General features: G+C 39.4%; 6 protein-coding genes across 12 annotated transcripts in view; 3 read left to right on the forward strand and 3 right to left on the reverse strand.

Annotated features, from left to right (window-relative positions):
* Positions 1-1,013: 1,013 nt before the first annotated feature.
* vti1a (vesicle transport through interaction with t-SNAREs 1A) lies at positions 1,014-103,397 on the reverse strand. Of its 4 annotated transcripts, none has more exons than XM_058406028.1 (9): positions 103,194-103,397; positions 96,465-96,523; positions 95,381-95,491; positions 84,582-84,659; positions 78,308-78,328; positions 73,755-73,839; positions 42,562-42,632; positions 40,515-40,587; positions 1,014-5,279 (listed from the first exon to the last, which is right to left on the reverse strand). In XM_058406028.1, exons 1-8 carry the CDS (start codon positions 103,285-103,287, stop codon positions 40,522-40,524), a joined length of 585 nt encoding a protein of 194 aa, XP_058262011.1. In that variant the 5' UTR covers positions 103,288-103,397; the 3' UTR covers positions 1,014-5,279; positions 40,515-40,521. The 4 variants fall into 4 exon arrangements, with proteins under 4 accessions (XP_058262011.1, XP_058262009.1, XP_058262012.1 ...); XM_058406026.1 differs by having other exon boundaries at positions 40,526-40,587; positions 103,194-103,395; XM_058406029.1 differs by lacking the exon at positions 78,308-78,328 and having other exon boundaries at positions 103,194-103,394.
* A 117-nt stretch (positions 103,398-103,514) lies between these two features.
* zdhhc6 (zinc finger DHHC-type palmitoyltransferase 6) lies at positions 103,515-109,291 on the forward strand. The gene is made up of 11 exons (XM_058406025.1): positions 103,515-103,662; positions 104,182-104,709; positions 104,846-104,937; positions 105,062-105,221; positions 105,430-105,591; positions 105,890-105,943; positions 107,490-107,657; positions 107,752-107,793; positions 107,876-108,021; positions 108,113-108,159; positions 108,271-109,291. Exons 2-11 carry the CDS (start codon positions 104,443-104,445, stop codon positions 108,372-108,374), a joined length of 1,242 nt encoding a protein of 413 aa, XP_058262008.1. The 5' UTR covers positions 103,515-103,662; positions 104,182-104,442; the 3' UTR covers positions 108,375-109,291.
* A 149-nt stretch (positions 109,292-109,440) lies between these two features.
* acsl5 (acyl-CoA synthetase long chain family member 5) lies at positions 109,441-116,254 on the reverse strand. 3 transcript variants are annotated; one of them, XM_058406022.1, is made up of 20 exons: positions 116,099-116,254; positions 115,862-115,970; positions 115,663-115,727; positions 115,458-115,559; positions 114,756-114,855; positions 114,261-114,439; positions 114,086-114,118; positions 113,921-113,972; positions 113,646-113,719; positions 113,459-113,536; positions 113,184-113,318; positions 112,878-113,012; positions 112,605-112,700; positions 112,163-112,235; positions 111,965-112,053; positions 111,767-111,883; positions 111,347-111,490; positions 111,137-111,238; positions 110,595-110,666; positions 109,441-110,469 (listed from the first exon to the last, which is right to left on the reverse strand). In XM_058406022.1, exons 1-20 carry the CDS (start codon positions 116,252-116,254, stop codon positions 110,329-110,331), a joined length of 2,052 nt encoding a protein of 683 aa, XP_058262005.1. In that variant the 3' UTR covers positions 109,441-110,328. The 3 variants fall into 3 exon arrangements, with proteins under 3 accessions (XP_058262005.1, XP_058262006.1, XP_058262007.1); XM_058406023.1 differs by having other exon boundaries at positions 112,878-113,004; positions 113,179-113,318; XM_058406024.1 differs by lacking the exons at positions 115,663-115,727; positions 115,862-115,970; positions 116,099-116,254 and having other exon boundaries at positions 111,347-111,457.
* Positions 116,255-119,576: 3,322 nt separating this feature from the next.
* On the forward strand, positions 119,577-128,039 carry gucy2g (guanylate cyclase 2g). Its single transcript, XM_058406358.1, has 22 exons — positions 119,577-119,942; positions 120,077-120,425; positions 120,890-121,014; positions 121,690-121,869; positions 121,963-122,107; positions 122,193-122,328; positions 122,414-122,517; positions 122,636-122,802; positions 123,427-123,603; positions 123,690-123,773; positions 123,879-123,983; positions 124,100-124,171; positions 124,316-124,484; positions 124,782-124,937; positions 125,142-125,319; positions 125,479-125,619; positions 125,724-125,916; positions 126,070-126,244; positions 126,329-126,427; positions 127,505-127,596; positions 127,675-127,776; positions 127,926-128,039. The coding sequence occupies exons 1-22, from the start codon at positions 119,577-119,579 to the stop codon at positions 128,037-128,039; spliced, it is 3,429 nt and encodes a 1,142-aa protein (XP_058262341.1).
* tectb (tectorin beta) lies at positions 127,889-131,008 on the reverse strand. Its single transcript, XM_058406942.1, has 11 exons — positions 130,876-131,008; positions 130,675-130,749; positions 130,359-130,549; positions 130,029-130,180; positions 129,852-129,924; positions 129,488-129,591; positions 129,323-129,406; positions 129,019-129,181; positions 128,839-128,917; positions 128,726-128,758; positions 127,889-128,504 (listed from the first exon to the last, which is right to left on the reverse strand). The coding sequence occupies exons 1-11, from the start codon at positions 130,895-130,897 to the stop codon at positions 128,440-128,442; spliced, it is 1,041 nt and encodes a 346-aa protein (XP_058262925.1). The 5' UTR covers positions 130,898-131,008; the 3' UTR covers positions 127,889-128,439.
* A 3,003-nt stretch (positions 131,009-134,011) lies between these two features.
* gpam (glycerol-3-phosphate acyltransferase, mitochondrial) overlaps positions 134,012-144,179 on the forward strand; it is a 21,576-nt gene continuing 11,408 nt past the window's right edge. The window contains exons 1-15 of one of the 2 annotated variants that reach the window (XM_058406713.1): positions 134,012-134,146; positions 138,728-138,858; positions 139,250-139,369; positions 139,582-139,655; positions 139,980-140,093; positions 140,189-140,317; positions 140,434-140,533; positions 140,646-140,782; positions 140,876-140,975; positions 141,675-141,887; positions 142,729-142,842; positions 142,931-143,016; positions 143,105-143,220; positions 143,703-143,773; positions 143,901-144,165. In XM_058406713.1, coding sequence (XP_058262696.1) covers positions 138,760-138,858; positions 139,250-139,369; positions 139,582-139,655; positions 139,980-140,093; positions 140,189-140,317; positions 140,434-140,533; positions 140,646-140,782; positions 140,876-140,975; positions 141,675-141,887; positions 142,729-142,842; positions 142,931-143,016; positions 143,105-143,220; positions 143,703-143,773; positions 143,901-144,165 — 1,738 coding nt within the window. In that variant the 5' untranslated portion in view covers positions 134,012-134,146; positions 138,728-138,759. Of the gene's footprint in view, positions 134,147-136,623; positions 136,831-138,727; positions 138,859-139,249; positions 139,370-139,581; positions 139,656-139,979; positions 140,094-140,188; positions 140,318-140,433; positions 140,534-140,645; positions 140,783-140,875; positions 140,976-141,674; positions 141,888-142,728; positions 142,843-142,930; positions 143,017-143,104; positions 143,221-143,702; positions 143,774-143,900; positions 144,166-144,179 lie in introns of those variants that run through there. The other variant, XM_058406712.1, reaches the window with a different exon arrangement.

Genomic DNA, 144,179 nt, shown 5'->3' on the forward strand with positions numbered 1-144,179 from the left:
TGTCCAGTGTCGGCGCTTTGCAACGCTCAAACTTTCTCAGATACATGAAAATCTTCAGGACATTCTACAACATTGAATGTAATTATAACTGGTTAAAAAGTGCGACATTACGTCCAGAACTTGAAGGAACTGCTGTGAGATAAGAGGAATGAAAGCCATCGGGGATGTGCTGTTATAGTAAAATAATCAACTTCAGAGTGGAAACAGTAACTCTGTGTCAGGTCACATCATCCCACCCTGTTATTGAAGATTTTCTCAGGACAGCACACACCCTGGCATGTTTTCTTCCTTACCTGAAGAAGATTTGAGAATATGACCGCGCAGATCTCTCAGCTCAGAAATGCAAGCACCAGTTTACTAGCAGGTGGCTGGCTGACCCGCCGAATTAGCTGATTAGCTAGGTATGTAGGGATTTTACAACTATAAAAGCATGTTTATTGGAATACACAAGTTCTGTATTTCTGTATACTGACGATACTTATCCATTTAAATAAATATCATGATCAGGGGTCAGTTAAAAAAAAACAAAAAAAAACGATCCACAGTAATATTAAGTATGTAGCGCTCTTGTGTGTGCTAATACATGAACCTGTGTCAGAGAGCTGGAGTGTTATTTTGTGGAGCTTGCAGGTCGGAGCAGCAGAAGAGCAGAGAGCAAGTGGAGAGGAGAGGAGCAATGTGTTTACTGTGTGAGATATGGGTCAGTCCAGCCTCTTTGTTCACTGTGTAGCTGTGGAGTGCCTACACACTCATACAAACTCACACACTCTAGTGGCACAGTGGGGTACAGGAGACAAAGGGAGCGAGTGAAAAGAGCTCGGCTGGTGTTTGACTGTGGTTGTAGCTGCGGGTTAAAAAGCGTAAACGGCACTCTGTTTGTATTCCTTCCTCCTGATGGCTTTGGAAGCGCCAACTTGCAACCCAAGTTCAAAAGGCACGTTGTGGCAACACGCACTTGACATGACACGCCGGAGCTAATCGTAGGCCTAATGAGCGGTGAAAACACACGGTGGTGTTGAAATGCAATACTGCTTTAATGACAGTGTTACAACTAGACAAGCACTCGGCATATCCACAGAGATCACAATCGATAAAAATCACTGACAAATGAAAGCAAAAAGGAAGAATAGGAACAGTAGTCACGCTAATCGAGAAAGATGGATCTGATCAGTAGGACGTCTGCGGCCAGATGCTATGCACTCTCAAACACACACAAATATTGCACTGGGCACATGATCACAGCAAACACATCCATGTCCAATTCATGGGCATTTAATATATAAAAAGGGACAAAGCAGAAAAGAAGAACACTGGTGGACATTGTTTCAGGTTCCTGCCATTGAGTGTTAGGATAGTGTGATGTACGCATCTACAACTTACAGACACACACTGGTTTGGAGAAGAAATTAGCCAATGCTGTTAAAATTTGTCTCACTGTGCTTGAAATGAGAAGACACAGATCTCCTTATGTTGCTGTTCACCACAGGGTCCACACACACACACACAAAACTTTATACTTTATTACTGAAGCCATATCACTGTGGATGAAGGGGACAGGGACATTTCTCAAGAGAGAACCTTTACCTGATGAAACATGGACCTCCCATTGTGCCTGCTCGCTCTCTCTCTCTCTCACACACACACACTTTATATGTCAGAGATGGTGCTTTAAATCCTAAAATTTTTTTACATCCGATTTGTTATACACTATGTCTATGACGTGTTATTACCACAAGCACCATTCTTGTACTTGGGGGGGGGGGGGGATTAAGGGAACTGCCACAACAACCATTTTCAGTAAACAGGTCTTCAATTCTCAGCACAGAGACACATGAATCCTTAGCTGGATATAGTAATCCCATGTATTTGATTCGGGCTGGAAAACGCTGGAGTGTTTATAAATAAGAGGAAGCGTTTCCATTGCCCCATGTGGAATTAACACGCACTGTAGCTCTGGGATTCGTGTGTATACATGCTCAGAGTACTGTTACACTGTAGCTCTATTATCGGAGTTAGAGGAACACGAGAGCTGTGGTTCATCACTGTTCCTCTGTCAGCTGGCCAAGGGCCTGCTAGGCTAAAGACACTGTGATGGTTAACATCAGTCTGAATGACATGTTAAAGTGTGAGCACACCTACTGCTACAGTGTCCCCTGGAATCAGACACAGCCTATCAGAGGGTAATGACTATTCCATAGGTCATGCTGCCAGAAGAGAGATAGAGGGGGTGGGAAGGAGCAAAAGAGGAGAGAGAGCAAGTTGCTTACAGTGAGGAGAGAGAAAGGAATGGGAGAGGAAACAATGAGGTGTGTAAGATAAGGAAGAGAGAAGGGAGGAGAAAGTGAGAGATGTGTGTGTGAAGGAAGAAGGGAAGAGAGGAATGGGTAGGAGAGAGAGAGGAGGAGAGATGGACAGAGGAGAGAGGAAAATGAAGATGAGAGAAGGAGAGATGAGAGGAGAATGTGGAGAAAGGGGAGAGAAAGAGAGAGAGAGGAGAATAATAAGGAGGGGAGATGGAAAGAGAAGAGGAGAAGGAAGAGGAGAGGGAGAGTGGGAGACAGAAGAGGAAAATGTGGAGGAGAAAGGAAGAAAGGAGTATGAGGAGGAGAAGGAGAGGAGAATGTGGTTGGGAGAAGGAGACAGCAGAAAGAACAGGACAGAAAGAGAGAGGAGATGAGGAGGAGAAAGTGACATAGGGGAGTGCTGGCCGTGGAGGAGAGAAGGATGAGGAGAATAAGGAGAATATTAGAGATTAGAGAAGGAAAGAAAGAGAAAAGGGAGGATGAGAAGTAAAGAGTGACGAAGAGAATAATATAATGGGGAGGAGAGAGTGAAGGAGAAAAGAATGAAGAGAGGGAAAAGGGAAAAAAAAGAGAGACAAAAGAGATGTAGAGAAAAAGGTGTGTAGAGAAAAATAGACGCAGCAGATGATAGCAGCAGCCTGCCGAGGTATCAGAAGACATGGCTACTGTTTAAATAATAAAAAAGGGGATATAAACAAATCATTAGCCCCCTAAGAGTCGTTTAATGCAATTTCTTAATGAACATAATAGTCAGAAGGCATAATGAAAGAAAATAAAAACATCTAAACGGGCCTCAACTTGTCATCAGTGCTCAATTATTTCCTTGTCAAGTTGTTATGATTTAATGAGCCCCAGTGGGACTGACGGCTGTCAGTCAGCCCTGACTTTTTGACACCATTACAACTTCAAATAGAGCCGCAGCCACGCTGCCTTCCACCAGCCACTCACTACTGAGAGGATCTGACAGGCCGAGAGAGAGAGAGAGAGAGAGAGAGAGAGAGAGGGAGAGAGAGAGAGAGAGGGAGAGAGACTCAGTCAGCGAAATACATACACACACACACAGCTGCACACATACATAACAAGCAAAATATACTCACAGCATGCCTGGATTCAACACACACACAAGGGCTTAGATCCAGTGCTCACACTCACATATATTTCTAAAGGAGGAGAGAGGACAAACACACACATAAGACATGCAGACACTCGGTCTTGTCTAGGCGTGTTGGTGAAAAACTCAATCACCGAGGTCATTATCTTATGAGGTTTGTCAAACAGGCAGGATTCTGCCCCTCCTCATCCTCCCTCTTCCTCCTCTCTCCTTTTTTGTTCATTTATTCCTGAACTTAATGATAACTCTCGACGGGTTGGCCCCACATGGGACGGACAGAGACACACTATTTTGTTGGCCATTAATTTGGTGCTTTGAAGCCCGAGCTGTGAAGCAGAGGCAGAGAAAGCCCCCCATCATGCTGCTTCCAAAATAAGACAATCTACCCGGCCTGAAACAGAATACCAAATGCCCTCTGCCTGTCTGTCTGTCCATCAGGCCCTCAGCCAGAGGAGGAGAAAGAGTGTGTGTGAGAAAGAGAGAGAGCTAGAGAGAATATCTGTCACATGCAGTGGGAATAATAAACACAGTATCAATAGGTATGCTCGGTGTGTGTCTTTTAAATGCTCATATGTGAACAGACAGTATATTTGAGCTGCATAAATCTGAAGCACTGGTGATTTCTGAGTCTGTACCATATCCTGACTATACACAACACAGCACAGCACACACTCATACACATGGAAGCAATCAAATAAAATAAACTGCTGTGACCTGAACTTTATCATTAACACCATCATTTACCAGTTGGTCCTAAAAATGAAAGGAAACACTACGGATAAAGAGGAAATTAAAACAAACAAACAAACAAACAAAACACAAAAAAAAATTTCCTAATAGTTTCATTTTAAAAATAAGCCATCAGAGATAAAAGAACAGCCTTCAGAGTCAAAACACACACGTCTCATTTCTGAGCCATATACAGTATACACACGTTTTTGCATCACACAGAAATATACAGTATGCAATGATCAATAAAATGTTCCATATTTACTGAAAGAAGCTAAATACATCAGTACAATAGTCATCGATTTAAATTAAACACAGATATTAGTAATGTGCGAGTGTGTTAACAAATATTTATGCCGTGCGTTATTACTAAAGCTATGGGTGGCCAAAGGTTTAAAAGTGGTCCTGCTGGGTTGCCTGAACACACACAAGGCCTTTACTGACCTTAGAGGAACAGCGTGAGAAGGTGCTAATCCTGGATGAAGCGTGAGTGGGAGAGGCGTGTGTGTGTTTGCTGCTAAAGGCACTGACCTTTGGGCTGGGTGTAGTGTGTGATTCTGCTCTGTGTGCTGTACTAGAGACCTGGCCCAAGCCTTTCCTGCGCATGTCACACACCCAGAGGTGAGCAGGGACTACACTACGCTCGGACTGGAACATGTACATGCGTGTGCACGCAGACACGCTCACATCATTCTAGCAGTACCAACGACAAAATGTTAAAAAAAAAACAACAGATCATAATGCCCCTTTTCTTCCTCTGTCGTTATTCCGCCATGTGGACAGTGCGTGTGGAGGTCAGTTAGATGGAGGTCCCATGCAAAAGGTTTAAACAGGAAGGTCCAAGCAGTATGATTTTAACGGGGTAGAGGGTAGAGCGGGCGTGGATGTGCTCCGCAGGACAGAGTGGAGAGGAGATCACCTGTCACTGCCCACCAGGAATGATTCATATGAACAATTTGTCCTAATTACTCCAGCGCGCTTTTGTTGCTATTAATCACACACACACGCACGTGCACACACACACAGGACCCGTCAGTGGAGATCAGTGGCTCCGCAGATTGAAATAGATGGCCAGGACGATGGTGAGGAGGATGATGGCGCCCAGGATGAAGATAAGGATACGGTTCTGAATAACCCTGCACAGAGACAGAGAGGCACAGAGAAATGTTAATGAAATGAGACACAGATTTTATACATTCTCAATGCAGGATGTGAGCAATGTTTATTTTACATATAAAATACACAGAGACACATTGTTAGGATTTACTATCGAACTTTAGTACTTTAGCAGATCCCAACAAGCCCAAAAAAGTGCTTATTATATTAAAAATGCATTAACAACAACAATAAAATATATTATTATTATTACAACACCTTTTTTGTTACTTTCTCTAAATTTATATCCAACCACTTCAGGTTTGAAGTTAAAGTTATCGTTTCCACAGGTTAGATTTCACACACACATTTTAGTTGAATTATAGCTTGAGATGAAATGAATAAAAATATCGCACACATGCACAACATATAATAAGTGGCTTTAGTTAGTATTCACCTATTGCCATAAAATCTCTACAAGCCCTTGTTCACCTCTCCTAACTTTCAAAAAGGACAAACACATTTCAAAAAGATTTACAGTAGAGACTGAGAGTCAAAGTGGGTGTGCCACATGTGAGTAAGGAAGTGAAGAGGAGAGTAAGGGGAAGACAAACGGGCGAGACCCCGGGGTTGGCCTGTGGTGGCGACTCCTGTCCCAGTCACTCCTGATAAATGACAGAATTATCCCATGTGCTGACATGTGGAGAGAGCAGGGCCACTGTCCACTGCACCAAACAGGAGATGAATAACCCACACCCTCACCATTCATCACCACTGCAGCCAAGCAGCAGCACCCTGCTCTCTACCACACACACACACACTGCTGTTCTCCATAAAGCACTGAACACACAAATTCTCTTGTTAAAAGATGAGTAGTACAGCTTCATCTGATCGTGGCAGATCTCCTCTCATACACATACTCTATCATGTATATTAATTACACATTCTGCAAAATATAAACACATTAATTTATTGTTCTTATTATTGTTTCATTAAAGTATTATTAATAAAAATAAACAACTTATTCATGTTTCCTTTGCTCGACACATGTATTATAGGCAAGCAGCTTTAAACGGAAGGCTTCCTGCAAACCATTGCCTAGAGTATGAGTAAAGCCAGCAATAGAAGAATAGAATAAGATAATGCAAAGCTACATATTTGATAGTGGCATTGGTGAAGCCTAAATAAAAAATGGGATATAAAAATAAAAAGAGCAGACTGTTGAATTGTGAGATGGGAAAGAACTGACATTCACGCTGTACTTTCACCCAGTCACTAGTGACTCCTCATCGAAACTCCTCTGTTTCACTTTTTGCAGCATTGTTTTACTATTATACTGAGGGATTTCTATACAGATGACTATTTCCTGCAGGAATTTGGATTGATGACCTAAACAGAATGCAGTGATTTTCTGTAATCATTTCTTTATTCATTGTATAATCTGACAAGAAACGCATAGAATTCGGTCCAAAAATCTTACTGAGACTGATGCATAATCTAAAACCAGCTCTATGGTCACCTGTGTTTAATTGCTTTCTCCCATCTCGGACCGCGGTATAACCTTCTCGGCCATGAAACATTAAACTTGGAAAAAACATTACTTGACACCTGGTAGCTCTAAGGTTTTACACATACACAAGTTCACGTAAAGCAAACCAAAGGTTACGGGCTTAAAGTGGACCAGTGATGGTCAACTAACAGGTTTCACGTTTAATAACTTTGGGTGCATACGGTATCAGGTCCTCAAATAACGGTTAAAAAGCCGTGACGGTGAGAGTGACCTGTGACTGTAGGAGTGTATATGAGTCAGTTATAATATATGGGTGGGCTCTTGTAACAGGGTGGAAGGTTAATGAATATATATAACATGTGCTCTAAATCAGAGCTCTTCAAACTTGGAGAGTGAAGGACTGTTCTGATTGGCTGACAGCCCTGCATAAGTCTGAGTATACTCATAGTCAAGGACATTAATCAGAGCTTGTTTAGCAAGGACAGATCTCCCCCATGTCTCTTTAACTAGCCTGCATTATTTACACTGATTATTTACACATGCACACACAGATCCCCCCCCCCAGAAGAGAGTGCAGATTTTTACAGGAAGAAGCTGATGACAAGTTCTGGAAAAAGGGCTGGGAGAATGAGAGGAAGGGACCAGAGCAGCGTTATATTATTGCCACATTGGGAAGAATGAGAGAGGACACTACACTCTTGTTTGTGGGTATACTGGTACAAATGAGAAACTGGTTGAAAGCAGGAGACACGTCTTTATATATCTGTTGTGGTCAGGCACAACTACAAAGAAAACTGATTTATTTGCTTTAAAGCATTACTGGTTGCAAAACTGCTGCACATTCAGCCATGAGGCTGTGCACAGCGGCTGGTTTGTGTTTCTGGCTTTCAATCTTACATGGGACCTCTTTAACTGCAAAATAAATATCATGAACCCCTCAGCACAGATTTATTTTATGAACATAATACAACTATTCAAACATAAGGGTCATTATTTAAATGTGTCCAATAATATTTTGTCCATTTATTACAGCCGTAGATCTTTTTTTTTATTCTTAAAACACATTATGTCCACATTTTTGAGTTATTGAGGTTTACCTATTCATTAAACGGTTTATGGTCTAACATTCCTGCCTTCACATATCCCACTCACTGAACAACATAATGACTGACAGCTTTGGTGGAGAACCTATCTATTTAAGGAGAGCAGGATTCACAGAAATAGGTGCTCTGCCCTTGATGACCTTTGTGTCAGCAGCCTTTAAGCTGACCACTAAGAGCTGACCACATGCTGCTTCATGCCTGGGCTCTCCATGCAAGCTGGATAGTGGCAGTGGTGAGAGCAGTGATGTGATAAAAGTGTGAGAAGGAAAGAGAGAGAGAGAGAGAAAGAGAGAGAGAGCGAGAGATGGAAGGCCATGCAGGTTTGATGGAAGCTCTGTCCTATGCTGAGCCAGGCCCGAAAAGAACAGAGCAGAGCAACAGCCATCAAACTACATCCATCTTTTCACTCTGACACATGACAGGGTTGGAGAGAGCTGCTTGTGCTGTCACAGCTCACAGCTCAGGGTGAGCCATACATGAACACACACACACATACACGTGCACACACGTATATGAACACACACGCACACACTTGCTCTGAGCATGAAGTACACTACATGTCCTACATGGAGCCAGGCACAGCAAACCGCAATGGCAGACAAGAGTCCCGATCTTGCCAAAATAACTCTTTCCAAAAGCAGAAGCCAGAATTACACTCAGTCAATGGGTTAAGAATATTGCCCTAAGCTCAAAAAGAGTTTGAGCGATAGAGAGAAGAAAGAAAGAGAGAGAGAAGCAGGAAAAGTCCGTTTATCAGGGGAGGAGGTGGAGAAGAGGTTGCTTGGAGACAGACAAAAATAATGAGGACTTTTCTGTCAGGAAAAATTTACAAAATCATACCCGTGTTATTAAAATTTAAAATCTTTTTTTCCCCTCTCTCCCGTGTTTTTTTTTCTCTCTCTCTCCCTCTCTCTCTCTCTTAGTTCTCCTTATTAGTGGCTCTAATGAGGACAGTGATACACCTCTACACTGGGGGAAGGGGGAGCTGTTCCCTTAAGCCAACACCATTCAACAATAACACCCCTGAGCCTACTGGGCACTCACACTCAGCCACACAGACAGACAGACAGACAGACAGACAGACAGATAGACAGACAGATAGACAGACAGACAGACAGACAGACAGACGCACACACACAAACCACTCTGAAAAGACCCATGAAAACCAAGGGATTTTTTTTTTTGACTAAGGCAATAAAACAAAATCCAATTGGCGTCTGACTGCTCTGAATTTTCCTCCAGCCAGGATTTCTGCAGAGAGAAGAAGGGGAAAAAGGGGAGAGGGAGAAACAGAGAAGTGGGAAAACAGAGAAAGAGAGCGAGAGAGAGGGAGGAGTGTCGGCACGATCAATGTGTTCACTAATGGTTTGACTGATGGACATCGTGCTCTGCGTGCGCTGTAAAAGTTGGGGGGTCGGAACTGAGCGTGTGATCACAAACTAACAAGGATAAATGTTTTATCAGGCTCTCTTTACTGCGCTCTACACACTGCCACGTGAAAGAAGCCTTTATAGGGCCTTAGCCGTCAATGCCTCATAAATACACACTCACTTAGCTTACGAGTTCTCTACACACTGCAAAAGGCAAGAAGGTCTGCTTTGAATTCTGTTCACTCTTCAAAATGTGATGGCTGTGCAGATAGTCTACCTGTTACAGATGCACATTTAGGCTAGAGTTCTGTGATCCGTAAGGCTAAGAGACTTGTGAGACTAATGATTATAATTATATTATTACTCATAGAGCACTGTGTTTAAACCTCTAGCTTAAGTAGAACAACTGAAAGAGAGATTTATTTATTTTATTTATTTTATAGGATGGATACCAATTTCTTATACATCCATATAAATTTAAAACATTGTTAAACTTCAGTAACTGCTTCATCCTAGTCTTCCAGTATTCCACGAATACTGGAAGGATCCTGGCAGGTCCATTCTTACACATTCACACCTACGGACAAATAAGAGCACTGAATACACCTACCAGCATATTTTAGGTAAACTGGAAGAAACTATAGAACCCAGAACATGTGGAGTACATGGGAAAAATTTCACACAGACAGAAACCTGAGCACAAGATCAAACCAGAGGTCTGGGACGGATTACCATGGCACTAGTATGGAATTACAGAAAGTCACTTTTAATTCTTCTGTAGTTTTGTGGTTTCAGTGTGCAGTCTGTCTCTTTTTTTGTGGTGTCTCTGTTACTACTGTTCTTCATAGTGCTCTACACACGACAGTCTATATAGTGAAGAAGTGAGAAAAGGAGCGATATCAGACACATCACACAAACATGCTGGGGTTTTTCTGCCTTTTTGTTGTAGTTTGTACCATCATTGCAGTCTACAACTTTCCTTTATGTTAAGCTCTGTACCTAAACAGAAAGTGTCTGGGGCTTATTTTAGATTTCTTAAACAAATTCTGATCTGAAATGAAACAGGACAGTTGCGAGTTATGAGGACAGTTACTTCTTACACACACACACACACACTTGCTTTTCTAATGACATGTGCGAACAGTGACATACCAACTCAGTGGACTGCGTTCTTAATGATACCTTGATGTGACAAAACCCAAACCTAACCTTCCACATAACCTCAGTACCCAAACAATGTCTTCTGGCACTTTCGCACTTTTAGGTTTACAGACAAAAGCTGCAATTAGTGTAAAGAGCAGTTTTCTTTATGAGGACCAGCCAAAGGTTCTCACAAGGTCAAAACTGTCATGTATTCATATCATCACAGGGACATTCAAGGTCTTTAAACACACACACACACACACAGTCTGCCAGGGGTAATGTTTAAAAAAAGTTCCCTTTAATTGCATGTTATTTACTTAAAAGTGCTTGACACCATATAATTCCCAAAAGAGAAACGGTGCTTAAGTTCTTCGGAGAATACTTTAACACACACACTCTCTTTCTTGAGCTCTTGCCGTAGCTGTGTGTTTAAAGCGCTGCAGTGTATAACAGGCCAGTTAAACAGGGTTTATTAGTGTGATTATGGGGCAGCTGAGCTGGTCTTCCCACACCGCTACATCACTCTTATCCTTACTATAGAGCTAAGCGGCTCAGAGACCGAGAGATCTGTAATGCTTACAGAAGAGCTCCTGCTCCCTCCCTGTATAGCCCCCACACACAGTGTGCAACCTCTGAAACAATGTAAAAATAATTTCTGTAGAGAAAGACCCTCCTCCTACACACACTCACACTCACTGTGTATTAATGGAAAAGCTGTAGAAGAAAAATAAGATCACATAAAAGGAGTAAAACAAGAAAAAATAGGAAGTAATTGATGTCTTGAACACATGCAGCAGCTTATATGTCAGTGTGTTGACGAGCCTTGTGCGTGCAGATGTGTACACACACTCACAGGACTGAGATCGCTGCTCTACACACTCATGCATTTTTTATTATGCAGCTAACAATCTGAGTAGCAGGCCAGCCTGGGATTTAGATTCTTCCTGGAGAAAGGAGGTAAGGAGAAACAGGGGGTGGGGGTGAAGTATGAAAGGAGAGATGTTGAGAAAGAAGGAGAGTGTGAAGATAGGGGGAAAAACACCTTGTTTGCAACACTTTTTCATGAACGCTCAGGAAGTTCTGCCTACGGCGCGTTCTGGCAGCTGTAGCAGGCTGTCCCGGAGCGTTGTCCGAGTGGCATTCTGATTTTTCTCTTATTTTTCAGTATCTACAGATCACTCCCTTCACTGGCTGCTTGCCAACACACTAGCACTCTTTCTCCCTCTCTTTCTACTTTTGCCAGTCTGCTTCACTTGCTATTTCCTTTCTGTGTATGCCAGCCTCTTGATTTCCCTCTTACTCGTTCTCTATTCCCCCTCCCTTGCTCTTTTTTGCCCTTCCATATCCTACTTTCCTCCCACTCTATCACTCCTTCTTTCTCTCTATTTCTCTGTGAGGGAGGGTGCTGATGTTAAAAGCAGGGAGAGATCCGATATGCACCTGTAAAACTCTTTCTCTCTCTCTCTCTCTCTCTCTCTCTCTCTCTCACACACACACACACACACACACACACACTCCAAAAGTGGGAAGGCCTGTGCCTTTGTGCAGCCAATAAGGGGACAGTAAACATATTTCAGAGTGCATGTTATGGCTGATGGCAGCGGTCCAGGTTATGTGCCGAGGCAGCAGTCAACATAGGTGTGCTAATCCTGCTGTGCCTGCACCCTGTACTGGAAACTTCAGAACAAACAAATCAGCCTCGCTAAACAATGAGAACAGTTGAGGCAGAGATAAGAGCTTTACGCAGCTAGTACTGTACGTTTACTTGCAAAATACGTGCTGGGGGTAAAGCTTCACGCTGCCAATCCAGGCACAATTTCAATACGTTTCAGACTTAATATCACATCGCTGTTCAACTCATGATTCTGACTGACCAGAAAATGATTCATTTCAGCTCTGACTGTAGTGTGTTTATAATAATGCTTTCATTCTAATACTTTATTCCACCCCCCCACAGGGACTTGCATGGTGGATGCTCCAAATGTACACCTAATAAATGATTGTGAATTTTATTTAACAGAGAAAATTAAGATTTCTGAAACTGTAAATTTTTTAGGACAGAGAACTTTATAGCTGTTTTGAACACCTTTAACTTTAACTAAAAATAGATTTAAAACAGTATGATGTGGCTGTGTTTAACAATTAGATACATCATTTTCTATACACTGCTGTGGTATTAGAAGAATAAAACACTTCATGAAGCGCTGCAATGGAAAACAAATATAATAATGGCCTAAAGCAAATACGTTGATGATTATTTCCCTATAGCAGCACGCCCTGTTGTGATTCATTCCTCACATATTTACCTAAATGTTCCCCAATTACAAAAGCCTGAGAGATTAAATTCTTCAGTGTCACAGAAAAGGAGACTAACACGCATTCAGTGTTGGTCAGACAACTTTTCCAGTAATTAGCATACCTCAACATTCAGATGCACTGGTGACTAAGCAGGATCTGCCCAATATCTTAGCAGTACAATGAGTAAAATGAGTATTCAGACACAACCAAACACGGGATTAGTGTTTTCGTTCCAGTGGAAAGTACTGTTAATCACCTCTGAATACCTGTGCGTATGAACATGCTTATATTATTAAATCAATGCACCATTAACTTACAGGACTCCACAAGACAAAGGTACTGTTTATTCACCTTTATTTTTTACATTGTTAGGCTGAAGATTCAAATCTTCTAATCTGTAGTTACAATACATAAACAAAACCTTATTCCTTGGGATATTTGAATGCTCTTCTTTGTTCTTAAAATGTGATGAGGATATTTGAATAGCAAAAAAAGAAATAGTTCAAATCCTCATCACTAGTAAAGTGAGACAGACGGTGGCCCAGGGTGAACAAGAACAGTGTTCTTATAAGTAAGATGAATTACTTCTTCAGAAATTTTTTGACACACACACACACACACACACACACACAAAAACAACCACATTCCATAAGAGGGACAGCTGGGGATTGTATAACCAGGCGGTGGAAGGGTGTAACACTAGCCATGGAATCACGGCTCTTGAAAACTTTGAAACGCATAAATTTTTATTGTTTGTTCGACATTGAAATCTCATTAGGTCTCATAAATCAGCTGTGTGCACGTTCAAAGAGAGGAGTGGAATAAGAGTGAAGTTCAGCTTAGATGCTTTGTGACTGGTAGACCAGACCTGGGGCTTTGACTCAGTGGTTCAATCACACACTATGTTTTATATAGAGGTAAGTCATGAGAGAGATGGATGGAGAGAGGAAGAACAGCCAGCAGTTTGACCCGGTACAGGGTACAGGGTGAAGGAGAGACCACAGAACTAGAATGAGGATCAGTCAGCTGTTAATGTGTACGTCTTTTTAGTAAATGACTGATCATTTACAAGCTTGATACACACATGCACAGACACTTTGGTTGCCAGGGGGGATTTCCATTAACTTTTGCATTACTTGGATGGAATGAGACACTTATTTCCGTACACTTTCACACATTTTGAGCAAAAAATGCACCTATCAGGGTGTTGGAAACAAGAGAACCGAGAAGAAACCCAAATCAAGAGAACATATGAAACCCTAAACAGGCAGTAACTGTTCTTCAAGATCCAACCCAGCACCTGGAGGCAGCAACTCTACATGCTGCTCCACTGTACTGCTCTTTTGGCGTAGGTTTTTTTTTTGGTTAAAATGAGAACTAAATAAATGCTTTCTTGGAAATATACTGAACTAATGTGACCCCACATAAATAAATAAAGATATGCAATAAACACAGACACACATGCATACACACAACCACACACACTTCATAAATACAGTATTTCATCTGAATGCCTCATTGTTTTGACCAAAGGGCCTTCATGCATCTCTGAAGTGAGAACAGTAAGTGATCTATCATTTATGAACAGAGTTGGAGTGGAGATCTTGAAAAGGATTCTTCAGCAGCAATTTGCCAAGGCCATCACTAAAAGTGGAGCTGATTTGAGTGTGATTATTGCTTTCAGTGAGAAGATATAATATAATATGGAGCTACAGGATGAGCGTAGTGCATTATAAACCACGCGAGTAAAAAGGAACACGTAAACAGAAAAAGGATGCAGGTATCAGGTGAAAGTGTGTAATTATGGCTGTGTTCTGTGTGAAGCTGTGCGTCTCCTAAAGCAAACAGCCTTCAGATAAAAAAAAAAACACAAAAAACACCTAATGGGCTGAATGCCCTGGCCGTCCTTGCTCTAGTAAAGCATGCAGGAGCTGCCACCTGAGCAACAAAAGTCTGTTTAATGAGTTATATATAGGTTTTGGTACAGTTTTATACATCGAGGGTTTTAAGTGTGTGGACATGTGATATGGATGTGTGTGTGTGTGTATGACCGAAAGAAAAAGCCAGAGTAAGACAGCTCTCCCTAGGCAATGTCAGTGGTTTGAATAGAGGACGCTGTAATAGAGAGAGAGAGAGAGAGAGAGAGAGAGGGGAAAAAGACAGTTCTAGAAAGAAATAGAAGAAATAAAGACCTTGACTTATGCCTTCATGCTGAGAGAATAGAAATCTTATTCTGTTGCTTGTTTACCACTTATAGAATCACAATTATCCAACAATATGTTTAGAGGGTAGTTAGGAGCTGTCACTCATCTAGGGAGCTTGAACTTGGTGGCTGAATGAGGAACAACAAACTGTAAACCACAGCCTGTTTATGACATATAAAATAATAATTTAAAAAAAAAAAAAAAAAAAAAAAGTGCTAGAGAAGAAAAGCCCCCTGGTCACAGTTTCCTATTTAGTCCTGTGTCTCCCTCCTTTTGTTTCAATGCGACTCTTCAAACACACTCCAAATGCTGGAGATTGGCCACATGGTTGCACAGGAGAACTGAAGAAAGGGTAATGTCATTCTACATCCCTCGACTTGACACTACAAGGGAGATTTTAGTCATTCTAAATAATCCATGCCATTTCATTAAAATTGCAGATCCTTCAGGTCTACAATTTCACAGCCGAATCCTGTACGGCAAATTCGAGTCTTCAGCTCATGTATGTTAAGGGAAAGTGAGAAAGCAAGACACAGAGAGAGGTGAAGAGCAGAAGAAAGTGAGTGGAAAGCCACAGGCATGCTGGCATTGCGAATTAGTTGCGACTAAAAGTCAGCTATTTTTTCGCTGCAGTTAAAAACATATAATTGTGACGAGTGTACGTGATAATTCCTAACATTTAATACAAAATTCATTTAGAGGTTGGAATTTGTTGGTTGTGAATCTGCTGTGGATTCGCTATACCTCACAACCTAAGTTTGCTGACTAACAAGTATACCTAACTCACCAACCACAAAGAATAACAAACATACCCATTATTTATATAATTCTAAATTATTTATATGGGTCAGGAAGTATTCTATAAAATTTCATGCTTGCACACTTTCAGAAAAGGGCGCTTCCTCCACTCTGGATCTTCTGAATTCAAAGTACTGCTGCTTCAGAAATCAATGCATCTGTAGTCAATGATGTGAATTACCAAGGTTGAACTCGAGATATATATATATATATATATATTATATATATATATATATATATATATATATATATATATATATATATATATATATACACATACACATACAACGATCCACTGGTGAAATTTATTTACACTGGTAATGTGTGATGTGAAGCTGTTGACTGAGATGAATGTATAATTGCTTGTATTATTTTGGAAGGCTATGTATGTGGAAGAGAAAGAAAGAAAAACAATGCGAGAAACAGAAAAGGGTAGGAGGTGATGGGATAAGCAGGTGCGAGAGGTTTGTGAGTGACATTAATTCGCTTATGATTACATACAGCGCACAGTTGTGAGTAGTGATTGAAACACAGGGCCATGATTTGTTGCAATAACTGCGTTATTGACTTGTTGCTCCAGCCCCATTTGGTTATTGCCCTTTAGGCTCGGATCAATAGACTACGTGCTGAATCTGACTAATCAGGCCCTGAAGCTTCTCAGGGTCAGGATGAAGAAAACAGCAGAAAATCTATTCCACATAAGAGAGGGAGAGAAAGAGAGTTAGAGAGAAAAGAGAAGATAAAACTGGCAAGGGGGGGAGGGTAAAAGTTCTATAAGCATGGTGATAACTGCAAAATAATTGATGAATATTGTTATTCTGCTCTTTTCAATCTCTGAGAGAGAGAGAGAGAGAGAGAGAGAGAGAGAGAGAGAGAGCTTGGCGGCAGACACATTGCGCTGGCTGTCAGTGTGCACTTTTCCTTCCGGTGCCTATGACCCCAGAGTTCAGAGGTCAAAAGGGTGCCCTCGCTGATCAGGGACTTGAGTAGAAACTGGTGTCAAAGAAGAAGTCAATAAATATTTCTGAAAAAATACATAATAAGTGGGAGATCGCTCCACTCTTCGCTGAATGTCTCCAGAGAGGACCGGGTAATTCATGCATGAGAGGCATATTCTAATGCATTCTCTCTAAACTGAGCTAACAACAGATGAGTCCACTAGCAATGTTTGTGGTCTCGTATTCGTTGGGTTTAAGCAAGTTTCTCTCTGATAGAAGCTCGCTCTGTAGCACCACACCTGCACAATATCATACTCAGACAGAGGGACCCGATGGAAAATTCATAAGGGAAAGAGAATCAATAATTTATACCAAAGTCAAGCAGTAGGTTTTCTTCCCCCTGCTTACTGCTGCTGCCTCTGAGTGTGTGCATGTGTGTGTAGTGTGAAGGAAGAGAAGGGTAAGGGTAGTAGAATTTTTGTCTGTTTTATGTTTCCTAGGAAAGAGAGAGAGAGAGAGAGAGAGAGAGAGAGAGGGAGGAGAGTAGAGGGCGGTGACACACACAGTCCCCTCTTTCTTGCACCTCCTTTCTGAAACAAACACAAACTTCAGACTTGTTTGTGCTCTTCTTGTTGTTCCGATTCACTCCCTTTTTTCTGTCGTTTTCTCTGTGCCCTGCTGTCGAAAATGGTTTAGCTTACACAGACACTTTCGTCTCCCCACACATCCATTTCCCTACAACCCACAGCATGGACTCAGCTGTAAAGGGAGCATGAGCTAGTACCTCAGTTACTCTCTGGTGTACGGAAACACACACATGCACACACACACGCGCGCACACACACACACACACACACACACACACACACACACACACACACACAAAATGCACTGTCCTTTAACTAGGAACCAGGAAAATTATGAGAGATAAGAGCTACCTAAAAAGCAAAACAGCTTCACTTCAAAACCTACCAGTGAATACACAACCTTTATCCGTACCACTGGAATATGTGTACGTGTAGAGAAACGATTCCTGTAAAAGTGCACAGTCATCGGTTTACAAGGACTGTCTGATCAGTCTCTCAAAGCTACAGAGCCTGCAGGCCCATTCTATCTGTTCTGTTGCCTAAACTAAGGCTGTTCGGATGTATTACAGCTCAAGCTCGCTGATCAAACCTCTATGAAGTCCCTGAGTCACACAACTAGTGCAAGTTTACAATATCCATTTAAACATCACTTATATGCAAAACACCTTGCACTCTGGGGACAGGAGACAAAGAGTCTGAGAAAACGAGAGCAAAAACACAAACATACAGAGAGAGAGAGAGAGAGAGAGAGAGAGAGTAGATAATACATAGTAGATAGAGGGAGGAGGTTTGTACAGTGCTGTTGGTCTGCTCTTTAGTAGACACTGATAGAATATGATCTGTGCTAAGCTACTGTGCTTTACACACACAGCTGTTTCGCCCTAAATAAAGCTGGCACAGGATTAGTTCGGAGTGCTACATAAAGCTTTCAGCACCATAAAATAGACAGACATCCACATATAAAGCACCACAGGTTTCTGGCATAATTCATATACGCAAGACACAAAGTTGGACAAATGTAATCTCAGTCTTTCACACTGAGGCTAAATTATGATAAACATACATCCCAATATCACAGTCTGGATTTATAATCACTTGTCTAAAGAGTATGTAACTGATAAAGGTTTCATGAAGACACAAGTTTGAACTACTAATTTCATGCTTTTAAATCACTATTGTCTACACCGTTCCTTATAGAAAAGCCAATAGACAGTTTATTTTTCTCATCAAAGACTTGAAAACTCTAGCAGCTATACAAGATTAGCTAATTAGACAAATATAAGACAAAAAAACCCATATATATTATATATATATATATATATATATATATATATATATATATATATATATATATATATTCACCTTAAGGATAGGAATTGGACAGGATTATTACATAAAAACAAAACAAAAAAACAAACAGAAACGCTGACATATTGCCAGACATTTATATTTAATCAAGAATAAAATCATTAAATATATACATATTTAGAAGATGATGTGGCTGTACCAAACCTAACATAGTGGCCAGACAGTATGTACATACAGTATTAAGGATCAGTATTAAGGATGCCCAGATCAAGGCATGGTTTAAAATGGACCAGTGACAATAACCCTTTTGAGAGTGGCTTCACGTTAAACATCTGACTAAACAGCAGTTCATCAAATCTTGAAAAAGATGCCATGACATCATGACATCATGATTCATGCCAGTGAGGCACAAGGTATCAGCGTCATATTCATTTTTATTTCCTTTTTATCTTATCTTACTAAACCCTTATTTGTGGTCCATCACCACAGCACTAAGACACAGACCGAGACTAAATCCCTCCTGTTCACTGTAAACTCTTATATCTTGCTCAGACCAGCGTGCTCTAAAATAATGTAGGAATTCTAAAGCTGGAAAGAAAAAATATATACTGATGACCTATTTGGTGGTGAGGCTACGAGACAGAGGAAGGAATAGGAGGAGTAAAAGTAAGAAGAGAAGAAGAAGCAGTAGCAGAAGAAGGGCATGCTGAGTGGTTGAGAGAATGTATATTCCCCTCGACTGCTTGGTTAACCAACTGACCTGCAGTCAAAGGAGCCTTTGTAAGTGCATTGTGGCACCCAGCCAATCAGATCCTCAGACTGGCCTGTCTCCGGGCGGGAAATGGTGCCCCTGGTATGTGGTGAGTGGCAAAATGCTCAGACAGACTGGCAGACTATACGTTAATCCTGCCTCTTTCTCTTTTTGTGCCTTTTTGCCTTGTCCAGTTCTACAACATAGCCCTGGCAGTAAAATAACTCAATACAGCACCTCTGGCCGTGCCTCTTCATGCCCTGACACCCAGAGCCTGCCAGCTACAACACACACACAAACAAACACAATTTTTAATAACCCAAGAAGCTATTAAGCCGCAATCTTTCTGCGTTGCGTGGGTTTCCTGATTCTATTCAGTTGTGTGTGCCAGTTCACACTGTTTGCCTGAGGAGAAGTTTGTGGTGTCACGAAATGTAAAATGAAGCCCAGCATAGTGACAACCTTAAAAAAAACCTGATAAACCGGAAGAGAGGGATGAAGTCAGGTGTAATTACATCCTTGCTTTTTTTTTCACCCGTATCACATACATCACTCTGAAATTTTCATAATCATGGTGTCAGATTCTTCAGTCTAGAGGTGGCAACTGCCTATTGTTTACCTGTCACACATTAACACACCTTGCATTTGTTTGTTGTGTTGGAATTTTCAGGTTGCACAAAAGGTTCTATTAAGTGTACAACTGCGCATTAGCCTCAACATTTAACTGTTTGCTCCATATCTTTACGAATCACCAGCTATTCATACTCTCACAGTATTTAAAACTATTACTTTTACTTGCTTTAGAACCCGTATGTGTGGCGACGGAGCCACGTCGCCTTAAGCTCTCTTTAGTTGTAGCGTGTTCAAACTTTGGCGTAGACTCAGATTTAAGTTACTGCTTCAGCGCTTTGGATAAATGCAGAGTTCCAGCTTGAACTTATAGCAACAAGCGGCATGTTAGTGTTTAAAAACAGACAGTGGATCAGTTTGCACTGCCTCCTGTGTTCATTTTCCAGAAGTCTGCACTCAATAGTTTAACCCTCCTAGCTGTCATCTAGTAAATGCACTTCAGCTGACAAAGAAGTAGAACAAAATTGTCTTTAAATTCAAGTTTTCTTTTATATCACAGTTTAATGCATACTTTAATACATCATTGCACTGCAGTTTTTTTTACTACAAGTATTTCAATATGTCCAGGATTTTACATAAAATCCTTAAAACCCTGACAAAACCAGGTTATATATGCTGAGTAAACTATACTATTTATATATACATATATTTTACTTGCATTTACATGCATTTACTGACAGGCTTTTAAAGTGTCTCGACTGGGTATTTAAAATGTGGATATGACGAGCAGAAGATTTCAAGTCATTTGCCTGTATTTTTCATAGCATGATGATGGAGCATGTTAGTTCCAGGTATGGCGCTGGTGCTCATTTGCATATCCAGTACTCCCGGTTTAACTGTTCCCTTGGCACATGTTTGGTGTTTGAGAGTGTGTGTGTTATTTAATCCTCTGCTGATGTTTCTTGGGCAATTGTATTGATGTTGCTAGAATTATTGGTTTTTTTTTTTTTTTTTAGTTTTCTCGTTTATTGTCCCTCTCGAGGTTCTGCAGCTACACTGTATGCAGTTGCGTTGAGTCATTTGTGGTAAATATTGCAGATGGTTTGACATCTATACGGGCCAAAATATTGCTGTCACTGTTTACTATTAGCACTCTTTCTCTGTCTACACAACAAAGGCAGTCTGTAACAAGTTGAATACAAGCCTAGACGACATGAGGTCATCTATAAACCTTAGACACCGATGGTCAGCACTCAATGACACAAACTCTGGCTTTATTGCTATAGCTACCAAGTAAAAGTAACTCTTAGTCAGTCCACATTTTGTTCAGGGGCCCTGGGGAGTAGTTTGAGAAAAACTGGTTTAGATGACATCCTTCTTGTGATAGTGAAGCATAAACCCTGGGTTCAGGCCTGGTGCCAAAGCTCTGAGAGCTTTCTCAAAAATACACTTGCTACATGAACAACCTTCATCGTCCTCCACTGGTTTGTATGGGTTAAGTGCATCAACTCATCATTGCCTGACACACACAAAAACTTGCATATACACGAGCAAGTGCAAAAAAGAAAAATTGCTGGGCTGGAACGATAACTTTACATCAAAAGTAAAATAAAAAAAAAAATCACAAGGAAAAAAATGTTTGCGTGAGGAGTAAAAAAAATGATCATAGGAGGAGCCGGAGCTGCATATCTTGGCCCGAATGTCCAGCTGCTCATTTAGTTAAAGACTGTAGTTAAGATGGCTGCTGAGGGGAGCATGGCACACTCAGCTCTGGCTCTGCTATTTCAGCTCCTGGCCACAGCAACCCGCTTAATGAGAGGGAATGTTATGTTTTGGGAAATCTAATTTGAGGCTCTTGTTTGTTATTCTGGCTTCAGAAAAGGCAAAGAAAGATTTTTTTGCACCTCTTCCCTGTTCACAGGACAAGAGTATCTTTCTTGAGATTTCAGCAGCCAGCAATTCACAATGTGCCCAATGCTCAGAAAGAAGCACAAGAACTGTGGACTGCCATCAAAACCGCTCGTTCTGAGCTCAGTGTTAAATTAGGAGCATAATTAATTGCAAGGTTATTTTCCATGTCAGTGAAGCATATGTATGCATATGCACATATATGCAATTTAAACACAAATATTAACAGGCATCCTCTTCCTAATTGAGACATATTCCCTGTTAGCGAAATTGGAGGTCGCTAGGAATTAATTAATGCTGTTTTTTTTGTTTTTTTTATAAAGGAGACGGCATTCATTAGTAAGGAGCATGGACAAATAAGATTATTTACATGGCAAAAATCTGGAAGCTTCTGCTGGTGCTCTTTTAATGTTACGGAATTATGTGTAGAAAGGATGAATACAATCGCTCGGCTTTTTCTGTTTTCACTACCACAATAATTAAAACAGAGGAACAGATGGAGCCGGGGCTGCGTAAGGACACTCATGCTCTTCATCTTCTCCTGATCATGCTCTACCAAATATACTTTCACGCATGCATACACACACACACACACACGCAAAATAAGCAAAGCAACATCTAAGAGAACAATTACATGTATAAACTCTGTGTGTGTGTGTGTGTGTGTACTTCTACACTACCACCATTACTCAAGGTCAGTTAGGATGATAGTTAGGTACGATAGTTTATGCATGTGTCTGTGAGTTATCTTCATGTGCTGCTCTCTTTATCTCAGCATACAATGCTATATTACTAATCTGTGTGGAAAACACCTACCCTCCTTCTTCTTACACTTACACCTACACTCCAGTGGTCACTCTGAATTTCTCACCTACACAAGCATCCCACAAGTGATGTAAGATTTCCTAAATAGCAGTAACAATCAATCAGAGAACTGCACATATACACATATAATACTGATACTAAACTGCAATATCCATTATGATAAGAGCTTGACACTCAAATACATATTAATGAGATCAAAAATACAAATTAAAAATCCATGTTTTAGCTCAGAATAAAATCGACAGGTTGGCTACAGGCTTGACAGGTGTGTTCTGCCCCGTTCCTTCACCTAGACTGGTAGCACCATTTATCATCCTTCATCTAGACATGCACGTCCCAACATCATGGTTCCTGCAGATCAGGCATCAGGACAGAGGTGAAGGTTCCGAAGCACTACTGAGAAGGGAATGTTAAAATTTCATATTGATAAATAATGCCCTTGAAGTGAGGGAAGGATGATGTATCTCTCCTGAATGGCACATGTGGATATATGTTTAGTGAGCTAGGTTAATCTCAGCTGCTATTGACAGCTTGTTTCCCGGCTACGATCAAACGTTCCTCTGACATGCTCTTCAGCCTCTCTTTCTTCCTGTGTGTCAGTTGGGAGTCAGCTCTGACAGTCTCAGAGGCCGTTTCAAAGACAGGGCCGACTCGTGTCAGGCCGGCATAAAGGGAGATAAAACAGGAGCCGGCGTGGAATCCATTTAGTTCCTTTCATTATGCTTTTATGTACAACCCTAGCACTAGAGACAGAGGGTGCAATCTGCATGAGAAATACCACAGTTTGCAGGTTTATTTCTTCTCTGTAGGAAAAGGACTATAGCTTGAAAATGTAGGTATGCGTGCATACATTTTAGGATGCTACTACTAATTATATTGCTAATTATTTTAGATTCCTTTTGAATAATAATCAAGGAGTCAATAGTATATAGCATCCAGATGAGTCCTTAAGGATTTAGTCATTGTGAAATTTTAGCCTCTGTAGACAACAAGAATTGATTTGAAACTAAGCCAGCAAGATGTGATTGAAGTTTATACTTTTTTTATACCAAATTTATGCAAAGGGTTTGACAAATATACTGCATTAACCATTTAGTTATTGCCCACTTAATAACTAAATGGTTAATGCAGTCGACTAAAGACAGGTACACCCTGTTACCTCATTATGTTAGGAAAAATTAAGGAGATAAAAGTTCAAGTTGGTCAAATCTGGTACATTCTTAAAAAGAAGGAATGCACTGGCGAGCTCAGCAACACCAAAAGACCTGGAAGACCACAGCAGACAACTAAAAAGGATGATGGCAAAATTAATTCCTTGGTGAACACTAGATTCACAAATCCAGCTAAGTCAAAAACACTCTTGCAGAGGTAGGCATAATCAGTCAAAGTCTTCATGTAAATACAGAGGGATTTACCTCAAGATGCAAAACAATGGTAACACTTGAGAACAGAAACTCCAATTTAGACTTGGTTAAAGAAAATAGCCTGTCCAGATCTGGAACAAGATTTTTGGGACAGATGAAACCAAGATGACCTTGTAGCAGAATGATGTGAGGGGAAAAAAAGAAAATGGAGAAGGAGAAGGAAAGGAAAGGTTTATGATCCAAAGCATACCACATCATCTGTCAAACATGGTGGCAGTGTTATGGCATGGGCATGTATGGCTGCCAGTGGAACTGGGTCACTGGATAGAAGTAGCAGGAGGAATTCTGAAGTGTATAGAGCTATAGGATCTGCTCAGATCAAATGCTGCAAAATGATAGGACAGTGTTTTACATTGGAGGTGGGTAAAGACCCAAAACATACATGAAAGCAACCCAAAAGTTTCTGAAGGCAAAGAACGAAAATGTATTTTTTTAGAATAAAGTATATACAATATATATATTTTTTTACATTTAAATTATTTTCAAAATAAATAATGGCATTCCTGAACTAAAAATTATCAATGTGTGTAATACGGCATTCTTTGCTCTAAGGAAGACAATAAAGTAAAATAAATAAATAAATAGATAAATAAATAAAAAAAAAAATCATTTTATTTTAATCATTGGTTTAAGTTAAACTCATCCATTAAAATGTAGCCTTTAATGTTATATGAACTTCTGCACTTTCATAGCAATAACTTGTCAGTGGTGGTTAGAATATCAAAAATTGTTACTCCAATAAAAGGACCAATCCTAAGAAAGAAATTCTATGAAAGTAAGATATCTACTCGAGTAACTGTAAAAAAGTATTTAGTTTAAAAATTTTTTAAAAAAAGACCGTTAAGGCCGTTTATTCTTTTCATGAAGGATTATTTTTATAATTGAGTTGTCAATTATAATTGAGAAGACCCTAATCCATTTCCTTGACAATGGTGTGTACAGGTAGCACAGAAAGTATGAAAGTCTGACAATGACCTGTATCTGAGGGGTGCACTGAAAATGATGTGAGGCAACGATCCTGTCAACACAAGCCTTGAGTGATGCTGTACCTCTATTTCAGTTTACTACTCACACTACACTGATGATAGACAGCATTCTACAATATCATCTGCAAAAGCATTCAACAAATATTATGATACTGCTGCCGATGAGGACAGCAATTCCTAGTCATGTCAGAATCTGATGGAAAAGGACAGGAGCAGAATGGTCCTTTCTCCTCAACCTGAAGCTTCCCTCGAAATCCAATAAAAATCAAGGAGGCCCATTCTTCCCATCTCTCTGATTTGTTCTCGTTAAGATCGATCTGCTTATCTGCCAGATCAAAGGCGCTGGCTGCCGATGTACATTTAACCTTAGTCGGGTCCTCCCACATCATGTCTAAATATTAATGTTAATAAAGTCTCACACCCATCCTATGTCAGCCAATTACGCCACGTATTGATCTGCGACTCTCCCGGCCAATTAAAATGCGGCCGTTATAATGCATTTAGGCACATCAAAGGGGAAGGCCATTGATTCGACCCTGGTAGCGTTTACTGTTAAGAAAGGTGGGAAAAACATTTCATTCAGCAACATAGAGAAGAAATACTCCAGACTAGATGCAAGAGCTTGCTGGGTTACAGCTCAATACTCAATCATTCACTCGGCTAGCTAAAAAGGCACCCACTGCTTTCCAAGCACTTCCTAGTCCACATCAGCTGGGATGTGTTTTAGCCGTACAGTCTATGCTTTAAGCATACTCAGATCCTGGACTGTGCACCATATTCAAGAACATTTTTAAATAAAAAGAATTTAATTCATTCACAATATTCAACAACAAGCATACTACTAAGTCAGAATTCTGATGATTTCTGAATTGCCAGTTAGAATTAGTGAATAACTGAAAACTGCTTTGTGTCTCAGCCCTATGCTTTTAAAAAAAAACACAGCTGGGTTATTTTTAGTCCATAGCGCAGGCAAAGCGCAAACGATCAAACATTTCTTACCATTTTAAACATTAGTATAACATACATCCAAGTCCTGAGCTGCTTCTTCGGCCAATCACCAACAGCAGTCAACTGGAACAGCAGAATGTTCACTCGTTATCTCGCCCTGTGGCTTCGTGTAAACACTAATGACTCTGCAGGTCAGCAAAAAATTACTCCACAGGTTCCTGTCATCAGCAGAGTGGCCTAATGATGCCGTTATGCTCTACTGTAAAGATTTCGCTGATGTACAAGCCAATATGGAGGAAAATAGTGACAATTTGATGGGTTTGAGCACTGGGCCGCTAAGAAGGTCAAATGATCAACCGCACTTACCTTACCTGTTACGACCTCACAGCTTTGTGATATTATTATGACAAACATCACATGTATTTGGTTATTCCATAAGAACGCTAGCAACAATCTATACATACTATTTAAACCCACTCTGAATAAAGGTACACAGTGGGGTTGGGGGGGGGGATAAATGACTCATTCTTCTAAATAAAAAACAAGACAGGCTCATAAATCAGAACTGTGGAGAAACAAAACAAAAACAATGGCACGTGTCTTCTGGCATTATATGGTGGTCAAGGGGGGTCTCTCTCCATGGTTCGCCTTGCGCTGGCCTGGCCTTCACTGTCCCCTTTGTGTCGGTCTGAGAGGAACGGTCAGCACAAAGAACTCGTTGAGGCGATGAGAACACAACCAACCTTAGAGCTCTAACCCAGATCTGCCTCGCATCCTAGCACTGCCAGATGAAGCCTATTCAGGCCTGGAGAGACATTGGCCCAGGCGTCAGAAGCTCCACAAGGAGCCATAACTAAACAAAACAAACAAAGCCCAAAGCAGGAAAATAAGTCAATAAAAAAGAAAAAAAGTATAGGAGATGCTACAATTGAATAGAAACCTGGAAGGACAGAAAGTGTGACGCATCTGCTATAGAGTGGAAGCTGGAGACTAGAGGGGTCAACATTCCACTGTTTGTACAAATGGCTGTAAGTTGGAGTGATTTATGCTTGTTAGCTAGTCATGGTCATTGTCACAGGGCAGCATTTATCAGATTGCTGAGCAGGTAAATGCAGCCAAATGCCTCACCAAGTGACTTATTTAATTTAGGATACAATGCAACCCCTGTTGTCTAAACACTAAATTCTGTGTCAGAGTCTGTAACATATAAACAGTTTAGCCAGGCATGGGAAGAGAGGATACTTTATTAATGAAAAGGATGTAGATTTTCCACTGGGTTTTTTTTTTATTAAGATGTTGGGAGATTTCAGAAGCTTGATGGTTTGACAAGTGTGCTTGAATTTAATATTACAATTTCTTATAAAAATGGAACTGTCTTTAAACAGAACTTTAGATGCATCCCATTTTAGCAAAGAATTTCTCAGTTTTTGGATATTGACATTATGCTGTTTGTTCTTGGGGTGCCTTGCATTTACTCTCTGCCTTGTGCTCTCCCAAAACCTATAATTAAAGATTTGTGAAAGGAAAGCAGTGTTTAAGATGGTTTATGCGAAGGCTGTCCTGAAATGCTTGACCACAGGGCAATTTTTAGACAGGGCGCTAGGCATCCATGCCTTATTAAATAAAGACCATGCTAGTCCGAGAGTTTTAACAGAGAGTCACATAGTCTCTCAGTGTCTGCTTATCCAGTGGGGAAACAGCTTGGCAATGGCCACAATGCCAGAGAATGGCTGTGTCTGGCTCCAGCGAGCTCATACTCACATGTGTGTGATAGACAGATATGTACTCAGGTCAAGTGAGGTGTAGGGATTTGAACTCAGTCAGCAAACAGGCTGGACAGTGACACAGGTCTGCCAGGCCAACATGCCAATGCTCTCACAACCTCCTCCTAACATCTTGACAATGTTAGTCTCGGCGCCATCACTGCTGACTCTTCCAGAGGCCTGGCGAACAGACAGGAAGCACCGCTCAAACCAAACAAACAAAGAAGTACACAAACGCACTGACCCGGTCAGCAGAGACAGCTGAATCTGAACGTGGGGATTGGGCTGATGTTCATTTTCGACTCTGGCATATACGCGAACAAACAGAGCGTTCTGTACTCCTGCTGCTTTATGAGAATTCACTTACACATGCCAAGAGAGCTAGTCACCTGATATTAAGCGTTCAACACAGCTGTTAAAGACACACACACAACAGCACCTTCAGTCAAAATTGATTTTTTCATTATGTAGCTAAATACAATTTTGGCTCATTAAGTTGTTCAAGTTCAAACACATATGTAGAGCTTTACGATCATTCATACATTACTCACATACATGAGAATTGTGGCGGCATCTGAATGTTAGAGAATATTTAATTATGGAGTTAATATACGTGTGTGTGAGAGAGAGTGTGGGCTAGAAGCCACATCCAGGTAATTACCCTAAGTTTAGAAGGTAAGAGAGAAGAGAGTAGCCTCCATGACCTTAGCTCCTGGAGAGAATAAGAACATGGCACATGAACTCCGAAACAGCTCTTTCACAGCCCATTGTAAGTGATAACTCAGTTAAACTAAATAGGTTCAGCCAGAGAACAAAAGCTCTTTTACTCCTGTTTATATGCTCTCAAATTGCCAGTGTTTGTAAAAAAAAAAAAAAAAAAAAAAGAAAAAGAAAAAGAAAAAAAGATGAATCATCAAAATACCACTCCAGGGAAAGGAGAGACTGCTATGACCAGCACCGAATCTGCATCTTGTTTTTCACATCCTCATAAAAATCTCACAAAAAACTTTCTTTAAGTGTATAAAAAAAAAGCCTTTCATAACTATAGCAACTACTCATGTGAGTCAAATCAAAAATTGTGACACTCTACAAAAACTATAACGCCTTCAATGTGTAAAATCCACCTCTGCTTGAGGGATGGACCACTTAAAGCTAGATGAAGGTGCAGTGAAAAGGAGAGGTGCTTCACTTTGGGAGCTGGCACTGCTCTGGGAGTGAGACAGGTAGTGACAGGGTGCTGTTGACCCTGGAGGTGCTAACAAATGCAGTCGTCGCCAGCAGCCAGAACGTGTTCCAGGGTGCAGGCGGTTCAGGGAAGAGAGGAGGGGAGTGGAAAAGACTGAAGACTGGGCTCCAGCTGGCATGGAGCCCGCTGTAGCGCCTGGACCAGCCGCCTCGCCAACCCAGACAGGCGGCCAAGGGCCAGCAGGCAGTGCCAGCTGGGAAGAAACCCTGCTGTGGAGTGCTGCACTCCAAACAAACAAAAGCCAAAACAGGCCACAGACCTGTCATTAGGCTGCGCCAAGGCCCTGGGCCTCTAATTACCACTGACTCAGGATCAGCACATACCACAGCACATTCCACACAGAGACATGCTCTGGGTCGCATAGTGCTCAGGTTCAAACTGCTGAGCAAAGTGTCATGTCTGCAGTACAGCCTTTACCTCAATCAGTGCAAGCATCACCCGGAACGCTCCATTATTCAAATTAAAACCTTCTGCAAGAAGTTGAGGAAAGTGTGAAAAAGTTTAATTTCCCAAGTGGCTGCAGAAAAACAAAACCAAATGTGTGTGTAGCTTCTTGAATGACTGTTTAAGTAGTCTATGTGTCCATAATTCAATTCAATTTTCTTAAATGGGGGGCATTTTTCTGTTTGGTCAGGCTCAGGCAATTTACAGCTCAACAAAACATCCAATGAGAGAGAGAAACTCGGCACTGAAAGAGACATCCGTAACAACCATGCCTTAGCTTGGACACTGTCTCCATTGATCTCTGTCATAACCTATAAACATGTAGCACCTTTCGTTTTTAATTACGGAAGTGTGCACATTATTCTTTCCAATAAACCATAATCACAATTAAGACACTCTTTACCCTTCTACTTCTATTTTTACAGTTCTTCTATTTTTCATGGACCTTGTATTGTCAGTGCAACGCTATATGTTACAAAAAAAACCCCAAAAACCATATAAAATACAAAGCCTCAATCAGATAAAACACATCGTTATAGCATGTCCAATGGGGAGTTTAAGGACATGCTCTATAATTAGTTTCAGCCAATACCCACATTTAGACAGACAGCACAACCTTGCTTTGTTTTCTGGCAAAGACAAAAGATAACGTACGAATGTTATCCATTGTCAGTGAAATATTGAGAACAAAAGTACAACAGCAGCCTTAACAAGCATATGAGGTGGGCTATAAAGCCTTCATTTGCCTCAGGGCCTTCAGCATGTGGTTGCACACAAAGAAAGCCTGTCACCTGACATTGAGCATTCTATGGAGTCAGTTGTTAATTTAAAGACAAACAATAAAAGGGGGATAAGTAGCAGCTGTGTGGTTGTGATTGGAAGAAAGTGAGGGGGGAAAAAAGAGTCAACATTTCTGTTTTCTCACTCTCACTTTGAATCATCTGCTCCATTCGGAGACTCGGTTAGAGACCTGTGAGCCCATTACCAAGTCCTACCTCATATCCTTTTCATACTCATTCACCCAAGGTAAGTCTAATAATGCTGAAACTAAGTGGGCATGCTCAGGGGAAACTTAAAGCAGACTTGACATGATCCAATACACACTCTGAAAGCTGAAGCTCTAGTCTCTCCTGGCTCTGTAAAGGAGAGAGGAAAAATGTGGCTCACCACCATGGTGACAAGCGGGTGTCTGTTAATTCAGAACGTTCCCCCTCCTATATTAACATGTAATCTGGAAGCAAGTCTGCATGACTTCTAGGAGCTTTGGACCTTTTGGTTTCAAAACATACAGCTTTAACTAACCTCAACCAGAATGATCAAATAAAATTCCCCGCACTACAGGCAGTTAAAGGGTGGTGAGGGTGAGAGTGTCACTCTGACTGCACATTTATCACCTGCAGAAGCAGCGTGGAGTGGGCCTTGTCAGATACACTGTTCAGAGTGATTTATGTTCAAAACACACACCTGACTCCTAATAAACTGACTATGACACTCTAAGCCCAGGTGTCAACCTCAATCTCCACCTGGGTGACATTGGCAGTTCTGTACACTCTCAAAGGGTCATGAAACATACAGCTCTGGGAAGGGAAAAAAAAAAAGAAAAAAAAAAAGAGACCACTGCCCAATCTCCAGATTTGAACCCTATTGAAAACCTCTGGAATGTCATCAAAAGGAAGATGCATGGTCACAAACCATCAAACAAGGATGAGCTGTTTGCTTTTTTGCAAAAAGAGTGGTATAAAGCCAAAACGCATGCAAATCAGGGTTATTCCACCAAATACTGGTTTCTAGTTATTTAGCCAAACCATTAACACGATTTGTTTACAAATTATTTGCATTTTGTTTTATGTGTTATTAAAGCTCTGCAAATACTGCATGATCTTGGGTTATTTTGATGTGTTGTAATTTCCTTTAAATATTCACTCTAAATACCAATAGTTATATTTTGAATTTATACATGTATTTGTAAGAAAAAAAAACATAAGAAACTGATTATTTTGCAGTGGTCTCTTATTTTTTTGCTTCCAGAGCTGTATAAGGCTAATGTGTTTATGTAATATAGTCCAGGCTCTTCAAACCGTTGGAAATTTTTGATAATAAATGAAAAGGAAAAAAAGAAGAAAAGAAAAGAAGATTTGGATTATAATTGGTCTTGTACCTCTTATTTAAACTTGCATTTATTCTCCATTTGTGTTCTTATTTATTTTATTTTTTTTAATATGTGTATAAATAGCCACACTTGTAGCTACTTCACAAACATCTCAAACTCTGCAGACCTGGATACTGAAGTGCATTTTAGCCTTCAAACGATGTTTAGCTTCAGTTTTTGAAAACCAATGACAAATGCTGTAAGAAAAACAACAACAAAAACCTGTCTCCCTTGGTGTAGATCTTCAGAGAGAGAATTCTATAGAAATCTGTGGATGCTGTGCACTCCAAATTGGTAACTTTATCCAAAATTCCCAGGGTTACTGACTTCACTTGAGAAGTCATGTAATAGGGTCAAATGTCTACAGCAACCCCTGCCCAAAATGAGGGCCATACTGCTCTCCTCTCCAACTCTCCATGCATCTTATTTATGTTCTTTCTTATGTGCTATACAAGACGCATTGATTATAACACTGTGATAAGTGCATTCCAGGTGCTTTAAGGGTATTTCAGGCCAAAGAGGTGCCAAAGGTCAGAGTAAGTGACATACCAGTGGAGAGATGGCAGGCCTTGGTGGCAATAATAGGAAAAATGGCTTCACTCGCTCCGGATGCAAGACTGTGACAAAGACATTGTGTACAGGGCCACACAGAGCAGGCCAGTCGGCACACAGCGCTGCACTAAAATTACTGACAGTCATGGAAGAATAGTATGATGGGTTCTAATTGCTTCAAGATTCCTAGAAGTCTCCATTATCTATTTAAATTGTGTGTTAATGGGATCGATGGAGAAGAGAAGAAACAAGAAAAAGAAAAAAAGTAAGCGAGAGAAAACCCAAGCAAGAGAATAGACGCTTCATGCCGTCACCTCATTATTTCCTTTCTTGACAGATGCCCAAGCTCACTCTTTCTCTGAATGGGTTATCACACGCCACACAAAGACCCAGAGCTTTAAACATACTATTGCATTTTGTGGGGATTTAAAAAAAAAAACAAAAAAAAACAACAACAACAAATTCACCTGTAAACTGAACAAACAAATTCAGGCATAAAAAAAAGAGATGTCATTTCTGCATACTTGGCCTGTATCACATTGTATACGGATTCTTCTTCGGGCTTGTAGCAATTATTTGTGTCCAGTCGTTCTAACAAAAGCATCATTACTGCCTTTGCCAGGTTTTTTTAGTTTTAGTAGACTAGACAGAATGTGATCACTGCTTGTGTATATATCTGTCAGTAGCTCTTTTTTTTCTCTGTCACACAGTGTTTTTAAGCTACACTCATATCCAAGAATTGATTTGCCTCATGCTATTCCAGGGTCATTGCGTTGCTCAGTGCCTTAACAGCAGCAGACACTACAGAAGCCCACATTCATGCTAGTTGCAAAGAGATCCTCCCTTGTTGTCAATCAAAAGTTGAGCTCCATTCCTCTTTCTCACTGCTCCTGCTGGGGAATCATACAGGAGTCCTGTATGGCGACAGCTGCCCGACTCCAGATCAAACACCGTGCTGCCCTCGGTGTGACACAGCAGCCACTTCAAGAGCTACACAGTCAGTGATATGAAAGCACCGAGAAACACCTTCTCCAGGACAGAGGAGACAAGGACGACTACACCACCACCTCAGTGTCACACGCACACTGACCCTGCTGAATTAAAAAGTGATAGTGACAGGATGAGACAAAGACCAAACAGGAGCTTTTTTTTTTTTTTTTCCTTTTTCTTTTCCATCCCTTCAAACACCATTGGATGCACACGTTAGTAAAATTAGCAACCTCGAACGGAATATTACACAGAGGATGGGTGATCCCATACTTGTTTTAATTCTATCCTTTAATCAAGATATTTTACTGAAATAGACGCAGTGGAATAAAGTGTAGTAGAGCTGAGGAGAGTAATGTCAGCACAGAGTTAGCCCATTCCTTCAAACTAACTCATTCCTAATCTAAAAGCATAGCACTTCTCCCCTGTCAGAACCGGCTTCCTCTGAAGCGTAGGCTTGTTTGTGCGGCTGCTGTGTGTGTGAGCTTTCTCCAAAGCTAGCGCTCAGCACACACTAATAGGAGAAGGAAAGACACACAGAGTTTAGGTGTCACCATTATCTGTGTGGCTCTCAGCAGCAGGTAATGAGGCTGAGGCGTGCATGCTACAGGGGCTCTTCCAGAGGTCTGTCAACAACCCATCAGCCTGCCACACACACACACACACACACACACCAAAAAATGCATAAAGGTGTATAATTCTCGCATTTATAGTATAGACAACGTGTATACACACACTATGGAACAATCTTAAAAAAAGACCCATTGTCTGACATGGACAGGATACGCTATGGTTTGTCTCAGGTTCTGTAAAATGGCTATATGTTAGACATACATTTTGTAACTTCTGTTCAAACAAAGACTAAGATGAAACATCAGTTAAGATACAGATAAACAATCACAACTGATAGAAAAGCCTGAACATGAACTGATTTCGATTCTCGGCCATAAATCTGTGCAACTTTAGCCAAGAGACCAAAACTGTGCTGAAATTAAACAAGGACTGCTATTTGCACTCCACCTCTGAAATGTTACCTAGCTTGATGATAACTTTGATCTAGCTACAATTTCATTTTCTATATATATCATATCATAGCGCAACAAAAGCCAGTGATGTTTACTCGCATTACTTTTTTGCATTACCACACCCATCAACCTTTAGATATTTGGCACAGGAACACTCGTGTGTACTTGATACAAACTAGTCTGCTATCCTAGCTAAAGTGATACAAATACAGGTAGCAAACACACAATGTAGTTAATGAAGGATATATATATATTTTGTGAGAGATTTTCCATCACTTATGTGCTATTTTTAGATCTGAGGAAAAACTTTTTTTAATGTAATGAGCAAAAGCATTGAATGTAAGAACAATTCAAGTCTTTTTGTTCTATATGTTTCTTTCAATCGCTAAGTTCAGAGCCAAAAAAAAAAAGAAGAAAATCTGACAAAAGTCAGAGGTGAAGTTGGCACAGCTTGTTTGGGGGCAGCAGAATGGTGGCGTATGTCAGCTCCAGACACTACGAGTGAAATGATGTGAGACTCGAGATGTTCTACATTTCTGCTGTCTAAAATAAACCTGACAGGCCGCATTCCAAAAGAGTACTAAACACCCCACAGTCTAAAAAGCCTGGCTAGTCTCAGAGCACACGAGAAACTGGAGATGCACCTGCTCACACATTTACACACACACACACACACACACACACACACACACACACACACACACACACAGAGAGAGAGAGAGAGAGAGAGAGAGAGAGAGAGAGAGAGAGAGAGAGAGAGAGAGAGCATAGCCACAAATGACTACTTTACAGTGGTCCACAGAATAGATATCTGATTATAGATTGTTGTTCTGCTGCTTTTGGTTGCCTTCACTACAAGAAAAAAAAACAGCAACAGACAGAAAAGAGCTGCTGTAAACCTTTATAGCTTCACCATGATGCAGGCACATAAAACACTTTAACACTACGACTCGTGTCACTCTGAGTCCTCCATTATATTTATTAAGCTCATAAAAACCTGTAGCGATCACGCAGAGGGATATAACTGTATATAAGTGCATTATTTGGAATGAACAGATACAGATATGATTAAGATGTTCACACTTCTGCTTCTTTTTTTTCTTTTTTTTTTATCACTGGTTTGCCTCAGTAGCCTGAATTTCCTTAAAAACCACCCAAAAACAGGTATTATAATGAAAAAGACCCATTGTGACTTGCAGCAGAACTACATTCCCGCTTCATAGTACATTCAGACAGCATTTCCAACAACTTCTTTTTGGAGGATTCTGCAATGTAAGAAAGCCCAAAACTAAAGCAGATTTGATAACATATTATTAGGTGGGTATTATTGTGAACTATAATAAAAATCTGCCTGATTTGGGGGGGGGGAAGTCATGGTTTTCTTAGTGCACACAGTCACATTAGATAGAAAGCTTGTCAGAAAGCTGCACATGGCATCTGGTTGAGACCAATTATGAACGCAAGTGAAGCAGCTGAGGAACTGAAGAAGTTCAGAAATTTCTGCACTTTTTTATTTGCATGATTGCAGAAACAAATGCTGCTTTTCAGCTTGTTCGACTCCTCACATGAGTAAAACACAAGAACACCACAACTCCCTGGCATCATCCATCCAGCCTTATAATTCAAGGCCCAAAAATGTTTCACTGGCTGGTGGCCCTTACTACTGTAGCACTTGTAGATTGACTGTATACAAGCTTCCTTTCAGATAAAAGCTTATGTCAAATAAATATGTCAATTCAAATTTAAAGGTCAACTAAAACCGTCCAGTAAACAGAGTATTTTAGTGACCTTGGGAAAGAATCACTTGTGGATTTCCTAAAGTTTTAGGTTTGGTATAATCTACTGGTATTGGAGAGACCCACTGCAAAAAGAGATGATTTTTCTAACCTTAACATTTAAATTTATGGGGTTCGAGAAGCTGATGTTCTGATCGTTGGCCAGCACACAAGATCAGATTAAATACTACATACGTGTACAATTCTGCGAAGACTTAGCCCTGTGTCTGTGTGTGTATGTGGTAGAATTGAAGCCTTGCCCCTGCCAGACTCTTCCTTCCCTTGACTTAACAAGATTTTTCCCCCATCACTTCTAAGAAAGAGGACGAAAACCAAATAAATAAAAGAATAAAAAGAATAAGAGTGAAGGAAAAGCACATGCTGAACTATAATTTGCTATATCTTTCAGCTCCAATTAGAAATAATATCAAATCTTTTTGTTCGACTTCACAACAAGACTTCAAGCGGGCCCCCATGACTCCCTCCATTTGCATCCCCACACAGCCCACTGCTGCTCCTGAATCCCATTAATTATATGACCTACATAGCTGATAGTTAATATTCCAGGCTGGGAGAGAGACTGCAAGCCAACAGTGTGGAAGTCTAAATTTGGAGATCTTCAGGACATCAGAGCTCCCCACAGTAGACGCTTTTTCTGGGGTGCTCTCTTTGATCTTCTTTCTCTTGACATTGTTTGCAAATGTCTGTTTAATGGGACTGGCAAACACAAGAACAGAGTCGCACACAAGTTTTCAAAAAGGTCTTTCTCCACCCACCTCCCTGTTCTGTCATCAAGCCTTAACGACAATTATTCTCAACGTACCGAGACACAAGGTGAGGGAGAGAAATCAGATTGGGGTAAGGTGACAGCGAAGAACCCTGACAGAAACACCACATTCAGTCCCACAGCCACCTCACCCAGGGACTGGAAGCAAATAAATCTATTTGTGCAACCTATTCGAAGAGTCAAATGTGAGAGAGAGCTGATAAAACTATCTGTGCTTATGATCTTTAGATTCAAGTGTGTCTCTGAGGTGACTCAAGGGCTGAAGTAGGACTTCAAAAAAACTACATCAATCCTGAAAGAAATGTTTGTGCCAACGTATAACTTATTCAACACTATATATATATATGTGTGTGTGTGTGTAGAGTGAGAGAGAATATATTTATATATTGTAACAATTGTGTTATTACTAATTGTTATTAACATTTTAGAAAAAACAGTGACGTTGATAATGATTGTAATGATGAGGAAAAATCATTCAGTTTACATTTCTGAACACCAAACTGATTCTTATGAACATTCTGTTCATCTGATGAATTAACTACTATTCCATATATCCAGATTGAAATGTTCATTTGAATTAGGATTTTTGCATTCTAGCACTGTTCAATGCGCCTACAAACAGAGCAGACATTAGCAGTGGCATATTGCTGAAGGAGTAACATTAATCACCCCTACAGTACTGTTAGTCTAAAGCTCAACACTCTACAAGTGGTACACAGTGATGCTCTAGAATCCACACAGTGCACTTCATGTCCAGCTGAACCCCACATCGGTTAAGCCACAAAACAAATGTGTGTTATGAATAAAACAAAGTATAAGTAAATTTTGTAAATTGTAGTAATTGTGGTATGTTAGTGCCCACCTATAAAGGTAGTGGTTAGACCTAAATACACAAATGCAAACACACACACACACACGCTGATCTCTTAATCAGCGTCCAGTCAGGCTGTGGGCTTCTCTGAAGACTGTGGCCTGGCTGCTGTAAGCCAGAGCATGAATATGGAGCTCTTTTGCGGTGCGGGGCTTGCTTATGTTTTCTGTCTGATATCTCTGGCCCATTCCCATTTCAAAGGGAGGTCCACCCAGGGGTTTGACTTTTTGATCTGGGTTGGCGACAGACTCGACCACCTGCATGCTCTATCAGGCTCTGGCTTGGCACGATCCCCTGCTGACCGCTCAGAGTGAAGAAGCTGGGCACTGAGCACACTGTGACCTCTCTCTCTCTCTCTCTCTCTCTCTCTCTCTCCATATCTATTTCTCTGACTCTCTCAGAGAGGCCTTTGCTCTCATTTTGTGGATTTTTGAAAATTTTGTGCAGGAGACAAAACAGAATCTGTGTGTGGGATGTCTGGGATGAGTCTTTCTGCAGACATTCAACACCACTGCACTTTTCTTTGAAAGAAACCATGTGAGTAAAACCATACAGGTAGAATGATGACTTGAGAATGTTATAAAATCTGCAAGAATGAAATGTGCCGAAATGGGCAAGACAATCAACTTTTGTTTACAAATCTCATTATATGTTTTAGTGTGGAATCCTCACTTGCAATGTAAATCCTTCGGAGACTTTGCAAGATATGTAGCGCAAGATTACATTTAATCAGGGTTCACGGCATATTTCTGCTCCTCAGTCTTCTCCGATTTCTTTGAAGCACTGATTGAATTGAGCAACTGGGCATTAAACCATCAACCATCAAGGCAAATGTTTTAATTGATATGATTACTCTTTAATGATATTATGATTTCTATAAGCAGGCATTAGCATTAAAAGTTAATGGGATGACTGTGACCATGACAATATAATTAAAACCCTCAGGAGTTGCGATGCTCAAATGAATAATTTACAGTGAAGGGGGGGTGAGGGGGGTACACAGCCCCGACACAGACGTGACGGAGACGAGGAGAAGGAAGAAGAGCAAGACAGAAGCTCTGCTTTCCCCCTGCTGGCATTAATGCCTTTGATTACAGGCCACACTATTAGTGCAAAGTATTTGGGTTGTGTCCCTATTAAACCCAGAGCCTTTTGGGATACATGTTTCCTGTTTGATGCAGTGTAAAGTGTTCAAAACAGAGAATCTACAAGAAGTCTGGCAGCCTCTGAGAAGGAGGAGGACGGCACACGTCACATCTCCTCGACTATCTTTAACCTTGTGGAGAAATAGGAATGCGTGCAGGCCCACGATACACTAATGGCTCGTTTGCTTTGGGTTAGTATGCTATTAAAAGAGGAGCGTGAGTGTATGGAGACATGTACACATTTCTCTTCAGAGTGGTAAACATGTGGACTTGCGTGGCCCTCACTGGCTCCATCTTGTAACAATATTTACAACTTTTTATCACGGAATGGTAATGTTGTCCTCGTCGCACAGCAGTGCTTCTCAAAACCACCTCATGGCAAACAAATCCTGGAGTGTGTGAGTGAGTTTATCTGTGTGGACTTCCCAGAACATCAGAGTTTGTAGTAGAGCGGAGTGGAGTTCAGTCCTTTCTGTGTTTTCCCATAAAATACCACCTTTGCATGGTAATACATGGTATGAATTACACGAAGTTTGAAAATGGATGCTATAGAGGAAAATTACAGCGATGGGGGGAAAAAAACAACATTGTATTAATCAAACGCAGAGACATTTAGGAAGTCTGCAGTGAGGGAGTGAAATGTGTTTGTGTGTGTGTGTATGTGTGTGTGTGTGTGTGTGTCTTCATTCCTCCCAACTATAAATGACATTGAATAGCAGTGCGGTTTTAAAGAATGAGCGCTTAATTTGCCTGCTTTCAGAGAGCCAGGAGAGGGGAAAAGGCACGCTGGGCCGTCATGCAGAAAGGCAGCAGGCACGAGCATGGCAGCGCGTGGAAAAAAGCTCATAAATCCTGATTTGAGCCGGCCTGAGCCGGCAGCCACGCTGCGCCACTACATTTCTTAAATGCTATGTCTGATTAAGTCTTCCCATTAGGTGACAGCTGAACTTTAACATTAATATGATAATATTGAAATAAGTGGTGTTATTTACTTAGCGCCGGGGCGGGATGGAGGGAGGGGGCGAGGGAGGGGCGGTGGAGGGAGGCGGGGGGTATGATGAATGATTTCTGGACAGCTCTTGTGACACCAGGCAGCCGCAGCCTCTCTAATGAGACTTGACAAAATGGAGACATATGCAGAAATATTGGTTACAGTCTACGTCCCCGACAACCTCTCTCTCTCTCTCTCTCTCTCTCCCCATCTCTCTCACTCGCTCTGTGTGCCGGACCTGATTGTCTACAACCACTGAAGCATCTATTTCAATTGGCACTTCCTTCCTGGCCCCAGGATTTTAAATTTAGCTGGTGTCATTTACATATTACTCTTAATCAAAAAAGAAAAAAGAAACAAAACCTTACCGTCACGGTTCAGAGACAAGCGCAAAGGCACTTTATAAAATGGAGATGTGACAGATGAGTAAATTCTGTGTGAGCATGCTTGACGCTGTGTGTGTGTGTGTGTGTAAAAAGTGAGCCAGTGAGGGATATAGCATATTACTGTGTTTATGAAAGAACAGGTGGAAAAAAAAAAAAAAAAAAAAAAAAAAAAGGATTTGCATATTGTCTTGATTACTCGAGAAGTATCATACAGGGACAATATCTGTATAATGTGAAAAAGTGAAGCAGACACAAGGGAGCCAGACTGCACGGCTCCTAACGCAAATACGTAAGATTATTTTCATACATTCAAAAGTGCGGCAGCTTTCAGTCAGGTACTGAACTTATGCGAAACTGTTTCCGTTTATTCACACATGCTAACCTGGAGTGTGTTTGTGTACGTATGTTCATGTGTGTGTTCTCATGCACTAAGACCAGTAGTTCACATGCATCCAAAAAGGGGCAGCAGAAACAGGGTCCCTACCTTCCTCTTACCTTCTCAGCATGCCTGACAGGATACGGGAGCTCTTTCCCAAGTTCGCATCGGTCTCTCTCAACTGAAAGGAAACAGTAAAGAGTTTATATAAGTGACACTAAAATCACATTGTTTGGCTGAGAGAACAGGAAGAAATAAGATGGTACCAAATGGGTTGGTTTAAGTGTTTCAGAAACTGATTATATCCTGGGATTTTCACACACAACGGTTTCTAAAGGTTACACTGAATGGTTAAAAAATCCTGTGCAGAGGGTCGGCAGTCTGCAAACCCTGAGCTGCTGCTATATGATTGGTTGATTAGATATTTGCATGAATGTGCAGGTGTACAGGTGACAGGTATTTCTAATAAAATGAGTGTGTGTTTCTGTGCGCGTCTATATATTTACAGACAAACAGACAGATAGATCGATCATAGATCCGTAATACACTTAATTGCTCTCAAAAGACAAGGAAATAAAGATGTGGTTTAAGCTTTGATTATCTTTCTAATATCCAGAGGCCAATTCTCAATGTTCTTTTCTTTCAGTACTTTATGTGACTCTCAGAGAGTGATAGAAGTGTGACCTCCACGTCTCGGGGGGAATGTGTGCGAGTGTGAATATATGTGCGTGTGTATTCAGGAATGCTGATGCTGCTCTAGAGGAGAAATCAGATATATGATGCAGGAGGTCTTCCAGCACAACGCCTGCTTTCTTCTGACACACAGCAGGGTGCATCTCCCCAGTAACCAGTGTGTGTGTATGTGTGTGTGTGTGTCTTGGTGACAGACACAAGAACAAAAACAAATGAGGTTTTTGGGTAGGTTTGACTAGGCACAGGTCAATAGTTTAAGATAATTCTCCCAATGAGGGAATAGCACAAGTATTATATTCTGAATCTAGAAGAGACACTATATTCTGAAACCATGTAAGACCAGTACATATGAAACTGTGTGTATATGTAAGTGCAACTGTGTGAGTATCTGCAGATCCACTAAATTTGGTATAATCTCTCTGATGTACACTCTTATGCAAAGCGGCGCTCTTTACATCTGATGTTTTTTCACATCGTGTTTTTCCTCCTCCCCCTTTTTTTTTGCCCAACAAAATGCCTTTAAAGTGTAAGAGGCCAGTTGAGGCTCCAGGGAAGGAAGGCTATTCTCTACAGACAGCAGACCTTTGAAAGGAAATGTTTTATTTCCTTTGAAATGGGCTGGCAGCCCAACTGCCATGTTGTGGTCTTTAAGCATCCTTCATAAGGGGCCATCAGAAAGGCCCCTGACTGAGCACACTCCACCTGGGGGGGGTTGGGACACAACAATCCCATATGGAAAGAACAAGAAAACGAAAACTTTTGAAAGAGGGGTAAATAAAAAAAAAAAAAAAATGACAAAAAAGAAAATTGAGAGAGAGAGAGAGAGAGAGAGAGAGAGAGAAGGAAAATGAAATGGTTTGAGGGAGAAATTAAGGCTAGTATGATGGACAGCTGTATACATTTCTATGTTCTTGGAAATTAGTAGTGTGTTAGCCAAGCTCCATACCAAACTGGAACAGTTAGGACTTCACAAGCACAGTTACTAATTTACAGCCCAGAACAGTCTGTTAGCATGACCTAAAGCTAGCCCGAGTGTTAGTTTTACCCAAAAGAACACGGGAGGCTCTGGAAATACCCTAGAACATACCCTTCTTGCCTCGCTATGTGAGCTTGCTGTGCTACACAGCTAAGACCATTTAGACAGTCTTGCATCACGCATGTCATTACTGCATGGGACAAGCTAACTACAAAGACATCTTATTAGTGCATTGCTCCTTATCAAATGACCTATTATCCGTGCTGTATATATAATCAATCCCTGCAGTGCCAAGACTATGTTAAAGTACAGCGAGATAAAGGGAGGAAACATGAAGCACCCCACTGTCCATCACAGAGCAGGCATGTCCTCTTTAATAGTGTGATTTGCAGTGCTTTAAACTTTTTTTTGTATCTAACCAGTGCAGTTACGTGCAAACATTTGCAGTTACTGGACTTGTTTTAGCATGCACATGAACACACTCACCCGGTCTCTGGATCTCTGGATCTTCTCACGGTCACTGTGTAGATTGGAGAGAATCTCCTGACCTATTTGTTCTGCAAAAGACAAAAAAAAAAAGAAAGAGCGTGAGAAGCCTCCAATATGTTCCTCATGACCACCATACATATTCCTAATGGTGTTTAATTACAATTCACTGAGGGTCTGTTGTAACATTATGCCTAGTACAATGAATGCTTGGAAGAATAATTTCCACATAGTTTTTCCCCCAGAACTTTTTGCATCTGCAGGAACCGTAGTAATGAAACAGTTCAAGCTGCAGAAAGAATAAATACACTGTATGGCCAAAAGTCTATTGACACCTGGCATTCACACTCGTATGTACTTGCTGAACATCCAATTGCAGATTTAGTCCCCATTTTCTGTCATAATATCCTCCACACTTCTGGAAAGGCTTTCCACTAGAATTTGCAGTGTGGCTGTGGGGATTTGCCCATTCAACCACAAGAGAATTAGTGAGGTCAGACACCAGCGTCAGACGATGAAGCCAGTTGGTGTTCCAGTTCATCGCAGTTTACTCGAGTTCTTCCATTCTGGCTTTGGCACACCAAGTCTTTATGGCCTGCGCAGGTGCACTGGCATGCTACAACAGGCCTAGGCTCCAGTGAAGGGAAATTATAAGGCTACAGTGTACAATTGTATAGAAAGTCTTTGTATGCTTCCAACTTTGTGGCAACAGTTTGTGAAAGCCTCACGCATGATGGTCAGATGTCCACAAACCATTGGCCATATATTATACATTTCATAACATGGTAAATGTACAGAAAGCGTGAACATGGGGAAGAGGTTTGCTTTGTTGTGTGCATATAATGGAGCTTTTTAAACCATCTGAGCACTCACATTCTCACTGCATCACATGTACAAAAACAAAAGTATTGTATAAAGCTTCTGCTTGGTCAATCAAGGACCACCACCACTTTCATATGAAATAAGTTATAACAATTACAGGTTACCTAAATGTATGCATTTTTAAGATACTGGGTAAGAATGATGGCTATTCTTTAAATGTTGTCCATACAGCCAGTATGCCTAGCTCCACCCAAGCAGATCTCAGAAAGAGGACCCATGGTCCAGGATGTAGTACCAGACCAGAGGAAACGGATCTAAATGGTTCTTGTGGCGGAACGAGTGATAAAATCAGGCATGCTGAGTTCACTTTATTCTTGGTACTAAATTAAGAAAAACACAGTCAGACATGCAACACAAATGCTCAAATCCCTTACAGTTTGGGGACAGTGCAATCATTTCTATTATGCAGACTAAATATGAGGGGCAAACCTGTACTGTCCAGTCTTCTTTGTATGACCAAACACTGTGTCAGTTCATTAAGATCCTAAGGGTTTTTTTTTTCTGTGAAACTCAACATAGATGGAGGCAGATGTTGCACATCTGCTTCATGTACTGGAGCTGTGGGGCAAAGGTTTTAGCTGTGATATGCTTCAAGGCCAGTGGAGGGAACCGAAATATAGGGAATCCCAAACTAAACTTACAGTAAATACTGCACACTAACCCCAAGGATCTCAAGTTCCCATCCCAGCAATAATCCCAGCATGCATCATGTGGCTGAAGCTAATCAGTGCATGCGATATTGAGGAAACATTTTCCATCAAAATACAGCTCGTCTGTCACCAATATAAACCCATTTATTTACATTTAGCGAACATGCAGAACAAGGTATCTGACAAGCTCATCAATGGTCACTGTCATGTGCACATCCCATGGGTCATGGAAAACAAACAAAAACCCCACTCCCATTTTTCTCATCCCCCTTCGCCCCCCAAAAAAAAAATAAATAAAAAATTGCTACGAGTAGACATTAGCGGTTTGGAAAGGAGGAGGGGGAGAAGTGAAGTGAGGAATCTTTGCAAGGATCAAAGTGAGCCTTTCAAATGCACCAAACAATTGTAGGTAAACAACACACTCATGGCTGGATTACATTACACAGGTGCAGCATTCAAAGAGCAAGTGTGCATGCTCAGGACACACAATGAAAAGTGCTGCATCTACCTGCATAGAAACCAACACATACAGACAAATATATGAGAGACAGAGAGGTCGAAGCTAGAGCTGAATTGAGTGCCTGTGGCCATGCATACATGTCTTCACCTTCATTAATTTCTATTCTGAGTGCGGACAGATTGAAGGATATCCAGATTAGATAGAGCAGCCAGACAGATATGTGACCGATAAGCAGATTAAAAGGAGTGAAGAGCGATATTAATAACCATCATAACAGCGGCTAGTCAACAAGCCGCAGACAAACGGCTGTGGTCGAGGGCGGAAAGCTTCAGTAAAGAAAATTAAGCACTGCTATCAGTCTCTGTCCAAGAGAGTGCCTTAAAACAAATGAGAGTGACCCCAAGGGCTCAAAAGAATGCTGCAATCTTTCTGATAGTCAGACTCCTGAAAAAGGACAGTCGCTCTGACGCTGCTACTGATGATGGATGAGACCCATGGGCCGAAGGAGAGAAAGTACAAACAAAATAATTCCATCAGGGTGGCTGCGAAAATAGAGAAATACATAGCCATGGAACCAGACGCTACATACACACACACACACACACCTTAAGCAGAAATGAATGTGAACTGCTTTAGTATGATCACCGCTTTTGCTCCACTAGATTTCGCATGATAGAGATCAGAGTCAAGTTCTCCTCCTGAGGGGTCAAACACACTTTTATAACCTTTAATTGCAATTTCAAACACTCCCATTTCTCAATTATACAAGCTGTAGAAAAGGAAATTATTGAACAATGTAGTTGATTTAACCGCAAATGTTTAAACAGTGTAAGAGAACTTAGTTGATTACATGGTGTTTCATCCTGATACAAATAAAAATAACTGCACTAATATCTACAGGACAGAGCACAGAATGTACAAATGATGAGTGATCATATCAAATCTATGTTGTGAAAGTGATACATCCTCCCCGTAGCCCTGCTGTGGTGTAAACAGTCCAAAATACATTAATGACTCCTGTTACACTCAGCCCAGACCAGGACCTAAAGCATAAATATTCCTTTTAGTTACGAGAGCACAAATTGATGTTCTCATTAAACCCTCCCTCCTGTTTAACCGCCAGCTTCCCTACTGAACAATTAGCTATGTACACACCACCTCCCATGAGAGAAGGATACAGTTCCCATTTCTGGAACTAGTCCACCCTTTTCTTTTTTTTTTCCTCTGCTTCTCTGATTATCTGTTTGTCGGAGTCTATATGTCTCCCTATATGCTTTTCTCTCTGTCTCACACACTATAATGAGAGCTCTGCAGGTTGGGTCTAGGCCAGGAGGCGCAGCAGATGCTGAGTTTGGCTGCAGAAAAACAAACACAGACATTGAGGAGGAGGATAAGAGATAACTTCCATGCTCTTCCTGCAGCTTGGAGCAGCAATCTACCGCAGCCTACTTCACCCTCTCCGTCCATCCCTGCCTGAGGCCATTAGGGACTAGAGCCCTTATGCTGCATGACACACAGCCCAGTGGAAATTAAACACAATATGCCAACCAACATAAACCTAACATCAATTACACAACATGAATAATGTCCAGTCCTTCTCTAATATCTACAAAGCCATCTGTGGATTTATCCTTTAAACATTTCAAGGGTTGTTTTTTTTTTTAGTTTAGACATAATTAGAGGAAATGCTAACTGATCATCACACTGACATTTCCTACATGCAAAGCAAGTCTGTGCAGAAGAGAAAAAGAAGAAAAAAGCACTACCCACCAGTATGAATTTTTTATTTTTTATTTTTTTGGCTCATAATGCTATAAAATATTCCTCTCCCGTCTAAGGCCCTATTAGCAATTTACGTGACCCTGATGCTAAGCTTTCCCACAGCCTTGGTACTGCTAAAAATCCTCCTCCCCAAGGTCCATTTAACAAGCCTATTACTGAAATCTACAATAGCAACATCATTACCGAATGGCTGATTTTAATTTAAGCTCTTAATCTGCTTATTGCCCAGCACCGACGGAACAGAAAATGTGCACACTAAAAGATCTATATTTTCTACAAATGGATATTGAGTCAGATGCTGAAATTTCTGAATCAGCTCTCGTTCAATGATTATGGATGACAGGAAAAGTAATGTAATGCATGTTTGTATTACTTCTTCCTAGTCAGTGTGATCAGTTTTCATGCCTAATATCTCTAATGGCTCCATCATGTTGCTGCTTCTCTGCCTCACTGTCTGTTTTTTTCTGGCTGGCTGGCTGGCCGGCTGGCTGACTAGCAGTCTGTACATCTTTCTGTGGACTGACCAGGTCTGTCCACAGAGGATCGGTTCACTCCCCGAGGTCCGGATGTCACTCGTTTTCATTCCGCTTTCCCTGCTAGTGAGGAGAGCAGGAGAACACAACAGGGATGGAATGAGTCACTACCTCTCTGTTGCCTCATCCCTCCGTCCATCCGTCCATCCATCCCTCCATCCCCCCGGTGGACACGTATAATTGGACACATAATCAATTTTACAGTAGCTGTTTGAGTGCAAGTCCTCTCTGAGTTGTCTGAAGCCCTGTGTCAGTTCCCAAAGCTGAAAGGCTACAAGCCCTGACACACGCTCACTCCCAGGCCCTGCTCTGCTCTTTATTATAGAGCCGCAGACACTTTTTGATGGTTACTACACAAACCTCTAGATGGACACAATCCACGGACAGCCAAATGAGAGGAAGAGAGCCCAGGGGAAGAGTAAAGATAAGCCTGACAGTAGGCAGCTCCTCTCACACACCCTCTGGCACACGTACACACACCCCTTTGTCTTTTTTTGGATGAGTTATTCCCTATCTGGTGACAGAATATCACTTTAATCAAAGTTGTGCACTCTTTAAAAAGCTACATTTTGGTCTTAATTATTTGTGGCCTTAGTGAGCATTCTAGACATAAGGTATAAATAAATAGCAACACAAATATGAAACATTAAGACATGAACAAAGAATTTGACCTGAGGATCAGGGAAAGGACAGTAAAAAGAATGTGAGGAAAAAGAGAGAACAGAGAAAGGACAGAGGCCTGTGTGTGTGCGAGAGAGAGAGAGAGAGAGAGAGAGAGAGAGAGTGCTGGGCAATCAGGCCTCATTTCTCTAGGCTTTCTTCACTCAGCTGGTCACTGTTTTATTCATAGCCTGAGTTCTGACCCGACCACGCTCCTGTTCTGACAAATCATTTCTGATTAAGACAAATCTTTATTAGCCAGTCACTCAAGTTAGACCATTTATCATGCACTCTCTGACTCTCCTCCCCTCTCAACACACAGCACCGCTCACCCGCTTCTTTAAGAGCCTGATTACTGACAATTGGTGGAGATGGAGATGTGAAGCTCTCTTTTGGGTGATAAGACACAGGTTTAATGGGTATGAATGACCATAGCAGCAGAAGAGTGCACAGTAATTGAACTATTTGTTTAAAGCTGGAAGGAGGGGAAAAATGAACACTTCTGCCCTCTCCCTTTTCCTCATCCCTGGCTGCCCTGGTAATAAGTGGATTGCCATTGATGAAACAGAGCTGCTTTTCAGCCGGGACCTAAATGAGGACGAATTAGAGTCAACGGCATGCTAAAGAGTTGTTCTAACAGTGACAAATCACTCAACACAAACACATAAGTACGTGCAAAACAAACATAACCATCACTGAATATAAATGCAGTTACCCTTGGAATCTGTACTAAAGAAATCTAACAAACAGAAACCTTATCAATACAAATATTAAGGGTAAGAGTTTTGCTTTAGTCCATAACTTCCGACTTGCCTTTTCGGATCCAGTGGGACAGACAGCTTGAGAGCCGCAGGTATGTATTAACAGCTCTTTCATGTATTATTTCTTTACCCTCCATTGTTTAACCGGAAGTTAGTAACTTATATAATTATATTGCTGCTGTGGACATGGGAATAAACGAGAAATAGGTTGAAGATAATATAGTTTCTCTACTCACAGAATTCCATGATGACAGAATGAGAAACAGTGCATAGGAAATGTATATAAACATATAAAAGTAATACAGTACTTCACGATTTTGAAGCTTGTGACCAGATAAGAAAGTTAGAGGCTGAGATAACTATTTAATTAATGAACCCCATAATAAAACATTTTCACATTTCATTGTTGTGCATTTGACTTTATATTGTCTAATTGTATAATAGCTGTAATTTACAGTGTTTATTGATCATGTCAGAACTGTCCTGCGTCATAGTCTGTTATTGTCTAGGTCTCATATATAGGCAAACCGTATAGGAAACTTCATTTGCCTACAATATTTAAACGATAAATATGAAAAACTGAACTCTGTCCCAAGTATATAATGCAAATAAAGTCCAATACAGCCCAAATGGCACTGCACAAATTGCCAAGACTTAATCAACCAGCCTTACTGAAGCATCCAAATTAATACTAATAGATTTCAGAGCAGAGTGTGATTACCCGGCTTACAAACGTTCGTGCAGACCTGGGGTTCAGGTTTCTTATTACATGACCAGAGTTTCCATGGGCTACTGGACACCATACATCTACTGCACCCATGCTGGTCATTCTGTCACCCATCAACTGAACCATATTCATTCACTTAATACCTTCAATATAGAAAGTGATTTGCAATTGCAGATCAGGGCTGTGTTTATAGAAAATGTGCACCAGACGTGACCGAGTGGAATTAAAACTCATATACACATCAACTACACAGACTATATTAATATTCCTGCATGTGTCACTGCATTTTCCTTTTCTCTTTACCACCCCACGGTGAACAGAAACAAATTATTAAAGAAATCGAGCATTTTTGTCAGTCTTGAGTGGTGTATAAATCATAGCTGTTTAAAAAAAAAGGGTCCAGAAATGCAACCACATCTACTTCTTAAATAAACACAGCCTCACGCTTCGTTGTCCCTCAACAGGACCAAAACAGAACACCTCGATCCCACTGTCACTATTATATAATTGACAATGCCACTGATGAAAAGAAGGCATATGGAATACTACATGAATACAGAATACACTCGCTTGTTCTGTATTTCCACACACACACACAAAACTAGCCTGAAGAAAGCCAACCAGTGAAATGAAACTGGTGCTATTTCAGAGTTGATAATACGCCAACTTTCTCTGTAAAGACAAAGAGAAAAAGGAAGAGTAAGAAAGAGAAAAAGAACAACAAAAGCACACAGGCCAGGCAGCAACAGGGGGAGGGCTGCTCTTAAAATCAGCTCAGTTCTTCCTAATCACATGCTGCACATTATTTCCCAGGCTTCCAGTAACTTCACACGCTGCAGAGCAAGTGAGCTACAGTGCACAGGACTGGGGAAGAGAAGAAGAAAAAAAAAAAAAAAACTTGATGCTCTTCTACCATCTTTCAAACAGTTTAGCAACGTTAATAATCCTATTACTGTTGATTAAAGGGTTTAGCTTTTCTAATCTGAAACTTGACAGACGGATCAAAGCACCAAACGCAAATTTTGCCTTTTAATTATCTGTACAACACCACACCTCAGGTTGTTCTTCCCTGCCCATCTCGTAAAATAAATAAATAAATAAATAAATAAAAAAATCCTCAGCCATAGATGATGCTGAGATCTAACACTTCCTAACAGTTCATTATCCAATAAGACATTAAAAAACAAACATTCGGAGCATAAACGCTATCTTCACAATTAGCCGAGACCTGCGGGAACCCTGCGGTCCCGTGTTCCTGGATATTGCAGGACTCCAAATTGAATCACCTTAATCATGTTTGTCAAAAATGGACGCGCTGTCACCTTCATTTACATGTTTTGACAGGAAGCCTCGATGGGAGTGGAGCACATTTCAACACCTACTGATTGCAGTGTTGTTTTTGTCTCTGTTTAATAACCACATTCATTTGAACTTTGTTTAAGCACCCCTCTTTTTTTTTTTTTTTTATCAATGCTGAATAACAAAGAACAACAGGAAAAGACAGACTCTGAAGAGTTAGCAAATGACATGTTAAACCATAATTTATAATAATTTAAACATCGTTCAGCATACCGATTAAAGATGTAGTACTGTGTAGGATGGACTTGATGCTGTTTGTATCTGCAAAAGTTAGAATTCAGAAGCAACGAACAGACTGTCTAGTAATTTAGTGCAAAAAACATAACTTTAATAAGGGATCAGTGAAAGGTTGGGACTCCAAGTAAAACTTCAAATTTTACCACCAGACCTTCTAAAAGTAACAGGCTCATGAGCAGGTTTGTCATAAACATTGATAAATGAATGCTGATTTAATAGTTTTAGTGCTTCAGGATGTTTCTCTTTCTATTTCTAGTCCTTATTAAATAAATCACTGCACAACATTTGGAAAGATTCTTAAAAGTACAGCATATTAAAATGTACTCATTAATACAGAACTACTGGCACACCAATCACTGGGACCCAGAATGTCTGGTTAGAGCAATTCCTTGCAGAAAAATGCTTTCCTCTTACTTTTTCCTGCCTTGTACATTCACGTTATTATGCTTTCAAACTTTCCAACACCAGATTTCTCTGATATGTTCTTGTGAAATATCTCTATGTTCCCTTACTTGAAACCCCTCCTTAAAGATTGGTTTGATAAGAGACTGTATCTGATCTCTGAGAAGCCTGACAAGCCTGCTGTTACTGCTGTGTGGGAAGACCTGCAGTCTCCTGTGGCATTTCCGTCTTGGGACAGAGTGAGCGATTTCTTTTTACTCTTCAGAAACTGCGTGCACCAACTTATTCGCTTCAGACTTAGAGGTCCCACACAGAGACAAGGATCTTCGCCTCGCTGCTGCCATGTGCTCCTCATTTGGAAGGAAGTCTATTACAGGTCATACAGTAAGGTATGATACTGTACAGCAATGGCAGGTACACTTTAGTCACCGAGTGAATTATATCCGAATAAGTCAATTATTGCTGTTAAAGCTAGGTTGCAAAACTGTCCATATTGTCTGATGCTGTTATTTAGTTATAGTAAAACACATGAAAAAAAAAGTATATCTTGCTTAATGGCAAGCCAATGATATGTAAAATATATACACTCTCCAAACAAACATTCATTCTCTGTGGAAATAGGAATGTCTTTGTTAATTTAGTTAAAGCGGTAACAGAGGGCGTTAAGCAAGGCATCAAACATGAGCATAAATGGAAATCAAGCAGCATCAGGCAACACTGTGCTGTAAAAAAGTCAGAGCACTGACAGATTCTGACAGTTTCCAACACTTAAATATTCTTTCAACTCAAACTCAGAATTCATTAATACTCTGAAAATTGTCTAGCTGAAGATGTTTACCAATCAGCCTAAAGCAGAGATATACCGCAGAATGACATTAAAAATATGGGATACAGTAAAAATAAAGCATTTCAATGCTTAACATTTAATTTAATAAAATTAAAATATGAGTAATTTTTTTTTTTTTTTTTTGTCAAAAAGGTCAAGGCTATTTCTCTCCTTTTTTTATTCCATCCTTCTTCTTCTTCTTCTACCCTTCATATTTCATCTTAAGGTGTCACATTTGTTTCCTGGTAAACAGGAAGAGGGATTGTGACAGCCAATGCAGTACAGTGTGGCCTTGTGCCCACTCAAAACACAAGTTTGTTCTCCTTTCAGTCAATACCAACACACATCGCATGTTTAGTGAAAGCCGAATAATAATACTATTATAGGAGGAGACACGAGGCATGGAGGACACTCACAAAAGAGAAATGCATCTTGTGCTTCATTCAACAATGACCACAGCCAGCATGATGAAGAGAGAGATTACTGTGAGCAGCAAGTGAGAAAATACACAAATTACACATACATGTATAAATATAACCATAGAATATATATATATACACACACACACACAATTGCGTGTGTTCATCATTGCTGGCACAAATATGCCCTTAAACATAGAGAGAGAAAAAATACTATAACCTTATTCTGAATATAAACACAGTAATAGTAAAGATGGCTTTCTTTACTACTCTGCACAATTATTTAAACCATACATGCAACAAAAAAAAGAGAATTCTCATGAAACAGAGTAGAAACCTAATAAAATCGAATAAACTTGGCAGAGAACATCTCCAATTATTGCCTTAGTTTGACGGCACTCTTTTTTTAAGGATTACCTTTTATGGTGGTTAATTGATTTGGCTTCAGTTAAAATATGTGGTATGCATTCTACAATTTTACCAAGTGAAAATACTTCATAATGCAGAATAAAGGTGCAGAAAGCAGGGGAAACAAATAACAAGTGCAGTTCAAATTCTGATGGATTCACAGAAATGTTGCACAGTTTCACTTGACATCTGCACCACAGTGCAAAAATAAGCTATACACAGGACTGAACTGGTGCGGTGAAATGGGTGAATTAGCAGCAAATGACTATGAGGCACAGCGAATAAAAACTTGACATGAAATCAGAAGAGGCTAAGAGACAAAATCACCTCAGCACTGCTGAATTAACCACAGCAGCTTCCACACCTTACCTGACCTCCCTGCCATCTCATCCACTAATGAAGCATATCTAACTTTTTAGACATAGCAGAACTAATTTAATCCAACTTCTGAGAGCTCTGCTCCATCAAATTAATTATTCATAAAGGACACGATATTATAACTCACTTGTCAACTCTGTGACTGTCCTTTTCAAATCTCCCTGTCTGTTTTCTCCTTCTTTTGTCTTCTGCCTTTTGTCCTCCTACTCGTCCTTTTGAATCCATTACTGAATGTCACATATTGGCAAGGTTGCAGTTGAACAAAATTATTTACTTGTTTTTTTTTTGAAGTTGCCTCGTGGTTGGTGGCAGGAGAATCGAGTTGATTGTAGGTTATTGTTTGGAAAGCGACTCCCTACGGACAGCTGAGATCCGGCAGCAGGGACACTACCAAAGCATCGTAATAACATAACCTGGATACCTTTCAATCTCTTATGAATAATACATGGTATCTCGCTGAGCCCACCTCTTCTTAATGTTGTTTAGATCAGTGGGCAAGAGCAGGGCGATGAGGTGGGCTCGGCACACAGAGGCCTGTTCTCATACACACTCACACACACACTCTAGTACGCCTGATGGAATGTGACCCCAGCGTTGGTGACAGACATTAGAGCCGCAAAGTTACCTGGAACCCCCACGGCCTGCTACTATAATAAACGAGACTCAGTGACGAGGCCAGCCGAAGCAATAAACATGTGGGGGGAGCGTTGATCATGAACTATACCCTAACATAAATAAGACCAGCAAATGCTGTAAGTTGATCCTGTTTAGGAATTTATTAACAGACACCTTAAAGAAAAACAGCTTCTGGTCTTATTGGCAGGAACGAAACTAGACGAAGATCTTTACTGCTATATCACGCAAACCTGGAACATTTGGTATAACCTTATGTACTTAAAGGGTGAGTTACTGCTGCAATGTGTGTGTTGTTCTTAATGTTTGTAGCTCCATTAATTCGGTTTTTCATTAATAACTACAAAAGAATCACAACAAACGATTCATAAAGCAATTATTACATTCATCCATACGTTTGATCACGTGCAGATAAGGTTTAAAAGAAATACCCTAGTTTACAGTGTACAAGTAATTGTACCTGACCTAAAGTTTTAACAGATGTCTAACAGCGGTTCTGCAAAACTCATTATTTTTGTACAAAGCTTTCTGAAATGTCAAATGATAAGTATTTGTAAGTTTAGTTCAAGATAATTCAAGAGGAATTCATGATCATCAAAGCCAGTGTAGTCTTGTGGGTCTAATCACACATACTACAATATCTGTTAAGGCAACTGTAACTTGAATTAGGTTTTAACATTTTGTTTCAGTATTTAAATTTAGCCAAAAAAAAAAAAATACCACTGTGCTATCTTTGGTAAGAGATTCTCTCATGCCTGTCTCTGTCTCGGCCTTTACTCTTAAGAGTGTCTAACATTGTATTAGGATGCATTGATTAATTCTCCACAACAGCATTGTTCAGACAGTAATTTGTACTAAAAGGAAATCAGACGTTTACATTAACACACTCCTAATGTGCTACCACGGAAAGAGTGTGGAAGAAGTCTCCAGCGTCTTGTAACAGTCAGAGTTAAAGCTGTATCTTTACGTTTTCTGACAAGGAAAATTCAGGATGGAGTGCTTGGAGATTTCTTGGTAACATGACAAGCTGCATTTTTTTTTGGCTGAGTGAGTGAGAGAGAGAGAGTGAGAGAGAGAGAGAGAGAGGCTAGTGAAGGAATGAGTTTTACAATATCAGGAACTGACTTGTTTCACAGCATTGCTACAACTAAAAACGAATTTTAAAAAAATGATGTGGTGGTGTATAATTTGTGAAAACTTGTTAACGTTCTCACTAGAAAATAAACAGAGGTGTGGGAATAAATGATTGGGAATAAAACTTCAGGACATGCTGTTATTAGAAAATAAACACAGAGGTGTTTTATTCCTTTTATACCACTCTTACCACAGTATGTCCTTAGACTCCAATTAAAAAGGGGAAACATTTCTATGACATTTGTAAACATTGCATGACAGTGGAAATCCAGGTCTTTTAAAGGATGTTTATATTACTTTAACTACGCATGTTGAATAAAAGAGCAATAAGCTTTGAGGACACTACGACGCAAGCAGGCACACCGATACGCACACACAGATCTGTGGGGGTGAACAGCTGTGTGACCGCTGAGGACAAAGACACTGCTGTTAGCAATACTGTGCTGTTTATGGACTGAGAGATGCCTTACAAACAGAGAGTAGTACCAGGAGCACAAGCTGCCCTAGCACACATACTCACAAAGAGCTGCCTGTCAGCAGCCTGAGCCAGCAACCAGCAGCTCACCAACACCACACACTGTTCTTTCTGCCATTCACGGCTGGGAAAAGGTCCCACACTTACATACAATATGAAAACAAACTATTACAGCTAAAAAAGGCAGAACATAATGCTTTAGTTTTATCTTCCATGATTACAAATATGGCCTAAACCTGTGGAATACACACAGCTCTTTAAATGTTTGAGTCTTGTGCTTTTGATAAGAAAAACAGTAAAGAGACCTAAAGGAAAGCAATTTTTCTAATAAAACGTATACTCGGTCGTGATCACATGGTCTTAATTTAAAGTCTGCTTTACATTGTATTCAGTTGGTCACAATAACATCAATCACAAATAGTCAAAGAATTCCTTGGTCATGTGATTAACACTGATAGTCTGAAATCTTTCAATATGACACTGACTGGTGGACTATTTATCATCTATGTAAAGAAAAATTCTGGCCCTGTCAAAAGTTTTTTTTAACAGGGCCAGAATAACAGTAATAACAATAATGGACCAAAATCTTGTAATGTGATCACTGCTATATGATAGGTGATACAAGCAAAGTACAAAACAAAGCATGGAATAAAACCCCAATAGTGATGGCCACTCACACTGCTATTTAGATCACTGACCAACTATAACTTAGATCGATAGATTGATACTTTATTCATCCCAAAGGGAAATTCACATATAAAGAGAAAGGAAAAAGTAGTATATAAGGATTTGCAGCATTGATGTGTGTGTGTGTAGATGTGATTATAATTGCAGCTGACGCATGACAGCCCCCTGCTTGCTGGAGTGCAGTGGTCGAGGCAGAAGGGCACTGACTGGGAGCACGGTGAGGCTGGCGTTGTGTCTCGACCTGGCCTGGCATGCTAACCTAACCCTAGCAGGAGAGCTCGCCCCTCTCAGCAGATGTCATCCAGGCTAACGAGGGGATGGATATGCTGCTTAAATATTCCCCCATAGCCTCCTCATGCAAGCATGACGTGAGGACAGTTTACAGCCCCTTTATGCATGAGTAGTGGCACTCGTGCTTTAGTTAACTGGGGACTTACGAAGACACATGCAACAGGGAAAAAAGAGACTGAAACAAAAGGTTTGGGGAAAAGGGAAGGGGGGGGGATTTTCCATTGGCGTTTAGAATTGGCTCCGTCTGGAGATCTGACAGAAGCGAAATGGTGTTCTGCCTTTCATTCCTGGTAGGCCGGATGTCCATACAGGCATTACTAATTTGAAATAAATGATGTTCCATTCGGCAGGCTCCTTGCAATCCCACGGCATCAGCTACCATCCCTGTGTCTACGCTTAAGAGGAACACAGGCAGCAGCAAGCTGTAGGAGATTTCATGCATCGATATTTGTGCTACAAATTAAACTTTCCTAGACTGCATCTACTGAGCTGCATAATTAAAGGGGCTGGTGGTAGCCATGTCATTTTCCATGCTTGCATTAAGGAAAAAAAGTCTGAAGTACAAGAGCAACTCCAAGAGAAGAGGCAACATTTTTTTCAGTCTTGGATGTTATACAAAACATCAAGGTTTTCCTTCCGTCTTCCTCCAAAGCATAAATTAGCAGATATTTAAGATTATGGAGGGTTTTTTTTGCTTCTCCTAAGATATAAAAAATGGATTAAATGAAGCTGAAGTTGGGTTTAATGAGCCCAGTCGGGACATGTGGAGGGCTTTGAGGAGAAGTAGGCCCCAGTGCCACTCCCACAGCTGCAGCAGCTTCTGGCACTTTCACCTCAGCAGGGCCTGAAGCCAAAGTCCAGTGAACACACTCCACCTGGAAACACATTCTGCCCTGTTGGGCCAGATCTGAGCTAATGTTCCCTCTGCAGGAGATCACACACTTCACAGCAATACCTCTACAAACCGAGGGCAGTACAATGTCATATGCTGCAAAAGTGTATTATCTGCTCTGCCCTCTCGAAGGAACGTCAATTACAGGACTGCCGAACCTGATACAACGTGCAAGTTTCCCGGCTGTGTACTCTCAGAACGCGAAATATTTATTGCTCTGATTAAATGAATTGAGATGCCATTTCTGTATTCTTTTTTTTTTTTTAAACCTGTAACAACTTTTAGTATTGCTGACAAAAGAAACTAGTATAGTCAGGGTGCAAGTATCCCTGTCCTGCTCTGGCCCTCTATCCAATGGAGCTAAGACTCAGTGTAGTACAATACCATGCATGGCACATGGGTGTGCTTTTCACTTGCTAATGTGTACAGGTTGGGGAAGATAGTGCAGAGCCAGATGAGTGGAAGGAAAGAAAGGGAGAGGTGTGTGGGTGTTGGGGGGGGCTTAGCAGGTAGCCCTGGATCAGGGCCAGGTCTGGCACATTCCTCAGCTACTTCTCCTGTCAGCGATTAGCACCTGTCAGAGCCCACTGTGTTGTCATTTACAAATAGCCCAGATTAAAATACCAAGGCACCCTGCTGCTCACTGGCCTCTGCTGTATGAGTGGAAAAAACTTCAAATGAAACCTTATCAGGATATAATTTCCAGTAATGTTTATGCTTTGTGACACTTAAACTTGCAGCATTAAAATAGTATTTTTAGCCAACTGTGCTAATTCGCAAGTTACTCTGAACAATTACTGTGTGAAAGTGTGTGGACGGGTAAGGCAAAAAAAAATCCAGAGACATCTGAAGAGTCAGAGAGGTCACAAAATAGTTAAAATAACCAAACTGGGGTCGCATAGCTGAGAGTGAGAGGAATAAAAGACAACACAAGGTGAAATTGTGAAATCAGGCCTCACTGTCACACAACACTGTAGTGTGTCCATCAGTCATGACCAGCTTGAGCAGTGGAGGGATCTTCTTTACACAGGGAAAACAGATATTAAACCTAGTCTAATGAATCAGGGGGCTGTGTATGTGTGTGTGTGTACGTGTGTGACAAATCTGATGCCAGGTGTAATGTATAGTCCTGACACTGAAAAATGACCTGCTTGTCCAACACGTCCCTGCATATGCGTAGCAGCCTGTCACTCAAAGCTGGCATGGACCAACGACAGGAAGATGCTGCAGTTCCACTCCATTACAAATCAGCAGCACACTCATCCCTCAAACACACACACACACACACACACACACAGACACTGCTCCAAGCTTACTGCATGTCATCTCAATGAAGCATTTAGCTTAGGAAAATATGCGGCGGAATGACATTACATAGCTTTATGTTTCAGAAAAAAGATATTACAGGTTTTTTATAGTGTATTTAAAGATTTACATTTATGTTTCTGTCATTTTGCAGATGCCCTAATCCAGAGTGACTTAAAACTTCTCAGTTTATACAGTTGAGCAGTTGAGGGTTAAGAGCCTTGCTCAGGGGCCCAGCAGTGACAGCTTAGTGGACCTGGGATTTAAGCTCACAACCTTCCTATCAGTAGTCTAGCACCTTCACCGCTAAGTTACCACATACCCATAGATACCTTTATAAATGGTATGAGGAGCATGGAGCATGTAACTTAAGCGATTGTGGGGATGTTTGTTGAACAACTGCATTAAACCAAGTCTGATTTAATGTATTAATAAACATTACTGAACAGTGAAATTCTTTCTTCGCATATCCTATCCTTGGGGGTTGGGGTCAGGGAGCAGTATCAGCCATGATGCAGTGCCCCTGGAGCAGGGTGGGTTGGGGTCTTACTCAAGGGCCCAATGGTGGCAGCTTGGCAGTGACCCAGAGCTATTTAACTACTTGATCTACCACCACTTACTGTGTTCACCGATTCATCTTTGGTAACTTTTGTTCCCAGCAACATTGAGCATATAATGGGAATAAACCCTTCACACTTATGAGCTAGTCTCACAGTTTGAGCTAGTCACTCTACCAACTAGCATTTTTTGTGAGGTTGGAGCAGACCAGAGTACCTGGAGGAAACTCACCGACACAAGAAGAACACGTGAAACCCCACACAGATAGTAACCTGAACTCAGGATCTAACTGGGGACCCTGAAGCTCTGTGGCGGCAACCCCTCATCTTTTATAATCGTGCCACTCTTTATTCTTTCCACCGTTTGAATGTATAAGTCATGTGAGATTAAGTATGTGATGAAATGCACCACTCTTCCAGAGCTTCCTGCAACTCCACAATCCAGCAAAAGTATCCATGTCTACACTTATAACAGCAATGCTGGAATAAAAGTGAAACTATTAGAATATAGTTCTCTTTAGAGACCACTGAATCAGACAGCAAAAAAGGTGTCATTTGGACCTAGCATACCACACAAAACAAGCTAGGTGAACATGAGTGAGTTACACGGCAGGTTCATTAGGTTAATTAGTGCCTAAAATGTGTGACAGAATTATAAATGGTGTGTGTGTGTGTTTGTGAGTGAGAGAGAGAGAGATAGGGAAAGAGAGAGAAAGAGAGACAGAGAGAGAGAGAGAGAGAGAGAGAGAGAGTGAGTTGACTTCACATGTTATGAAGCAATAAACACTTGAGTCATTGTTCCACTGGTCTATTACAGCAGGCCCAGGAGCAAAAAGTGTCACATATCCATCATTCTGTAAAGCAACACCCAAAATGTATAGAAACACACACACACACACACATACATGTCTATTTAAAGGCCACACATAGTGCTTGCTTACAAAATGCATATCTACCTAATTATAATACTGATTTCAAATGAATTATTCTATGACCAAATACACAGCATACAATTTTCAGCATTAGATTTAGTGCACTTCAGGTCATGGCTCGCACTACTGTAGCTTCCATGTTCACTGCCTGTATCCCTCTATCATTCCCTAAAAGACAGACAGAAGAAGGGGACACGCACCAGGGCCATATTACCATAACAAAAATCCACATAATGAAAACACACCTAACATTATTCAGTACATCATTTCCATGTTCAGCTATACGATGTATAATGTATAGTTTGTCCCCTCATCTCTCTCTCTCACACACACACACACACACAGGGCTGAAGCCCATGTGCAGAATAGGAGTATGAGGTGGATGAGTCTGACCCTCATGGCTGCTCTCCAGGGCATAAATAAACATGCGTGTGCCGGGCAACCCTCTAATCACAGGCCCTGAATCAAATTTATTCAGGCATTAATATTTTAGCGCACAGCCATGTGAGAGAGCATGAATGATTAATTTAGACATCACCTCTGTCACAACGCGTTACCCATCTGGCCTCTGATCCACTTTTGAGAATACTAAACAAAGACTTTTTTGAGTTTTAGGTTTTGGGCAGGAGTCATGCTCAACGAATGAATCTTCACTAGAGCATGAGTTTATATATAAAGTACTAATGCTTTATAAGCTCTGTGATATCCTGAACATTTTGTTATTAATACACTAGCAAAAAAAAACCCCAACTCATTCATACTGAACTAACAAGCACCTATGTGTCCTTTTCAAGAATCCCTGTTTTCTTTTTCCAACTGCTATCTGGATGATTCCCCTTCCTTGTGCTCGTGCATTGTGGCCCCAGCATGGGGCCTGTGCTCCTGCATGCCCTCTGATTGGGCTTAGTGTTAGGTCCTGCTTGTCTAGTAAGCAGAGATCACAGATAACAGAGGAATACAATTATGCCACTCCTGCCATCTCAAGAGCCTGAGGGTTTGGGCAACAGTGTGTGTGGAATAAGCCGCGTTTGTGTGTGTGCTCGTCTGTGATATACTACCTGTCGAGACAGAAGCCGTCATGAGAGGGGGAGGAAAGTGTCAAGGTAGTGATGTGTTGGCATCTGCCCTGAGGTGCTTTTGGTATGGTTGTCATTTTGTTATTTGTTTTTGTTTGCTTCTCATGCCCCGTTATTCAAATAAATAAAAAAATAATTAGTTGTGTCATTCAGAGGCACGCTTGTTGCGAGGCATGCCTGTGACAAGTGTCAGTGAGTTTCCTTCTGTCTGTGCATTTGACCAGACTCTTCTCAGACAGCCCTCTCTGGAGACACCTGCCTTAGCTTAGCCATCATCATCATCAACATCAGCAGGAGCAGAGAACCCTGTGCCTCCCATGGGCACGTCCCTTCAAGGAGACATCAGCAGGTTCAGCACCATGGTTCCAATATTTTGTGCTTAATATGCACCACTACATATGATGCAACGTGGTGACTGACATTAATTCAGGTTGAGGAAAAAAAAAAGAATGCCTTGGGAGACAATAACCATTGACTCTCATATACTTAGACATACAGTACTACTGCAGCAGGGAACCTATGAAATTGAACCGGGAAAGATTAAATGATGTCTGAAAGGGAATTTGCATAAACAGTGGAACCTAGTGGGTCAGAGCAGCAGCGAGGGCCATCGTAGTAAAACTGTGTGGGACTGGGAACAGAAGAAGGAGTGCATCCTGGCCTAAAAGGGAACTGGATCAATATGTCATCCATCGTTCTGGAACCAGATGATCTTCTGCCAGAGGTTAGCAGCAAAGCTGATTGAGACGAAAGATCGGGAAGAATATGAGGAGGAAGAAAAATTAAATAAGAAAAAAAAAACAACACTTTTTAGCCTGTATGCAGTTTTACAGTAGTGGTAATAGATTTTGACACAGAGCCGGCAGGCCAAAGTGAGAGGAGAGGCTCACAGCTGAGTCGATATCTGAGCATTGCAGATGGGCTAAACCCCTGGCACTTGCACAGGCTGACCAGTGATCATTAGAAAGTCAATGAGTCCTTCAGCGCTCACAGCTAGATTTCAGTGGGACAGACAGAGGCACTATTCATGCAACAAACAGCTTCGGTACAAAGTATACAAAATCACATAATGCTATTTATATATAAATATTATGATATCTATAATTCCACATGAATTACATGGGCAATAACTACATATGGACATTTAAGAGTTGTTTATGACTGAGGTGACTTAACTTAATCTACTGACATGTGCTGTGCTGCTCACAAAGAGACCTCAGGAGCAGAGTACTGAGATGATCACAGGTCAGATTAGACATGACCTTCCACCTTTATCTAGGTGTATTAAACAGTTACCTCCAACCTCGACAACTCCTTACTTAAGCTCCAGCTCCAGCAGCCATGCTGTCAGAAACACCACAACGATCCGGAGCTCATACGCACACCTCAAAACTACAAAGACAGTAATCAGGCAAGATTGCATGAAAGCTGCTGGTGTGCCGAGGCTGATTTGGGAGATGTGCCCGCTGCCACGGATGAGGAGTTGTGATTCTGCGACGGCTCGGTTTCTAAGCCTCAGGGCCACCTTAGGTCTCTCCGTGCTCTTGGTGCTAATGGGCTGCATAGCACCGCTTAAATAATGGAGAGAGACATGGAGAGAGAGAGAGAGAGAGAGAGAAAGAGAGAGAGAGAGAGAAGGGGGGCTGCTCACAGAGATCAGTGAGTGACGTTTATTACACCAACTGCTGTGAAGAGCTATGACTAAAACATAGCCCATGTGAATCTCCACTCATAAATCCATCTAGTCCATCTCAGATTCCAAAGCAGTGTGTTATGGAGAGACGAGAACGGATTCAAGTATTACCTCTTCCCAAATCTGCCAGGATGTTTACAAAGTAAACTTGAGTACATGGCTTCTGTCCAGGATGTAGGGGGGAGGAAAGCTCAATCTCAACTACACCAGATGATAAAATATAAGTGCCTTGCTATTTTTTCTTTAAAAAAAAAATCCTAAGAGAGGGACACAGGTGAGTGGCAAATAGGCCTGAAACACGGCACCTCTAACCATAATCTCATCTCTCCATGTGACCAGTTCAGCAGGAGAGATGAAGGGAGTAGAGCTTTCTTCAAATCATGATACACATAACTATATGCAGGATGTACATGAGGGCAGAACTGATTCTTGCTACTGTAGCATCTCTGTAATTGGGACTAAAAGAGGCAGGCTGGAGGTGGTAGAGCAGCGAGTGTTGAGAGTAACAGGGGAATTGTGAGTCACTGAGGCACCACTGACGCTTTGGTCATACTTTTGAAGTGAGGGACCCAAAGTAGCCCTGATTATTAACAGATTTAAATTATTGTAGCCCAGTTGTCACAAGAAATATAACCTCCATCAAACTATAAAACTGTCTTTTCTTCTCCAGCTTCAATGTCCACCTGCACTGACTGGACTATTAGAGAGAGGGATTAATTAAGCAACGAACCAATCAATGATTTCCTCGCACAAATTCAACGATGTCATGAATGAAATACAGTAAGAGGTAATTCCAGTGATCTAGATGCGTCAGTTCACCTCAATCGCCCAGTATACGTATAAATTCAGAGGTAGCTCAAATTACAGTGTAGTATACAAAGTTCCCAAAAACAAGGCATTTCAGGAAATAGTCCTTCATCAACTGAGCAAGTGCTTCTGAAGCTATAATAATAATAATAAATGAAACAAACTTTTAAAATGGTTGATGATGACGACGCTGTCAAAACTTGGCACTCCATGCAGTTCTAAACATTAAAGAAACAAAAACACAGGCAAGAAATTACAGGAAAAAAAAAAGAGCTGCCAGAGCAGATCCAGTGCACCTTGGCATCAAGTCTTAGAAACTGTTCTGGAGAGATTTCTCCACACAATATTCCCTCATTTCAACATTCTTGAACAAAGTCTCTGAACACAAAATGTTCAACTGGGTTCAGATCTGGTGATCGTGAAGGCCATAACACATGACTTACATCCTTTTTATACTCATCAAAGTGTTGAGTGAGGTCTCGTGCCCTGTGGATGGGGGCATCGTCATCGAGGAAGAGATCATTCCTATCAGGATAGAAATGTTTCAGCACAGGATGAAGAGGATCAGTCAGAATAACAGTGCACTGATCAGAGCTTTCTCTACTAAGAGGACAAATGAAGACAAACCATGGCAGTAAAAGTAATGCCTCCACACAGCATGACAGAGCCACCAGGTTTAACATTCATTCGTGCCTGTTTGGATGTATATACTAATTTTCTATATTTGATGTGATGTGTAAAATAAGATAAGAATCCACTCCGATTCGAACATCTGGGATCTAACAAAAACAACAACAACAACCGAAAAAAAAGCCATCACTGTAGTTAAAGACTTATTTTCTAGTGTAAGGTCAACATTTGCATGAACATTTGCATTCCCCTAAAAAAAAACGTTTTTTTTTTCCAAAGAAGATATATTTAACAGGTTTATTAACCAAATCAAAGACACAACAAATTAGTAACTAGATGAATTGGTGTTAATTATTAAGAGCTTTGCTGTAGCTGTTCATGGAAAGAAATGAGCAACTGGCCATTTACTGAATATGCCTGTGAAATGTATCTCTATAAACATGAAGTGCTGTGAGAGGAACAGTGTGTGAAGTGAGCAGATGAGCTGTAGCTGGCTAAGTGGCATAAATCAAAGGGCAGCATGGGCCACAGTAAAGTAGGACATTGCAGGACCACAGAGAGCGTGTGTGTGTGTGTGTGAGAGAGAGAGAGAGAGAGAGAGAGAGAGAGAGAGAGAGAGAGAGGTCAGTGTACAGGTGTGAGTTATGAGGACACAGTCTGCTCAGTGTGCTGCTCCTGGATATACTGTGCACAGATCCACACAACAATCACTAATGTTTTCTTTACAGCATTTTCTCTTTCCTCCTCTGGTGTAAGTTAACTCTGGGTTAATTCTGGAACAAAGGTACTCTGATGCTTAGCTGATGAGAAAGCCGTGACTATCTCAAAAGAAGAAAAGGGAGAATTTAAAGTGAAATTGTTACCTTAGGCTTTATTAAATCTAACTTTTAATTCATTGTGATTATGCTCCAGGTTTGTCAGGAAAAAAAAAAACTGCTTACAGAGAAAGAGAAAATAAGATTTTAGTCTGACAGATATTTTTGCAGAACACCTTAAGTTAATATAATATAATCTTTCCAGAAATGATGCATCAACATTTATTTTCTACACAGTGACTGAAGGAATAATTTATAAAGCATTATGCAACAAGCCACCTTCGCTTTCTCCAATCGGCTTCGCCGGTAGCTCATTAATAAACAGAGGGTATTGTTCAAATGTAACCATATGTGTCTGTAGGTAGAAACATGGTGGGCATTTCTTTAAAATTGTGTATAATATGTGGAAACCGTTTAATAACGCAAAATCGTCCTCTATAATAACTAAAAAAGATTCTGATGTGAAGAGCCTGACATACTACATGGCTTGAAAACCTACAGAAAGGTACATAGCACATGAAGCAACAATAAAAAGACCAAGATCTTTGAAACAACAAAATTGAACCAAAAATTTATGTAGATACTTTAACTTGTCGGCATTGTCATTTACAGAACTGCTGGAAACATGCAAAATAAACTCTGTATTATGTCAAGCTCAAATTCATTCAAGAGGGTTTACTGTGAAAGAGGAGGATACACCAATCATTAAAGAACAACAAATAAAAAAAAACAAAAAAAAACAGAGCCCCTCTGAGTAAAAGACTCGCTTAAATTCTTTAATAGAGCATGTTTTCCTTGGTTCGGTTTTTTTTTTATGATCCTGAAATAGAGTCAAGGCAGCCCAAATACTTCAGACCAATTCTGTGACTGAAAAGGTTTTTTTTTATGTGACAGGGCTGCATTCAATCCAGATCAGCCTTGAACATTAGTTCTTCAGTTAATATCGATTTTTATTTTCTAAAGTGGACAGTTTATTCTTTGTGAATGCAAAGGAAATACACACACACTCACACACTATTATCAAAGTATCTCAAAATAAACAGTATACAGTATAACCTGATAAATAAATAAAACATAATGCGTCCCGTGAGAATCCCATTTTACTGTTTCATGTATTTTAAAGGTAATTAAGCTGATATTGAAAAATAAATAAGACTCGCAAGGACTTGAAATAGTCTCAGCAGGCAAACACCATAAAGGCACATCCTTGCATACCCACAGAGAACACATACAAGCCAAACTGTGATAAATAAATAAAACTCTAAGTTTCTAAGGCTGTAAGCAAAGCTTATCTTTTCAGGAACTTTCAGCTCCAGGAGAATTGTCCAAAGACTTTAGCGCTGAGAATTGAGTGCATGAGACCTCCAGTGTGGATAGAGAGTAGAGAGCCACATGAGCTTTGCACTTTACGGTGGCTCAAGGGCGCAGCCTATGTGTCATACTGCAGACTGCACCTCCATCATCTCGCGTCAAGAGGCACATACATTTATATGGAAGTCAAACTATCCGAGTGCCCAAGGTTATAACAAAGGACACTGAACTTCTGAGCAATTTCTGAACATGTAGATTGTCCAGAGGCAGGAGGAAAAGTGGCTTCTAAAAAAATTTTTCTTTAAAATAGACCAGAGGGATTGTGTGTGGAAATTTCACCATTTCATTTAAAAACAGCTCAATTACTGAATCTGTAATTCTGGGGTTAAAAAAAAAGAAAGAAATGTGGAGATTGTAGAACAAAATGTAATGGCCATGTAATTAAGAAATTCAGCTGCAATGCTAGTCGTGTTACAAAAGTAGTTAAACACTAGGCAGCTTGCTGTCTGTTGCTCACTATGTGTTCTAAGCACAGCGAGGCATGCGGTAGACCAGGTCCTGCCGCCCTCTCCAGACAAAAGTGAAGCTGTCCCACTGACTGGCAGATGGAGCCCCCAGCTGACGGCCCGGGCGGAGCGTTTCATGTTCGGCGGGCGTCCTGAGCCCGCGGCCGCCCCGGATCAGGACGCGGCCCACCAAAGAGGAAGCGACTTTGAGGGGCAACGCGACACACGCGGCTGCTGAGGGGACAGACGGACAGCACTAATGATGCCCTTTACATCTCCCCACTGCAGCTCAAGGGTGGCCAGCACTCGAGGAACACCAACATACTGCCTTACAGTTCAATTTAAAAAAAAAAAAAAATCTGCATCAGCGCTTAAATGCCTATATCTAACTAATCATGTCTAATGACTCTAATGTCCAACACAATCAGATGTGAAGTTGTCAACTAAGCAGGCTACAGAGATCCTTCATAATTAAAAACAAAGTGAAAGATGTGCTACAAATAACTTGCTAAATCCTGCAAGTTTTAAAAAGACTAAATATAACCTTTCATTATGTGAAGGTGAATTTTTCATAGCCTGATTTTTTTTCTTTTTTTTTTTAATTGCCCCATGCCACTTTTCTAGACTTTCTGGAATGTGATCACTCAAGAGTAGGGAGGGAAAAAAAAAATTATAAAAAAAATTATAAAATATTTTAGCCATTAAACAATGATTTAAAAAATATTATAAAATACAGTTATTATATTTAACAATAAAATAAAATATTTATTAAAAAAAAGTTATATTTAAAATGATTAAAACTGAAAACACTGAAAGAGAAAACAAAAGCTAAATTCTGCAAACATTGTAAAAAAATGTAAGCTTATTTGCAAAATACTAAAATAATATCATCAGCTGCTTCCAATAATTCTAATTATTAAAAAAGAAAGAAACAAAAACAATATCTCATAAAATCTACATATTATATGGACATCTTGTCAAGCTGCACTGAAGAATTTAAAATAAATGTAATTCAAGTAAAAAAAAAAAAATTAAGATTATAGATTACATTATATAGATATTATAGATTATTGTGTACAGTGTGTACAACTTTTCTATATTCTTTATGAAAACATGAGAAAGAAATGGGAGGCGCTGATGATGTATTAAACAAACATCGGCCCTTTGTGTCCCCCTTCTTTTTTTTTCTTTCTTTCTTTTTGATGAGTCTCAACCATGTAAGTCTTGGAGAATCCTTTGTCTATTAGCTCTCCTGTCATCAGCATGTCACTGCCATCACACAATTAATGTTTATGATCTTTTTCCTCACAGTGACACTTTCCCCGAGCCCTCACCTCTACTTCTTGTCACTCGATTTAGGATATACCGGTGCCTCAGATGTGCCACAAATGATGAGAAATCACCCAAGGGGGTCCACGGAACTCAGTTCTGTCTTCAGTTTCCTTCAGAAACTTCATTTAACGCAAAGCATCTCAGACAGCCTCTCTCACACTTCCTTTGTATCAACCAGAGGTCAAGAAAACACTACAGGGGCGGGTGACTGGCAGCGACTGTGTGTCTGTGTTTGTGTGTGTGTGTGTGTGCACATGATTTTAGATTGCATGGAAAATGATTAGGAATATCCAGCTACATTTATGATGAGCTTATATTTGGTAATACTGATGGAATGATTCTCGTATTAACTGCTATAAATTATTGTAATGAACAGTAAGGGTTTTTCACGCTTTAGCTACCAGTGGTTATTTAAAGCTATTTACAGGAGTTATTTAAATAATATGTAATAGATTACGTTTATAGGTCAGTCATATAGTTGCTGTTTTTTTAAGCGCCATATAAGGTCAAGGGTCCAAAAAGAGGAAAACGGTTGTTACATACAGGATGTCCTATAAGTCCAGCATCCGCAATAACAAATTAATATAAATATCCACCATTTATCTCGGTATACAAATTTATGCTCAGATATATCCTATGCTGTAAAAACTAGAAAAATATAAGACTTATGTGACTATTGAAATATACATTGAAATACACTTTATTTATATTGCATAAAATATATTTTATTGCATTGAATAATTATATAAAACTTGTTTGAATTCTTGTTCTGCTATTCTTATAAATCCTGTGCTTAGCAATATTTAAGTGAGGAGAAATAACGTTTTGCAAGGCCTGTTCATGAAGACATCCAGAAAGCTGTTTTTCCCACTCGAGCAAAATCCTACTTTTTCCCCCTGAAGTCTGTTAGAATTTTGATACTCCGTGATGTCACTTAGCTTGGCCTAATATTGCAAGAGGAAGTCAAATGCCAGAAACTTGTCAACACCAGCACTCGCTATCACAAATCGCAGAGGTACACAGTTAGACATAATAACACACACCCAGGCTACTCGAGTGTGTTGGTTCAGCTCTCGCTTTAAGAGGATGTGTGCTGGCTTGCCATTGTGCAACTTTCTTGCCTTTTGTCTGGGCAGGCTGAAACCACAGAATGCACCTTAGCTACCACAGTTCAAGCGTAAACAGATTTGGATGTCTCAATATAACACTGTTGCCAGTGGACCCCAAATCCTTGGAACAGCAGAATCCTTCTGCGTCAAAGATAATGGCGATTTATTGCAATGCAAGGCTCTTTCTTTCACCCCCCCACCAAACTCCTCTTCGTCCTCCTCCCCTTCCTCGCTCAAACCGATTAAAATTAAGCCGTAAACATGTGAGGGCAGAATTAGCACATTTAGCGAGTCTCCTCTCCCACATCCCATTTTCGCTCCGGAGCGGCTGATCCCCGCAGCTGAACGCGGGTGCAATTTTAATGATGAGGCCCGTTTTTGAAGTCCAGATGAAAAACGCGTCGCCTGCCGTTTGTGGCAGCACTAGATACGGCAAGGCCGGGTCCGCCGTGATTGAGGGGGGGACGCCATGGACTCGGACTCTGAGCTCTTCGATAGGATCGGTGTCATTTTCCTCTCCACGATAAGACGCCTCGCTGACAAGGCCCGATTAGGAGAGAAGAAAATCATTATTGCACTGCCTTTCATCCGCCAGGGGGTTTGGCGATAAACAGCTCACCCGTGGGTAGATTTACAGAGTAAAAAAAAAAAAAAAAGTTATATCGTTATAACGTTATATCATTCTCTCTCTCACACACACACACATAAGCACGTGTACACAAACATGTACCTTGTTACAAATTTTTTTCAAAAATCTTCTCCATCGACATTTGTGGAGGAGAAAAAAACTCATGTGTGGGAGTATAGAAACATTGCTAATGTAAACAGGTAGCATCTATAAGACAGAAAGAGGCAACACTTCACTTTGAAAATGCATTCTACTTGAATTTTCCTGTCTGCATAACTGAAAAGCAGGCTTTAAAATATTCAACTCTTGTGGCTCGGCTCCATTAAAGCAAACAATTATCAAATAACGCCGGATTCTTTTTGAAAAGCAATATTCAGATTTAATCAAACTACAAAATCCGAGTTCTTCTCCATGCTATACCTTAAGGAAATCATCCAAATGATCCTCTTTAAAGATGGGTTGGTGTTGAATGATTTAATTTACTGTAAAATAAATTATTCTGAAAAGTGATCCTGTTAGGGATAGATGACACTTCTCAATTAAATATTGAAAGCATTAAATAGTCGGCAAAAATGTAAAGACGTTAATCAGAATAAAATTGGGTAATTGAATCTGAATTTAATGAATGAATGCAGCTTGATTTCCCCACACGCTGCCCTAGATTTTTAACTTAACCCTCAGAAAAGAGACCAACCAACAAACAAAACAAAACAAAAATAAAAACACAACTGGCCTTGCACATTTTAGTGCACTTTTATCTGCACAGGAGAGGCTCCCGCTGCGCTTTTACAAATTTTAACGTACAATCGAGCTGTACAAAACAAATCAACTCAAATTCAGTAAAAGATAAGATCCCATTAAAATAGAATTAAATGAACGATTGCATAAAAATCTAGAGAATCTAATTGCACCAAAGTCTAATCAACTACAACATTTCTCTTTATTTTTCATTTGTGTTATTCAGAATCCTAGAAGAATCAGAGAGAGAGAGAGAGAATTGTGTGTATGATATTGGGGCTCTCTAGCACCTATGGACTGACACAGCAAGTCTCAAAGCCATGCTTGGCTTCAAAAGTGAGCAGCATTTTTTTTAAATGTTTACAACATATAATTATTTATTTTTTCATTCCATCACATTATTTCTTTATTTATTCCTATCCTGACACACTTGGCTTTTGCGTGAAGCCCTCATTGATGACGCCGCTTCCCCCCCACGCTCGTTCTTTTAATACCGGCAGAAAAAAAATCAAACCGCTCTAAAACAAATTGATGTACTCTTTAATATAGTCGTCACATCATCACAGGGTCCTCACGTCTGCCTTGGTGACAACTGCAGGGCTGCTTAGCTTAGCCGCCATGGCTGATGCTTTGTTGGTCGCTTCAATGATTTATCACAAAAGAGAGAGAGCGTGCACACGAGAGAGAGAGAGAGAGAGAGAGAGAGAGAGGGGCTGGCGATTGAGTCACTGGCACGTTTGATTGACAAGGCCTAATCAGCTTATCTGGGTGTTAATAAAGCTGATGACCTGTGGAGCTGCTCTCTACCTGGCTCTGCATGAACTTTGGGCCGCAGCAAGGGCCCCAGGGGCAGCGTCCCGATTCCTCTCTGCTTATCTAAACGCTGCTGAAATCAATCCTTAATGAGCTGGCTTCATTTTGCCCCATCGATCTGGAGCAGCCACTGCTGCGGCGCGCTCAAAGGCCAGTGCAGCTTTAACAGTCACTACATCCCTTCTGTTTACCTCGGCCGCCAGCGTGTGTGCCCGTCAACACCGCTAATTCTCAATAACACCTTAACATTTATTTCCTTCTTAAGTCAACTCAAGTACTTCCTTGTCAAAAAGTGAATATTTTAAAGTCTGAGCTTATTGGAAATGGGCTGCTTTTGTGTATGGCCCAGTGAGAATGTGATGCAACTATTACAAAATATTACAGTCAATTCAGTTGTTGATTTGGCAAACACTTGTCAACTACAGAAATCCTTGGCCGTGTCCTTGCCTTTGATTGGAGATTGTTTGGTGCTCTCAGGCTCTGGGACATCCCTGATTTAAATATGCTTAAATTGGCTACTTTTCCTACTTCTCCTCCGTGGCTTCAGGCTTACCCGCCTTGTGTTGAGACTGCTCTAAAGAAGCTCCATCTCCTAATGACATCCCATACTTTATTTATGAAACAAACAGTGTGCTAAATAGCTCTGCATGTCCAGAGCGCACTTTTAATATTTCTCAAAGGGCCTGCAGTGCTCCTGACACGCCACACTGGGACTCAACACACCAAACTCCCCTCTACACCACTGTGCTATAAACACTGGCACTCACAGCTCTTACAAATACATTTTTTTCTTCTAATAATTATATACTCTTTCTTACCAGCTGTTTGTGCTTTCTCTATACTCTATTTTACCTTTATGCTGATGTGACAAATACACTGTTCATGTTACTATTCTAGAATAAATAAGCAGATATACAAAAATCGCTTAATTAATTAACTGCATCTGAGCATCAGTAAACTCATGTAGAGAAGGTCAGTGCTACTCCCTGTGCACATCTTTATGATTCATGCTAGTCGTATATGTTCACTGTGTGTTCTCCCACACACAGTCTCTTCCCTTTGGTCCGGTTTTGGTTTTCCTAGTGCATTCGTGAAAGCGGCAGGTGTGTTTGCGATCGTGTCAAAGGGCTTGAGCTTCGGGGCGAGGAGGTCGGGGATTAGCCGCTCAGGGCCGCCGTGGCTCTGCCATGGTCCAGTTAGCACAGAGTAGAGCTGGGCAAACACACAGCGTTCAGCGTTCACAGCACACACAGAAAAGAAGGAGGAAAAGATGCATGTCTCGGTGGGTCTCGAGGACACAGGAGTGGTCCTTTAAGAACAAACACACCCCACACAGGAGGTCTGATGCTGCTGTTAAAGCCGAGCGGACACGGCTGTGCTACGGATCGGGGGCAGTAGAGAATCAAACGCTCGAGCAAAAGTAATAAAATAAAATAACTCCGGATAGAAAAATAACAAAGGGCCTTCACGTCGCGGAGTGGAACCGCTAGAACATTATGCAAGTCAGGAGAAAGAAAGTGCAAGAAAAAAAAATAAAAAATAAAGCCCCAGCTCGGGATGATCTGAAACAAATGAAACTAAATTTTTAAGCAGCGGATGCAGATTGTATTTATGAATTTGTAAGTTCTGCTCGCATGACATCAAAAGCCAGTGGTCTGTGCAACCCTTTCTCGACTTGAATTATTAACACTGTCGATGTCACACATAAGCCACTCTGCCATTATAGTGTAAATTAACAAACTTTTCAAAACTACAGCGGAAGCCAAAGAAAGCCAGTTGCTTCTTGAAGAAGGAGCTTTGATACGTCTCTGAGGAATACACTCTGCCTCAATAACAGTGGCAGCATCAGGGGAAAAAAAAAAATATGCCTACAGATTTAATCTATTTCAGATCTAAATTAGCTCATTTTCTTATATTTAAAGATGAAACCTGAGCGTAAGACAAGAATACGATTCAGATGGTGGTTTATTTAGGAATATCTTTGTTTGTGTGTGTGTTTTTTTTTTTTTTGAAACCACAAAATTGTTAAGGAAAGCTGACATTGTTTATTTCGGTACAACCCCTCCCCCCCCCCTCCCCAGCCATATTTTTGAGCCAATAATAAAAAAAAATCCGCGTCTCACATTCGAGGATGGGTGTATGGAAGATAAGGCTGTGTGTTTTGTGTTCGTCTAATGCTGAGCTGCAGCTCCGGTGCTACCTCGTCTATACACCTCGCTCTCCCTGCCTGTCTTTGATGTGCTCCGGAAAATGTCACCAGTCGTCAAGGCCTTTTTTTCCCCTCGCTAACCCGCACACGAGCGAGACAATTTGCTGTCGTTCATCCCCCTACCCACAATGCTTACCGGTTTCCACTGCTATCTGGTAGCCAGCATCCAGTCTCCGAGATGACCTTTCCAGCCTCTCTGTGTTGTCCAACAGATGTGCTCTCTGAAACAAACCAAGTTTACAAAAAAAAAAAAACAAGTGAATGTGTGAAAGTGGCAAGACACCATTGAGAGAGAAACATTAACACGTGTTAATTCTTTATATACAAATCTGACATTTGACAGAATTCTACTACAGAATCCTTTTATGCACCAGGATGCATTGTATAGAAATGTATCCAAACACACACACACACACACACCTTTTCTCCTTTTTAATTGAGGTTTGTCTCCACTGGCAGGTTTGTTCTGTAGATCTTCATCGTTACAGGAACTCATTACATCACATTCAGCAATAGGGCAAAGTTTAGCATGGGAGGAAAGACTAATTGAGCTATAATAAATTAGCGCTCACGGATTCAGATTAGCTAATACCGGCGTGTTGGACAGACTTGGGGTGCCTTAGTAAACCTCATTACACGCAAACACATTTCTCCTAATTCTAGCACTTGAGCCATAAAATTATGCCGTCTCGAAAGGGTCTAATAGGAAAACCTGTGATACAGACTTTGAGTAAATAAGCAGGTCACAAAGCCAAACGGACGTGTAATTCCAGTATGAAAATCATAAACCTGTGCCTGAGTTTCAGGTAAAATGCTCTGGATTTCTGGCAGCATTAAAAGATGTGAATGAAATACAATATAATGCTGCAACGTTGTAAAGTCTGCCCTCCAGCCAGAAACACCTGACGACAGTATATCACACCAACAATCCCACCGTTTAGCTTTTATAAGCGCATTGGTCTGTCTTTACAAACGCCTTCAACAGTTACCCCTGTTTACACCATGAGAAAGAGAAAAAGGCTAAAAAAAACGACTGCAGTTCTAGTAAAGCTGTCAAAATATGTACCAGCTAATCACTCTTAGAAAAAAAAAAAATAGATGAAATCCCACTTTTTAAAGTTTGACAATCACAGAGAAGAGAGGGTGAGAGGGAAGAGAAAAAAAACAACTTTTTTTCCCTCCTCCCTGCAGTTGACAGATGTCATTTAAAATTGAAGAAATACTTGTAATAGTTTCTGGGGTGTGAGAGCTGGAGAAAGAGATAGAGAGAAGATGGGAGGGTATGAGAGTGAGAGAATTGGGAGAGAGAGAGAGAGAGAGAGGGAGAAAAAAAGGAGAAAGATGGGGGTGGTGTACGCAAAGGGAAAAGGGAGTCGGCTGTGCCTAATGAGCCCCTCTGGATCAGCGGAGATGGAGGGGACGTATTGACATGCAATGCTTAAGCTAATACACCTAGACCACGGATGTGTGCCTGTGTGCCTGGGAGCACGAGGCAGCCAGGGATACTGACAGAGCAGCTCGCTTCAAAGAGCTCAAGTGATTAGTATGTTATCATTACCATTCGAAACGTGATTTCCCTATTCCCTCTCGGCAAAGGTGACACGTCTCGGGGAGACGGCCAGCAGACTTGCGCGGGGAAAAGCCACTTCAAAGCCTTTCCTTGAATTTTTCTCCCTTTTTGCGCTCGTTTCCCCTCTCCCTCTCTGTGTCTGCTACGGGAGAGGTGGTTTTTTTTTTTTTTTTGGGATGGCGGCTTCCATTGTGGGAGGGGAACGTTCGCATTATGCACTCACGCTCGAAGCATACAGGAGCAGCGCTGAGGGTGAAGGTGGCCACACAGATGCTGTGACGACACTACGCTGTTCTGCAGCTAGTTCCTCTCAGAAGGCAAAAAAGGAGGGTTAAAAAAAAAAAAAAAATCCCAAAGACTACCTGGAAGTCTAAAAAAAGAGGAGGGACTAGGGTCTCACTGTGGTCTTTGCTACATTAACTGTAGACATGGGCAATGTCATAAGTCATAACGCGGGAAGCTGCCAAATCCTGACTCTAAGCTATCTGGAGGTTCACGCAGGAATCCAGGTAGGCCTGCATACATACGGAAAAAGCAGACACGGCAACAGAAACACAGCAATTACACAAATACAGTACAAATACGTATCAGTCACCTATATACCCTTTGCGAGCAACAGGCTGTCATCAAAACAGCTCCAGAGTTCAAGAGAATAGCTGCCTTAAAAGGGTGCATGATAAATACTGGTGTGTCTATGAGCGTGTTCCTGTGTGCACCTTTCCATTTCTACTTATACATTTATTCCTTTTTTTCATCCTCCCAAAAAAAGAATAAAGATAACTAAAATAATAAAGATTATATATATATATATATTTTGTTTTTGTATCTCTTTTTTAAGAGAGAGAAAAAGAAAAAGAAAAATCCCTTGTAAGTTATTAACAGGGAGCCAGAACAATGTAAGCCGTCTGCTCAAAAGAACTCTCCTCCCTTTTCTCTCTCTTTTTTCCCCCCAAATTTCAAACACAAGCACTTACTACCTCAATTTTCAAAAGTTCAGACTCTTTATTATTCCATTAAACGGCAAGAGTCAAAGTGAATAATGATGACAGCTGTGATTTGGGCTGACGATGTGATCTACATGGTTTGTTTGGGACTTGTAAGACGTGGAATTACAAGTGTCAAACAGCTGTGAGTATGGGTGCTAAATATTTAAACATGTTTTCCAGTGGAGGAAAAGGAGTTTTTTTTTTTTTTTTTTTTTAAAAAGCATGCTAAGTGTAGATAAGATATGCGGCCTTTGAGGAAAATTCAGGAAAACAGAAGGGAAAGGTGAAGTGTGCGGCGGAGGAAAATCAAACCTAATTTAACCCGTTCTTACAGACAAAGTGTGTGAGAACAATGAAGGTGTCTTCTGACCCAAGGCTAATCCATACTCCCTGTTTGTTTGCTGATGTGGAAGAAAGACAAAAAAAAAAAAAGCACAAAAACTAGGAAATAAAAACACGAGTCAAGGATAGCGACGTCTTGAGAATTGGGAGGCGCTTCTAAATTATGGATGCAGGAGAATTGGGTGGCTTTTGCATCAGTGGGATTATTCATGTCTGAAAAGCTTGAAAAAAAAAGAAAATTCTAAACACTACTACAAAAGATCCAGCCAAAAACAGACACACACACACACACACACACAAATACAACAGCTCGCTTGGTCACAAACGCACAAACAAAGGCGGACTTGCTCACACACTCTCTTGTGCACATGTACACACACACACACACACTAACAAATTTATCCAAACGAATCAATCAATCAAAGTTAATTCTCAAATTCAGTCAAATTAATCTCTGCAAGTTCACAACAAGCCAGCACTTTTTTTTTTTTTGGTTTTAAAGATTTCTTTTTATAATTCAAAGTCAACTACACACAAAAAAAATATTCTGGAAACGGGGGGGGGGGGGGGGGGGGGTGCCGTTATAAAAAATCTGAAGATCTTTTAATTGAATCTTATACAGGGGTTTTCACAGTTTTCCTTTCATGAGGTTTGCAAGCAGAGGCTGGACTGTTTAGATCTGACATCTGAAACACACTTTACTACTGAATACGTTTTCCCCCCTCCGTTTTCTCCAAAGAACTGGCGTATCAAAAAATTGCATCATCAACGCTATTATCTCTGAAGATAAGCAATCGCTAACTAAACGCTTTCACAAGGCTGGCAGAGAGAGACGATACAGGGAGGAGCAGTCTGGAGTAATGTATGGATGGCGACGAGTTTTCTTTTGTGAATGGAGATGTTCAGATAGTGCGGTCTGTGTTACTGCGGCTGCAATGTGGCTATGATTAGGGGAATCCCAAATCCCGAGTAAAAAAATAAAAAACATTTGAATGCGCTCGCATACACACACACGCAAGTCTGAATGGCGTTTTTTCCCCCTGCCATAATGTGCATTATCGCAAAGTCTGATGTATACAATGAAAACAAAAGCATTTCAAATCGCTCTCTAATCTCGTCCAAAAATAATCTATTACATTAGCATCAGCTTTACAGAGGATCCAGATTCACTGTTCCCTTTTCCCAGTGTTCACTGTTCCTAGTGTCACTAATACTGCATTCACAAACTGAAGAAGAAAAAAAGAACTTGCTGTCGTTTTTGACAATCAAAGCTGTATGCTAAACATGGAGATCATCTAATCTTCCATATTTTTTCATATAAATAATAAACAGATATTATTCTTGGAAGGTTATAGGCTGGGTAAATATTAAAGCACTTTGCAGCATTAAAAAAAAGTAAAAACTATTAGATTAGAATATTAGTAGTAGTCTATTAGAGTCAGTATTATAAGCATGTGAAAACTGAGTGACATTTAAAAGTCTTCACACCTCCCACCTGTCCTCAATCCCTTTAAAAACCACGTTGTGTTTCCTTTTTAAATGTACGTACATGTTTTGTCAGTTTCACTAATCATCACTTTTCAGATGTGTGACAAGATGGTTCAGGTGAAATCCACCGAGCAATACACAGAGCCGCGTCTTGTTTACGTTCATTCAAAAGCAAATGGTTAAAAAAATAAATAAATAAATCAATCAATCAGATTAAGCGCTTGCTTCAACTGCAATGAAAGAGGAGAATAAGTAGAAGAGTCTGGGAAACAGACGAGTAGTAAAAACTGGAGGAGGGCTTACCTCTTCACGTAACTTTATCAACTGCCTCATGAAGGCACAGAAACAGATGGAACGAAAGAGAAAGCAAGAGAGAGAGAGAGAAAGGGGAAAAGAAAAAGAGATAACAAATGAGACATGGCATGAAGCAGATCAGTCATGCAGCTAGGTACAGAATTAACCTTGAGGATTTATCTGTTTGCATGTTAGAAAGCACAGACAAGCACATTATACCGAGCTAAATGTGAGCCTCGTGCTGACTTTTCTGGAAAGGGAAAAAAAAGATAGAGAGATCAAGTTACTGTCACATTACACACAAAGAGCGGGAACGGATTTCTCTACTCGCAATGTCTTAACTATCATTATCAAGAAAGAAAGGAAGGAAAGAGTCAGATCACAGAGCTAGATAGAGAGGGGAAAAGAGTGCAGAAATAGTGTGTACAGTACATCTAGACTTCAACTACAATGTTATGTGTTTTATACTTCATGCTCAGCAAGAGAAAAAAAAAAATCAGGTACTACATCTGTCTTTTCAACTCTGAGCACACATCTGGACAGCGTTAATAAATCACAGTGTGTAGTGCTGCTGTACATAACACTGAACCCAATATTAAGCTAATACAGCGTCTTCTATAATGAGATATTTATCTGCATTTCTCAGTTTCTCATATCAAATAAAAATACTTCATGGTCATCTTCAGGTCTATACAGCAGGACACACTCATGTCCAGTTCGCAATGTTTACTCTATGCTGCACCAAACACATACCAGTTTGAGTTTGACACTGGGACACTTTTTTTTTCCTCTAGTGTCAGCTTCTTTCTTAAAAATGCCATGTCATCAGTAAGCTAATCAGACTAGAGAGAGGGAATCAAACCTTTTTGAGAATGTTTCTAGCCCTGTAGCTAGTCTCTGGTCTGATGAGCTGCCTTCAGCTAAACAATTTACATAAGTGCATGTTATTGGAGGATTTGAAACTGAGAGTCTGCTACACAATCTGGTTTAGTTAAGGTTTAGAAGACTAGACTTGCTGAACTATTGTCTGTTTTTTTAAGCCTTTCTGCAGTATTTTTCCCCAAGTACTCATTTTAAATTCTTCCCATTGTCCAAAACTGAAGCTACATCGTACTGGAAATCATATTAACAACATATACACCAATCAAGCATAACATTATGAGCAGTGCTAGGTGAAGTGAATAACATTGTTTAGCTCCTCATCATGGCACCTGTTAGTGGTTGGGATACATTAGGCAGCAAGTGAACATTTTATCCTCAAAGTTGATGCGTTAGAAGCAGGAAAAATGGGCAAGCGTAAGGATTTGAGCGAGTTTGACAAGGGCTAAATTGTGATGGCTAGAAGACTGGATCAGAGCATCTCCAAAACTGCAGCTCTTGTGGGGTGTTCCCGGTCTGCAGTGGTCAGTATCTATCAAAAGTGGTCCAAGAAAGGAACAGTGGTGAACCGGCAACAGGGTCATGGGCGGTCAAGGCTCATTGATGCACATGGGGAGCGAAGGCTGGACCGTGTGATCTGTTCCAACAGACGAGCTACTGTTGCTCAAACTGCTGAAAAAGTTAATGCTGGTTCTGATAGAAAGCTGTCAGAATACACAGGTCAGGGCTGTTTTGGCAGCAAAAGGGGGACCAAGGGGGACCAGGCCATAATGTTATGCCTGATCGGTGTACAAACACAGTACAGCAATAGGCACAGGCAAAGAAATTCAGTAAAGCAAAGATGCCTTCAACAATAATGAAATTAAATCTCTCTACATTAAAAAATATATATATACACTAGGTGTAAAAAACCTTCACTTTAATTAAAAAAAAAAAAAAAAAAAAAAGGTTTGTGTTGTTTCATAAAGAAATCGGTTTTACTGAATCGTTTTGTCTGAAATGCTACATTTTATTTGCTCGAAAAATTATATATTTGTACTGACTCCAAAATGTAGAAATCCCAAATTAATCAAGGTTTATACCAACGACATAGAAAATATTTTTTTAAATATCTTTTACAGATTATATATATTTGATCATATATATTTTTTTAAATGTATAGTATATTTGATAGCTCTCCACATCAGTAAAATTGACAGACAGAGAGCAGTGCTTATCATGAACACAACACAGGAGAGGAAGGACAAGTTTCATAATTTGTCAGCCGTTGCAGGTGATTTTTTATTTATTTATTTTTTTATCTCCATTACTTGTGTGAGATTAAAGGTGAACAGATCTAAAGAGAGGCTCAGGGCCATTATTAGACCTCTTTTATCTCTCTTTTGTGGGCGCTGGTCATTTTGAATTTTGCTGTTTTTAAAATCACTTGCTATCATATCAGACGAGGCTGGAGCACTTGCATCATAAATTATAAACTCGGTTTGAGAAAAAAAAAAAAATCATATATATATATAAAGATAAAGATATATATATATATATATATATATATATATATATATATATATATATAAATAAAAATGTGAGATGTATTGGGCTGATGTGAAGATGCGTTGATGCGACCGCAGTCGGTGACAACGGCGCCTGTGTGGAGCTGAAGCGTTTCCTCAAGCGTGCTGTCGACTGAAGACAAAGCAAAAAGACCGGAGCTCTGAACACTGGAGAAAGTAAACAGAATACTAATTTTGTGAGCTCGCATCTAAAGCAACCATCTAATAGATGTATGTATAAAATAAATAAATAATTTTTAGAATGTTTGCAAATATTCTAAATATTTCTAATATTGCAAAAAAATAAATAAAATAAAATTTAAAATGTTCTACACAGAATTTATTACCATGTATATTTGTTATTTTCTATATTGTGAATATCTATTAGAACTTTACAAGTTCTTTCAAAGTAACGCACGGCTGTAAATCTGTCAATCTGAACAGATACACAGAAACATATTTCTGTCTTTTTCTGCTGGGAAGAAATAAACCACGTTAAGACCCGAAAGCGTGTTTTCTCTTTATGGTCAGCGTTCATCGGGGTAAAAATTAAAACCACTCTACAGACGTGCCTTTTTAATTTTGTGCAAGCCGCACTGAGCTGTTGCTACAACAACATCTCAATGCAGAGCAAACAAAACATGTTCAATCTTATTTGTGCTGCGTGGATGACTGGGAGCCTTCATTGAGGATTTGTATGGGGGATTTAAAGCTTGAGCTTGTTCTTTTCTATTTTGATTCTTCTTCATTCATAAAGCAGAGGAACAAATCCATTTTTTTTTTTTTTTAGCATTACCTGATCTCACTATCCTGAGTGTGTGTGTGTGTGTGTGTGTTGGTAGGGAGAAGCCATAAAATGTTATAATTACGCTTCAGTGTTCCAACCTTGTATTTTGTGAGCCAGTATTTAAAATTGCACTGTGACAATTTTTATGTTATGATAATTAACGGATTTTCAAACAAGAATTTTTTTTTTGTTCAATACAGAATTCGATACAAGTGCTAATCTACTTCCTTTGTAGGCTGTAAAATCTGCTCTGTGCCAGCTTAAACCAGCGCAATCTCTTGTGGCCAAGCCTTCTGCTGTGACTGAAATCAAAACTATTCCATAGAGTGTTTGTGTGCACAAAATGTGTGTGCTTCCCCACAGGTATGTATGTTTGTGTGTGTGTGTGTGTGTGTGTGGTAAAGAGTCTGTTTTGGGTGGGAAGGGTGGAGGAGGGTGCAATGGCAGACCATCACATTATTAAAAAAAAAAAATTGCGATAGTGCCAATTCGGTCTCTGTCCGCATACAGATAACGAATAAATGCGGCGCTCTATTAAACCATTTTTCAGCCATTATCGCAGGTCCAACATGCCATTTTCAGAACTTATAACAGCTCCCTATTTACTTAGCTAGAAATCCTTTCCATGTAGCGAACAGATTTGTGAGCAATAATACTCTGCTCAGCCAGTGCTATATGAAATGATCCTGACCTCTTTCAGATCATCAGGAATTAAATTGACCAACTTGCCCCAGCTCCCCCATCTCCTCCTTTCCACTCCATCACACCCGTCTTGCTCAATTAAAAAACTTTGAAGTTCCGAGCACTCCACTCGCAGCGCGGCCGAGTCGACTACTCCCAAAGTTTTTAAAATGGAAATGAAGTAGGTATGGCACCTGGAAAAGGGGGTGAGACTTGACCCCATATTTTCTGTTCAGTCTATTATTATTATTTTTTTTTTTTAAATATACATAAAATGAGAATTCCTGATTACTAAACATGATTTCATCTGCTATCTCAATAATAAACAGTCCATAAGGACAGGAAAGAAAACAGAAGATATTAACAAACGATATTTTAGGGGTGGGACATAATATCATATCATAAAGGATTTTTTTTGTTCAAATGAAGGCATTTAAATAATAAAAGATATGCATCATGATATTTAGGTTAGAGTAATATTGCATGCAAATACATTTTTATTACATTTACATTAAAGAATACATTTTTAATGTATCTTATACATTTATTTTTTTTATATACTTCTAAATATTTTATTTTTAAATATAAAACCATGTATTTAAAATCATTAAAACTGAAATGTTACATTTTTTTTTAGAATAATAATATTTAATATATTAAATTTGCTGGGGTTATTGTTGTAACAGGAAAAAATCATTTTTTTTATTTAAAGATTTAAGATGAATGGTTTTTCTAAAGATTGCAAAAAAAAGTGTAGCATCACATTAGCTGCTACTAGTCAGTTTGGAATTATTTAAAAAATAAGAAAAATAATAAGAAAAAATAATGATATCTAATGAAAGCTTGCTTTGGAAGACATAATTAATCACAGTATTGATGCTGTATCTGTAAATTGCTTAGCCCTGATGCTGGTGGTGAGAGGACCAGTTCGTTTTCACCTGCGCTTTGGTTTTTGGGAATTGTTATAATGTAGGACAGAAGTGTTCATTTTTTTTCAGCCTTTACCTATAAAATAATTTCTGCAGACACTCAGCATACATTTATGAACATAATTCCACTATTCAAATATTAAGTCTTTTTATACCCAAACTTTGTTTTAAAGGTATTGGGGTTTTAAATAAAGCCATTTACTTGAAATGTCCAGTCAAATAGGCTTATTTTTAATAAGAAGTAATCAATCTTGAGTAATGACTGAAATGATCGTGACTTGAGGTTTCAGTGAGGATAAGAACGTGGGCCAGAGAAGGGAACAGTGATAGAATATGTTGTTCCTTTTGCAGTAATTTAATAGGAATTGTCACTGTCAGAATTGTCACTAAATAAGACAGCTCTGGGGTTACATCTACTCTTTAACTCCTGTATAAATGTCTCACACACACTGTTTTTGGGCCACTAGTTTGGAGGAAGTATGCATATCAATTATGGATCTAGGCTAAGCTTACATACGTTAGTAAGATGTGCAGTGAACGGGTTGTTATTGAAATGCTAATGAGCAGGATATAAAAAAGGAAAAAAAAAAAAAAAAACTTTATTTAGCGGAGTTTTGCTCATAATTTATACTGATGCACTGCACTTTCACAATATAACCATAAAAAATACTTGTCTTCTGTATGCATGTGTAGAACAATTAAAATTCAATATAAATGTTTGCAGTATAGATGATGCAGGCAAAAAGCGCTTGTGTTGATATGCCCAATTTACTGGGGTTATTGTTTTTGTAACAGGACTTAAAAGATAAGCGTGGCTTTTTTTTTTTTGTTTTTGTTTTTTTTTGGCAGGAATAAATTTGAATAAATCATTCCAATTTTTTGGAAACTGTTTATCTCTTTACCAGATTTATGTCGTGTCATTTCTAATTGAGCTGGGCACACAAAGATGTCGAGTCGGACAATTCGATGTATGGCGAAGTCTAAAACATAAATAGTTTCAGAAACACTACTCATCTTCATCCTTTACTGTTTCGAGACGATGTATTATTCTGAAACCCGACAATACACCAACATGGCTGTTTTACTACAATATATATATTGTGTTCTTGACTTTGTGAGGTTCTCACCCCCACCACGTGTGCTTAAAAGACTGTGAAAGCTGCAGATTTTCTTCTCTTTTTTAAGGAGGATAGAGGGGGGTCATTTTGAGAAAAGATAAGCACTCAGACGGATGGAGAACAGCTGGGCGAAAGGGCCAATACGTCCCAATCTGGTGCTGCCCAGACCACGGTCAGAGCCCGGAGCCCATTCAGCACTGGCCAGCTTTGCATTAAACAGTGTTGCTTCCACATGACTGGGTGCCAATAGCAGAGAGGCTGTGTATGTGAGAGAAGGGGACCCTAATGGCCCCAGAGCAGCCACCCACACCGGGAGCCCAAAGCTCCTGATTAGCTCCCTACCTGACTCTCTGAGGAGCTCCCATCATCCCCCAGGAGCTCGTTCCGCACCTCATCACTGTAGGCAATACGTGACCTTTTCTGCAATGAGGGGAGAGAAAGAGAACAAGAGAAAGAGGGAGAAGGGGAGAGAGGGAGAAAGACCAAGGGAAGGAAGAAGAGAGTAAAGGAGGGGGGAGAGAGAAAGAAAAACAAGTTTTAGTTCAGATGCACAAGGAAAAAAAAAAGAAAAAAAAAATCACACATATTTCTGAAGCACGAGAGCCCCCTAATGGATTAATACATGAAACAAATGTTTACATCTGACAATCTCTAGACTGCGTGGTGTACTTATAAGTGAGTAAAGTGAGTGTATATGTTTGTTTGTGTTCATATATCCATTTTGGTTCGAGGTGAATCGGAGCCATGGAATTAATGGAAAAAGTCCCCTTCCACTTAAATAAATGAAAAGTGAAGAATGGTGAACCATAGGAGGAGGCATAGGCAGCGAGCGTATTAGAAAAGTGCGAGTTGTCAGAGGGAAATGTGTTCTGGGGGCTGTCACCGCTGTCAGTGCTGTACTCTGGCAGGCCCTGTGATAATGCACAGCCAAGCAGCTAGACAGAGAATAATTCATCACCCAGGTTGACGCGATTGGCGTGCCATCAAATTCGGGCTCGCTCTCCCCTGGTCTTCTCCGCTACACACCGGAGAGAGAGGGATGCCATGTCCAAGAAGGAAAAGAGAAAAGAAAACAGGCACACCCATACGCCCACGCACACACACTTCAGAGTGTGCCACCTTGAATTCTGAAAGAGCACAAGCTGTGTATGGTGTGTTTACAAAACCAGCAAACCTCTTCAAATACCCTCCAAACTAAACACACAGTGGCAGGAAGAAATAAATAGTGTTTACTGAGACTGCTTCCCCCTGTTCGCTTCACTGCGGCTGTGCGGCTGGACAAAATGCTCAAGCAATTAAAACAATAAAATAAAATAAAATAATAACAACAATAATAATAATAATGCACAATTACAAATAGATACAATAGATACAAATACATATATAAGTATTATATTATTATTATTATAAATATTATTATTATTATTCTTAGTAAGTTCATTTCCATAATACAAGATACAGACTCAATGAGGCATTTAAAGTCTAAATTAAATTAAATTTATATGCAAAATCGTATTATCAAGTAATAATATACTGCTAGGCATAAAGACAAAGATAAATCAGTGACTATATAAATTAAGTCTTTTTTTAATTCACTAAAAAAATGCCTTGGTTTACAAACAAGAATATTTAGGGCAAAATAGATCTAAAAATATACAGGGCAAAAAAACAAAACAAAACAAAACAAATTCAATTAAGAAAAATTAAAAAATTCAAATAGATTAAGGACCATCAGAGCAGTGATATTTTTGTCGATGCTGATCAGTAACTGTCAATGATCTGTCCTCACAAGAGACGCCCTGACACGCTACGGGGAAAGAAAAACACCCACGTATTCCGTTTGAGTAGAGTTTCATCTTAAAGAACAGCGGCGTAACTTTGGGGAATGTCGGCTCGCTGGTAATTGAAACTGGAAGCCTTGGAGAACACTTTATTTGAACACATACGCTGACATTTTCTGCAACACAACCACGCTGTTTTGTTTCGTTCTGTTGTTTCTAAATAGCAGTTTGTTGTAGCTCAGAGCATCAGCTTCTTTGGCAACGTAACCTTTGAGTGGGGCGCTCACAAAAAGAATGGCAAATGTAGCTTTAAGTCACGGACGAGGAAAAGCTTGTGATCCAAACAAATAGGGCTGTCTTTCCCAAACCGTTTAGACCATTTCAAAACTCCCCCTGCAGTCAAACATGGCATGTGATGATTATTCCTCCTTCATCTACAGCACAGAAGATGGTCAATACTGAGTGAAAAAGCCTTAGACTTTGGAAATGCTTTGATTAGCGATACTCCGGATTAGTTACTTTGACGTTAGCCGTTAAACAGCAGTATAATACTTTTTCCCTATTTGCACATCTTTTAAATTCGGCAGAAAGCACCATTAGCTTCAGCTCCTCCAGATGCCGGCACATGCTGCTTTTAATAATGGCTAGAAATACCCTAAAATCACTTAAAGTTCAGCTAATGTGAAAAGACATTATAAAACCAATAATAGGGTTAGCACTTTAAATCAGTTGATTTCAACTTCCTCATAGCGTTTACAGCATGGTGAAGCTGGAACCACTTAAAACTGCACAAAAGCATGAAACCAAAGGAAGACACTTGTAATCTAAAAAGAATGAGCGCTTTCACAGATGTCTTATTGCGGAGTGAAAAGAAAGGAAAGAATCTTTTAATCTAGTTTGTTTCTTTTTCGTCACTTTTTTTTTTCTAATCTTGGGTGAAAATTTGCTTCTATTCCAGGAACGACAGGTTGAGATACAAAGATCCAGCTTAGGCTTATGCAAAGTGATCTGTCTGTCTTTTATAACAGATGCCGTTCATCAACTGGACACCGTCCTCTTAAAAAACAGAAAATTTTTAAAAATAAAATTCATATTGAAGCTGCATATTATTACGTATTGAATTCACATCTCTAATAATGTCTATGTCGTGTCCCATGGTTTACCTCATGGAATGCTATCAATAATTAAAAATCATATTTGTTAAAAAACAACCCACTTTTTTCCCCTCTTTCCTCACCCTCTTTTTTTTTATTTTATTTCGACAGTAAAAAAAAAAAAAGGATGCACTGGTAAGAAAGGTACCTTGTCGGCTACGAAAATAAACAGTTCATTAGATTGGCTGTTAAAGGCGTGAAAACACCCACGGGCAGAGTTTAATGAGAGGCCCTGATGCGACTCTGCAAATGCGTTTCTTCCACTTCTCCGCTTTTTATTTTCACCCCACGCACACAGTTGGTGGCAAACCATGAAGAGTAATTAATGATATTTAATTTACAATTTACAAAGTGTGTCTCATTAGCTATTTGTCACTAGTGGGGAAAAAAAAAGTCTGCCCAGTTCTGATTTTGACTTAAATTGGCATTTAACCTATTTTTTTCTGCCAATAATGATCCTCTACACATCTTTAAGAGAAAGTAACACTGCAGGTGCTAGAAAACAAAATAAATACTCTCCATGATCGTAAAACCAATGCATATTGTATAAATATATATAAATCTGATTGAGCAAGCAGCTGAATATTGCATGTAATGCGTAACGTATAGCGATCTGTCACAAGTGAATCAGTGGAGCAGTGCGACGGAGAGATGAAGTGCTTTAGTGGTTAAAGAAAGCAAAGACTTTTTCAAGCAGGCTGCAGTATCACAACAGAGTCTTAAATAATGCATCACATCCTAGCAGGGGGCTAACACTCTCCACAGGCCAAAAGAACAACACACACACACGCTTTTGTTTGTGCGTGTGTGTGTATGTGTGTGTGACAAAAATAGAAAGTGCTTAAGTTAAACAAATATCTAAATATGTGATAGTCGCATACAATTTTATTTATTTATATATATATATATATATATATATATATATATATATATATATATATATACACACATACACACATTATATAAATTTATATTTATATATATATATATATATATATATATATATATATATATATATATACATACATATATACACATACACATATATATATTTATATATATATAAAATGTATACACCCACAAAAAGACATATAAAGGGTCTCTGAGCTTCAGTTTACTGGAAAGCAACCTTTTTTTTTTTTAATCTAATCTTTAACTGTCCAGTTTGGGTCAATCTGTTCCCTGATTCTTGTTCTTGCCTGACGGAATGTGCTGCAACTCAATGTGGTCTTCTCTCTGTTGTAGTCCATCTACCTCAAGATTTGTTGTGTGCATGCTGAGATGCTTTTCTGCTCACAACTGTTGTAAAGTGTGAATATTTGAGTTACTATATCCTTCCTGGCAGCTTGAACCAATCTGCCCAGTTTTCTCTGACCTCACTTATCAACAAGCCATTTCCACTCACAGAACTGTCACTCACTCAGTGCATTTTGTTTTTCTGCACCGTTCTGAATAAACTCTGGAGACTGTGGTGTGTGAAAATCCCAGCAGATCAGCAGTTTCTGAAACAATCAGCCCATCTAGTACCAATATCCATGCCACAATCAAAGTCCCAGACATCAGACTTCTTTCTTCATTCTGATGTTTGCTGTTAAACATTACCTGAAACTCTTGACCTGTACAGTCATTATTAGGTACGAAAAACGTCATAAAATGCTTTATTTAGTTTATTTCAAGTTTTAAATTCATCCTATCTACAATCAGAGAGAAATGTACATGCAAGATAAATGACCAAACAGCTGTGAGTGTGGACATGAATTAGTCACTTAATAAAAGAAAAAAAGAAAAAGAAAAAGAAAAAAGAAAAAGAAATTGCAGGAGCAGTGAAACAAGCGCCACATCGCAGCATGGAGCCTCTCATTAGCACACAGGCTGGTGGTTTGTGGCTTTTGTGCGCAAAGTATTACGTTTCACAACCACAGAGGTCTGGAGAAAAAAATCCTTTACTATGATCCAAAAGAACGCATGTGGTAGATAGCAAATTAACACACCATACTGACTATACATGTACAAAAAAAACCCAAAAAACTTATCATTATGTACATTTTTTTCCAGCCTATTATCTACATGTATGTGGCACTACATATATAGTTTAAAGACATAATGATTTATTCATGTAACATATATGTTCTGTATATTAAACTAGTTTTTTAACTCGTATCTACATAGATATTCAAAAGTTGGAAAGAAAAAAAAATTCATCAGTGCTATTTATCTAATGTTCTTTATAATACTATTTGGTAGTAGCTGCAAATAGTTTCGATTTTTCTGCCAAGAGGAGTGCTTTTTAAAATTAAATGTAAATCAAGAGCAGTCAATAAGCCATAAACTCACATCAGTGGGCGAGAGAAACAGACATAAAAACCACTGCAAGTGAAATCCCAACAAAAGAATAACTCCAACAGTCTTTGATTGAGGAAGCAGAATATACTTTTTGAAGGCCGGGGAGTCGCTGTGAACGGTTATTTCTTTAAGGCACAAGAGCCGATTAAACTCAATATTAAAATAGGGAAGCATTTCTAATGAAAAATCAAAGGCTGTTTTTTTCCCGTCTTCGTGTTTCTCTCTGTGCCGTTCTCTCGTGCACTTTAATGGCAGTCTGGGAAAGAGGCTGGCGCGGGTGCTAGCAGAGTCGACCCTGGCTCGTCAGTGCTGCAGAAATCAATAACGAAGAGCCGATGGGAAGGGAGCCTGGCAGAGCAGGCAGGGCCGGACCCACTCTCATCCCAGCATTCTCCTCTGGCGTGCAGTGGGGATTAAAATGTGCCTCCCCGGGTCAGCACCAGAGAAAAGGTGAGATTAGAGGAAATGGAAGAGGGATTTCTGAGGCACAGGATACCTGGCGAGCAAGGAACCAATCGCCCATTAGCCTGTGGCTACCTACATATGGTTCAGTGAACCTTCCAGAAAAAAAAGGGGGGGGGGGAGAACTTTCTTCCTCTATGCCTCCCCCATGCCTTCCTCAACATTTCTCTTTCTCTCCATCTCTCTTTTGGAAACACACTTTTAACTCTTCCTTAGCTTTAGTGGTGGCTTATCTGCTGACCTTACAGTGTTGTCTATTCTAAGAGCTAGCCGAGTGCATAGTCCGCTAGTCACAAATATATTTGGGTTTATTACTGTGTTAAAATGTGCATGTCCGCACACGTATTGATCCGCTATAAAACCATCTTATGAAGACTTTCTATAGCGTGGCCTTTGTCTGGCCTGAATGGTGAGGTTATTAGCATCAGAATGGTAAACAGGCAGAGGAGCTTAGCTACATTGTTAATGCTACACATTTCTATATACTTTTTTTATTTAACTTCATTATGCATGCAAAATTCAAATGAGATTTGCCTCACATGGGAGCATTATACACATAACCCCATTGGACTTAACTTCATCCACACTTTAAAATACGTCTTTTGAAGGTTAAGAACAAATATATGCAAATTTAAAAGAGTTGCACCCTAAGGGTGTTTTTTCCAGGCCATATGAGGAACTTATTAAGAAGGGACAGCATTCTTTCATCACTCTCTTTCACTCTCTTACAAACTGTTTCCAAAATTGATTTTAGCTGCTTCTTCAAACAAATACAGGCACACAGTGTTAACTTCAAACGCCTCTTAAATGCTATCCAATACATAAAGGAATTACAAGCTTTTAGCTTTCTTTAGAGAGGTCAGAAACAATCAGGATGATGTGTATAACTGCAATGGGGGGAAAAAAAGCAATTGTACAGCCAAAAGCCCAGAGTTTTACTATAGAGCTAAAAATATTTCGTCTGAACTGAAGACGAAAAACTAAGACGCCACAACAGAGAAACAGAAGCTACATAATGTCACCACAATGCCACGAGATGCAAAACAGAAGACGTCTACCCTGATAAAGAAACAATCATGCTAGCTGGTCTTCTCTTCAATGTCAGGTAGCAAACATTTGGCTTGAAAGAGATATTTTTGGTGTTTGTAAAAATGTGATCAAGACCGCCTCAGCCTTTAAACCAGCAGACTTCAAGCCAAAATATTCCCAGAGACATGCTCACATTTTTCACAGAGCTCATTAGAAGCACTTAAGTCAGAGGAAAGTAAATGAAGTTCAAGTGGGGAAACTTTAAAGCATTTCAAACACTTTGTCTATTCTGTAAATAAATAGTGAGGGGGAAATAGAAGAAGAAGAACAAAAAAACAAAACACAGATGTCAAACTAGACTGGAATTTGTAAACTTCCTGGGTCTCACTCCAGGGTGTGTTTTTTAAAATAGGAAACAAAAATAACAAATGATACCCTAATTTACTGTATAAACACTTCATGGTTTTCTATTATTCCGTCAGTTGGCAAAATAAATAGTTACTTCATGACTTTATGCTTGTAGCGCAGAAGTGCAGACAGATCTGCTTTATCTCATGCTCATGCTCGGAATGATGAAGTGTCCTGTGTGTCCAGCAGATCAATTAGGCTACACTGACATAATGAGGACAAGTGCTACAGTGGTCAAACAATTCAGCTTATCCCATTACTCTATATATAGTCGGTATATATAAAGTTACACACGTTTTATCAAGATGATATAGATTACTAAATGATGCAACATGAACGCACAGAAAGCTGTTTTGAGAGGTTGTTAGTTTACTCGCTCAGTGATAGCAGCCCGTTTCTATTAAGTGCATCATCTCCTCATTTCTAGCCAAGGAGGCCTGATTTTCCCCTCTGAGTGACACGGGACTTCACCTCATCAACTTCCTATCACTGCGATTACCACATGCGCCACGGAGCAGATTTCGCAAAGCCACCGAATCACACCTCGACACATTTCCCTCGATTCCCTCCGTCCATGCACTAGATCCTCAGAGAAAAAAAATGACAGAGAAACATTTTAAAACTGTTTCTGGAAATAATCAACTCATCAACTTTATTAGTCAAAGTACTAACAAATGCATCTAGTAGCAAGAATCACATTTTATTTCCTCATACATGCGTCCAACAAAAAAACATATTTTTTGCATCAAGCCTAAATATTTTACTTAGCAATATAACCAACACAAATTTTTACATAATACAGCAATTTCTAAAATTAACTAAATATTTAGTCAAAAAAATTCAGCAAAACTACAGCAAAGAAAAATTAAATAAACTGATATTAAATCTATTATTTTATAGTTTATGATTTTTCATTAACTATTTATAAGAGAATCAAATTGAATCAAATAATTACTTCATAAAAATCAGTCATGCTAACAGAATTAAATTCAATCTTTATAATATATTTGATGTAAGGTGGTCGTATATAGCCGTGTCCAATCTCTGCATATTACAGTTAAATACGGATAGCTCACGAACACTTATATAATCTGCCACATCGATTGTACCTATGAGATATCTACAGACATCTATTATAAAATCTGCTTGTGTATTTCAGGACTTGTACACATCTCGTAGTGGTGTTCATACTAAATAAAGAATATGTTATGTAATGCTATTGATGCAACCATGTACATCAGTATGATCATGTAATACAGTGTTATGAGTGGAGTGGCATTGCTAAACCACAGTTAAAAAAAATTTCCGATTTGCAATTTTAGAAACGGGAACACTTTAATAGAAGATAGAATATAGAGTTTGTGCATGTTACATAACGACTACGTAAATAAATATTGTATAAAAACTGCATTCCAATTACCTATAAATCACACGAAAAACTAAGAAACTGTACCAGTGGGGATACGGGACAGGTGAAATATCTGCTCAGAGTAATGGTGAAGGCCATTCCTTCATTTTAATTTCTTCACAACTTTAATATAAATATAAAAAAATATGGAGATTCCTGGCTATCAGTGGGTCTAGCTGTATCAAGAAGAGGCTCTTCAGATCCACAAATGCCTTTAAGCCTCAGCAGCTCAGATGCAGTTTTTCTCAGTAAGATATTGAATACAATGGTTCAACGTCGCCATCTTCTGGTCAGGAAAGAGAAAAATACTGAAGCCAGAGGGAGAGTGGAAAGTGGTGATTCACAGAGCTGTATATATGAATCCCATGTGACAACTTCATGAAAACGCAATATTGTCACATTTTCTTTCTAAGCTTTACAGGTAACTTGGCTGAAGAAGTGCAAAGCTCTGATTTGTATCAAACCACGCAAAATATTAATGACACTGGTCAGAATTTTTATTCTAAAGCAAAACATCGGTGGCATCGTTAAGAGGTCAATTCTTAAAGGATATTTAGAATTTATGGTTAAGCACAAACACTAGCTGGACACCTCATAATGAGCAGATGATATAATATGGCCATATAAGAGAACTTGGAGGTGGTGGAACTCAGCTCCTTTGAAGATTTGCAGTCTATTTACCCAACTGGCTTCATTAAATTATGCCTCCATTACAGTGCTCTCCTGTCAGATCAAAGCCATGACTAAGAGGCATGTCATTCTGGTCCCCGAACTCAATGACTTTTAGCATGACCAATCACAGACAAATCACCTTATCCTCTCTTTTTTCCCCTATCAACGCTCTCTTTTCTCTGCCAATGTATGGCCTCCAAAGGGTTTGGCTTTCAGACCCACTGTCCCTTTATCAAAATGAAGCCATCATCAAGCACACCCGCCTTTGGCATGTCCTTCTGATATGTTACTCTCCTTTTTTCCCCTAGAAGTGTGGCAGAGTTGCTGGGTCAACCAGTCTCCGTCTGCTACTGAACAGGAGGCTGAGTGTGGGAAGTGGCAATGGCAGGAGGACTTCAAACACGGGTGAATGACTGGATGTGAGAGAGGGGTAAAGTGAGAGAAGCTCCAGGAAGACCAGATGAGGGGAAGGCCAGGACAGGGCCTTGATTTCCCATGGAAGCACAACAAAGACTCCTTTTTAAAATAAAATAAGCGATGGCCTTTTTCATGACACCTCTTAGAAGTGTGCGCATGTGCTCTTCGCATCGCATGGCAGAGAGGATAAGCCATCCACGCTAAAGCATTTGGCACTTCTGAGCACCCTGCTGAATCTCTCAGCTTTGGGACATTTGCTAGGGCTTACTATCAACAGAAGCTTCAGGGAGAGCTGTCTTTCAAATACACACAGGACGAAGAAAATCTCATTCAATATCAGACGCGTTTTAAAATCAGCTGGTTGGAAATGTATATTAAACAAACTGACATACAGAAACTTCCTGTTTATGCAGGATATGACCTGGGATGTAAACCAATTGCCAAGAAAAGATTCAGACACACAAGCAAGCTGAGAACTGCTATCCGACAATGTAAACATCTGAAACATGTGAAAGGAAAACAATAAGCCACAAGTTTAGCTTGAAGGGGGTTAAAAGGATCAGATGAGGGCTGAATGTAATGTGAAAGCCCTGCACAGCAAGTGTTAATTGCATGATAATTAACCGCAGCATCCGTCAAACAAGAGAAGTTAAAGATTAATCATCAGCCAATTAAATGCCCATGGTGAGGAGTGTGAGGCCTCTCTGAGGGGGAAAAAAAAAAAAAAAAAAAGAAAGATCTCACTCTGATCTAAGCCATCAGACTCAGAGGCATAGTATCAGATCATTGGAAAGAGTTCATTTTCTTAAATGTTCTCATTTATTTCATGCCTTTTTGTAATCTTTGTTGATGCTTCTACCATCTGGCATTGATATTGAGCATACCTCTAATTAGATCCACGTGCAGGGTTTGAACACGGGATGTAGATGAAGAAGAACAGGAAAAGAAAGGAATAGGACGTGGTTTGTGCTGAGACTTATTGCGAGTTCAGATTTCAGACAGATTCATTCCTCACATTCTCACAGATGGCACAATGGCCTGATGAAAGGCATTCAAATCCATTAAAGGTAAATGCAGAAAGTATTCGTATTTTCTTAAGAAATGTCTGAACACAACAACTAACAAATAAGAGTGAAGCAAGACAAAAACCAGTTTCTGAGGGCAAGGCCTTCATTAAGGTTTGATGTGAGTAGGGTGGGTTTTGGACGGCAGGTACAATTTATGAATAACTAAACAAGGACATGGAGGAGAAGCACGGGCTCACGCTCCTCGAGCCCAACACAAGTTTATAAAAACACTCAGAATTAGCCTCGGTAGGCACCGCTGACCTTCAAAGAATTGTGTTTTGAAGAGGGAATAAATTTTGGGCTGTGTTTGTGTGCATGGTTGCGTAAACAACGTCGTAAACAAAGGTTTATGTGCTGTATGTAATGTAGGAGCAAGAGTTGTGGAGTGCGCTGTACTCACAAAGTCCTTCTCGAGCTTCTCCACCTCCTGTTTGTAGCTCTTCAGACGGCTGTTGTACATGGCTCTGCTCTGGATGGGGATCTCACGCACCTCCAGGTCCATCTGCTCCAACTATGCACATCAATTCAGATTTTCTTGATTAGTGAATCAGTTACAAAATTCCTTTTTAACTGAATCAGTTAAAAAGGAATTTTGTCCCATGGTGGGGAAAAATCATACAAACTTATTATTATTAAAGTAAAACAAAAAAAAAGAAAATTAAGTCAACTGAAGGCAAAGAAGACCACAAAAGAAAAAAAAATGCTTCGAAGAAGTACAGGCCCATGGAACCTATGATTAGAGGTGTAGCGGTTTTGCACCTCTAAGTTCTACACAAAGTTTCTACGGATGTAGAAACAGGATTTTCAGGATCTCTTCAGTCCTTCTGCTTTGTCATTTACACTGATAAACCTCCCACAGCTTCCTAACACCCTAAAACAACACATTCACTGTCATGCAAAAAGACAATAACAAATTTCTTGGAACACATTTACTGCCAAATCTTTCAAAAAGATATCATGTTTATCAGCTTATTACTTCTGACTGCTAGGGAAAGTCATCAAAATGGGTAGAGAAGCGAGTCTCGCTGCAGATCTAGTGGAAGTGCTGTGGCTCTTCACTGACAGCTACTGCATGTGTCCATGTCACATCAATGAGCACATGTACCCCCCTCAACACACACACGTACACAAAAATACACATGCAAACAAACAGCCCAACAGATTTATAGCGTCCAATCAACAATTACATGTCGGAACATGCACAAAAGCAATTTACATGCATCACATGCCCTTATTTTTAGCACTGCACATGACACCTTTCTCCGGTAATGGCGTGAAATGTGTCATATGGTGTCAGTTAAATCTGTATTATGAGGATGTGATCACACTGCCAGCACAGAGAAGCCTTCAGCCACATGAAGAGTCTCTAATGTCACTGCTGACATTACAGATGTTGTTTATGCAGGGGATTTTTCATCCCCCCCCCACTAATATTCATTATTGAGAAAAATGTGGAAAGTGGAAATTACTGATCAAAGACCTACCAACTCTCTGACTTCCTCAAGCTGTTTGTCGACATTTAGAACCAGCTGCGTCTTGTCCTCTGAAAAGGAAGAAGCAGAAAACATATTGATCAGTTGATGGGAGAGCTGCGCTTTATGACAAGAGCCCTACTCTTGCACATCAACAGGAAAAAACAAGCCTGCATTTGAAGATGTATTTACACATTCGTGTCATAGAAAGATCCGTATTTGATGTCTGCTATTTCTCCACGTGTAAACATCTTTGTTGGTCTTTGGAGGAGCATCGTGCAAACTCGCACAGGAAGATATCAATTCCAGCAAACGCTACTCGAGAGCCATCCATGAAAATCAGGATGTGGCTTCTTCGCGAGTCGGGACACACATGAAAACTACAAAATGACAGTAAATCTGACAGATGAATACAAATGAAAGCATTATATTTTTCGTTATATGTTCTTGTAATAACCATAATCAGATGTTAACAACACAGAAAGCATGTAAGACTAACAAAAGTAGAAAACAGCCAACCATAAAATTTAGAATAAAAAAAAAAAAAAGAATACGATAATAAAACACGAAGAAAAAACAGAAGTAGAACTGCCTTAGAACAAAATGCAGGGGAAAAAAAATCCATTAACCAGTATAAAAGCAGATGTCTGTCAATACAGTCAAAACAACAGTACACTCATCTTTTGTTGGACATCTATCCATTTTTCAAACCTAGATATAACCTCAGAGCCCACACAGTAAACAGCCTGGGGCAATTCTTTGTAAGGTGAGCAGACAAAGGCTGTTCTATACAGAAGCAGTGTAGGGCAAGCTGAAATATGCATGTCCCTACTGGATATGTACTGGACACTAGCAACAGCCCAGGAGATCCACAGACTGACCATCAGACCACACGTAGTTAAACTTTTCTTAATAAGGTGCGTCTTTACGTCTCCGCTCAATTTTTCATGGCATTTGATTGGCAGACATTGTTGTTCTTGGGGTTACTTTTTAAAATAAGAAAGACTCATTTAAGTTTAATGGAACGAGAGTGCACATTCTCCTTGAGTTCTTATTTAAAGCTCTGGTTTTGGGCTCTACAAAACAAAACCAAACATCCATTTGAATGAATGAAGAGAGACAGCCAAGGACATTTAATCTGTCCAGTGTGCTTTATCAGGGTCTGCACATGTGACATTGTGCACTGCAATAACAACAAGAAGAGAGTTTTATTGATGCTGGCTATAGGAGATCATACAGAGGTTCGCCAACAAACGTAAGGCGAGGGAGGACAAAAAAAAATCTTTATCCGAACGCACAAAAGATAATTTCATTCAAGAACTAAACTTTTCTGCCGAAAGATGAGCAAACACAGCTAATGTCTTTGTTCATATTCACTGGTTGATTTAAACATGTTTAGCAGCTGGTGGTGGGCTGCACTGACTACAAGCATCCTGTTTTTGCCAAGCCTTAACACAATGTAACAATAGAACTGCACAACACAATGCACATTATCTTTCTGTTCAATAAGCAAGAAAAATGATGCAAGCAAACAAGGCCACAGCCGAGCGATGTACTCTAGTTTATTATGCAAATGAGAAATCGCCCTGTGTTTTTGTTGTCTGCTTTTTTAACATACCCTTACTCATTAACTTTATTATCTAATTGTAATGTGCAACAGTGCCACAAATTCTACACATTATAACTTCAGTATTGCTGAAATTATAACAGTTTTCATTTTTTTTAAAATATATATCTCATACAAAATAAGTTAAATTAAGCACAGAATATAATAATAATAATAAAGAAATTATCTTGGATTATTATGTTGTAATAAATGCAGTAATTCTAGACACACACATTAGAGCCTCCTATATCAGGTCTAACTTCCTTAATATCACAAATTTAAATCAAGCAACAATTTCTTATATTCAGACCGATTTGATTAATAATTCATTTACATTTAAACCTGCTGCATTATGATTGAAGATTTTAGCAGTAAAACTTTATTGACGGCTAGATTTAGAAGAACGTTTTTTTTAATGCATTGTGCTGCATTCTTATACGCAGTCGGACTAATCAGAAATACACTACCTGAAATACACTATACTGCCAAAAGTTTTGGAACACTCCTCCAAATCATTGAATTCAGATGTTGTTTTTCAGGGTTTGGGCTCGGCCCCTTAGTTTTAGTGAAAGGAACTCTTAATGCTTCAGCATACCAAGACATTTTGGACAATTTTATGCTCCCAACTTTGTGGGAACAGTTTGGGGATGACCCCTTCCTGTTCCAACATGACTGTACACCAGTGCACAAAGCAAGATCCATAAAGACATGGATGAGCGAGTTTGGTGTGGAGGAACTTGACCTCAACCCGACAGCACCCCTTTGGGATGAATTAGAGTGGAGACTGCGAGCCAGACCTTCTCATCCAACATCAGTGTCTGACCTCACAAATGCGCTTCTAGTGGAATGGTCAAAAATTCCCATTAACACTCTCCTAAACCTTGTGGAAAGCCTTCCCAGAAGAGTTGAAGCTGTTATAGCTGCAAAGGGCGGGCCAATTCCATGTTACATTCATGTGCATCTAAAGGCAGACGTCCCAAAACGTTTGGCAATATAGTGTATGTATACTAGTATACAGGTATTAGAGTAAACATAGGCTTGGATGCACACCAACTAGTCATGATTCTTAAGATCAGCTGCTTTCATCGTCCCCACAACTAACCTGACAAATATAAACTTCACATCGATCAAATAACAGAGAAAACACAAAACAGAAATTCGGGAAGCGAAAAGGAAATGTGAAGGAAGCACGTCCCAATTATCACACAATTGATTTTGATTCCAATTATTAGCACAACAATGAGTGCCTATTTTCCTCCTGCTGTTCCAAATAATCCACAGCTTTCTGTGGGAATGTGGTCCAGTGATTTTGAAGCCAGAGTGGCCCGGTGTTCTATCATGCATGTTACGTGTAGATTTGACCTCATGCACTACAGAAACATTAGAGTGTCGGTGTTGTGTTCGGCTTGGACATAAAGTACCAGGGGTAACGTGAAACTCCCACAACTTTGTTTAATAATTACATTTCTTCAGGTATACAACCTATTAACATTGTATATTAAGGCACTGCTGTTGGATGAGAGATTTTTTTAGTCCAGGGAAGTTCTAAACATACAGTCGGTAAACAAAATGTTCATTCTTTGTTAATTGTTAGTGTCAGTAAAAGGCTTTGAACTATAAATCATTCACGTTTCTCATTTAACACAATCACTTTTAGTGGGGCTGTAACATGGCCTTGTTGTCATAAGAGAGGGTCTCATTATCTAGTAGCTTCTTTACTGGCCAATAAGCCATTTGTGTTTTGCAGTAAACATATTATACAGGTTATTTTTGATTCTCTGTACTCCCTTTCGGTCATTTCTAACAGTGTATAAAGCAGACACTGTAGTTTCTACTAGGCACCATAGCTTAGTCACTAAGCAGCTTTGGGTGTTTTTAATCCTCAGCTAGTTAATGGCTGATGGCTTAAAACACCCAGCATCATGTCTGCTCATGTACAGGTTTGTAACTGGCTGCTTTACAACAAACTACATACAAACAAAAATACTGGAGAGAATAAGTGAATAAGATACACTAGTAAATGATTAGGTTTAGTACACTTCATGGAATTGGCCCAGAAATACAATGAATCTTTTCACACATTAAAGAGTTAGTTATAACTTTTACTGCTTTGTGTAGCTCTACAGATTACCCTGAAATGATATAAATAGAACTTTTTTTGGAAAACAGATTAATTAAACAGGAAAATATTGATTATTAAGTTTTAACAAATACATTAGTATAAGATAAATGATTAAAATGATTTCTTCAGCTTGTGATTTAATTGAAATGGACAAAATATTCTCACATTGCTGTGAAGGTATACGTGACAAATGAGAACACATTTCTAGGTGGAAAGAGGAAATAACTGTGACCTGTTATTGATATTAATAAATATCATGCACTCGTGCAGTCTGGGTGGATTCTGACTGGTTACTCCTGTTTCTCACCTTTGAAGCTGATAGCCAAAAAAAATATGATTAACAGTAAGAAGCATTTATTTGACGCTTCCTTCCAATTGTCATTACAGCAAAATTACTGTCCAGAGAAATGATATTAGGCACACATATCCTCATGTCTGCATACGTTTCCTCTAACATCCCAAAACATGGCCGTAGGTAGACTACAGGTATGAAGGAGTGTGTGAATGTGTGTGTCGTTTTTCTCAGGGTGTATTCTCACCTCATGCCCAGTGTTGCTAGCATACACTCCTGATCTACCATTACCCTGACCTGGATACAGGAGCTACTGAGAGAAGGAGGAAGGAAATATGAATAGACGTATGGATAAATGATCAGCAAAGCTGTATTTGTGTTCTGTTAACCTCCCATTAAGATCCATCATATTTTTCACAGCTGCTTTTCTGCCTATATGTGAGGAAACAATAGGAACAATACTAATTCCAAATACAGAAAAACAGGATGGACTAAAAGTGAGTACCGATGCCAAAATCCTAATTACTCTTTTACTGTATATATCAATCTGGAAGTCTTATCCTTGGTACACATCCTCTGATAAATCTAAAAAAAAACAAACAAAACAAACAATCTCACTGCACCACCAACTGACCATAGCTCAGCTCTGCAAATGAATCTGAACTGGTGTACAGAAAAATAGAGAGAGCTCACTGTAATGCTCATGCTGTTTAACAATGATATTTGCACCGTGATTCGTCCACACAGTCCCAAATGGTGATTACAGCAGCAGCAAGACAAGAAGAAGAGGAAGAAGAAGAAGAAGAAGAAGAAGGAGAAGGAGAAGGAGAAGAGGACACTCTGCCACATGAGAACACTGTTAAAGGCTTCAATCTTAGAATGAGTTTCTATTCACTCACAATATTTAAACCTGTACCTCCGCCTGAGAACCCCCTGATAATCTTTCTGTATTTTTGTACGCTGTTATAACCAGATTACAGTACAATTATTTTTTACAGAATCTATACTCTGAGTAGATACCTTCGTATAGATTCTCTTCTGCCTCTATATTGCCTTTTTCTTACATCTGTCTGTGGCTGTAACAGTAGAACAGGTTCACTAATCTTTATTTCTATTCATGATGGTAGCAGCGTGAATTCATTCTGTTAGGCAATTTACAGAGAAATGCATCCAAACTATTTGGGAGGAAGTTTATTATACAGCATGACAATGACCCAAAACACACTGCCAACATAACACAAGACTTGATCAGAAGAAATAGTAAAAGGTTTTAGACTGGCCAAATCAATCAGCAGAACTTAACCTGATTGAGCAGAATTTTACCTACTGAAGAGGAGAATGAAGAGACAAACCTCCTAAAATGCACAACAAATTAAAGACACTGTGGTACAAACTTGGTAAAGCATCACGAAAAAAAAGAATGAAACAATTTGATTTCAATAGTTTGCCAGCTTGAAGGAGCTATTACAACCAAGCAATATTCAACCACATATTTTTTTTCAACTAAAAATTGGGTGGTCTGCCTCCAAACTACACCAAACTCATGTTATATTTACATCCAGTTGCCATCTAGATACAAATTTCAGGAAATTAAAGCTGAAATTCAGATCAATCGCCTCATATTCAGCTTTTCATCTCAAACCGAAATGTCTTCGGCGTTTAACAGAAACAAAAACAAAAGGCTTTGATGTTCCAGAACATTCAGAGGGGACTGTATGTATGTCAGTAGCATTCAATGAACCAATATTCCCTTGGACACTTAATAGCTTATAAGGTTTCTAAAAAGAAATACTTATGGATTTTTATTTACATTTCTGGCATTTGGCAGACGCCATTAACCAGAGTGACTTACAATTTATCTTTTTTTTTTTTTGAGCAATTGAGAGTTAAAGGCATTGCTCAGGGGCCCAACAGTGGCAACTCGGTGAACCTGGGATTTCAACTCACACCCTTCCGGCCAGTAGTCCAACCCCTTAACCACTAAGATACCACATCCCACTTATCCCCCATCCCCATATAAACTATAAAACAATGGGAACTTCCGGTCAGTAGTCCAATACCTTAACCACTAAGATACCACATCCCACTCTTACCCCATCCCCATATAAACTATAAAACACTGGGAACTTCCGGTCAGTAGTCCAATACCTTAACTACTAAGATACCTCATCCCACTCTTACCCCATCCCCCTATAAACTATAAAACTCTGGGAACTTCCGGTCAGTAGTCAAACCCCATAACCACTAAGCTACCACATCCCACTCTTACCCCATCCCCCTATAAACTATAAAACTCTGGGAACTTCCGGTCAGTAGTCCAACACCTTAACTACTAAGCTACCACGTTCCACTTAACCCCCATCCCCATATAAACTATAAAACACTGGGAATTTGAGAATGATGTCCTTGTAACCGTGATACATTACCGGAACAGTACAATCCCCACAGAAAACTAAACACTGACCGCACTTGTTTTGTAGTAAGGCGCAAAACACACCGGTCATCTGATAACGCGGGCTTTTCGTAAGCTTTCTCCCAGAAACAATGAACAGTCTGAGTTTTATTGCGAGTCAGAAGCAGCACTCAGGCTCACAGCGTATCGACTCCTTAGCTCCAGTATACCGGCTCTGCGCCTTGGGCTGCTTCCAGCTCGCTAGCATTACTGAAGCTGATTAGCTTCCTCGTTCCAGCTGACAGTGTTTTCTAGGGGACAGCACTTACCTCCACTAAGTTTAGGTATTCTTCCGATTTTGTTGGTAATATCTGCGGTGAGAGTACCAAACTCCTGTTCGTAGGCTTCAAAATCCGAAGACATTGTTGTGAATTGGGGATTTAAATGCTCTGAGACGGATGTCGCGATACTATTACACTCACTGCTTGTATCAAATGTTGTTATTGACGTCGCCGTCACTTCCAGGACGTGTCGCAGAAATTGTGTTCCGGCGAAAACACGTTACCGTTTTATCATTACTATTGGTTTAAAAAAAAAAGTCAAAGAACGATGTAGTTAAACCTTACCTTTGCACATAGTTTTTCCAAAGTGGACGAAAAGCAAGTATTCGTTGTAATGATGAATTTTGTCCTGTTTGGTACATTTCCAGCTTTTTGTATACACGGACGATATGAGTGGCGCACCGCTCAGACTGCGGTTTAGAGAATGAGGAAGTGAGCGGCAGCGCCGTGGGTGAAGGTAAACGCTTGTTGTGAGCGATAGCTGTCTGTTTCTGCAAAGGGACATTGTATTCAAAGATGATCGCGGATCTGTCTAATGCGTATTATGACATTTTTTTTGTCATTAAAGGGCAGATGTGTATCATTTTAATGATCCCGATATATCATGGCAACAGGGCTAGCTAGCTTGTTTGCTTTATGGGTAGAGACATAGAGGTGGAAATGCATGACTGTTTTTAGATCAGATTTACTGATGGTTTTTTGCGTGTATCGTAAGTGATCTACATTTAAGTTGACTATAAAGATCTACATGTCCTAAGTCTTGCGTCACTACAGGTTCTTCTTCTTTCTTTTTTTTTAATTACGCCCAAAGGACAAGTTAAGACCAGTTAGTCGAAATGGAAAAAATCATCACACCCCTCCAGTCTGTGTAGTAATTAGAGTCTTGGATGAACATCACACACAGTGCCATGAATTAGCCAACTGTTGCATAACATTTAAAATCATTTTTTATTTTATTTTATCCTTTTCTACCTAGATGGGTGACATGCTTCCAGCTTGAGAATCAAGCAACAGGCTGGTCAGAGAGAAAGGATGCCACACGAGAGGAGAGCTAGTGACTCTACCACACAGACGGCTCCTGTAACCCATGACGCGACTGATCGCTGGATGTTTCGGAGAAGACAGAAAACATATAATTTATCCTCCTCATGGTCAAATCATTTCATTAGAGAAAGACAGCATAACTAACAGTTTGCCATTTCAAAGAACTTAGAAAGCTGACGAAATATCGTACAAAATGAACATTATATCTGCCATTATTGTATTTGAAAACCTCCATGAAGTTCGGAGGCTTTGTCACTGGGGTCCGATCATCGCACTTACTGTCATTGCCGTGTGCTCCGCCATGGCCATACTGGACTCTATTATCTGGTACTGGCCCTTGGACACTACGAGTGGCAGCATTAACTTCATTATGCTCATCAACTGGACTGTCCTCATTCTCTACAACTATTTCAATGCCATGTTTGTGGGTCCTGGTTATATTCCTTTAAAGTGGAAACCGGTAAATACAAAAAATATAGCTCTGGAGTGATTTGCAATGTTTTTTTGATACCCATAATCCTTGTTTTCTTCTCTAATCTGATTAACTCTGTATAATATAACTGCATGTTGGTCATGTGGTGTCTTCTCTTAAACAGGAAAATCAGCGAGATGCTATGTACTTACAGTTCTGTAGAGTGTGTGAAGGTTATAAGGCTCCAAGATCTCACCACTGCAGAAAGTGTAACAGGTAGCACTTTAGTGTTTTCTTACATCTAACCATCTCACATGTAGCATTCAGTCCTTGCCTTGTGAGTTACTCCATAGCATAATTAAATGCTTTTTAAACTTAGCTGCCTCTTCTCCTTTTTCAGGTGTGTGATGAAGATGGATCACCATTGTCCCTGGATCAACAACTGCTGCGGACATCTGAATCATGCCTACTTCACTACTTTCCTCCTCCTTGCCCCACTGGGTTGCATCCATGCTGCTTTCATTTTCATTATGACAATGTACTCTCAGTTAAACGACAGGGTCAGTAGGTCCATCCCTACATCTGTCTATTTATTAGGCTCTGGCAAATAAAGTCCATTGATTAATAATAATCCTTAAAGGAGCAACATATGGAACATTCACTCCAGCTCAGATTTTGAACTGTAAATGTTTTAGATACAAATTTATCCATGTACAGTGTGTTAAAGAATTTTTTTGTTTGTGCATATACTTGGTACATCTGCTGCAGATCTCTTTTGGTTGGAGCTCCGTGAAGATAGACATGAGTGCTCCCCGACGTGTCCACTATCCTATAATGCCATTCAGCATATCAGCCTTTGCAGCCAATCTCTTTGCTCTGGGACTCGCACTGGGCACTACCATTGCCGTTGGCATGCTGTTTTTTATTCAGGTACACCTATCATTAAATCTGCTCATTGTTCTTGGTCTTTTTCTAATAGACCTTTAGTCTGTCCACTTTGCAGAGGAAAAGTAGCTCTACTCTCTGGCTGGATGTTACGTTTTCTGACTTGAACCATGTGATGTGTTTGTTATTCTGTTCATTTGCTAAATATTGAAAACCTCAGCTTACACATGAGACATTAGCAAAGTTGGCCAAAACACATACTTGAACTGCCTCTACACCATCTAAAGAAATAGCAAGGCAAGCAATGGCAAGAGTTTAATATAGTATGACTGTTTACTTTCAGATGAAAGTGATTCTGCGAAACAAAACCTCAATTGAAGTGTGGATCGAGGAGAAGGTGAGCACCTTTACTCTGTCACTGCCCTATATGTCATGCGTGTGTTAATTCCATATATCAGTATGTTCTAGATATAACTGCATGCTTTTCAACACACTTTACAAGCTCTTACTTTCTAAATAGTAATGTATTTATTTTTGTTTCTGGTAGTGTTGCTTGTTGCTATCTTTAGACTCTGAGTAATCTGCACACGCTCTTCTGTAATGTGCTCTGGATAGAAGTGTCTGTGTTTCTGAATAAAGATTGGCAATCCAATAATAGTGTTATAAAAATGTTCATTATGTGATTAATACAGAACAAAAATACAAAACAAGTGAACTGAAAATATGTAATGTATTCATCAAGTATCGAAGACCTCACTGCAACATTTATTTGTTTATAAAAAGATTACACTGATGTGCAATCTTAAAGTGCTCAGTTAACATTAAGGTTGAATCAGTCCTGGATTTATTTGTATTTCTTGATTAGCAAAAAAAAACCTTTTTCCACTTTTAAGAAAGACCTCATCATAAGCAGTGTACTTCATACCTTCTTAATTTGGCACTGAATTGCTTGTGAAGAGGCTCAGATTCAGACATTGACATCAATGATAGAGATGATGCTGTCACTCAATTCAGTTTCATTTGTTTAACAGTGGACATTATCACAAAGCAGCTTTACAGAAAATACATAAATTCAGGATATAAATTTTAGGTTTATCAATGTATCCCTAAATGTAATATAATAAGATAAGGACATTGGTAGAGTAAAAGTGCCTTGCTATTGATTAGGCAGAAAAATAAATACAGGTACAATAGATAGAAAAAAGTAAATATGAATAATAAGTATCTAAGAGTCCAGAAGTGGCAGTAATAAAGTTTAACAGTGCTATATGGAGGACTCCTGGCTGTTTAGTAAAATAAAAACTGTTCTTCAGTCTGGTTCTCTGGATGGAGCGGAAGCTTCTGGTCAAACTGCAGTGTCAGAAATATGTTTTGAGCAGATCGAGTGCAGTCTGTATTGATGCTGGAGGCTTTAATCAAACAAAAGGCCAGGAGTTTACTTCCAGTGATGAGCTCTTCTGTTCTCACCTCTCACTAAACCTCTCTGGTCAGAGGAAGAGCAGTTGCCATAACAAACAGTGATGCAGTCGGTCAGAATGCTGTCTGTGTTGCAGCTGTAGAAGTTTCACATGATGGCATGAATTTGTCTTTGCTTTAATGTAGTTGCTACAGCATTAAAATTAGCTAATTATTTTTAAGAAATCTGCTAAATGAGACACTATTTATGTTGTCTGACTTTTACTCGTATTGTAGCCTGGCTCAGAACCATTTGTATAGATGCTATAAGGTCAAAGCCAAGAGTCTTTGCTACAATTACAGTTTTTATTGCTTTGTCTTTTGTATGGCTTTGTGATATTGTGACATACAACAGTTTTTTACCTTATGCCCAATCATCTAACCATTGCAGAATCAAATTAGGAATATCCCATTTCATTTTTTGGTAAATAGACTTTTTATGCTCATACAATACTCTTCAACTTACAAGCCTGGAATATTCCCTTCAGGCCAAAGACAGAATCCAGTACTACCAAACAGGAGAGGAGTTCATCTTCCCATATGACCTGGGAAGTCACTGGGAGAATTTTAAGCAGGTGTTCACCTGGTCTGGTACTCCAGAGGGAGATGGCATTGAATGGCCCGTAAATGACAAATGCCACCAGCACACACTAACTGTACGTCCACACTATAAGTTTCAGTAACATTTTATTCTGCATCATTCCAAGAAGTTAAATTATTTACTTATTTATTTCCTCTTTCACTTTCCAGATCGAGCAGCTGAAGCAGAAAGCTGACAAGCGTGTGAGAAGTGTGAGTAGCTGTCATGATGTCTGTTACACACCAGATGGCAGCATTGATATAAAGTCTAAAACCCAGGTTTTGCTGTGTGTAGGTGCAGTACAGAGCTGTGGAGGACTACAATGGCGCATGGTGTCCACTAGGAAAGGGATTAAACACGTTCTTCAGGTCCCCCTGCACTGAAGAACCCAGGATCAAACTCACTAAAGGGGAGATTATCTTCGCTACAAGAGGAACCAAGTGAGTGACTGACAGCTTAATGCAAACACGCCTAATTGAATTATTCTCCTTAACAATGAATAAAATTGAGACTTGATGTTTCTGCATCTAGGTGGTGGATGTATGGGGACAAAGTTTTGGATGAGGAACAGGCCAAAGGTACACAAATATCTAGGTCCTAATCAAATTTTATGTAAGTGTTTAAAATGTTTAAGTATTCTAAAAAGTGTTAATCTGTGTTTCTCTCTCTCTCTCTCTCTCTCACTTTAGCTGGACTCCGTGTTAGAGGGTGGTTTCCTCGACGCTGTGTGGAAAAGTGCCACTATAACTCAGCGAATTACACACCAGCATGTGAAGAAAAGAAAGATAAATAAGACAAGTTTAGTGTGTTTTACTGTTGGACTTGAGCAAAAATCAGTCCTTAAGGGTTCTATGAATGGTTAATGTGATGGTTTTAGCTTTCTTAATGGGTTCTGCATAGAATGGGAAACCATCTGTTGTCAAGTTCCACAGAGATCCTTTTAGGATTCCCATAATAGTCGATTCATGTTTTTAGACTGAAGTCTGATTTCACTGTCTCAATACCGTGCTGTAGAAGTGTTCCTATCTGATCTTGAGATGTCTGATTTCTAAATCATTTCAGTGGAAGATCAACTGTCTAACTGTCCAAACCAGCAAACTCTGCTTCTTCATATGAATGTGTGTAACTGTGTAACATTTCCAAAGAGAATATAAATGACGTGGCACAGAGGGAATAGTTCCTGAAGTGATAACCCAGAGCTTGTAAGCATTCCTATTTAGGAGCTGAGCAAATGTTTACTTGAAAATATTGTTTTCTCTCTTTCTCTCTCTCTCTCTTTGATGTCCAAGCCGTTTATGCAACGCCTATGCCAGCTGTATCAAGGTCTTAGTCATGCAAATACACTGTATTCTTTGTACAGAAAAATTTTTTTGATTTTATTTTTGATTATTTTTGTAAAACTGATGTAAACCACACAATAGAAAAGTAAACATTTCTGCTCTGTATAATGTAATCTTGTTTTTTTTTAATAATATATATATATATATATATATAAAAGGACAATGGAAATAATTTATTCCGTAATTCTGCTTTTCAGTGCTTAATATTTTCAAATGTACATAGTGTTAAATGAAAAGTTTCAGCATTTTCCAGCCCAGTCTTTGTGTACTGCAACTGTAGTGAAACCTTTAAACAACATTTTCAACATGTTTCCTTGTACTGAGAAAAACAAAAAAAAAATGTTTGAATAAAACACACTTTGTAATAAAAGTCGTTGGGGCAGTCAGTGAATTTCTGTATGAAAGCATTTTTAATATGTTATGAATATTAATATAATATGAATATTTTTAATATTTTTCAGTCAAAAACCTATTTGTAAATTAAACTTTAATAATTACCTTTTATTAGATGAAAATATTTTTTCATCAGTATAGGAATTTTGGAATAAACTATGCCAATTATACAATGTTTTTCAGATATCTTTATATCTCTAGATATGACTTAGACTGTGACAGACTTTTGTATTTGTGTTATACACCGATTAGGCATAACATTATGGCTACCTGCTTAAAATTGTGTGGGTTCCAATTTGCTGCCAAAACAGCCCAGATCCATCGAGCCATGGACTCAACTGGACCCGTGAAAAGGATACTTTTGATAGATACTGACCACTGCAGACTGGGAACACCCCACAAGAGCTGTAGTTTTGGAGATGTTCTGATCCAGTCGTCTAGCCATCACAATTTGGCCCTTGTCAAACTCGCTCAAATCCTTACATTTGCCCATTTTTCCTGCTTCTAATACATCAACTTTGAGGACGAAATGTTCACTTGCTGCCTAATATATCCCACCCACTAACAGGTGCCATGATGAGGAGATAAACAGTGTTATTCACTTCACCTCTCACTGCTCATAATGTTATGGCTGATCAGTGCACTTTTCACATTTATTGACAAAATTCACCAACTGCCCTTAAGCTTCTATTCCAACTGAGCTTCAGCCGTTTTAATTTCTATTCTAGGAATAAGGAGACATAATGAAATTATAGTCCATTGGCAGTCTCAAGTGTAGTACAGTTGCAGTGTGTACAGATGATGTTGAAAATGGAGTATTCTTTTAATATGTACATTTGAGCATATAACAAGGCTTAATGGACACAAAGGCTGAAGTCTTCTATAAAACCAACACTGTAAATATCTCTATACCTTGTGCCCCACACCAAAGCACAATGGTGTGCATTCCTTTGGTACTCTGAGTTGGTCAGTAGGTCACAGAGACCTACTGTGATCTGTATGGCTTTTGTTGCTTCATCCCTGCAGTTTAGCGTAAAGACTTTCAATCTCGTTTTTGAAGAACTTGCTGAGGTCACCTCTTTTAGCTTTAAGCGTTGGAGTAAGAAGGCCGTTCTCTATAGTGAACTGATCAGGGTGGAGATGCAGGTCTTTCACCTTAGTGATAAAAGAAATTAACAGCATTAGCAAAGATTAACATAACATGATGTGATCTCTTTAGAAAAATGTACAGTAGCTTACTTACACTACTCTATTTTATTAAATTGAAAATTATCACTTACTTGTTCAAAGGATTTGAGTCCTGCTTCACGCCCCAGCTTTACAAGGTCAGAGAGGATAGCTTTCTTAATTTGCTATAAAGGAATAAAACGATCATGTTATCAGGGAGTGTGTTATATTAAGCGTGAAACCAAAATGCAAAAAAACAATCAAATGTTAAGGCAGTGTCGTTACTTCAGAAGTGTTCATATTTGTAATAGAAATTTGAGGCTTTTTAGCACTAGTGCTTCCTGCTAGAAAAAGCCCCAGTACAATAAAAGATTAAAAGCCACAGACATTTATATGTAGTGTATTACTCCACTGATTGTTTTGGACTTTGTATTTTTTAAAGAGCTGAGCTTGAGCTTCAGCTGAGGTTGAAAGGGCACCTGTTGAGATAACAGCTTGAGGTGTTGCAGCTAAAGTGTTGCAGGAATTTTGACTCATGTAACTTCTTTAATAAATCTATCAGAAAGGATTTTTCAGTCACTGACGCCAGACAGTAAGTGTAGCAAGTATCAGGTGATATATATGTTTGAAAGACATATTGTACAGGGTATCAGACCTGGTTTTTACATAGTTGCTCAAATGAACCCTTAACTCCAAGCTTCTCAGCCAAGCTGGGTAGTGTCTCAGCATCGGGCACCACAATGGCCACTAAGCAGGACTGAAAATAGAAGAGAAATGACATTTACAATATGTTGAACTCTCCAAACATTCACTTCATATCATATAATTTCTATAGGAAATATAATTTCTAAGAGGTGCAGCTCACCTGTAGACTGTCCCCATGAACAAATACTTGAGCGACTGTACCGCATCGAACATAGACATTCTCGATCTTTTCTGGAGCAATGTACTCGCCTTGGGCCAGTTTGAAAATGTTCTTCTTTCTGTCGATGATCTTCAAAACTCCATTCTAGTAAATTATGAAAACCACATATCAAAACCACAACATTAATACATGACATGTCAATATGGAGAAGAGAAAAATTAAAAGACAAGTAGGACTTATGTCCTGAAGATCAAACATGAAGAGCATTACCTAATCTAACCTTTATGTATCTAACCCAGTTGAACCAGAATGACTGCTGATCAGTTTGGAAAACAATTAAGTATCCCATATTACTGTATATGCGTAATATAGTTTTTCTAAAATGGAAGGATTGGTTCAGCATTAAAAAAGGAATCCCACCGGAAGCCATTTGCCAATGTCTCCAGTATGCAGCCATCCATCTTGGTCGAGTGCCTCAGCTGTCCTCTCTGGATCGTTCAGATATCCACAGAATACGTTCTTCCCTTTTATACAAACCTAAGAGATAAATAATTATATATACAGTGCAACTGCCAACAATTATAGACCTTCATGTTGAAGAGAAGATGCTTATAATACCTCTCCTTCATTATTCGATGCGAAATAGTTCATCTCCTCCACGTCTACTAGTTTGACTATGTTACATGGAACAGGGACTCCAACATGTCCTAAACACAAAAGCATGTTCAATGATACAGATGGTACATTTAAGTATACATTAGCCTCAAGCATGAATATTTTGCTGTTAAATAAGCTGATTTTACTATAGAAACATACCAGCTGTCCAGTCCCCAGGCAGAGAAATGGTGCAGCCAGCTGTGCACTCGGTTTGGCCATATGCCTCAAATATCTAGAGATCAGGTCACAGAGACAGGTCATCTCAGGGTCACAGAGATAACAAAGCATACACAGATGTCCTATGTTACCCCTAACTTCAATGACAGACATAGTGACCACTATTGAACTATAGTTTAGACATTCTTGTTTAATTAACCCCTTAAACTTCCCAGACCAATTAACTTTTGTTGCATTATATTCCTGGCTTTTAAAACTATACACAATCTCTCCTAATACTTTCACTGAGAGTGAGTAGTAGGCTGCTCATTTAAAGTAATGCATAAAAATATGTAAGTATATGCTTTTAACTAGGTCATAGGTGTGTACAGTTCTTTTGTGTGACAGTCGTAAGAAAATGATGAAGCAGAAGAAGATTTTTCACCTGGCAACCAAGGCATGCTCTGAGGAATCTAAGCACAGCAGGTGAAATAGGAGCAGCACCTGTCACCATCACCCGAACAGATCCCCCAAGACTTTCCTGAAGCCAGATACACATACAAGCACTCAAGATCAAAATCTGTGGCTGGTTTCATTACCATTTCAATACTTTCTTCTCCAGTGTTGGAAAGTGAACTTTCTTTGCTTAGAAATGTTCCATCAGTGCTGTCAGAGAAACACTGAGAAACACTGTGGCCAGATGTATTTATAGGGATACCTGCACTTTGTGAAAGATGAGCTTGTCCCATATGCTGTTGTTTCTTATGATGCCCTGCTTCACCTCTGCATGTTTCCTTTCAACCGCAAAGTTCAGGAGCCATTTCTTGAATGGAGTCTGGGCCCCACTTTGAATCTGAAAGAATGAAGAGAAAGTCAGGTTAACAATGGAAAGTCTGTGTATGGTCTAAAGAGCATTTCAGAGTCTTTAACTAGATTAGATCTCGTGTCTATATCATCAGGCATCACGTGAAGAACAGTTCACTTATGTTTGAAAGGGAGAGTGGACAAAAACATCATACAATACCTTGTCATATACGCGATTGAGAAGGCGTGGGACGACTGGGAAAACTGTGGGCTTCAGGGTTTTCATGTCATCGGGAAGCAGTTTGATGTCTCCTTGGAAGAAGCCTACCCTTCCACCCACACTGTACAGCACTGTCTAGCAGATATACAAAAACATGACACAAAGTTCAGCATGGGCTCAGCATAGCTACCAGGCAACTATGAGTCCAATAGACAGAAAGTCAGAGTCAAAGTCAAATGTGGCCCTATTTAAAGATGTACCATAGAAACCCATACCTGCACGACTCTCTCAAACATGTGAGCCAGTGGCAGGAACGAGATCAACACATCAGAGGAAAGTGCTGTGAAGGCACTCTGGAGTAAATATAAATTGTCAGTATTAAAACAAGTCCTTTCATGGAATAGTACCACTAATAACAAAACCAGCAATGACCCTCTTGTTAACCATGGTGACATAAAATACCTCAAAGCTTTTAACAAAGCTAGCAGCATCTGCCACTACATTTTCATGAGTTAACATGGCTCCCTTTGGATCACCTGAAAAAGATAACGAGAGACAACTGTATCACAGCTGTATATGTAATATGTATCTATAGGATTTTGCCGTTTCTAAGGAAAGAAATGTGTGAAAACATTCAGAAATGTTCTAGCACTGACATTTTGATTAAAAACAAATGGTTTTTATATAGTTTGTGATATGTGATGATGATAGCATCATAGGTGAAGATGTGCACCCACCAGTAGTTCCACTGGTAAAGCACACAATACTCAAGTCTTCTGGCTTCGGTGGCTGTAAATAGAAATCGAACATATTTGATATTTATTTCTCTGCCAATAATATTTCTCTCTTATATTTTTTTCAATATTGCTTACAAAGACATAGTCCTCAACTAAATAACTTACAATTGGCCTCCGATGATTACTTTTCCCCAGAGCCTAAAGTGCAGAAAATATATATTTATATATATATATTAAGGTCAAAATAATTAACACTGATAATAAAGATAAAAAAACAAACAAAAAACACTGAAAATGAAGAAATATTGGCAGCACATTAATAAATGTCATTTGTGATTACCTCCACATCCTTTAGACTCAATACTTCCACTTCACACTTGGATGCTCGTTCTGTTACTGCAGCATCAAATGGGTCCATAACAATGATAGTTTTGAGCACAGGGGTAAGATGTTTTTCACAGTTATCAAGAAGAGTCTCCACTTTGTCCTGCTTGTCACAAAGTACTGTAGAGATGTTGGCTGTAAAGCACAGAAATAGCTGGCATTTAGATAAAAAAGAGTGGTATATTGGGAGTAGACTGATATGAATTTGAAGATAAATAGTTATATAACTGGCAATTTTATTCAGTTTTAACAGGAGATAAGCAATGCAGAAATCTGTCAAAGCTATTTTGCTTGTGAAAAACATACAGACAGCAAGATGTGCAAGATTGAATCTTTAATCTTGAATAATTCCAGCTTCATGGTTTCATTAAAGCTCAAGGGAACCCAGTTAGGTGTTACCTGTGCCAGAGAACACCTCTAATGAAGCTGAGAGGTAAGCAGGTCTAATTACCTCTGTTAATGATGAAGACAAGTGCCTCAGGACCAAGCGTATCATACAGAGGAACTGCCACCATGGAATAAGTATAGCAGGCCAATTCAGAGATAATCCACTGCATACAAGGAAAAGGTATTGATAAGCCTACAAAACCATCAATTACCCTCCATCTGTCACAGGCTGGTCTTTAAAAACATACTCCATTTATCCACTGCATGTGTATTATATGGGCAATTACCACAAACTTTCATTAAAAAAACCTTGCTTAAAATGTAAGCCTGAGGTCAATAATTTAGTCCTTTTTTTTTTTTAAAGAGCTTAATTATTTAATTTTGTCAATACAATACACATTTAAAATATGAGACATTACTCAAACAATAAAGGCTTTAAAGATGTGATATGATAAGAGAATGTGTTATTTTCGGTTAGGTTCATGTATGAATAATCCAGAACTGACTATTAATAGTAAGTTTGGAATGATATTGATTTTCCTATTTCTTCTAGTACAGGAGAAAGTGTTGCAATCCCATACTCTAAGATACGTCATAGATAAAGATATGGCAAGATAGACATACTGATTAAAAAGAGAGTGAGATAAGAGATAGATAGGAGATATTGATTTAAATGGTAAAATCAAATATTTAAAAATATATTTTCATTATAGAATGATAATGATAGTCTATCAGCAAGGTAAAGTTTTTGCAGTTGGAATATCACCTCTGGTCGGTTTTGAGCAAAGATGCCAATGAATGATTTTGGCGAAGGCTCCAATCCTCTATGGAGCAGTGCAGAGCCCAAGTACTCAGCCCTATCCGAAACCTGCAGAAACCAAAGAGCACCAATGAAATGCAAATACCTCCTCACATTAATCTCCTTCTATTCAGAATGAAATTCATCTACCACATATTCACAAAAGGAGTACCTGTTTGTATTTCAGCCATTGATATGGCTTCCCAGGCTTTCGGTGCCCCAAACAAGGCCCATTTCCTGTACAAATATTATAAGGCAAAAAGGGTGAGACAAATGTTCACATGCTGCAGATTGTCCAGTGCATTTGTATAAGAACTGAACTAACTTTAATTTAGGCTAATTACTAGTACATGTGGCTGGAGGCATTTTACCTGAGGCATGTAATCCCCTTTGGAAAACCTCATACAGAGTTTTAGCATCCTCGTGTGAATAGGATATTAAGTTGTCATCTTTTAGTATTGCACTCTTCCTGGCTCCACCCTGCAAATCAATATTATCAGCATAAAATACCTGAATCAGTTCTTTAGAAACTGTATTTAAATTCCCAGGATCACTATTCCCAGTATAATGTTTAACCGTTCTGTATATTGCAGGTAAAAGGTTCTCACCGCAATGCCCACAGTCTGTCTGTTCAGATCGACAGGCGGCCTCAGGGGCTTGGGCCTGCTGTTGAGATAAGTCAGGGCGACTGCCCCGAGCCCAAACAAGAACACCAGTGCCGAGGTGGGCAATGGAGAGAATAGAAACTCAAATAAGAACTCCATTCTGTCAGACCTGTTTAAGGAAAATAAATCACATAAAAAAAATTAATATTACTATGATCTTTTTAGTAATGACTAAATAGCATGCTTTAATCTGAATGACTAAATGATAAGTTAAGACTTAAAGGGATTAAACAATTAGCCTTGAGAAATACACTCCTGAAGAGTTCTTGGCATGGTTTGTATTTTCTGCAGGATTACAGTACTACAGAAAGGATAATACACAGGACTGTAATCTTTAACCTTTAAAATGTGGGTGTGGCTTCTGCCTGCTTGAAAAGACAACCTGCACCCACACCAGACCTTTCTTGATAGAACTGGACACACTTGCTTTAGATTTACTCTTAGAAAATAAGATTAGGCCTAGAACCCCCAGTCCATTCATTTTGCCATTTTTACAATGTAGCGTAGAGTAAGAAAGAAACTAATTATTAAGCTAATTTAAAACAACAATTGTTACCCAACACGCTGTACATATAAAAGAATAAACGTATACGACAAAAAAAACATAGAGACAAGGGCCATTAAATGAAATAAAAAATGGTTGAATGAATGGTGAAATGAAATAAAGGCTATAAAGTTAAGGCTGACCCATAGCATTGGCAAAACAAATAAAAGAACCTTAAACTGGATCCAGGAGCCGGTAAAAAGGCTGAAACTGGAGTGATCCCTTTTCTTAGTGCCGGTAAGCAGTCTGAATGCTGCATACTGACCCAATTAAAGATGTGCTGGACCTCATTACTAAGCTAAGAACCCATAACTAGTTTCTAATTATTGACAAACTAATTTTTTGAGGTGACAATAAAGAACATGCAAGTAAACACAATAAACAATACCCAGAATAATGCAATGAAATCATCTATTCTAATATACATAGCATTTCTTTATGAGAACACAGCTGGTCTATGCAAAACTATGTCCAAAAGCTGACTGAATCTCCCAATGCAATCATTATTTTTTCCTGTACGAACCTATTGTAAACTCATGAATAGTGGAAAAATATCGGGTGCAATGAAAATCCTCAAATGTATAATGCATGAATAGTCAAGCCGCCGGATTTGGAAACACTGACCTAAACAAGAGTAGGTTCAGAAGAGTTTTCTGAATTTCCACATATTTTAGCATGCCAAATATTTGTTAATTATTTATGAGTGGCTATGAATGGCATGGCAAAATTCCAGGTAAAAAAGGGCACCATAATCATTACTCAACCTCCAAAATGAATATATTATAATATTATACATAATATCATATTCGGTCCATCCTATGAAAAAATTCTGCATTTTGTTCATATTCTGGAGGGTTTTTGTTTCAGCTCAATGCCAAATTCAGTACCTGTATGTCCTGCAGGAGTCTGCGATGTTGCTCAGGTAATGGTGCTAGAAACTAAATCCTACAGTAAGAGCTTCTTCCATAAGCAGCAAGAAACACAGGAAGACTGAAGAAAGCATGTGCACAGGTCCAGTAAAATAGCTGAAATCACACAAGTGACCTTTGAACCATAGCTGCTATCTATCTACTGATAAAAGAAAAAAATTTGTATAGAAATAAACACAGACATTTAGTGTTTTAATAAAACAATGAACATTAAATAGATTCATGGCTTAAGTGTGCATTTATGTCTTTAGGCTTAATTCCATGAGGCAAACTAAAATAACTGCCTGTATCTTTTTGGAGGCTGAGTTGATATTTTAATCATGTTTATCCACAGTTTGGCCAAACTTTTTGTAAACATTTGTAATCTCCTATTGATATCTGTATTTAACAGATTTGCTGGATCCGACGCTTATAATGTTAACCCCTTGAGACAAATTGAAATGCTCTTCAGTTTCTCCGAATATAATTTAACATTAATAATAATAACATGAATTTGCAATCAAATAATGCAAATGAAGTGTGATGCATCACACAGGTGGCCCTCAGCCCTGCGTTTGATGATTCAGCACACAATTTACAGCTATACTGAGAAAAGCAGTCAGCATAGTCAGAAAGAGCTGCTAACAAGAGAGGAGCACCTGAGCCAGCACGCCACTCATCAAGCATCATTATCACGTTCCAGCTACCACGAGGCAGTGTACAGCATGACCTTTCTTACACTTTCACACATTCTACTTTCTCTCTCCACATCATTATCTCACCTTTTCGGCCGGAGCAGCTCAGCTGAACTTTGACATATGAACATAACGAAGACTAAAGGAGCAGATAAGGTGTGAGCACCTTTGGACGGTTTGTAATCTGTGACTGATAAAAGTCTGATAATAGTGGGGAAAAAAAGAGTGGAAATTGTCAAGGCCCATCTTTTTGATATTGCCACAGGATGAAGTCTATTGTCTATTGAAGTCTATAAAGGGTCAAAGTCGAAAAGGATGCATTTTTCGACTTGATCTGTATTTAAATTGTTCATTGTGAATTGAGTCAAATGATGGGAAAAGAAAGATCATTGTAACACTATCTGAAGGGAATCTAAGTACATTGAGCTTTCATAACATATTAATAAGAATTACATTATTGTTTAATTTATATGTACCATAAATGCCATCTGAGTAATGTGTTTTTACATGAAAAAGATAAAAGAGCTGAACCTTCTATACACTACATCAAACCTTCGTATGAGGTTTGACATGAGGCAGCAATATTGATCGATTTCAGCATGCCTAATGTGTGTTTTATTTATGTTTTATTTTTTATTTATTTATTTATACTTGTGTGAAGACACAAGTAAATACACTTCTAATAAAGAGTGGCATACTATATGTGAACACAGAATGTAATCTCCTTAGATACCATGTTTAAACACAAAGGCCAAGTGAGGTCAGAATATATTTGGCAATGAGAAAGGATGCACAAAGCTTGATAAGCACATTCCACTAATGGTTCTGAAAAATAAGAATTATTTCGGCGCTTAAAACATTGACAAGCTGATCAGACATGCATAAAATACACATAGCAATTCCATATCAGAGACTTTGGTTTAATTTCAGCTATCATTTGCTTCCAGGTTCAAATCATGCAGCTGGCTTTTATTTTGAGTAGATTTTTCGCTCTCTCATTTACCTTTATTAGTGAGGTGTGCATATAGAGTGTATTTGATTTCATTAATAGACTTCCAATAGAACAAGTAATAATATATTTTTGCAGTACTTTAGCCATTCCCATTATGAAGCAACATCTCTGTCAAATCATCATGCTGACTACAGTGAAAATTCTACAGTGAAGCTTGATTAAAATTAATTTCCCTTAGGAAGAGAAAGACACACTACGTCATCCACACAGCCTTTTAAATCCCCCTTGGTATTTCTCTTCGGGATCTAGTCAGGATTTGGAGATGGAGAGAACTTCAAACTCTAAAGCAACTGAGCAGGCAGGATGGAGGGTCTTGATATTTTTATTCTGCTCCACATTTATCAACCCCATCATTTGCAGCCGCACAAACCAAAACAGGTTGTTGGTAGGATTCCAGGCTCCTCGCAATTTATCCTATCCATTCAGTGCTTTGAAGCTGGGCTCTGCTGTGCAGATTGCCATTGATAAAATTAATTCGAACCCATCCTTTGTTGAAAATTATACCCTTGATTTTGTGTACGTGGACACCGATTGTAAAGCGAAGCTGTCACTCGGAGCTTTTATTGACCAAATTCGGAAGGAAAACATATCAGCCCTCTTTGGGCCACCTTGTCCTGAGGAGGCAGAGGTAGGTTTCTCATTCTTATGTGTATTAATTTTTAATTGATCAACACTATGTTGCTTGAGATTTCAGTAAGAAAAATGGGGGCATTAAATGCCAAAAGACAATTCTTTATGTCATGTTCTGTTCATATGCTCTAGGTCACTGGACTTCTTGCATCCATTTGGAACATCCCAATGTTTGGCTTTGTTGGGCAGACCACCAAAATGGATAATACTCTAATGTATGACACTTATATCAAAATTGTCCCTCCGCTTAAAAGAGTGGGGGAAGTTTTGCTCAAGACACTGGAGTTCTTTGGGTGGAAGAATGTTGGTGTAATTGGAGGAGGTGCAGACTCTAACACATGGGATAAAGTGGATGGAATTTTTAAATCTGTGGAACAGAAACTCCTAGGCAAAGTAACAGTGACAGGCAGCATCAAGTTCGATTTCAGTGATCAGGAACAGATTTCTAAGCATGTAAAGCATATCTCCAAAGTTTCAAGAGGTAACTTTTTCTAATTGAAGAGTATAATTTTGCAAGACTTGCAAAAGATGCAAGAGGTAAGAGCTTATTATAATTAAAGAGTAATAAATGTCTGTCTTTCATAATAGTTGGGATTGAGCCAGTTTAGTGGAATTTGCTCTTTTGTAAGACTGACCTGTATGACAACAGATTATTACAGTAGAGAAATGCCCTTGTGCCCTTATGGTGTGTCCATTTCACATCAGACAGTGGCGCAAGTTATCTGTCCTGTGAATGAGCTAAAGAGTTTAATACAGCTGCAATAACTCCAGTGACTTGAAAGGAAGTCTTTCACCAGCTCATGCCAAGTCTGATATTATTGCTCCTTTTATGAGTCATTATATCTCTGTATATTGCATTTATTTAATAATATTCTATTTTATTATGTCTGAATATATTTTCTAACACCATTTAATTCCATGCCCATTCTCCTTTCTTCTTTGCAGTGATCATAGTGTTAAGTAATGCTGAAGATGCCACTAGGATAGTGATGGAGGCTGAAAGACAAAACTTGATGAATGGAGAGTATGTTTTTCTTGTGGTACAACAGTTTGAGGTCAGTGGCAATGTGGTGAGTAAACTACAAGAGACAGAGTCAAATTAAGTAAATCTCTATTTGTGCAATGTTTAAACACAAGTTATTATGTTGATGAAATAGAGACTTACCTTTTGACTTTTTGAAGAGCATGACCATCTGACAAAGGGTACATTAAATGTTCATCAACCAAAATCCTTCAAACTCCCACTGCATTACTACCAAGTACTTTGTAACTGCAGTGAAAGTAATATGATAGAGTGAGAACATGAGTCTGGACCCTGACAATGGCCCTGGGAGTTTAAAGGGTTAAAGGGAAGATGCACACAGTGTCTTTTTGCCTTTTCAAAGATGTTTCCAAGTCCCCAAATGAAACCAAAAGTTGTAGTTATTATAGTTATTAAAATATATTATAGCTATTAAATCAATTTGCTAAGAATTCTATCTGGCATGGATTGTCATAATATTCTTGGCTTTGAGACACTGTTTTTCTGTGCAGTTTTATTTGTATCACTGCACATAATGAATGGATTGTAGACTTGTAGCACTTCCTAGGCCTGATAGATTGACTTTATCACCAGCCAAGCATTAAATGCGCTACAAATTGCATATGTCAGAACCTAGAAACTTTTATCATTAAATGAACATCTAAATTCAAATAAGAATTTTACTTCTGTCCATTCTTGTCTCATTGTTCCTTCTTTTTTCCAGGATAACCTGTGGAAAACTGCTTTGAGTGACAACAGCCAAAGGGCACTGAAGGCATTTGATATGGTGTTTGTCCTTGCTGAGAAGTCTTATGAAGGCTATGATTATTATGACTTCTTTGAACATGTACATGAGAGGCTGAAAGGGGCTCCTTTTTACAGCAATCTTTCTTCCGACAGAGAAGTGAGAAATCCATCATAAAAATACGAATACACTTTTTTCAGTACTCATTTCCCCAGAAGATATTATAACTGAAATACACTGTTTGTTTTTAAGGTAAGCCCTTACTCGAGTTACCTACATGATGCTGTTTTGCTCTATGCCATGGCACTAAAGGAAGCTCTCAAAGATGGCAAAGACCCTCATAATGGACGAGATGTTCTTAAGAAGCTCAGAGACAAAAACAGCATTAGGTTTTACGGTATATTTGTGTTGTACTTTAAATCTAATACAATTCATGCAACATAAAAAATCTTGACTTTGACTAACGTACATGTTCACTACAGGAGCCTCAGGTCTAGTTCACTTTGATGAATATGGAGAGAGGAACACTGACTATTCTTTGTATGACTTGCAACTACATGAAGGCATTGTCAAATTTGTGCCCATTCTAAGCTTTGACAGTCATACAAAACTGATCAAGTAAGACAAAAGATTCAGGATTTTTGATACTTTTGGCATAAATTGTGGTGCAGTTTATAATTATTTGTTGTCTTTTTTTTTGTAGAACAACAACAAGATTTACAACAGTTATTTGGCCAGCAGGGAAAATACCAACAGATAAACCAGAGTGTGGTTTTGATAATGAACTCTGTGAATGGCTAAACAGTGGTATGCTTTAAAAAAAAAGATTTTATTGCAATATTCCATTCCAAATTATTTACCAATCATGTAAACAAAGATTGAAGTAGGTCTAAAAGATTGTGTTTTCTGTTCTTTGCTAATGTAGAAATATATCTGGTGTTGTTGTTGGTGGCCATGCCACTATTTGGAGTGCTAGCAGTGATGCTGATTACACTCCTGACCCTGCAGAAGACCCGTCTGCAGACAAAACTAGATGATTCCAACTGGTGGCTCATCAACTACAGTGATATCACTATTCTCACAGAACCTAAGGTTGGATACAAAGTCCACACACCTTTACACCGATCAGCCATAACATTATGAGCACTGACAGTTGAAGTGAATAACACTGATTATCTCCTCATCATGGCACCTGTTAGTGGGTGGGATATATTAGGCAGCAAGTGAACATTTTATCCTCAAAGTTAATGTGTTAGAAGCAGGAAAAATGGACAAGAATAAGGATTTGAGCGAGATTGACAAGGGCCAAATTGTGATGGCTAGACGACTGGATCAGAGCATCTCCAAAACTGCAGCCCTTGTGGGGTGTTCCCAGTCTGCAGTGGTCAGTATCTATCAAAAGTGGTCCAAGGAAGGAGCAGTGGTGAACCGGTGACAGGGTCATGGGTGGCCATGGCTCACTGATGCACGTGGTGAGCGAAGGCTGGCCCGTGTGATCCGATCCTACAGAAGAGCTACTGTTGCTCAAATTGCTAAAGTAATGCTGGTTCTGATAGAAAGGTGTCAGAATACACAGTGCATTTTGCTGTTTTGGCAGCAAAAGGGGGACCAACATAATATTAGGCAGGTGGTCATAATGTTATGCCTGATCAGTGTAAAGATGCAGACAATAGCATCTGATATTCACATCATTTACCTTACTGTTTGGTTTTTCAGGGGGGGCAGTCATTATCATTACATACAAGCCCTAGTAAAAGTGGAAGCGGTGGCTCTCAGACCATGATTTCCTCTAACAGTTTTGGCCTGAAGGACAAAAATGGCAAAAATACCATATATGCAACAGTCGGCTTGTACCAGGTACAAATGGTCAAAGGGTCTACTTCATCATCGCAGGTTAATGACACCATTTTACCTTTCACAAAAATTTTCAGCAGATTCCTATATGATGGTCTAACACTTTCAGTTTCATTATGTCTAAGGGAAATCATGTAAGCATCAAATACTTGGACAATCAACTTCTACGTGACATCAAGAAACCATCTATTATTGCTGAGTTCAATATGGTAAAGACTAAATAGAATTATTATTTCATTAATTAATCAATTAATTAGTATTGTAAGTGATTTCCACTAGCATTGTTTAACTTTTGGTGATTAACATTTTTCCAGATGAGGGAGCTTAAACATGAGAACTTGGTTCAGTTTTTTGGAGTTTGTAATGAACCCCCTAATATCTGCATAGTTATGCAGTACTGCAAAAAAGGCAGCTTAAAGGTAATTCTATTTTAATTCAAGCTTAAACCTGCATATAGCCTAATATCAGTAAATGAATATATTCATTTTGTCAGAAAAATGTCATTTCGGTAATGTATTTTCCCCTTTAAATTTAGGACATTATCAGGAACAATGAAATTGACCTGGACTGGATGTTTAAACTCTCCTTTGCCTATGACATTGTCAATGTGAGTGTTATCTCTAATTTTGTGCAATATAAAACAATTTTGAATTGTTCTATGCAGTATAACAGTACATTGTATTGTTTATGACTCATACAGTTGAGCTATATTTTGTGGCTACTGTGATTTCTTGCTGTTCGCTCTCTCTAGGGTATGGAGTACCTACACAGGAGCAGTCTGAAGTCTCATGGCAACCTGAAGCCAACCACGTGTCTAGTGGACAGCCGGCTGCAGGTCAAACTGTCCGGCTTTGGTCTATGGGAGTTCAAACATGGCACCAAACACAGACTGATCCCACTTGAGAACCCCAAATATGAAGGTATTTTTAATAGCCCAGTTCCGTGACGTGATGGTGCAGTGGGTAGAGTGGATGGACTGGTGTCCCTACCATAATGTAGTCACACCTTTCACCCACTGTTACTGGGACTCCAGATCCATCATGACCCTGACCAGGATAATGAGGATAAATGAACTAATACTTTAAATAAGCCAATTTTTAGAGTGCAGGTACATTTTGCTGCAAATGTTTGATGTCAGTATGTCATAATGGAAAAAAAGAGGTCAATTAATAAGAATGAACTGATGTCTATATTCTAAATGTTTTATTTTGCTGCAGAGTTGTTCTGGATTGCTCCTGAGCTTTTGAGAGAAGTGCACCTTCCATTCAACGGTACTCAAAAAGCAGATGTGTTTAGCTTTGCAATAATCATGCGAGAGTTAGTCTACAGCACAGAAGTGGGACCCTACTCTGATATACAGTTGGAGCCAAAAGGTAATGGCTATTTTTGTCTGATTTCTTGTACTAATATGCATTGACAATTGTGCTGACCAGTGATGTTTAACCTAACTTTAATTTCCTTTATTTCAAATATCTTAAACAAGCACCGAGAACTGGCTGTATGATATCAATGGATGTATAGTGATATTATGATAATTCATTGATACTCATTCTGTTCATTATGTATTTGGCATTCAGAAATCATCAAGCAGCTCAGGGCACCTCTAGCAGGGGAGCCCCTCAGACCTACTCTGTCTCCGCAGATGTGTGATGAAGCCTTGATTACTCTTCTTAATGCATGCTGGAGTGAGAATCCTGACCAAAGACCCCCTTTTACCTCCATTAGAAGAAGCTTGCGAGAAATCAGCCCTGACGGGTACAAGCACAAAGTACAATATACTACAATCATATATTATACTCTGATAATCTGATATATCTTTGCCTTATTTCCATATTAGCTTGTAGATTATTGTATAACTGAATAAAAACACTGTTTTGTTCAATTGCTTGCTTTTTTTTGCCAACCAATTTTTAGCTATGGTAATATTTTGGACAATATGGTTAACAAGCTAGAAAAATATGCTAATCACCTAGAGGAAGTGGTGGAGGAGAGGACCAATCAACTCACTGTAGAAAAGAGCAGAGCTGATAAACTTCTCTGCAGTATGCTTCCCAGGTAACAGATTTCTGTTTTCAGTTTTGTTTTTACAGAGGTAAACCTTTTTTTTAGGTTTTTTTAATCAATTACTAACCATATGTGTAATCTTTTATTCTGCACAGACACATAGCCGATCAGTTAATGACAGGAAAGTCAGTGGAGCCCATGAGTTATGACCTGGTGACCATTTTCTTCTCTGACATTGTGGGCTTCACCACCATGTGTTCAATCAGCTCAGCGCTGGAAGTAGTGACACTCCTCAATGACCTCTACAGCCTATTTGATGAGATCATCAAACTCTATGATGTTTATAAGGTACATAACATCTGAAGCTGTACATTAATGACAGACTGAGAAATAATTTTCACATACATTCATGCAAATTACAAAAAAAAACATTACTAGCACGACACCATTGTTTTTAAAACCCATATAATGATGACTATATTACAATGGTCTTTGTATTAGGTGGAAACTATAGGAGATGCATATATGGTGGCAAGTGGGCTGCCGATAAGCAACGGCACCAGGCATGCAGAAGATATCTCGATTATGGCCCTCCATTTCCTCAGTGCCATTAAAAGATTCAGAATCAGACACTTGCCCAATGAGAAGCTGGCTCTACGGATTGGGATCAACTCTGGTATTAGGAACAGGCTACTTATATTGCTCTCCACATTACACTAGCTATTTTTTAATAGTATGTTAATATTGGGCTTACCAACAGGTCCAGTGGTTGCTGGTGTTGTGGGAACTACAATGCCTCGCTACTGTTTGTTTGGAGACACAGTCAATACTGCCTCTAGGATGGAGAGCAACAGCCAGCGTAAGCACCATAATCTATTACATTTTAAACATACTGACCCTTATTTGTCAAAATTGTGTAGAAATGAGCACAGATTTCACTGCAGGGAATAACATATGACCAAATCTGCTTCTGACTCATGAGACTGTTGCATGACAATAATGAGCATCAATTCTGAATCAGCTACAGCAGCATGGACACAAGCTTCGTCTTTTATTTATATGTCACAGCCTGTCCCAGTTTACCATCATATACAGCATTATGCTTCTTTGTTTTAACTAAAATAAATAGGTGAATTTTATTTTTTCTTCTAAAAGCTGTTTAAAAATCAGGACGTCAATGGAACAATTTTACAACCTGACTAGTACATGGTTATTGAACCATATTTATAGCTAGATTTTCATTCATTTTTGAACTCAAATATATCAGCTTTACTTTGTCATCATTTAGTTTATATTAATTTTAAGTTAATATTAATATCAAGTCTATATTAAGATTTATATAGCTTTAGTATATTTATATTTATTTTTTCCAAAGTCATTATTTCATATAAATAAAATGGTGAAAGGAATTTATACTCTGAAAAAGCTGATATATATATATATATATATATATATATATATATATATATATATATATATATATATATATATATATATATATATATATATTGTGTCTCTTGTATTTTAATGTTGACATAAAATTATGTAATTGCGTGTGTAAGTGTCCCTTCCAATGAAGGCTTAATGAGCTGATTCTCTGATTCTCTTTAAAAATGAGATGTTTCGAGATGTTTCAAGCAAACACAAATACTTATATATTTGATGTTCCTGTGTCTGGAAATGACTGTTGTTTGCTATTCTTATTGTAATTGCTTATAATACTCTATAGTTGATATAGAGTATATAGTCCTTGCTATAGTCCTTGATCATTTAAATATAAATCGAGCAATTTCAAGTGGTTAGAAATTATCTTTAAATTAGCACACTGATTACACAGATGACAAAGATGATACTGATGAATAAGGAATTTGTGTTCACTCGTTTTAAAGTCATATGCAGCTTTGATGGATGAGTCTTACTGAATATTTCCTTGCAGCGATGAAGATTCATATCTCCCAGAGTACTGCTGAAATTCTCATGAAGATTGGCTCTTATGAGCTCGAGGAGAGAGGAGACATCGAGCTGAAGGTATGCTCCTGACGACTTTATTTAAACTGGTCTTAGTTTGAACCCATACCTGAAATTATTTGTTGGTGTCTTCACAAGGGAAAAGGATTACAGAAGACTTTCTGGTTACTCAATAAATTGGGCTTGAAGTTTCCCCTCACACCGCAGCACTATGATATGAAACCGAGTGCAGATCCCAAAGTAAGGTCACACTACTCATGTAGAAAACATCATGAAAAATGAAGCCATGTATTTGAGTAGGTCTTTTGAATAGACTGCAATGGCTGAATACATTTTTAATCAGTATGTGAGACAATATTTACTGTTCTTATTTAATACATTTATTGCAGGTGACATACAAACCAAATATCAGTAGTGATGTGGAGAATAAAGAAAAAGGAAGAGAACAAATCCATGTAGATAAAATACCTGGTGCATACACACTGACTGTTCCTGACATCTAGAGACCAATCATAGCAACTACCTCTGTTTTTACCAGTACTACTTTGTGACAAATGAAAAGTAAACATACGAAGCACTGTTAATTTTACTCCAAAAACAAATGTCTTTACAGGTTATTTCTAATCAAACCAAAACAGGATGTATTTTCTTCTTTTTAGTAAGATATCACATCTCTTATCGATTTTATTGTAATGTTTCACACGAAATAAAAGCAAAAAGCAAGCAAGCGTTTAGGAGGAAAGTGTCTTACACTCCCTGAGACACTTGTATGGCTGTTCTTTGTGTGTGTGTGTGTGTGTGTGTGTGTGTGTTTGTGTGTGTGTGTGTGGGTGGGTGGGTGCATGAGAGTAAGTGTGCTTTGAACAGTGGGCACATTTTAAGCCCACCCACACTAAACATCTTTTACAAACTGGTATAACGTAAAACTGCATTAAGAAGAAACACACACAACATGCTCAGAAATGTTCCTGTGAAATGGAGAGAAAAAGCATTCGTTCAGTTTCCAAGGACATACACTTGTTTTCAAATGTCAGATAATTATAATGTGACAGTAAATATAAATACAGTACATATAAATTATTCAGTCCAGTTAGCCACCATAATTCGCTGCATTTATAGCAAAATCATAACAAACTAGCAGACAAGGTAAATAAAAATTATAATAAATAACAGTTTCACTTAAAAGTACCTGCAAGATGTGTGTAACTGGAAGAATGTTGTGCTGCAAATAACCACATTAAGAAAAAGTTAGTCAACACAAAGTACATGTTGATCTTTTGAACTATTGAGAATAATCGTTACCTTTAATTTGAAACTCCATGGTCAAGACACCTCCATGTGGATCTGGCTCAGATTTGACGCTCCGTGATCTACAGGGAGTCTAAACAGAGAAGTAAAAAAGGTTTTATCATAAGAAAAGAAATTATTTAGGTTTGCAACAGCACATATTTTCCTACATATCCAGTGATGTTTCATGCTCACCGGCAGACAGTAGAGCTTTTCACCATCGCACACTTGAACCTCACAGTGAAGCCACACAGTGGACACTTTCTCTAGACGCTGAAACCGGAACGAATTGAACTTGAACATTGAGCGGCTGTCTTTGGCGTTCTCAAATATGGTCACCGTGTTATCTGATGAACAGCTGCAGTCAAGAAACACAAAACAGTTGAATTAAGCAAAGTGGAAATTGAGCTAGAGATAACTGTGGAATAGATAAAGGCTCAGAATTGTTCTTTTGATTATTTAGACTGTGAGACACTGTGTGAATGAAATAAAGCTTTACCTATTGAGAATTAAGCTCCATCTCTTCTTGTCTGTTGAATAAGGAGTAGGTGTCGCCCAGCAATTTGTTATAACCACCTTAAATCTGTGAAAGAAGAAGGCACTTGTGTGTGATATATCTGTGCATATAACTAATAATTCAGTGTAATGTTCAGTGATTACGTACCTATTACTCAGTCCTTTCGCTTCGATGCCGATAAAGACCTCCGAGCCGATTTCTGATGTGTCAATCACATATGGAGCATCTTTAGCATACAGGAACTTAGAGTTCTACAGACCATACAGAGAAATTTACTTTCATTTAATCTTCATACTTGTCCTTAAAGTATTCTTTTATATAATTTTAAATCTAAAGCATTCTATTATGGCTCAGTGGCACATATCAGGAAAGAAAACATATAACGAGGTCATAATTCATGATATTCTCCAAAGCTGACATTATTAGTCATGACATATGCAGTACATCATAAGTATTCCACTAATTTGACCCTGTAGGACACCCTACATGTAAGCAAGGTTGCAGTACTCACTGTGAAGACGTTCATAGACAATTGAGACTTAAAAGAACCTAAACTCCCGTTGTTGACATAAACCGTTGCCACTCTGGAAGAAGCAGATGATTTAGTAAAAAGGCTGCAAGTCCTTGGGTCAGAATGAATTCTTAGACCTACTGCTACTGAAAGGAAGGTCAATGTAATAGGGTCTACCTTTGACTGAAGACTGCATTATTGACCAAGTAAGCTGCTCTGTACGTGCAGCTAAAGGTGTAGTTCACCGGCTGGTTCCGCACTGTGAGTGACGAGTCATTGGAGACGATAGAGTTGTAGAAAATGTATTTTGGGTCTTTGCCTCCAACATACTGCTCAGAAGAGAAATATATCTTGTCAAATTTTGATGAAAAACACACATTATTAGCATATTTATGCAGTCTGATTTAAGCCATTGCACTTCAAATGTGTACAAGCAATACAGCTAAGCAGCTTTTTCGGCTGAGAGCTATATAATGAAGTTATTGTAGAACTATTGGAAAGTTTCACCTCAGACAGGGTGGCGCAGTACGAGAGATTCTTGGGTGTGAGGTCTGGAATGGTAAAGCGGTAGAAGCCAGGAGTATTGACCCCCGTGTAGCACACACCACCCAAAGACAGCTGTCCTATTTCCCACCCATACGGGCACTCAGGAACATTTGCGATGATGGCGTTTGGGAAACAGGAAATCATGATATAATCTTACAAAAAAAAGAAAAGAAAAGAAAAGAAAAAAAGAAAGAGTGAATGTCAAATTGCAGCAGAGCTGTAGTTCTAGTAAACTGTCTCACTTTGATAGAAACATTTTTGATGGTTTGATAACTACCAGCTTTTTGTGGGGCACAAGCCCATGAGGCAGGGAGAAGAAAAAGAAATGCAGCGACTAAAGCCATTTCATACACTGCAAGGTAGAAAGATGTTAGGACACCATTCTGAGCTCGTTCTTAACGTTTCATTCCAATCACAATTAGAGCTATGCTTAGAAATATCACAACATGGTACATTACAAAAATGAAGAGTACAATACCTGGGGCATAGAAGGAAGTCATGGTCAAGGTTCTACAACATTGTGAAGATCTCAAGCAGTCTTTATCAGCGCCGTCAGAGCACAGGGTGTGGGTGAAGATCACCTGTGCTGCACAGGGGCCGTTTTATATTCCTACAGGCAGACATTAGCCTCCCTTTTTTCTGCTGTCTGCCAGTCTGGTGAGAGCATTTGGTGATAGCATTGTGAACCACAACACAAAAGCTTTCTGTACTTGCCAGACATTGACTTTTAAATTAACAGTCTCTCGAGGGAAGACCATTTTCTCTTCATTTAGCATGTCTTTTACTCTCTACAACCTTTTATATGTCCCACACAATTTAAGATAGTTTTGATTAATCAAAAAAACACAAATCTAAGCTGGGAAGTGAAAAACTTTTGAAGAAATTATTTCTGAGATCTAAGGTTTAAGGTCTGGCGTCGTCAGACAGATCTAAGGAGTTGATGGGCATCAGTAGGGGTGCAGTTGGATACCTTACACACTCACGCTACATTACATAATGGCTTTCAATCAGATGGGGGAACAGGTGCATTAGTCCACTCTCAGCAGTTATCTAAAGCATCCCACCTTCTCCAGTGTTGTTTAATGGAATTTAAGGGGTACAGAGTCATCAAGGTCACTCTTATTCAGGTTTAGGTGAAAAGGATGAGGGTAATTACTGAAAGCATTACAGGGCTCTATTACCAATGTCTTCAGTCTTTATCTCACAGAGATGAGATATCAAGCCTAACAGACCTGCAATGACAATGCCATGTTTGTACTCCAAAGATGGACAAGGTTAGATAAAGGTGTACATTAAAACAACTCCAATCATTAAACTAGGTAAAAATGGTATTTCTTCCCTCTCCATAGGAGTTGAGCATTATCAAACCAAATACAGCTTAATTTAAATAAAACTGGCAAAATATACAGCCTTAAACAATGCATAGAATTTCCTGGAATTGTTTCAGTGTTACAACAAAAATTCTATGGCATGTTTGCAAACTATATATCAAGGATATTTGTTACTTTTTTTCCTCACAGCCATTAGGAAGATATTCAGATTAGATGCAGTTAAATGGCAAGACTAAAGCTTGAGATCATGTTTCAGACTCAGAAGAAGGCTCTCTAAAACAAGTTCATTTCATCCTCAGATTGCACTTCTCTTTTGTATTTCAGGACAGAACTTATCCTCGATTGACCTTTCATTATTTGTTGGAATAAAGATTACAGCAGGTCATTCAGGTCACTTCAGTCACATGGATTATTTGGTGTTCAGGGATAATTATTTATGCATAACAGCACTGACCATATATACAGTGATGGGAAATCAAAAGCATATGTAATTAGAAAAAAAAACATACAGAATATTGTACCTCGGATAAATCCGAAAATATTCCTTTGCATCACCCGCAATCTTCCTCTGAATAAACATGAGAAACCCCAGACCCACAGTGCTGGGGTAAGAGGATAGTGCTGTGCACATAGGGCATGTCCCGTTATCCTCTGTGTGCTTAGACGAGCATTAGCATGAGAATGGCGAGAACTGCTGTGGCAGATACAGATCAGTTCAAGTCTAAGCACCAGAGCTCAGGGACAGCTACCATTACAGTACACATCAAAACTAGGTGCCTTCCAGGTGTTCAGACTGCCAGGAGGTTTCAACATGTTATGTAATCTCAGCACCTGAGATACTTAGTTGTGTGTGGGATTAGTTTGAATCAAATGCAGGATGCATCTGAATGAATAAAAGAATTGGACTTGGACTTTTTTTTATTTATTTTTTTTACAGTGAATATTTCTGAAATAAAAAATAAAGAGTCAATCACATAGTTCAGCACATCATTAATAACATTAATTATTTTCACTGTGTTGGTAGCTAGTATAGCTGTTATTAGCTAGCCACTCATCTGAACAATATTTTCTAGCATGTTCATGTTTGATACATACCACACACACACACAGTTATCCGTGTGTGTATATACACTATGTTGCGAAACGTTTTGGGACACCAGTCCAAATCATTGAATTCAGGTGTTGTTTTTCAGGGGTTGGGTTTGGCCCCTTCTTAATTCTTAATGCTTCAGCATACCAAGACAATTTGGACAAATTCATGCTCCCAACTTTGTGGGAACAGTTTGGGGATGACCCCTTCCTGTTCCACCATGACTCCACACTAGTGCACAAAGCAACGTCCATAAAGACATGGATGAGCGAGATTGATGTGGAGGAGCTTGACTGGCCTGCAAAGAGTCCTGACCTCGACCTGATAGAGCACCTTTCAGATAAATTAGAGCAGAGAGCCATTCCAAAACTGGTACGTCTGCCTTTACATGCACATGAATGTAATATGGAGTTGGCCCACCCTTTACAGCTATAACAGCTTCAACTCTTCTGGGAAGGCTTTCCATAAGGTTTAGGAGTGTGTTTATGGGAATTTGTGATCAGTCCACTAGAAGTGCATTTGTGAGGTCAGGCACTGATGTTGGACGTGCAGACCTGGCTCTCAGTCTCTGCTCTAATTCATCCCAAAGGTGTTCTGTTAGGTTGAGGTCAGGACTCTGTGAGGACACCAAACTCACTCATCCATGTCTTTATGGACATTGCTTTGTGCACTGGTGTACAGTCATGTTGGAACAGGAAGGGGTCATCCCCAAACTGTTCCCACAAAGTTGGGAGCATGAAGTTGTCCAAAATGTAATAGCATTACATTAAGAGCATTAAGAGTTCCTTTCACTGGAAATAAGGGGCCAAGCCCAACCCCTGAATAACAATATCTGAATTCAACGATTTGGAGGGATGTCCCAAAACTTTTGCCAATATAGTGTATACACACTACATTAAGGCAGTTGATGGATCATAAAGTGGATGTGGTTAAAACATTTCATAGACAATTTAATTATAAAACAGACATATCAAGCCCTCTACACGAAATGGTGTCCTTTTGCATTTGTTTATTTAGCAGTGGCGTAAATGTGACTGTTAGTTGGCGCCCTCTTGTGGCTGATCTCCTTTTGGTGCATTGAGCTATTTGACAATAAATTGGCTCCCTCTAGTGGCTACATTCAATATGGCGTAGTGATGTAAAAGTGCCGATATAAAACAGCGCCATCTTGTGGCTGTACCCATTGTAGACACGAGGTGGTAACCAGGAACACACAGAGAGTAGTGAACTGTAATACCGGTGTGTTCTTCAAGGACAATACGGGTTGACGTCAAGCGCACGGTTGCTTTAACAAAAAGATGTCTGCTACAACATAGACGTTTTGTACGGTAAGACAAACGGCGTGTTTTGGTCCGTATTTGATTTTTATTTATTTTTTTATTCTTTGTTCGTATTCGCTTGTGAGTGCACGGGGTTAGCAAGCTAGCCTGCACGAGCAGTGTGCGCCTTGTTTCACGCTAGGCTCTGCCCTCACACTGCTGACCTAGTATGGAGTCGGATTAGAGTCGACTTTCACTACCGTGTTTTCTTAGATATTCTATCAATGGCTTTGTGATCATGCTTTACTGAAATACTCGCACATGTCGCTGTTTCACAACCACCCACCCACACACACCCACACACACACACACACACACACACACACACACACACTGAAAGATCACAACGTTATCTAAAAAACGTTGCTATAAGTGTGTGAGTGGGATCTCTGCAGTCCTGCCGGTTTTTTACCCGCGATCTAATGTAACCTTTTACATCTTACCACATGTGTGTGTTCACCTAGCCTAGGTATAACATGACTGACTGATCTCAGCTTATGCATGACTTTAGATGGGACTGTCACCCGAGTCAGAACAGAAGCGCTGGAAATTTTGCGGTTTCAAGACGCGTGAGTCGGTTCATTCGACTCGTTTCATTCATTAGACTCGACTCTTTCTTTCGCGATGTTCTGATCAGCCATTTGGCAGACTGACATCGTTTAATGAAACCCACATCTTCTGATTTCACAAAAATAGCATTGCATTTAAGCAGTTACTGAAAAGACGGTGAAAAAGAGTCGACTCAAAGAGCCGACTCACATCCTCCACCGGCATATACAGCAGCAGAGATGCGGGCGCTGGTGTCAGTGTGGACTGTACTGTTAATGCATGTTCTACATGATGTATGTGTAATCTGAGCATCAGGGTATTTTTGCCTGCATCACTATGATAAGAGGCCCTTTGTTAAAGTTGCTTGTACTACACATGGTGCAGAAGTCATAATCATGTAGTTTGGGACCCGGACAGATTTGACAGCCACTTCATTGACGTTGGAGTCACATACAGGTCACATTGCAGGCAGATTGCAGACAGATTGCGGGCCGGATTATCCCACTGGTTTACTACTCCCATAGACTGGCCAAGATTATGTTTGTCACTGTACAGACCCCTTCGTACCTAGACTAACATCCCCAGAACATCTCTGATGTAGTGTTGCTGTCTCATAGCTCCAGCATCCTCAGCTCAGTCCACAGCTCAGGTTACTGTCAGGTTACTGTTAGGGGTGTTTCCTCCCATCTCTCAAAAATTACGCTATTGCTATGAATTGGCGATGCTGAGTTTATATTTCAGTGTCACGTGGATCCACAGCGACTCTGACAATGATGGAACTATGTATGAATGAATGAATACACAAATATACACCGATCAGGCATAACATTATGAGCAGTGAGAGGTGAATTGAATAACACTGATTATCTCCTCATCATGGCACCTGTTAGTGGGTGGGATATATTGGGCAGCAAGTGAACATTTTGTCCTCAAAGTTGATGTGTTAGAAGCAGGAAAAATGGACAAGGTTTTGAGTGACTTTGACGAATGGCTAGATGACTGGATCAGAGCGTCTTCAAAACTGCAGCTCTTGTGGGGTGTTCCTGGTCTGCAGTGGTCAGTATCTATCAAAAGTGGTCCAAGGAAGGACCATAGTGCAATCCATGCCTCGACGGGTCAGGGCTGTTTTGGCAGCAAAAGAGGGACCAAGACAATATTAGACAGGTGGTCATAATGTTATGCCTGATTAGTGTAGTGTGTATAATTGGTTTCTACCTTACAATAAATAATGCATAATAAAATGATAAATAACATAATAAAGCATAATTACAACATTTGACAGGAAATATGATTATTAATGATCAACTTTAGGCTTTGGAATGATTTGTATGCTGATATTAAATCCACAAATGGTCAAAAATTTTAGTTTCAAGTGAACAAGGCAATGGTCCAAAAACAGGAAAAGATTATAATGAGGTCCTGACCTTTAAAAACACTCTGTAAGCATAATGTAAGGAACTAAATTATCCATAACCAATAATATACCTATTATTTTAATCAGTGACACTATAATATGAGCTGGGTTTTTTTCCCCAACTGAACAGTATCCTGGTAGAGCCCCTACTGACAGCATCACCAGAGACCTAATGTGTCTTATGTTGCTTGTGCAAAACCTAATTAAAGATGCTGTTCCCGTACACACAGGTCATTAATCACACTGGCTGTTCTTTCAGTGTTTTTTACTGCAGGATCTGACTCTCAGCCAGAATCCAGTGCTTTTTTTTTTTTTTTTTTATCCCTCAACCTTTTTACATCTCATCAGCTTGCTGGTCAGCTCAGACAACACAACACAACTCAGACAGTGTCGAGTTCGTTGAACTCAGGTTCTGGTGGTGTGATGTGACCAAGTGCCGGACTTTGTCTCTCTCTCTCTCTCTCTCTCTCTCTCTCTCTCTCTCTCTCTCTCTCTCTCTCTGTCTTTTTCCCTTTCTGTAGTCTCATTCAGCCTTTGCTCTCTCTCTTGCTCCGAGTTGGTTAAAAAGCTCTTCCTCTAAGACCCATTTTTATCTCTAATGGAGTACACACTTTTTTTTCTTTCTGGATTTAATTACTGTACAGTGGTCAAGAAGCTGTCAGCTGCACTGATTACATTTTTAATTATATTCTGAAGTATCTCTTGAGAAGTCTCCCATGAACAATAATGTGTAAGTATTTATAACTGTCAGTGTAATTCTACATTAGTTTAATAGCAAATTCAAGAAAGCTGACTTTTTCGCATGTTCTGTACCATGTAATAAAGAGAAGGTTTTCCAGACGGAGATGTCCAGTTTGTAACTAAATGTCAAGGGACTGTTTTCTTCAGGAAGTGTTTGAGCTCCCTGTGTGATAAGATAAGTGGTTGTCATTGATTATGAGTAAGTATTTATTAAGTAAGTTAGTAAGTCTTAAGTAAGGTGGGTGGGTATGTAGGTACTAGTATAGATAAAATCACCACATATGATGCAGAATTTGGAAGAAAGTGTTTTGACAGTAGAAGCTGAAGTAGAAATTTGCCTGGAAATCAAGCAGAGACCAGATTCCTTGATTTGGTTTTGGTATCATTTGTTTTTCTTCCATCACCTGCTTTGTAAATGGAACAAACTTATTATCTTTATGTTCGAATGGAAAATTTATAGGTGCCTCCCACCTTGGAAAGTGTTGCATGGGATTCCATTGTGACTTTAACCGGCACCGGGGGCTCTGTGAAGATTTACTACATGGTTTTTTTTGTCCTCCATGACTTCTATAAATACCCTTTAGAACAGGCCATGATCACACTTTTTTTTTTCTGTTTGGCTCTCCTACCTGATTATTCGGCTTTTTTTCCGGGTATAATGTTTTAGCCCTATAACCTGACGCCTCTCATGCACAGCTTAATGAATCAGCATGGAAGGATAGTATAACTGCAGGCCATGCAGAGTTTTATGTAAGAGGAGACATCTTTGCTACACATGACCTGCATACTTCACCTACTCATTTACGCTCAGCTCTGTGGTTTCTCAGCTAGTCTTTCTGTTAGCTTGACCCCGGTGGAGAGGGCTCAAACTGATGACTGGCTCATGTGAGCTTTGTAGTACTGTTTGTGCATGCTTAGTGTTGATTTATGGGGAAGAATGTTTATCCTTACTTGGGAAATGCAACTGTTTATGGTATATTGTGTTATACTTTAATGTTGACATTAAACCACAGCATTAGTAGAATATTACATTATATTTTACAGAGAGCATTATATGGCAAAAAAAGAAATCTTGTATTCACAATGCATAGACTTAATATTTCCTAATGTTGATATAACAACAAAACAGTAAAACATTGCTACCTGAATATAAGTATTTAATGACAAAATTAGTGAAACATTGAATAGTTATTGTCACAGAGAACCGTATGTAAGATCTGAAACCAGATATGACCTTTAAACAAACCTTAGAATAATGTGATTCAGTGGAGCAAATGTTCATGGCACTTTAGAAATTGTGGGTGTATCTACAATAAGGGTCTTGTGAACAAAGAATTTTGTTGTGAAGGTGGTCTTTGTCCACGTTTAGTGACGAAAGCTAGAAGTGGCTTGTGAAACTATACAAGTACTGACGACTATTGTTAATAGATTTTAATATAAATATTTAAATATCACTCTTTATATTTGAAATATCTTTTCATCAAATTAAAGTACTCTAACAATAGTATTGTTTGATTTTTGTCTATTATTTATTATTAACAGAATATTATTACCAGTATTAAAAATTCACTTTAAAATATATTGTTAAAATATTTTCCCCCCTCCCCCCATGTGTTCTCAGGTGCTTGACGCATCTAAGCAGTCTGGTCAATAACATTTTGTCTTCCTGTAACATGAAACACTGCATTCTTTAACCGTCTAAAGTGTTTGAATAAGGCTGATGAAGCAGAGCATGTTTTTCTTGTTCTGCAGTCCTCAGCATGTTTCTCCAGTAGGTAGAAAGCACAGGGATCATCTGTCTGTTAAATCCATAGTACTCAGCTCACGTGTGTGTGTTTGTGTTTGTGTGTTCACTCTCCATTTTGTGTGCTTGTTTTATTTTGCAGGTTTATAGTTCGTGTGGTGTGAAGGTGAGAGAATGGACATTAACATGGTGCTGGGAGGTCAGGACAGCGTGCTGTTGGCTAGCAGTCCTGACCATACAGTCAGCCGTCTTAAGCATCCCTGTGAGGAGCAGGTAAATGACAGTTCTGTGAACTCTCAAGAAATGCTGCCTACTGTTTCTTTTATCAAGACATTTTGATCGTGGTAGTATTCTAACAGTTCCATCTTATTTGGTTAGTATGTCATCTTCACCTTACATGCAGTACTGGGCAGTTTGACCATTTATTTCATAATGTGTACTGTACATGAAAACCATCAAAGCTGGGAACAGGGTGTTAAATTATAACAGCGTTAATTACACAGGTCTAAGACTTACTAAAGCAGTCTGTGCATAAAAATTGTGAATGAAAATTGAACTAGATTTATTTTATTGTGTCTGTTTCACAATAAATATTTGGATGTTTTAATTCACTGATTCTCTTCACGGAGTATAGTTTAGTATTCTCTATGTGATCTGCTCAAAGGATCGAAGCTGCAGTCCTTCTGTCCTGCACTTCCTGACCAGCACATGGAAGGACGGTCTTCTGAACCGGAAACGGCCATTCGTAGGGAGATGCTGTCACTCTTGCACACCCCAGAGCCAGGTTAACTAATTAATGCCTTTTGAATGCAAAGTATCTCAAATAAATTTGATGAATATTAAATGCTTTTAAAAAAAATGTATTAGTTAATGATTGCTTCTTATTATGTTACCCTTGTGCTAATTAATCAGGCTTATCAGTTAGGAATTTGTACAATACCTAAAAATTCATGATGTATTTGTACTTACCCATCTTCTACATGTGTTTTGTTTCAGGGGAGACTTTTTAACTCGAGCATCCCTTCATTAGGACTTCGTAATGTAATTTACATCAATGAGACGCACACAAGGTAAACAGTCCAGTAATACTATGACCTGGTTTTTGGTACTCATTCAGGTATGTCTCCCCAGGTTCACATTACCCAAGCCACTAAAGTCAGTCTAAGTATATGCATGGGAGTCCAATGGAAAACAGCAGGTGAAGGAGTGGAAACCAACGACATTCATTTTTAACTATGCTTGTTAATGGATCCTTCCAGTCCAGCTCTAGTGACAAACAGCAGATGTACACTTAGCTGGTTTTTCCTACCACAAAGAGAAACTTTCGTGTCATGAGATATTTATAATGCATGTATAATTCTGTGTAACTCTCTGTTACATGTGTTTCCACGCAGACACCGAGGCTGGCTGGCCCGGAGACTCAGCTATGTGCTCTTCGTCCTGGAGAGGGATGTACATAAAGACATGTTCGCCCGCAATGTAGTAGACAACGTCCTCAACAACACCAGGCAGGAACTGATTATAGCAGTTACATATAAGTTTTTGTGTAATAAAGTGTGTAACATTGAAAAGGACATCCCATATCATTGTGTTCTTGTGACAGGGTGCAGAGCGCTATAGATGAGGTGGCATCAGAGACAAGAACTGACCAGAAGGCTGTGAGCAAAGTGAGGCGGAAGGCCAGAGGCTTTCTGCAAGAAATGGTGGCCAACATCTCACCTAGCCTCATCAGGTTCGTCTACATACTTCAGAAAATAAACATGAGTTTATTGCATTATTGCAATCCAGTTAAGACATTTCAGAGTGATTTGTGTGGTTTGTAAAATTGAAATTGTTAAACTGGTATAGGTTGACAGGATGGACACTGTTGAAGCTGTTTAATGGCTTCTTCTGGAGCATTCAGATCCACAAAGGACAGCTGGAGATGGTGAAGAAAGCCGCCTCTGAGGTATTTAGAGCTTGAGAAAAATATTTCTAATCTCCTGCCAATTGTTTTGTTTTGGTATCAGATTGCAGATTGTATACTGTTTTTTTTTTGTTTGTTTTTTTTGTGGTTTCAGTACAATGCTCCACTGGTCTTCCTGCCTGTGCACAAGTCTCACATTGACTACCTTCTCATCACCTTCATCCTTTTCTGTCACAACATCAAGGCACCACACATTGCAGCTGGCAACAATCTCAACATCCCCATCTTTAGGTGAGGGACATATCTATAACAACATATACGTGTGACAGTACCGAAATATACCATTGTACTGATGGTACTTTTTTCATGTCGTTTGTCCTTTAGCACGTTGATTCGCAAACTGGGAGGATTCTTTATTCGCCGTAAAATGGATGAGAACGCAGATGGAAAGAAAGATGTTCTTTATAGAGCTCTGTTACATGCGGTAACTAGACAAAGCCTCTTTAGTTGTTATTTGTTATTTTTATTTTTCATCCCTAATTGTTTTGAGATCTGCATAAATCTAATCACTTTCAGATTTAACATTTTCTTTTCCCCCTCCGTATTGCATTTGTGTGGTTGATAAATCTCCCTGTGAGTCAACTCGAGTGAGATGACACAAGATTATATAAAATGCTTGTTCTCACGCAGTATAATATTTCATTAAAAAAAAACCCCTTGTTAGGATTCCACCAGTCTACCACCTTTTATTTTTTTCAGTGTTTGTGACCTTTAAAGCCATTTGACCGTTGAAACTGTTAGGGTCAAAGTTTTTTTTCTCCCCTTTAAGCCACAAAAATAATAACGATAATAACGAAACACCACTAGTGAAGGTCCAAACTTGGGGGCAGGTGTTTGGCACACATGTTGCTATTTAATGGAATGATTTTAATCAGTGCAACGTGCTTACAGGAAATGATTTAGCATAAAGTCATTGTTTTGCATGAAATTTACATATTTACTTTACATCTGAGGGTGCTTAGAGTTTATAAGCCATGTTCAGTTTGATCTAAATGTCAGCATTTTCGCCTCTGCTAAGAAGTATTTGCTTTTTTTTTTTTTTTTTTGCTGAAAGTTAATTAAGAGCTGCGGGTATTGTAATTTAATCATGCTTCTCTCTGCTACTGTTTGTTTTTTCTGCTAGTACACAGAGGAGTTGTTGCAGCAGAAGCAGTTTTTAGAGGTTTATTTAGAGGGCACACGTTCTCGCAGCGGAAAGCCGTCTCCAGCTCGTGCCGGCATACTGTCCATCGTGGTGGACACCATGTGTGCCGGTGCCATTCCAGACGTGCTGATCGTGCCCATTGGTATCTCCTACGACCGCATTATTGAGGGCAACTACAACAGCGAGCAGCTGGTGAGAGTCGGAAATTTCACTAAAACGAACACCTTGAACTTTTACTAACACCTCAGTCATTAAGTCACTTTAAAATAGCTCTCAATCATAAAATCCTACATTGGAAAACACAAGCCCAAAGCAAAATGTGGTGTTATGTGCTAGACTGCCTGAGGACAGTAACCGATAGAAAATAGACAGACAGCAATATCAGGACTCTCGGTAACATTTAGCACTTTTTTATTTTTACCAAGTTTATAGAAAGATTAAACATTTTATATAAAATGTTTAGAATATACATCACATTTCACCTCTCCCAAATTGACAAATTATTTAATCTATTGGAACAAAAGAAGGAATTAAGGGAATAAACTATGAGTGAGAAAAAGGGGCACAGATTTTTCAACGTTTCCAATCTCCAGTAGGGTTTCCATCAGATTTTTGCCTGGCAAGGGTTTGTGTCATGTCGCTCGTCTTCACAGCCAATCCACAATGCTCATATGATATTGTTCAAAATGGAATTCTTAGAAATCATATCAGTTTTTTTTGTTTTGTTTTGTTTTTTTTGAATTTCTGTTTTCTTAAATCTGTGTTAAGAACAAAATGTAGAATAAACCTGTTTGTTAAAACAGTTTGCTTTGCTGGACAGTTAATGCAATGGTAATATGTCAATTTGTTCTTTATATATATATTATGATGATTGAGATTATTCAGGTTATTATATAGACATGTAGATTCTTCAGAATATTCATAAAATGTTGTTAAAATTCTTTTAGACACACACACACACAAATCTGAGAGAATTGAAATAAATTTCAGGTCAGAAAGTTTGTTTTAGCTCTGTGTTCTGTGGTGGGTGTAGGGAAAGCCCAAGAAGAATGAGAGCCTATGGGGAGTGGCCTGTGGTGTGTGGAGAATGCTGCGAAAGAACTATGGCTGTGTGCGTGTGGACTTCACTCAGCCTTTCTCTCTCAAGGTCAGGAAACCTTCCCATCTCTCCCATAGCATTAATCTGTCCTGCATGTTCCAGATGTGTTTTTCACCCCACTTTTATTACTCTGTAGGAGTATCTTGACACGCAGCGAAGTCGAAATCTGCCTGCTCCGCTGACTCTAGAGCAGATCCTCATCCCAACCATCATTGCAGCTCGGTACACACTTCACATATGTTACTCGTCTTTTGTTATTTATTTAAGCTTATACATTCATCTTATGGTGAACGATGTGTTTCCTACACAGGCCAGATGAGGCTGTGTTTAATAGAGAAGAAGAAGAACACCCGGATTCCAGAGAGCTGTCTGACGAGCCCTGGAGAAGGCAGGTCATCTCTAACCTGGCCAAGCACATTCTCTTCAGTAAGAGTGCTCAAAAAGCTTGCAGCCTCTAGAGAGCAAATGGCTGACAGTTTTCAGGGGTTACTCGAGGTCGCACAGTCCTCCCTCTGGTGATGTGTTCTCAGCCAATCACATTCCCTTTTGTGTTGAATGCACTCAGCCAGTGTTGCTTTTGGGTTGGCGTATTTGGTAAAGGGGTAGAGTGGCAGCTTGCTTGTAAATGATTGATTTAAACTAAACATGAATCGGAGTTAATTGCGAAATCACTGAATTTGCCATTAATCATCATGCTGAGAAAAATCTTTGTCAGCTTTGTGTTTAAATAATCATTTAATTTCTGTACAATACCTTTATAGTCATCATTGTTTTTTTGGTGTTAAATGATTTCATTTATAATGCTAATCAAAAAAGTAGAATAAAATATGGGAAATGTGTATTGAAATAAACACAAATTCTAATATGTTTCATTTTTGTGACTTTGAAATGTTTTACTTTTGTCACAGCTGCCAACAAGTCCTCAGCAATCATGTCTACTAACATCGTGGCCTGTCTCCTGCTGTACAGACACAGACAGGTGAGGGCTCAGTTTCCAAACACTTTAACCCTCTATGCTAGCCACGTCCTGCTCATAAATCTGTAATAAAGTGATAATAGATTGGGTCATTTTACCAGTGCTAATGAAGCATCTCTTTTCCTTACAGGGTGTGTTGTTGTCCAAGCTGGTGGAGGACTTCTTCAATATGAAGGAAGAGATCCTTTCACGAGACTTTGACCTGGGTTTCTCGGGGAACTCCGAAGATGTGGTGATGCATGCGATCAACCTCCTCGGAAATTGTGTGAATGTGACCAGCACTAACAGAAACACAGAGTTTATCATCGCACCAAGCAACACTGTGCCTGCACTCTTTGAGCTCAATTTCTACAGCAACGGCCTCTTTCACGTCTTCATTGCTGATGCTATCATAGGTACGCTATCTTAG

The sequence above is a fragment of the Hemibagrus wyckioides genome, linkage group LG13 (assembly GCF_019097595.1).
Source record: "Hemibagrus wyckioides isolate EC202008001 linkage group LG13, SWU_Hwy_1.0, whole genome shotgun sequence".
Taxonomy (NCBI): domain Eukaryota; kingdom Metazoa; phylum Chordata; class Actinopteri; order Siluriformes; family Bagridae; genus Hemibagrus; species Hemibagrus wyckioides.

Excerpts from the sequence above, each read along its gene's own strand:
- vti1a (XM_058406026.1), bottom strand. The coding sequence starts at position 103,287 with ATGTCTTCGGATTTTGAAGCCTACGAACAGGAGTTTGGTACTCTCACC. Across the intron at positions 78,329-84,581 it reads GGAGCTCCTCAGAGAGTCAG|TTGATAAAGTTACGTGAAGA; the intron begins GTAGGGAGCTAA and ends TTCATGAGGCAG. Across the intron at positions 42,633-73,754 it reads CCAGATAGCAGTGGAAACCG|AACAAATAGGTCAGGAGATT; the intron begins GTAAGCATTGTG and ends TGTCTTTTGCAG.
- gucy2g (XM_058406358.1), top strand. The coding sequence starts at position 119,577 with ATGGAGAGAACTTCAAACTCTAAAGCAACTGAGCAGGCAGGATGGAGG. Across the intron at positions 119,943-120,076 it reads CTTGTCCTGAGGAGGCAGAG|GTCACTGGACTTCTTGCATC; the intron begins GTAGGTTTCTCA and ends CATATGCTCTAG. Across the intron at positions 123,774-123,878 it reads TTATTGCTGAGTTCAATATG|ATGAGGGAGCTTAAACATGA; the intron begins GTAAAGACTAAA and ends ACATTTTTCCAG.
- zdhhc6 (XM_058406025.1), top strand. The coding sequence starts at position 104,443 with ATGAACATTATATCTGCCATTATTGTATTTGAAAACCTCCATGAAGTT. Across the intron at positions 104,938-105,061 it reads CACTGCAGAAAGTGTAACAG|GTGTGTGATGAAGATGGATC; the intron begins GTAGCACTTTAG and ends CTCCTTTTTCAG. Across the intron at positions 107,658-107,751 it reads GCCACCAGCACACACTAACT|ATCGAGCAGCTGAAGCAGAA; the intron begins GTACGTCCACAC and ends TTCACTTTCCAG.
- acsl5 (XM_058406022.1), bottom strand. The coding sequence starts at position 116,254 with ATGGAGTTCTTATTTGAGTTTCTATTCTCTCCATTGCCCACCTCGGCA. Across the intron at positions 114,856-115,457 it reads TTGCTCAAAACCGACCAGAG|TGGATTATCTCTGAATTGGC; the intron begins GTGATATTCCAA and ends CCTTGTATGCAG. Across the intron at positions 111,884-111,964 it reads CATCGAATAATGAAGGAGAG|GTTTGTATAAAAGGGAAGAA; the intron begins GTATTATAAGCA and ends TTTATCTCTTAG.
- tectb (XM_058406942.1), bottom strand. The coding sequence starts at position 130,897 with ATGACTTCCTTCTATGCCCCAG. Across the intron at positions 130,181-130,358 it reads ACTGCGCCACCCTGTCTGAG|TATGTTGGAGGCAAAGACCC; the intron begins GTGAAACTTTCC and ends TCTTCTGAGCAG. Across the intron at positions 128,918-129,018 it reads AAAAGCTCTACTGTCTGCCG|ACTCCCTGTAGATCACGGAG; the intron begins GTGAGCATGAAA and ends TTCTCTGTTTAG.